Source organism: Uloborus diversus, chromosome 7, assembly GCF_026930045.1.
Source record: "Uloborus diversus isolate 005 chromosome 7, Udiv.v.3.1, whole genome shotgun sequence".
In the NCBI taxonomy this organism is placed as follows: domain Eukaryota; kingdom Metazoa; phylum Arthropoda; class Arachnida; order Araneae; family Uloboridae; genus Uloborus; species Uloborus diversus.
The window spans coordinates 71079598-71223776 of NC_072737.1; the positions used below are offsets into that span (position 1 = coordinate 71079598).

The following is a 144179-nucleotide window of genomic DNA, read 5'->3' on the forward strand; positions in this document are numbered from 1 at the left end:
AAATTTTCAAAATGTGATAACTGTTACGTTTTTTTTCAAACGACAAAATTGAAACTTTTACTAGAATTTTAGAAATTCTTACCTTTAAACTAGGAAACTACTCCATACGATACCACAATTTACAACTGTCGTATTTTAAAAAAAGCGCTAACTCGGTTAGACAATAAATTTTCAAAATTTGATAACTGACAGATCACGACAACTTTAAGAACAGACATGACCGAGAGAAAGAATTAAAAAAAAAAAAAAAAAAATTATTATTATTTTTTTGGCTCCTCCCCTTTTTTCAAATGTGTTGATGGTCGAGAAGGTAACTTTTGGAAAAGTCGAAAAGCTAACTGTTGGAAATTTTTTTTTTCTCCTCCCCTTTTTCAAATGTGTTGGTGGTTGAAAGGTTAACTGTTGGAAAAGACATGACCGAGAGAAAGGATTTCAAATTTGTATAATAAAGGATATAATATAGTTATCTTCATCGGACTCATATTAATAATAACAATAATTAATCATTATAATAATAATAGTATATAAATATAGGGTAACTTTGCCCCCCTCTTATGGGTATAATATAGATAGCATATTTTCGTATTCCGGACTCATTTCAGATAAATCGAGTCCGACGAAAATAAATATATCATACCCTTTGTTCTACCTTAAAGCGTTAACTCGGTTAGACAATAAATTTTTCAAAATGTGATAACACTTAGGATAACCGTTACCAATTATTTTAGAAATTCTTAGCTTTACACTAGGAAACTAATTTTAATTCTAATAATTAACTCAGTTAGACAAGAAATTTTTCAAAATGTGATAACTCTTAGGATAACCGTTACCAATTATTTTAGAAATTCTTAGCTTTACACTAGGAAACTAATTTTAATTCTAATAATTAACTTAGTTAGACAATAAATTTTTTCAAAATGTGATAACTGTTAGGATAACCGTTACCAATTATTTTAGAAATTCTTAGCTTTACACTAGGAGACTAATTTTACATCTGTCGTATTAAAAAAAAGCGCTATTTCAGACAATAAATTTTCAAAATGTGATAACTGTTACGTTTTTTTTCAAACGACAAAATTGAAACTTTTACTAGAATTTTAGAAATTCTTACCTTTAAACTAGGAAACTACTCCATACGATACCACAATTTACAACTGTCGTATTTTAAAAAAAGCGCTAACTCGGTTAGACAATAAATTTTCAAAATTTGATAACTGACAGATCACGACAACTTTAAGAACAGACATGACCGAGAGAAAGAATTAAAAAAAAAAAAAAAAAAATTATTATTATTTTTTTGGCTCCTCCCCTTTTTTCAAATGTGTTGATGGTCGAGAAGGTAACTTTTGGAAAAGTCGAAAAGCTAACTGTTGGAAATTTTTTTTTTCTCCTCCCCTTTTTCAAATGTGTTGGTGGTTGAAAGGTTAACTGTTGGAAAAGACATGACCGAGAGAAAGGATTTCAAATTTGTATAATAAAGGATATAATATAGTTATCTTCATCGGACTCATATTAATAATAACAATAATTAATCATTATAATAATAATAGTATATAAATATAGGGTAACTTTGCCCCCCTCTTATGGGTATAATATAGATAGCATATTTTCGTATTCCGGACTCATTTCAGATAAATCGAGTCCGACGAAAATAAATATATCATACCCTTTGTTCTACCTTAAAGCGTTAACTCGGTTAGACAATAAATTTTTCAAAATGTGATAACACTTAGGATAACCGTTACCAATTATTTTAGAAATTCTTAGCTTTACACTAGGAAACTAATTTTAATTCTAATAATTAACTCAGTTAGACAAGAAATTTTTCAAAATGTGATAACTCTTAGGATAACCGTTACCAATTATTTTAGAAATTCTTAGCTTTACACTAGGAAACTAATTTTAATTCTAATAATTAACTTAGTTAGACAATAAATTTTTTCAAAATGTGATAACTGTTAGGATAACCGTTACCAATTATTTTAGAAATTCTTAGCTTTACACTAGGAGACTAATTTTACATCTGTCGTATTAAAAAAAAGCGCTATTTCAGACAATAAATTTTCAAAATGTGATAACTGTTACGTTTTTTTTTCGATCGACAAAATTGAAACTTTTGCTATTATTTTAGAAATTTTTAGCTTTACACTAAGAAACTAATTTTCACTATTGACAATTTAGAAATTCTTAGCTTTACACTAGGAAACTAATTTTTACTATTGAAAACTTAGAAATTCTTAGCTTTACACTAGGAAACTAATTTTCACTATTTACAACTGTCGTATTTAAAAAAAAGTGCTAACTCACACAATAAATTTTCAAAATGTGATAACTGTTACGTTTTTGTTCGATCGTTTAAAATCGCTGACTCGGTTAGACAATAAATTTTCAAAATGTGACAACTGTTACGTTTTTCTTCGAATGAAAAAATTTGAAACTTTTGCTATTATTTTAGAAACTCTTACCTTTACACTAAAAAACTAATTTTACACAAGGAAACTAATTTTCACTATTGACAACTGTCGTATTTAAAGAAAAGCGCTAACTCAGACAATAAATTTTCAAAATGTGATAACTGTTACGTTTTTGTTCGAACGACCAAATGGAAACTTTTGCTATTATTTTAGAAATTCTTAGCTTTACACTAGAAAACTAATTTTACGCTAAGAAACTAATTTTCACTATCTACGACCGTCGTATTTAAAAAAAAAAGCGTTAACTCAGACAATAAATTTTCAAAATGTGATAACTGACAGATCACGACAACTTTAAGAACAGACATGACCGAGAGAAAGAATTAAAAAAAAAAAAAAAATTATTATTATTTTTTTGGCTCCTCCCCTTTTTTCAAATGTGTTGATGGTCGAGAAGGTAACTTTTGGAAAAGTCGAAAAGCTAACTGTTGGAAATTTTTTTTTTTCTCCTCCCCTTTTTCAAATGTGTTGGTGGTTGAAAGGTTAACTGTTGGAAAAGACATGACCGAGAGAAAGGATTTCAAATTTGTATAATAAAGGATATAATATAGTTATCTTCATCGGACTCATATTAATAATAACAATAATTAATCATTTTAATAATAATAGTATATAAATATAGGGTAACTTTGCCCCCCTCTTATGGGTATAATATAGATAGCATATTTTCGTATTCCGGACTCATTTCAGATAAATCGAGTCCGACGAAAATAAATATATCATACCCTTTGTTCTACCTTAAAGCGTTAACTCGGTTAGACAATAAATTTTTCAAAATGTGATAACACTTAGGATAACCGTTACCAATTATTTTAGAAATTCTTAGCTTTACACTAGGAAACTAATTTTAATTCTAACAATTAACTCAGTTAGACAATAAATTTTTCAAAATGTGATAACTCTTAGGATAACCGTTACCAATTATTTTAGAAATTCTTAGCTTTACACTAGGAAACTAATTTTAATTCTAATAATTAACTTAGTTAGACAATAAATTTTTTCAAAATGTGATAACTGTTAGGATAACCGTTACCAATTATTTTAGAAATTCTTAGCTTTACACTAGGAGACTAATTTTACATCTGTCGTATTAAAAAAAAGCGCTATTTCAGACAATAAATTTTCAAAATGTGATAACTGTTACGTTTTTTTTTCGATCGACAAAATTGAAACTTTTGCTATTATTTTAGAAATTTTTAGCTTTACACTAAGAAACTAATTTTCACTATTGACAACTTAGAAATTCTTAGCTTTACACTAGGAAACTAATTTTCACTATTTACAACTGTCGTATTTAAAAAAAAGTGCTAACTCAGACAATAAATTTTCAAAATGTGATAACTGTTACGTTTTTGTTCGATCGTTTAAAATCGCTGACTCGGTTAGACAATAAATTTTCAAAATGTGACAACTGTTACGTTTTTCTTCGAATGAAAAAATTTGAAACTTTTGCTATTATTTTAGAAACTCTTACCTTTACACTAAAAAACTAATTTTACACAAGGAAACTAATTTTCACTATTGACAACTGTCGTATTTAAAGAAAAGCGCTAACTCAGACAATAAATTTTCAAAATGTGATAACTGTTACGTTTTTGTTCGAACGACAAAATTGAAACTTTTGCTATTATTTTAGAAATTCTTAGCTTTACGCTAGAAAACTAATTTTACGCTAAGAAACTAATTTTCACTATCTACGACCGTCGTATTTAAAAAAAAAAAGCGTTAACTCAGACAATAAATTTTCAAAATGTGATAACTGTTACGTTTTTTTTTCAAACGACAAAATTGAAACTTTTGCTATTATTTTAGAAATTTTTAGCTTTACACTAGGAAACTAATTTTCACTATCTACGACTGTCGTATTTAAATAAAAAAGCGCTAACTCAGACAATAAATTTTCAAAATGTGATAACTGTTACGTTTTTTTTTTCAAACGACAAAATTGAAACTTTTACTAGTATTTTAGAAATTCTTACCTTTAAACTAGGAAACTAATTTTACATCTCCATACGATACCACTGTTTACATTTGTTGATTTAAAAAAGCGCTAACTCGGTTAAAAAAATAAATTTTCAAAATGTGATAACTCCCGATAACTTTAAGAACAGGCATGACCGAGAGAAAGGATTGAAAAAAAAAAAAAAAAAAATATTTTTTTTTTTGGCTCCTCCCTTTTTCAAATGTGTTTGTAGTCGAGAAGGTATCTGTTGGAAAAGTCAAAAGACTAACTGTTTGAAAAAAAAAAAAAAAAAAATTTTTTTTTTTTGGATCGACAAAATTGAAACTTTTGCTATTATTTTAGAAACTCTTAGCTTTACACTAGGAAACTAATTTTACACTATTTACAATTGTCGTATTTAAAAAAAAAGCGCAAACTCAGAAAATAAATTTTCAAAATGTGATAACTGACAGATCCCGACAACTTTAACAAAAATTAGTATAATAAAGGGTATAATATATTTATCTTCATCGGACCCATATTAATAATAATAATAATAATAATAATAATAATTAACCATTATTATAATAATAATAGTATATAAATATAGGGTAACTTTGCCCCCCTCTTATGGGTATAATATAGACAGCATATTTTCGTATTCCGGTCTCATTTCAGATAAAACGAGTCCGACGAAAATAAATATATCATACCCTTTGTTTTACCACACCACTATTTACAACTGTCGTATTTTTTTTTAAAAAAAATAGCACTAACTCGGTTAGACAATAAATTTTTCAAAATAAGATAACTGTTAGGTTTTTTCCGATCGAAAAAATTGAAACTTTTGTTATTATTTTAGAAATTCTTAGCTTTACACTAGGAAACTAATTTTCACTATTGACAACTGTTTGCTATTATTTTAGATATTCTTACCTTTACACTAGGAAACTAATTTTCACTATCGACGATTGTCGTATTTAAAAAAAAAGCGCTAACTCAGACAATAAAATATCAAAATGTGATAACTGTTAGGTTTTTTTTCCGATCGACAAAATAGAAACTTTTGCTATTATTTTAGAAATTCTTACCTTTACACTAGGAAACTAATTTTACGCTAGGAAACTAATTTTCACTATCGACGACTGTCGTATTTAAAAAAAATGCGCTAACTTAGACAATAAAATATCAAAATGAGATAACTGTTAGGTTTTTTTTCCGATCGACAAAATTGAAACTTTTGCTATTATTTTAGAAACTCTTAGCTTTACACTAGGAAACTAATTTTTACTATTTACGACTGTCGTATTTAAAAAAAAGCGCTAACTCAGACAAAAAATTTTCAAAATGTGATAACTGTTACGTTTTTTTTCAAACGACAAAATTGAAACTTTTACTAGAATTTTAGAAATTCTTACCTTTAAACTAGTAAACTACTCCATACGATACCACAATTTACAACTGTCGTATTTTAAAAAAAGCGCTAACTTGGTTAGACAATAAATTTTCAAAATTTGATAACTGACAGATCACGACAACTTTAAGAACAAACATGACCGAGAGAAAAGATTAAAAAAAAAAAAAAAAAAAAATTTTTTTTGGGCTCCTCCCCTTTTCAAATGTGTTGGTAGTCGAAAAGGTGTCTGTTGGAAAAGTCGAAAGACTAACTGTTGGAAAAGACAATTTTTTTTTTTTTGGCTCCTCTCCTTTTCAAATGTGTTGGTGGTCGAAAGGTCAACTGTTTTTTGGAAAGGAAGAAACTGTTACGTTTTTTTTTCGATCGACAAATTTGAAACTTTTGCTATTATTTTAGAAACTCTTAGCTTTACACTAGGAAACTAATTTTACATCTCCATACGATACCACTATTTACAACTGTCGTATTTTTTTTAAAAAAAAACGCTAACTCAGACAATAAAATTTCAAAAAATGTGATAACTGTTAGGTTTCTTTCCCGATCGAAAAAATTGAAACTTTTGCTATTATTTTAGAAATTCTTACTTTTACACTTATTTTACGCTACGTTTTTTTTCGAATGACAAAATTGAAATTTTTGCTATTATTTTAGAAATTCTTACCTTTACGCTAGGAAACTAATTTTACATCTCCATACGATACCACTATTTACAACTGTCGTATTTTTTTTTTAAAAAAAAGCGCTAACTCAGACAATAAAATTTCAAAAAATGTGATAACTGTTAGGTTTTTTTCCCGATCGAAAAAATTGAAACTTTTGCTATTATTTTAGAAATTCTTACCTTTACGCTAGGAAGCTAATTTTCACTATCGACGACTGTCGTATTTTTAAAAAAAGCGCTAACTCGGTTAGACAATAAATTTTCAAAATATGATAACTCCCGACAACTTTAAGAACAGACAAGACCGAAATTTTCAAATGTATTGGTGGTCGACTGTTGAAAAAAATTGAAAGGCTAACAGTTGAAAAAAAAAAAAAGAACAGACATGACCGAGAGAAAGGTTAACTGTTGAAAAAGACTTTAAATTTGTATAATATATGTATCTTCATCGGACTAATATTAATAATAATAACAATAATTAATCATTATAATAATAATAGTATATAAATATAGGGTAACTTTGCCCCCTCCTAATGGGTATAATATAGATAGCATATTTTCGTATTCCGGGCTCATTTCAGACAAAATGAGTCCCGACGAAAATAAATATATCATACCCTTTGTTCTACCACACCACTACTGTTAAGTTTCTCGATCGACAAAATTGAAACTTTTGCTATTATTTTAGAAATTCTTAGCTTTACTCTAGGAAACTAATTTTCACTATTTACAAGCGCAAACTCAGACAATAATTTTTTTTTTTTCAAAATGTGATAACTGGTTCGGACAAAATTGAAACTTTTGATATTATTTTTAGAAATTCTTAGCTTTACACTTGGAAACTAATTTTCACTATTTACAAGCGCAAACTCAGACAATAATTTTTTTTTTTCAAAATGTGATAACTGTTACGGACAAAATTGAAATTTTGATATTATTTTTAGAAATTCTTAGCTTTACACTTGGAAATTGAAGAGAGAGAGACAAAATTAGATCTTTTATCGTTTATTTTTTTTACACACACACACATATATACACACAGATTCGATTCATCGACGAAGAACAAAAAAATATTTTCGACACATTAAAAACTATACGGCGTTTTTACAATATAGCTACACACTGAAAAAATATATATAATTACCGATTATAAGGTTCATTTTTTTTTACACAATTAAAAACAATAAATCGTATTGTGTCCATTGCAGTTCCCTTTTTTTAAAATCACAGATTTCAAAAAAAAAATCGGTCAGCCAACACATTCTCCAATGCACAATGGTAGTCGCTGCACACAGTCTTGTGTAGCTCACATGGTTTAACCGATAATGTTTTTTGTTGGTTATTCACTGCCAGGTTTTTCGTGAATAACTGGTAGATCGTATCTACCCGAGGCATCCCTAAAAGTTCGACATCCACACTTTCGAATCCCATCGAGTCCAGCAACTCTTTTACCACATTACTCCGCTGGCCTTTGTAGCCCCACACCGTTCGAGATCCCTCGGCGTTTCTTTGAAAACATGCCAGGTGATATTTAATCCATGCTGGTATCGTGACATTCTCTTCCCTTTTTTCGGGATACAGAGATAGTCCGTCTCGATAATTTTGTAGATAAAGAAGTGATGCATAGTCTTTTGATGTGAATTGAACTGTCTTCAACTCTTTCGTTAGATCTACCGTGAAATGATCGTAGTCGTAATCGGTTTCACCAATAGTCGTCATTGCAATTTCACGAAAATGAAATTTTCCATTAATGTAAAATCCTTTCGCGTCAATCAAACCAAAAATTCGTGAACTTTCCATTTCAAAATAAACTGACTCGAGCGAAAGAGAGAGAGAGAGAGAGAGATAGAGAATGCTTCGAGCTTACCGTTTTTATATTCCGATTCGACCTCGTTTCTCAGGACGTGACGTCATTTCCTTTTTCGCACGAAACCGATTGCTCTTCCGCTACGTTCTCGTAACTACCACGATCTCGATAAATACATCCTTCCCTTTTCGCACGAAAGGTTAACTGTTGAAAAAAAAACAAGTCCAAAATGTCCCATTACAGGGGTCTCAGTTAGACATCGAAAAAATGTTAGTGTTACACTAGGAAACTAATTTTTACTTCTCGATACACCGTTGTATTTTTTTTCCAACTATATTTATATGAATGTATTTTTTTTCTCTAATCATCAAATGAACTTACCTCTTTTTTTTTATCCACACATCACTTTCAATAAAACACAAACAAGTCATCACCCTGAACACTGAAATGATAATTTTTCCTCTGTGACAATTTTAGTTTCAGCGCTCTCATCGAGTTGCCAGTTCTATTCGATTTAAGATATTCGGGTAAAATTGTCCCGGCCGACCGTATTTTACAGCTGTATTCGTTAAACAGGACGTTTGACGCCGTCGCTTTTTCTTTTTCTTGTTCTCGATCGATAGGTGTGGGAGGCAAGGATTCCTCGGTGTTTTCGCATTTTATTTCAATCTGTTGAATGTCCAAATCGACTTGGATCGGCGGTTCTTCTTCTTCTTCTTCTCCGATCCGATCCACACTTAAATTTTCTCTTTCAAACGCACAAATGTCCGCGAGCATTTTCAGTCTATTGTTCGACGGACTCGATAGATTCTCGAGTATGGGCATTTTCGGAGAAGGAGGGCTCGATGAACCATCATTTTCGGCACGTCTCTTGTAGTCGATTTTCATCGGAACTCGTTTTCTCTCGTAGTCGATATTTATGTTGGAGGTGGAGAGATCGATGGGAGTCGGTGGAAATTTCACGAGATACGAGACGGGATCGCATAACGACGACACTCGAGGAGTAGGAGGAGAAGCGATTGCTTCGGGCACTCTCGGATCGACGAGTCGATGAGTTTCCACGTATCTTTTGCTGCACAGACACAAATGTTCCCCGTGGGCCATTTTCGTGCCCTTTTTCCACTCGTACTCTCTGCACCAAACACATGTCTGTAGCGGATAAATAAAATGTATACATTTGCAATGATTCTCAAAGTCCGCCACGCGAACGACACTTTCGCAGACGACGCAAAGAGTTTTTCGGTCTTCTTGCCGACTCAAAAAGTTACGATATCGTCCGTACGACATTGTCGAGAATGAATACGAAATAATCGTTGCGAGTCGAGATATTTATATCGATCGGAGCCGGAAAACACACAACAATCCGAGATCACAGGAAACGTTAACGTTCTGTAGATGGATGGAGGAAAAAAAAAAAAAATTTTTTTTTTTTTTCCTCCTCTCCTCGTTAGATTATAATTTTCGTCTCCCCAAAATATTGCTTGCAATTCGATACAAATATGATTCCCGTTTATTGTAATGTAAGCAGACAAAATGGTATCGTGTATGATGTCTACGTTCATCTTACGGCATTTTTCATTTTCTTGGACAAGTACGTGTTTACCTGTCCTACCGACATGTTTATGATAATTAGTGGTACTTTCGAACAAGAACCGATTTACGCTACCTTTCGAAAGGAAAAGGCTATATTTTCATTCGATCCCGATAATAATTGCAAGGCAACGCAATTATTCGTGCAGAAATATTCTACCGTAACTGATTCAATTTGGTTATCGAATCTCGATGATATATGTGCTATGACTAAAGCGATGGATGTAAAATATTTGACCTGTACTTTAGACGATGCGAATAAAAAAAAAATTCATGTTTGTATTATATCGACACGAGATGACCTTTATAATAAGCTCGAAATGAAAATGATTCGAAAAATTGGATATTTTGATACTTACTCTCTGAGAAAAAAAGGTGACGGTTTGGTGGATTTATTCGATGATGGAAAAAGAGATAAAGATTATATGCGTGACCGATTATATACGCGGTTTGAAAAAGCGTCAATGTGCAGGTTCTGAAAAAAAAATCTTTTAAGGTCTACGTTGAAAAGGCGATTTTCGACCAAAATTCACTTTTTCTTCTCAAAATAGTTTTATTCAACAGCACCATTCTTTAAGACATTTGGGCGTTTTTGAACATCCTTACCTCGCTCGCAGCATCTTTCATTTGTTTCGGCATCTAAAGTCTTTTCCAAGGTGGTCTGTGGCACATGAGCTCAGAGAATCCCATGGCTGACTACACAGGCGGCAATTTTCTATGAACAAAAACCTGTACCACGCTATGACAAATGTTTGGAAAATCACGGGAGCAATGTCAAAAAAAAAAAAAAATAGCGAAAGGATGGTAGATTTTTGTGCAATAAATTTCTTTGCTCTCGTTCTTTTTTTATACCAAAACGGAACTTACTTTAAAAATACGCCTCATAGAATGCAGGTAGATTAGATCATTTACATTGATATTTATTTAAAACAACATACAATATCATATTTACGACTGTAAAATACAATATTTACACACCACCCCTCATAATTTGTTTGTGTACACATGAAGAGAGAGTGCACGAAATAATACCGATACAGTGTCTAAAGCACAATGGTCGGGAAGAATTCTCGTATGCATTCGATACCGTTTCACGCAGTCCATACCACAAGAAAAATTTTCTCTATGTCGGGAAAGAAACAGTCTATATTTGAGTTGGTCTCGGAGTCGCCCGACCTCTGGCTGATCCAAAAAATTTCCAGCCGCAAGGAAGCCCTTTGCTTCTATGAGGACATTTTCTCGCAGCAGAGGATATCCCGTTTCCTCTTTGTATCACGCACTAAAATGAACAAACAGGAAATGCGTTTCCTCGCGCAGAGGATATCCCGTTTCCTCTTTGCACGACATATCTCTCTCTATATATATATGTGTGTGTGTGTAAAAAAGAAAAGACACGACCATGTTTACGAATCTCGACCGATTTCGCGATTTGGAGCGAGTGATCGGAATTGCAGATGCTCAGGGGATTTACGTGGACGGATTCGTGCCCCGCGAACTGTCGATTATGTGTTGTTACGGTAATAACTTCACTTCTCGCCATTGGTTTGTTGATGTGTCTCGAGTTCTCTTTTCGACGAAGACGGCTGACGAAAAAACGATCCGTCGAGTGCGCGAAAGAAAACACGTCAACGGACTCCCGCTCCTGAGCGAACGACGAGAATGCACTATAGAACCCCATGAAATCGATGCAAATATCCTGGAATTTCGAGCAAGGTATTTGACTTTCCCAGGTAGCGAAGAAAAAATGATAGCGTGTCGAACGACCGAAATGAGAAACATTTTGACGAGATGCGGTATTCCCTACCTCGATGTACGAGATTATGAATATCCGGACCAAATACTCGAACACCATGCGTTGGCGAGTCATCGGATATGGTACACGTTACCGAACTGCATGCCCGATTCGAATCATTTGTGTACCATGGATCAGGTGTCTGCAATGCACTTTTGGATCAGGAAAAGACTCAACCCGTTCGATGACATCGATTTTAGACATTTTGAAATTCAAATTGACAAATACCATTTCGACGTGGATGATCTGTTTCCCGATATAATTTGTGATAGTCACGTGGACGATCATCACCAACTCATGACTATTTTTTGAGAGTGTGCGCGTCATCGGATCAGGTATGCAATGCACTGTAAAACAAATACGATCTGTTTCCCGACAGATGGCTATTTTTTTGATTGTCGTAATAAATTTTGTTTCTCTCTCATGTCACTCTTTTTTCGACGAGATCTCACACTGCACGATTTAACCTATATACCACGTCTCGTAAAGATCACTTAAAAAAGTTGTCTGGGGACGTGTCAAATTTTTGAATTTATTTGAATATGAGGATGAGTTTTGTTTTATTTATTATAGTGACTTAAAATAAGTTTCAGTGTCCGTAAATTGCCGGGAAGGGAAAACAGAGAGAGAAGAGAGGTATTTGGAGGAAGAGCCAAGAAAAAATTTTTTTTTTTTTTTTTCGCATTTGTCACCGAATCCGGATTATGTGGGCGACGCGGATATTAGTGGGCAGAAAAAGACCGCCCTCCCGCATTGAGAGAGAAGGGAGAAAATAAAAATAGAAAAAATTCTCTCGAAGTACGACTGATCTTCGTCGATTTCTTATTTCCGGTCCCACGCACACTCACATTTATATAAATGAAATAAAAAAAGCTCGCAACAGTCGTTTTGGGTCGGAGTTGGCGTCAGTCATGTACGACGTGTTTCCTGCTGGACGCATATCTTGCCCGGACGATGTGCTGGATTTGGAAAGATTGGACCTGGATACCATGGGTACGAGAGTCGTACCTTCCGAGTTTACGCAAAGATTTAAATCTTCCGCGACACCTTTCATCTTTTTCATGAAATCCACCATGGTGTATTATGCTGTAGTGGACGAAAAAAACTTGCTTCTGGAAGCCAATTGCGAACGTTCTCTGCATTCAGGACTCGTGCGATATTGTCATCAGAAACCTCGCGATTGGAGCAAGATGATTTCGAAAATGAGACTACCCACCGGCATGGAGGAAGAACCGCGTTACTCGGAAGACGCGAAAAAAATGCTGTGCGAAAAGAAAAAGAAACGATACAGCGATCAGCGGTTGTGTTTTTTTTATAAAAACACGTATTTGGTGAAAAGAGATTTCACGACCGGATACCGGTCCGTGCTCGCCGACGAATATCACGTCGTCCAATTGAAAACCGTGCCGCTTTTTTGTCACGTGCTGAAAAATACCTCTTCCTCGATGGGCGAAAAAATCGTGATACAAGAGAGACATTTCGATAGTTTTGACTATGCTCGGTTCGAGAAATTTCTCCTGCAAGCCGGAAAGACGTACGCCATTCCTCCTGGAATCATTTACTGTATCACGGCTCCCCAAAAATGTCTGTTCTCGTTTTTTCGGATCGAGATTGCACTCGCCGACCGAATTTTGACCAAATTTGGCCTTTCGAGATTCGATGACGTGATGGAAAGTGAACTCGAGACGACGACGCGACCCGAACAACGGCAGCAACGAGGCGAAAACCAGGTAATTTTTTTACCTATAGTGATCGAGCCTCGCGTTTCGAATGCGGCGGCGGTGGCAGCATCTTACACTTTGAGTTGTTCTTTGAGTGCTACTCCATCTTCGAGTGCTCTGGCAGATGATTTTTCGAATGCTACTCCATATTCGAGTGCTCTGGCAGATGATTTTTTGAACGCTACTCCATCTTCGAGTGCTCTGGCAGATTCCAATCGACCGCTCGATTTGGATGATTTATGTTCGACTATAGATTTGGACGAGTTATGTTCGCAAATCTCTTATGGTGCTCCATACAGGCCGGCCGTGTCGCCAATCTCTTGGAATGATGAAGATTCAAATCGACCGATTAACTTTGAAGAGTTATGGCCGACTATCGATGACGCGTATAATGATGCAAAATTGTTTGAATCATCTATTCCAGCTCCGACCCAGAACGACATATAACATTATTACGCTGATTTTTTTTAAAAAAAATGTAGAAAATGTCTAATATATTTTTGTTTTTTTTAGAATGTATATTAAAGTTTTTAGATGCATTTTTTTAGAAATGTTTTTTTTTTTTTAAAGTGTATATCCGTATTACCCGGAGCATCCGAATTGTCTTAGGTTCCAGTCAGTTCGGATACACAGACGTTTTACTGTAATATTATTGGTTATGCAAATATTTCCCAGTTTTCTTTTTTGCATCTCTAATGATCTCATTAGCAGACGAGTAGTGTATGATTTGACAATTTAATTTTCATATGGGTCAAAATAACCAAAAGACTCTGAAAAATCTTTTTTCAAATGAATAAATTTCTCTCATTTCCTAAATTTGAAAGCAATTTACGGTGTGCGTTTGTTTTGAGACTTGCATGTAAATATGAACGTGTTCAAACCGATTCAATGGATATCTCGAAATGTAACATTTGTAAATTTAATCTATTCGTTTTGAGACTTGCATATAAATATGAGCATCAATTACAAATTCAAACAAGTAAACATCCATCGACCACAGAAAAAATAAAATACGTACCATGGGACAATTTTAGTTTGAAGCAGTCATTTTCAGGATGTTGAATTCGGAATTCATAAATTTTTATACCGTTTTTTCTCTATACATTAGTGTCCAATGTCGTGGCATTTTTGTCACATAGTGCACATACGTGAAATGGTTTTCATAACTTCCCAAAGGCTGTCGGGTAGAACGTTTTGTTGCAAGCTATTTACAGCAAAGTAAAAGTGTTTTAAATATTTATTTATCTCTCTCTCTCTCTCTCTCTGTGTATATTATATATTTTTGTAATGCCGAATTTAATCATCGTGAAATTAATATGCTACTTTGGAAGTAGTTTGATAAAACTGGGTATACATTAAAGTTTATAAGAGCGCTTAAAAAAATATTTAGGTTATTTTGCATGCTAATAAACTCACAAACTTTTATGCCATATCTCAAAATTCCAGCGTAACGTTAATATTTGCACAAAAAAAACAGAACAAGTTGTGCGTGCATGAAAAAAAGTTAGAATGAATATCAAAGTTACCCTTCTTTCCGAAAAGTGGGCATTTTTTAAGGACAGTATGAAAATATTTATCGCAGAACAGATTTTTCACGAAATTTGACACAAAAGTATGTTGTAGCATGGGGGGGTGCATGCGCCTCGAAGCGATTTTTCGATAATTTTTTTTTTCTATTTCAATTTTTAAGCCTGGAAAATTTATTTTTATATTTACTAATAATAAAACTAAAACGTGCAGGCCATTCGGTCAATTTTCACGAAATTTGGAACATTGTAGCGTGTATGCGTCTCGAAGCGATTTTTTCACGAAATTTGATACAAAAGTATGTTGTAGCATGCGTCTCGAAGCGATTTTTCGATAAATTTTTTTTTCTCTTTCAATTTTTAAGCCTGGAGAATTTATTTTTATATTTACTAATAATAAAGCTAAAACGCGCAGACCATTCGGTCAATTTTCACACGAAATTTGGAACATTGTAGCGTGTATGCGTCTCGAAGCGATTTTTTCACGAAATTTGACACAAAAGTATGTTGTAGCATGCGCCTGGAAGCGATTTTTCGATAATTTTTTTTTCTATTTCAATTTTTAAGCCTGGAGAATTTATTTTTATATTTACTAATAATAAGGCTAAAACGCGCAGGCCAGTCGGTCAATTTTCACAAAATTTGGAACATTGTAGCGCGTATGCGTCTCGAAGCGATTTTTTCACGAAATTTGACGCAAAAGTATGTTGTAGCATGCGTCTCGAAGCGATTTTATGATAATTTTTTTTTTATATTTCAATTTTTAAGCCTAGAGAATTTATTTTTATATTTACTAATAATAAAGCTAAAACGCGCAGGCCATTCGGTCAATTTTTCACGAAATTTGGAACATTGTAGCGTGTATGCGTCTCGAAGCGATTTTTTCACGAAATTTGACACAAAAGTATGTTGTAGCATGCGTCTCGAAGCGATTTTTCGATAAATTTTTTTTTCTATTTCAATCTTTAAGCCTGGAGAATTTATTTTTATATTTACTAATAATAAAGCTAAAACGCGCAGGCCATTCGGTCAATATCCGCGTCGCCCACATAATCTGGATTCGGTGACAAATGCGGGAAAAAAAAAAAATCGAAAAAAAAATATTTTATTTTATTTTTTCGAATTTTTTTTTTCTTTTTTTGCTCCTCCTCCAAATAACTCTCCTCTCTCTCTGTTTTCCCTTCCCGGATATGAGTATAAATTAGATTCGCAAATGGATCTGTCGTGCATTTGCTGCAAGTAGTCATGTCTACATTCGTCCCCCCACATGTTTTGAACAACGTGGCTTCTCGCGATTTAAACGCGATCCTGGAACGTTTCGAGCCTTCTGACGACGCTCGACACTATGGATTCTATGCACAACCATCGACCTCTGGAGACTTTCCCGTTCCACTGGCATATTCTCCTCCGAACACTCCCGTATTCAATCCCCAGAACATTCCCGCATCGAGTGACCTGCCTGATGATAGCCTACCTGATGATAAACTGCCTGGTGGTGACCTGTTTTCTCCGCGTCGTCTCGAGGACTCGATGGAAAATTTCGGCGTGTCTTCTACGCCCAAACTTGGGTACGACGGTGACATTAAAGCGTATCTATATTCCCAATATGAAAATTACAAGAGGAAACACAAGGACGTGCTCCTCGAGTGTGAACGTTGTGGTGAACGAGTGCCTGTCAAACATTTCGAGAAACATTATAAAAAAAAAAAGTTACGTTATGATGTCGGAGTGGATCCCGAGCTGGGATGAGCCTGGTGTGACGGAAGATATTCCTGGCAAAGCAGATCTAAAATGAAACACGCGTCTCATCTCACGAGTTGCTTGAGTGAAAAAATTGAAAAGGATACTTCGATGGCATTGGTGCCTGTGGACGCTCCCCAAACCGACCAGGACCAACAGATTTTGTACGAGTGTTTGCAACGAGTCGTGCGGGAGTACGAAAATGACATTGTTTCGTGCGAATGTATAATCCGTCATGTCGAATTATTGAAAAAACGCAAACTGGAGTGCAAGAACCAGTTGTTGGATGATTTAGTACGATACGAGTTAAAAAAAAATGTAAACAACTGGAGCAATAATAAAAAAAAGAAAAACACTGGTAAGTTTTTTTTTTCTTCTCTTGTTGTTTGTTTTCTTTCCTTATTGTTCTAAAATATGTCTCCAGAACTCTGGTGTTTGAAATTTAAAACCTGAAAATTGATTTTTTTTGATCGACACTAGTAATTAGATGTGGGGTATATGTGAATCGCTCGGTCTGTCGTGAAAATCGGAAAGACTATGTTACTTTGGTGGTGGGTATGTATTAAGGTTTAACGGGGTTTCGGCTATTAATAAAGATAAACACACCCTAGCAAATTTATATGGGCTGGAATAGAAAAAATTTACTTTATTTTTCGAAAAATCGCTTCGAGCTGTCCCCTGAAACATTTAATTTTCAAATGTGTGAAATTTCTCCGAATCGCTCGGTGTTGGGTGCACAGGTTCATGTTTTGAAAAAAAAACTGCTTAAGATGCATTTATGAAATTTTTCCTGTCTATACTGAAGTAACATTTTACAGAAAGGAAACACGAAATCAGCTCTATAAAAAAATATTTTTGGATATGCAATTAGATGCATGAAATAGGTGGTCAGAGCCTAAGACAATTTAGTTAAAAAAAGGTATTGAAATAGAGTTTCAAAACATACGAGGCGTATTTTTTAAAGTAAGTTCCGTTTTGATATAAAAAAAAAGAACGAGAGCAAAGAAATTTATTGCACAAAAATTTACCATCCTTACGCTATTTTTTTGACATTGTTCCCGTGATTTTCCAAACATTTGTCATAGCGTGGTACAGGTTTTTGTTCATAGAAAATTGCCGCCTGTGTAGTCAGCCATGGGATTCTCTGAGCTCATGTGCCACAGACCACCTTGGAAAAGACTTTAGATGCCGAAACAAATGAAAGATGCTGCGAGCGAGGTGAGGATGTTCAAAAACGCCCCCCAGCCAAAGCCCTGTAAGAGGTTGACTAAACGGGCGGTAACTTTGTACGAATAGGTATACAAAAACCTGTGACAAATGCTTGGAAAATCACGGGAGCAATGTCGAAAAATAGCGTAAGGGTGGTAGATTTTTGTGCACTAAATTATACTTAGCTCTATCTGTACTCGTTCCTTTTTTATATAAAAACGGAACTTACTTTAAAAACACGCATAAAAATCAAGAAATCAAATTTTTTTAAAGTCCCCTTTTAAATTGCAATAACTCAGGCTTTGACCACCTATTCCATGCATCTCTCCTAAAGTAAAATCTTTCTCATATTTCAAAAAAAGTCTGTGCAAATGACGATATACCCCTTAACGACCTTCGGAGCATCGCTTAAAAAAATCGCGTGGAGTATTTTTAACAGTTTTTATTAAGTTTAAAATTTATAGCTTCAAAATTAAGTTTTGATCATGCATTGTTACTACATGACTCCAAACGCCATTCCGCTTGAAATTTAACTTAAGGGGACAAACTTAATTATAAAATTTCATTACAAAATTTTAATTAGAAGACCTTTTTTTTATAAAAAAAAGTAAGTGATAACTTTGAAAAGTCCCTTGCGGACACTGAAACTTATTTTAAGTCACTATAATAAATAAAACAAAACTCATCCTCATATTCAAATGAATTCAAAAATTTGACACGTCCCCAGACAACTTTTTTAAGTGATCTTTACGAGACGTGGTATATAGGTTAAATCGTGCAGTGTGAGATCTCGTCGAAAAAAGAGTGACATGAGAGAGAAACAAAATTTATTACGACAATCAAAAAAATAGCCATCTGTCGGGAAACAGATCGTATTTGTTTTACAGTGCATTGCATACCTGATCCGATGACGCGCACACTCTCAAAAAATAGTCATGAGTTGGTGATGATCGTCCACGTGACTATCACAAATTATATCGGAAAACAGATCATCCACGTCGAAATGGTATTTGCCAATTTGAATTTCAAAATGTCTAAAATCGATGTCATCGAACGGGTTGAGTCTTTTCCTGATCCAAAAGTGCATTGCAGACACCTGATCCATGGTACACAAATGATTCGAATCGGGCATGCAGTTCGGTAACGTGTACCATATCCGATGACTCGCCAACGCATGGTGTTCGAGTATTTGGTCCGGATATTCATAATCTCGTACATCGAGGTAGGGAATACCGCATCTCGTCAAAATGTTTCTCATTTCGGTCGTTCGACACGCTATCATTTTTTCTTCGCTACCTGGGAAAGTCAAATACCTTGCTCGAAATTCCAGGATATTTGTATCGATTTCATGGGGTTCTATAGTGCATTCTCGTCGTTCGCTCAGGAGCGGGAGTCCGTTGACGTGTTTTCTTTCGCGCACTCGACGGATCGTTTTTTCGTCAGCCGTCTTCGTCGAAAAGAGAACTCGAGACACATCAACAAACCAATGGCGAGAAGTGAAGTTATTACCGTAACAACACATAATCGACAGTTCGCGGGGCACGAATCCGTCCACGTAAATCCCCTGAGCATCTGCAATAGGGAAGTTTTCGATTTTTCAATTTTATTTTTATATGATAGAGTAACATGTATGAACATCATAGGTGAAAAAATTTTTGCGATACGATAAGTAGTTTTTTTTAAATTAATTTTTAAAGTTCAAGCGCCTGTGACGTCAGATGGCATAGGAAGTGACGTCCGATAGGAGAGAAACGCTAGCGAACCGGTTCCCATGTCATGGGAGAAATCGAAGAACGTGCATTCGACTTCGAAGATGAAACGTAAAAGGCTTATCTCCTCGCGTTTCTGGAACATTAAACCTCTCATCCTCTCGGAAATATTCGAATATCACCATTGATATTATTTGGGGAAGATTATTTAGATTGTGCTTTAACGAATCCGGCCTCCATAGTGTGTTCAAAAGGATTATTGAATTTCTAAAAAATAAAAATATCAGCGCGCTCAAAATGTCCCTAGCGAAAAACAAGGGATCTTCGGCGGAAGGCTGCCCATTCGCGCCCTGTGACGTAGACTCGTGACGTTTCAGAAGAGCGCACTTTTGCGCGTGGATTTTTAAAAATTCATTAAAAATCAACCACGGTGTTTTAAAATTCGGCGATGGTGAATTTTTTAGTTTTGAGGGTCAATTAACAATATGCAATAGCCAAAATATGAACATTTAATAGGTTGCAACTTCCCTATTCCGATCACTCGCTCCAAATCGCGAAATCGGTCGAGATTCGTAAACATGGTCGTGTCTTTTCTTTTTTACACACACACACATATATATATATATAGAGAGAGATATGTCGTGCAAAGAGGAAACTGGATATCCTCTGCGCGAGGAAACGCATTTCCTGTTTGTTCATTTTAGTGCGTGATACAAAGAGGAAACCGGATATCCTCTGCTGCTAGAAAATGTCCTCATAGAAGCAAAGGGCTTCCTTGCGGCTGGAAATTTTTTGGATCAGCGAGAGGTCGGGCGACTCCGAGACCAACTCAAATATAGACTGTTTCTTTCCCGACATAGAGAAAATTTTTCTTGTGGTATGGACTGCGTGAAACGGTATCGAATGCATACGAGAATTCTTCCCGACCATTGTGCTTTAGACACCGTATCGGTATTATTTCGTGCACTCTCTCTTCATGTGTACACAAACAAATTATGAGGGGTGGTGTGTAAATATTGTATTTTACAGTTGTAAATATGATATTGTATGTTGTTTTAAATAAATATCAATGTAAATGATCTAATCTACCTGCATTCTATGAGGCGTATTTTTAAAGTAAGTTCCGTTTTGGTATAAAAAAAGAACGAGAGCAAAGAAATTTATTGCACAAAAATCTACCATCCTTTCGCAATTTTTTTTTTTGACATTGCTCCCGTGATTTTCCAAACATTTGTCATAGCGTGGTACAGGTTTTTGTTCATAGAAAATTGCCGACTGTGTAGTCAGCCATGGGATTCTCTGAGCTCATGTGCCACAGATCACCTTGGAAAAGACTTTAGATGCCGAAACAAATGAAAGATGCTGCGAGCGAGGTAAGGATGTTCAAAAACGCCCCCCCAGCCAAAGCCCTGTAAGAGGTTGACTAAACGGGCGGTAACTTTGTACGAATAGGTATACAAAAACCTGTGACAAATGCTTGGAAAATCACGGGAGCAATGTCGAAAAATAGCGTAAGGGTGGTGCACTAAATTATACTTAGCTCTGTCTGTACTCGTTCCATAAAAAACGGAACTTACTTTAAAAACACGCCTCGTATGAACAGTTTAGCAAACATTTTTTGCACCTCGAAATGGTATTTTTGAAATTAAATGTTCCTTTTTCTCAGAAACTAAATTATGTTAGACTTTAAAAATTTTTACCACTTATTCTATACATCTAACTGCAGTCTCATATTCGAAATTAATTTTTTTATACAGCTGATTTTGTGTGTGGAAACATGACTTACACATTAGAAAAATTTTATACTTCAGTATAGAGAACAGAGTCTGCTTGAGGTATCCGACTAGGTTCGGAGCATAGTCTCACAAGACAGACATGTCAAATTTCATGCTCGAATAGAATTTTGCAAAATCATGTTTTTCCGTAGCCAGTATCGAGAAATAATTGCATTCTACGTAAGTAAAGATTCGACTTAACACGCGTTATACTGCAGACGTCAAATGCTTATAACGTGAGCCGCGTAGAACCAAAATGTCTTAAAGAATGGTGCTGTTGAATAAAACTATTTTGAGAAGAAAAAGTGAATTTTGGTCGAAAATCGCCTTTTCAACGTAGACCTTAAAAGATTTTTTTTTCAGAACCTGCACATTGACGCTTTTTCAAACCGCGTATATAATCGGTCACGCATATAATCTTTATCTCTTTTTCCATCATCGAATAAATCCACCAAACCGTCACCTTTTTTTCTCAGAGAGTAAGTATCAAAATATCCAATTTTTGAAATCATTTTCATTTCGAGCTTATTATAAAGGTCATCTCGTGTCGATATAATACAAACTTGAATTTTTTTTTTATTCGCATCGTCTAAAGTACAGGTCAAATATTTTACATCCATCGCTTTAGTCATAGCACATATATCATCGAGATTCGATAACCAAATTGAATCAGTTACGGTAGAATATTTCTGCACGAATAATTGCGTTGCCTTGCAATTATTATCGGGATCGAATGAAAATATAGCCTTTTCCTTTCGAAAGGTAGCGTAAATCGGTTCTTGTTCGAAAGTACCACTAATTATCATAAACATGTCGGTAGGACAGGTAAACACGTACTTGTCCAAGAAAATGAAAAATGCCGTAAGATGAACGTAGACATCATACACGATACCATTTTGTCTGCTTACATTCCAATAAACGGGAATCATATTTGTATCGAATTGCAAGCAATATTTTGGGGAGACGAACATTATAATCTAACGAGGAGAGGAGGAAAAAAAAAAAAAATTTTTTTTTTTTTTTTCCCTCCATTCATCTACAGAACGTTAACGTTTCCTGTGATCTCGGATTGTTGTGTGTTTTCCGGCTCCGATCGATATAAATATCTCGACTCGCAACGATTATTTCGTATTCATTCTCGACAATGTCGTACGGACGATATCGTAACTTTTTGAGTCGGCAAGAAGACCGAAAAACTCTTTGCGTCGTCTGCGAAAGTGTCGTTCTCGTGGCGGACTTTGAGAATCATTGCAAATTTATACATTTTATTTATCCGCTACAGACATGTGTTTGGTGCAGAGAGTACGAGTGAAAAAAGGGCACGAAAATGGCCCACGGGGAACATTTGTGTCTGTGCAGCAAAAGATACGTGGAAACTCATCGACTCGTCGATCCGAGAGTGCCCGAAGCAATCGCTCCTCCTCCTACTCCTCGAGTGTCGTCGTCATGCGATCCCGTCTCGTATCTCGTGGAATTTCCACCGACTCCCATCGATCTCTCCACCTCCAACATAAATATCGACTACGAAAGAAAACGAGTTCCGATGAAAATCGACTACAAGAGACGTGCCGAAAATGATGGTTCATCGAGCCCTCCTTCTCCGAAAATGCCCATACTCGAGAATCTATCGAGTCCGTCGAACAATAGACTGAAAATGCTCGCAGACTTTTGTGCGTTTGAAAGAGAAAATTTAAGTGTGGATCGGATCGGAGAAGAAGAAGAAGAAGAACCGCCGATCCAAGTCGATTTGGACATTCAACAGATTGAAATGAAATGCGAAAACACCGAGGAATCCTTGCCTCCCACACCTATCGATCGAGAACAAGAAAAAGAAGAAGAGACGGCGTCAAACGTCCTGTTTAACGAATACAGCTGTAAAATACGGTCGGCCGGGACAATTTTACCCGAATATTTTAAATCGAATAGAACTGGCAACTCGATGAGAGCGCTGAAACTAAAATTGTCGCAGAGGAAAAATTATCATTTAAGTGTTCAGGGTGATGACTTGTTTGTGTTTTATTGAAAGTGATGTGTGGATAAAAAAAAAGAGGTAAGTTCATTTGATGATTAGAGAAAAAAAAATACATTCATATAAATATAGTTGGAAAAAAAATACAACGGTATATCGAGAAGTAAAAATTAGCTTCCTAGTGTAACACTAACATTTTTTCGATGTCTAACTGAGACCCCTGTAATGGGACATTTTGGACTTGTTTTTTTTCGACAGTTAACCTTTCGTGCGAAAAGGGAAGGATGTATTTATCGCGATCGTGGTAGTTACGAGAACGTTGCAGAAGAGCAATCGGTTTCGTGCGAAAAAGGAAATGACGTCACGTCCTGAGAAACGAGGTCGAATCGGAATATAAAAACGGTAAGCTCGAAGCATTATCTATCTCTCTCTCTCTCTCTCTCTTTCGCTCGAGTCAGTTTATTTTGAAATGGAAAGTTCACGAATTTTTGGTTTGATTGACGCGAAAGGATTTTACATTAATGGAAAATTTCATTTTCGTGAAATTGCAATGACGACTATTGGTGAAACCGATTACGACTACGATCATTTCACGGTAGATCTAACGAAAGAGTTGAAGACAGTTCAATTCACATCAAAAGACTATGCATCACTTCTTTATCTACAAAATTATCGAGACGGACTATCTCTGTATCCCGAAAAAAGGGAAGAGAATGTCACGATACCAGCATGGATTAAATATCACCTGGCATGTTTTCAAAGAAACGCCGAGGGATCTCGAACGGTGTGGGGCTACAAAGGCCAGCGGAGTAATGTGGTAAAAGAGTTGCTGGACTCGATGGGATTCGAAAGTGTGGATGTTGAACTTTTAGGGATGCCTCGGGTAGATACGATCTACCAGTTATTCACGAAAAACCTGGCAGTGAATAACCAACGAAAAACATTATCGGTTAAACCATGTGAGCTACACAAGACTGTGTGCAGCGACTACCATTGTGCATTGGAGAATGTGTTGGCTTACCGATTTTTTTTGAAATCTGTGATTTTAAAAAAAGGGAACTGCAATGGACACAATACGATTTATTGTTTTTAATTGTGTAAAAAAAAGGAACCTTATAATCGGTAATTATATATATTTTTTCAGTGTGTAGCTATATTGTAAAAACGCCGTATAGTTTTTAATGTGTCGAAAATATTTTTTTGTTCTTCGTCGATGAATCGAATCTGTGTGTATATATGTGTGTGTGTGTAAAAAAAATAAACGATAAAAGATCTAATTTTCTCTCTCTCTCTTCAATTTCCAAGTGTAAAGCTAAGAATTTCTAAAAATAATATCAAAAGTTTCAATTTTGTCCGTAACAGTTATCACATTTTGAAAAAAAAAAAATTTATTGTCTGAGTTTGCGCTTGTAAATAGTGAAAATTAGTTTCCTAGAGTAAAGCTAAGAATTTCTAAAATAATAGCAAAAGTTTCAGTTTTGTCGATCGAGAAAAAAAAAACTTAACAGTAGTGGTGTGGTAGATCAAAGGGTATGATATATTTATTTTCGTCGGACTCTTTTTATCTGAAATGAGCCCGGAATACGAAAATATGCTATCTATATTATACCCATTAAGAGGGGGCAAAGTTACCCTATATTTATATACTATTATTATTATAATGATTAATTATTGTTATTATTATTTATATTAGTCCGATGAAGATACATATATTATACAAATTTAAAGTCTTTTTCAACAGTTAACCTTTCTCTCGGTCATGTCAGTTCTTTTTTTTTCAACTGTTAGCCTTTCAATTTTTTTCAACAGTCGACCACCAATACATTTGAAAATTTCGGTCTTGTCTGTTCTTAAAGTTGTCGGGAGTTATCATATTTTGAAAATTTATTGTCTAACCGAGTTAGCGCTTTTTTTAAAAATACGACAGTCGTCGATAGTGAAAATTAGTTTCCTAGCAAAAAGGTAAGAATTTCTAAAATAATAGCAAAAGTTTCAATTTTTTCGATCGGGAAAAAAACCTAACAGTTATCACATTTTTTGAAATTTTATTGTCTGAGTTAGAGCTTTTTTTTAAAAAAAATACGACAGTTGTAAATAGTGGTATCGTATGGAGATGTAAAATTAGTTTCCTAGTGTAAAAGTAAGAATTTCTAAAATAATAGCAAAAGTTTCAATTTTTTCGATCGGGAAAGAAACCTAACAGTTATCACATTTTTTGAAATTTTATTGTCTGAGTTAGCGTTTTTTTTAAAAATACGACAGTTGTAAATAGTGGTATCGTATGGAGATGTAAAATTAGTTTCCTAGCGTAAAGGTAAGAATTTCTAAAGTAATAGCAAAAGTTTCAATTTTGTCATTCGAAAAAAAAAACGTAGCGTAAAATAAGTTTCCTACTGTAAAAGTAAGAATTTCTAAAATAATAGCAAAAGTTTCAATTTTTTTCGATCGGGAAAGAAACCTAACAGTTATCACATTTTTTGAAATTTTATTGTCTGAGTTAGCGTTTTTTTTTATAAATACGACAGTTGTAAATAGTGGTATCGTATGGAGATGAAAAATTAGTTTCCTAGCGTAAAGGTAAGAATTTCTAAAGTAATAGCAAAAGTTTCAATTTTGTCATTCGAAAAAAAACGTAGCGTAAAATAAGTTTCCTAGCGTAAGGGTAAGAATTTCTAAAATAATAGCAAAAATTTCAATTTTGTCATTCGAAAAAAAACGTAACAGTTATCACATTTTGAAAATTTATTGTCTAACCGAGTCAGCGATTTTTTTTAAAAATACGACAGTTGTAAATAGTGGTGTGGTAAAACAAAGGGTATGATATATTTATTTTCGTCGGACTCATTTTATCTGAAATGAGACCGGAATACGAAAATATGCTGTCTATATTATACCCATAAGAGGGGGGCAAAGTTACCCTATATTTATATACTATTATTATTATAATGATTAATTGTTTTTATTATTATTATTATTATTAATATGTGTCCGATGAAGATAAATATATTAAACCCTTTATTATACTAATTTTTGTTAAAGTTGTCGGGATCTGTCAGTTATCACATTTTAAAAATTTATTTTCTGAGTTTGCGCTTTTTTTTTAAATACGACAATTGTAAATAGTATAAAATTAGTTTAATAGTGTAAAGCTAAGAGTTTCTAAAATAATAGCAAAAGTTTCAATTTTGTCGATCGAAAAAAAAAACGTAACAGTTTCTTCCTTTCCAACAAACAGTTGACCTTTCGACCACCAACACATTTGAAAAGGGGAAGAGCCAAAAAAAAAAAAAAAAAAATTGGTCATGTCTGTTCTTAAAGTTATCGGGATCTGTCAGTTAGTTGACCTTTCGACCGCCCACACATTTGAAAAAGAGGAGGAGAAAAATTTTTTTTTTTTTTTTTTTTTTTTCTCGGTCATGTCTGTTCTTAAAGTTATCGGGATCTGTCAGTTATCACATTTTGAAAATTTATTTTCTGAGTTTGCGCTTTTTTAAATATAACAGTTGTAAATAGTATAAAATTAGTTTCCTAGTGTAAAGCAAAGAATTTCTAAAATAATAACAAAAGTTTCAATTTTTTCGATCGGAAAAAAACCTAACAGTTATCACATTTTGAAATTTTATTGTCTGAGTTAGCGCTTTTTTTTTAAATACGACAGTTGTAAATAGTGAAAATTAGTTTCCTAGCGTAAAATTAGTTTCCTTAGTGTAAAGGTAAGAATTTCTAAAATGATAGCAAAAGTTTCAATTTTGTCGATCGAAAAAAAAAGGCGTGAAAGAAGATGTGCACTACGTCGAGTACTATTTGTCGCGGGTAGACGGTCACTTGAAAGCGATCAGAGAGAAATGGAGCAGAAGCGATCAGAATAAAAAAAAACGTAAAAAGGCAAAACTCGATAAAGAAAAAAACATCGATGAAGAAAGCGAGGACGAGTCGAGTAATTCAGAGAGTGACGATTCGAAATGAGGTTTAAAAAAAAAAAAAAAAAAAGAATTTTTTTTTTTTGGCTCCTCCCTTTTTTTCAAATGTGTTGATGGTCGAGAAAGTAACTTTTGGAAAAGTCGAAAGGGTAACTGTTGAAAAAAAAAAAAATTTTTTTTTTTTTCCTTTAGTGACAGTATATATCAGGTGAAATGTGTTAAACTCGTCCATCCGTTTTCGTTCGAGCAGATTCTCTGTAAAGCGTTGTTTGGTTTAACAAAAAAATGTTCGATTTTATCCAATCTCAATTTCAAGTTTTTCTAATAATTTTAGTGCTGTTCAATCGTGATGTTATATATGAACTAGTCGACAACAACGATATTCACACGTTTATAAAATCGGTGATTAAAATAAGTATCGTATCATTTATTATCACGGTTATTGGGTTTATGAACAGACCCAGTGTTACGTATATATTCAACGAACATGAAAAAACTGTTTTGAAAGATGTCTAAAAAAAAATCTTTATACGAGAGACTTCTATGGAAGATCAAATAAAACTTCATCCTTCGAACGAAGAATTGTCTGATTTTCGTCCAGTTACGCCGCCGCCACCGACGACGACCGCCGAACCGGTTCGTCGTTCTCCCTCTCCTGCGTGGCACGAGTCGAATACGGAATACGTTTCCGAATCCACTCCGTACGAACAATTCGGACGGGTGTTTAGAAATAAACTGAGAGCCGAGAGACGACCGATCTCTTATTTTGCTAATGTTCCCACTTTCGTGGCGGCTCATCCGAAAAAGGGTCACTCCGTGAGTAACGGGTTCGCTTATTTGAGTCGAGACGGACCTTTCGATCTCAATTTTATGTTATACGACGTGGAACGGTTGCGATGTTCTTCTGGTTTTTTCGTCGCCGCGGACGGTCTGACTCACGATTTACTGAAGAAACATGTGATCGATACCGGTAAATCGATAACTAGCGTGAAAGTGAAATGCATGTGGGATTTACGTAACGAATATTTTCCGGAACGCGTGTGTCCCAGCTGTAGAGACGATGATTGTCACCGATTCCGGATGATGTTGGCGACGCGAATGTTTGTGGACGGAAAGAGACCGCCCATCACGCATTGAGGGGCTCTCCGTTTCCGGTCTCACACACATATATAAATGAAATTAAAAAAAAAAAAAAACACTCGCAACAGAGTCGGAGCTGGCGTCGGTCATGTACGACGTTTTTTCTTGCTGCACGCGTATCTTCTCCCGACGATGTGCTGGATTTGGAAAGATTGGACCTGGACACCATGGGTACGAGAGTCGTACCTTCCGAGTTTGCGCAAAGATTTAAATCTTCCGCGACACCTTTCATTTTTTTCATGAAATCCACCATGGTTCATTATACTCGAGTGTACGAAAAAAACTCGCTTCTGGAAGCCAATTTCGAACGTTCTCTGCATTGTGGACTAGTGCGATGTTGTCATCAGAAACCTCGCGATTGGAGCAAGATGATTTCGAAAATGAGACTACCCACCGGCATGGAGGAAGAACCGCGTTACTCGGAAGACGCGAAAAAAATGCTGCGCGAAAGGAACAGGAAACGATACAGCGATCAGCGGTTGTGTTTTTTTTTATAAAAACACGTATTTGGTGAAAAGAGATTTCACGACCGGATACCGGTCCGTGCCCGCCGACGAATATCACGTCGTCCAGTTGAAAACCGTGCCGCTTTTTTATCACGTGCTGAAAAATTCCTCGATGGGGGGCGTGATACAAGAGAGACATTTCGATAGTTTTGACTATGCTCGGTTCGAGAAATTTGTCCTGCAAGCCGGAAAGACGTACGCCATTCCTCCCGGAACCATTTACTGTATCACGGCTCCCCAAAAATGTCTGTTCTCGTTTTTTCGGATCGAGATTGCGCTCGCCGATCGAATCTTGACCAAATTTGGCCTTTCGAGATTCGATGACGAGAGGGAAAAAACGATCGAAGCATTTAAAAGTGAGACGCGACCCGAACAACGAGGCGAAAACCAGGTATTTTTTTTTACCTATAGTGATCGAGCCTCGCGTTTCGAATGCGGCGGCGGCGGCAGCAGCATCTTACACTTTGAGTTGTTCTTTGAATGCTACTCCATCTTTGAATGCTCTGGCAAATGACTTTTCGAACGCTACTCCATCTTCGAGTGCTCTGGCAAATGATTTTTCGAATGTTCTGACAGATGACTTTTCGACTACTCCATCTTCGAGTGCTCTGGCAAATGATTTTTCGAATGTTCTGGCAGATGACTTTTCGAACGCTACTCCATCTTTGAATGCTCTGGCAAATGACTTTTCGAACAATGCTACTCCATCTTCGAGTGCTCTGGCAAATGACTTTTCGAACAATGCTACTCCATCTTCGAGTGCTCTGGCAGATGACTTTTCGAACGCTATTCCATCTTCGAGTGCTCTGGCAGATGATTCCAATCGACCGATCGATTTTGACCTGTTATGGTCGACTATCGATGACGCGTATAATGATACAAAATTGTTTGAACCGGCTACTCCAGCTCCGACCCAGAACGACATAGAACATTATTATACAGAGTTTGTAAAAGAAGTAGAAAATTTATACCATGATGTGTAATATTTGGGTCCCCATGTATATTTTTTTTTATTTAAGAATGTATAATAAAGTTTTTTTTTTTATTAAAAAGAATTGTCTTTGGTCCTCCGGATACACAGAGGTTTTACTGTAATATTATTAATTATATAAATATTTCCGTTTACAGAACCAATCTTCGCAATCACAGAGTTTGTAAAGAAAAAAATGTCATGACTGTAATTAATTTGATGTTTTCTGTTTTTTTTTTTTTTTTTTTTTTTTTTTTTTTTTTTTTTAAAACCCGGAGCAAACCAATTTTCGCAGTTGTAAAAAAAAAGAAAAGTAGACTGTAATTAATTTGGTGATCTTTTATTTTAAAGATCGGTTAAAATATAATATACTATCGATATTTTGTTTTTTTTTTCATTATCGATTTTTTCTCAGGGGTCCCGTCGCTCGAAAAATATTTTGAGTGACTGTACAATCTTAAATACAAATTCTCCTCTTTGCACGAGTGTACTCGGGTTAGCACACATCCATACGCATATTCTCGTGTGTACACGAACAAACTTGTCTATACACGCACTTTCTCGAAAATGCACGCTTAAATATGCTTACACACGTAGAAATACAAATGTACCTCTTTACACGTGTAAACTCGGAGTAACACGTATCTATACGCATATTCTCATGTGTACAAGTACATACACGTATTTTCGCTTGTGTGCACGCATAAGTATGTATATACACAATTAAAAGCAAATTTACCTCTGTACACGAGTATACTCGTGGTAACACGTATGTATACGCATATTATCGTGTGTACACGCACATACTCGTATATACACGTAGTTACTCGTTTATAAACGCATAAATATGCAAATACACGTAGAAATACAAATGTGCCATCATAAACGAGTATCCTCGGGTTAAACAAGTATCTATATGCCTATTGTCGTGTGTACACGTACTTACTCGTATATACACGTATTTTCTCTTATATGCATGCATCAATATGTATATACACGTTTAAATAGAAATTTACCTCTGTACACGAGTATACTCGGGGTAACACGTATGTTTACATATATTCTCGTGTGTACATGAACATACTTGTATATACACGTACCTTCTCGTATATGCACGCATAAATATGTATACACACGTACAAATACAAATGTACCTCTTTACACGAGTATACTCGGGGAAACACATATATATATACGCATATTCTAATGTGTACACGAACATACTAGTATATACACGTACTTTCTCGTATATGCATGCTTGAATATGTATATACTAGGGTGGGTCGATTTTGACTTTTTTTTGAAATCGAAAACGCCTGTGGTGGGAAAAGTTGTGTATTGACATCAAATGCTCGCACAAAATTTTTTTTTGGAAATCAAAATATATTTAGATCCCTCGCTAGCCCCTTAAAGTTTGGCCAAATATGTAAAAATTGACATTTTTAAAACATTTTTAAAAAATCTTTTGCATAATACTTTTAATCGCCTGTGGTGGGAAAAGTTGTGTATTGACATCTAATGTTCATAAAAAAATTTTTTTGGTAATTGAAATATATTTATACCTTCTGCCAGGTCCCTGAAGTTTCGCTAAATATGTAAAAATTGACATTTTTTTAAAACTTTTTTTTTTCATTTCTTATGTATTTTTTTAATAACCTATGGTGTAAATAGTAAATAGTAAGACCCTTTGTTTGTGAACAAAATAATTATCATATCATATTACGTATACCACCCCTGCCGGGAGTCTGAAATTGCGCGTTTTGCCTTTTTTCTTTGCTCCTTCTGCTTAGTCTTAACTGTCAAAGAGACAGATGGTGTGATTCCTCCGAATGTTTATTTTTCTTCTTCTCTGTGATATAATGAAACTTTTTAAATCACCCATCCCCAGTATGAGAAATCGGCCTGTTCTTGGCACTTAGCCAAGCATATATGAACCAAATAGAAATCGTAACGAAAAACTCAGAGCAGAAGAATTGGTACAACGAATGAAGTGTTATCAAGCATTTTAGACTATTTAAAAACAACCCAAGTATCTACTGCGGATTTAACTGCAGTAGGATCAGATGGAACAGCAGTCAATACTGGTGTGAAAGGTGGTGTAATAAGACTGTTTGAGTTGCATTTAAAAAGGCCGTTGCAGTGGCTCATATGTCAATTGCACGCCAATGAGTACCTTTACGCTATCTGTTATAATATTTTGATGGAAGCACTACAGATCCTTTTACATATAATGGTCTTATACGGAAGCTTCTTGGCACATGTAAGCAGGTACCAATTATCAACTTTTAAAAAAATCGCTTTTGATTTGTCAACAGTTGATACAGACGGACTTGGCCCTGACCAAAAATAATTGTATTAAATATGTCAAGCAATATGTTCAGGAAATTGTTCAACATCACTGTCCACCAAATCACCAGGAAAGCTATCTCAGAATAGGTGGTTTACAAAAGCAGAGTACTTCGTTTGTTTGTTGGTACAAAAGAATCATCGCTGGAAATAGAGGCTATTGTAGAATACATTATGAAAGTGTATGCAAAAGTATGGTTTTTGATTTAAACTGAGCCTTCATGCACAGCCGGTGCACATCATCGTTGGGAAGTTATCCACTACTCAAGATATCTTAGTGATGATCTGAAATCAGTAGTTGACCCTGTTATACAAAGGAATGGTTTTTTTTTTTTTTTTTGGTCATCCAGAAAACCTGCTGATAGCCATGATCAACGACACACGATCCTCAGTAAGGAAAGTAGGCTACAGAACAATCCAGAAGGCCCGAACTCTTCTAATGAAACTGTTCGCGATTTTGTCATTCCACCTCTAAATTTTCAAGCCAAAGACTATACAAAATTGATAAATTGGCAAGATTGTATCCTTACAGATCCTCCACTCACCAAACATATACCCAATGCGGAACTTGAGAAAGTAGCTGAAACGGGTGACGTTATTGAAAGTGAGTTGTGGAATTTACCATGTGGCAACGGCCTAAACTCAGAGAAACAGCGCATGCAAATCTGGCAAAGTTTATTTAAAAGTCTCCAGCTGAGTTGGCTAGCTCGCGGTATCTGGATTGAGGTGTTGTGTAAATTTTAGATTATTCCGAGATGGAACTGATTAATTTATATTTATTTCTTTTAATGGTAATGTGTTTTGTTGCAATTTACAATAAATGTTCGCTTTTAACAACTGGATTACCCGTCTCTACATTGGTGACCCGAACACGCAGTTATCAGTTGGTAGCGAAATGATTTCAAGAAAGAATGTGTCGCAGCAATTCGCCGGAAGGTAATTTATTTCGACGAAAAACTTCAATTTTTTTCAACTGTCTTGCTTTTCTGTGCATGTGTCCTTTGAGGTTCTTGAGTGTAGCATTGTACCTAAGCTATTAGTTGTTCATGTTACAAATTCAGTAAATATTTGTTTCATGTTAGTATGGAAACAAACGAGAATTTAAATTTGACTCAAAAGGAAGTAAGTGCTGAAAACTTAAGTTGCAATAGGGTTTCTGTAAAAGTACCTAATTTTTGGCCTAATAATGCGAAGTTATTTTTTGTACAACTTGAAGCTAGTTTTAGGTTAGCTGGCGTTACGGTTGAACAAACGCAATTCGATCATTTGGTTGCGTCGCTAGATGCAGAAACTTTGTCTCATGCTACCGATATTTTATGTCAGCCGCCAGAAAAATCATACACCGCACTTAAACAAAGATTGTTAGCGGAGTTCGAATTTTCTCAGAGTCGTAAAGTAAAGCCATTAATTGAAGACTTAGAATTAGGTGACAAATCTCCATTTATGTTATTACGAAAAATGAAAGAATTAAGTGAGAGTCATGTAGATGATGATTTTTTAAAAAATATTTGGCTTCGTAGGTTACCGGTACCAGTGCAAACAATTTTAGCGGTCAGTTCTGAAAATTTAGAAAAGTTAGCGGAAATGGCAGACAAGATTTGCGAATATACTGGGTTGGTTGTAAACTCAATTGATAAGCAAACTTTTAAATACCAAACTGCTACACTGTTAAAAATTCAGGAAGATTTTCTGGTAATTGTTACTGGAAAATTGCATCGCCGACGCATCGCTGATTTTTACGGTAATTTATACCGGAGAAATAAGCGATCCCAGCGCCAACTGGTTGCTGTGGCCTACCGAGGAAACCGTAAAATTTTACAGCAACATTTGATTTTTACGGTAATAGTTACTGGCAACATGGATGCCAGTAACAATTACCGTAAATTTTCCGGAAAATTTTTAACAGTGTAGTACTAAAATTCAGTTGGAACAATTGCAACTGAAAGTAGACGAACTTACTAAAATTGTAAAAACGCGCAGTCGCTCAAGGTCTCCAAATCGATCTCAGGGCCGTAAACAATTTAATTTGAGAGCTGAAAAGCGGAATAATTGGTTATGTTGGTATCATTTTAAATTTAAAGACAAAGCTACCAAATGTGTAAAACCATGCGCTTTTGAAGCGAAATTTTCAAATTTTTCAAAATCGTCGGAAGTTTCTATGACTTTTACTAAAACAGGATTTAGTCGCAGACTGTATATCACTGATATTTTAACTCAAACGAGCTATCTAATTGACACAGGTAGTGATGTTTCTTGTTACCCAAAATCCTTTTTGAATTTAGACAGCGGAAAAAAAGAATTCACTTTGTACGCTGCAAATGGATCTGGGATTGATACTTACGGTACTAAGTTATTAAATTTAGATTTCGGGTTAGGACGCAGATTGAGATGGCCGTTTATCATAGCTGACGTTACAAAGCCTATAATAGGGGCGGACTTTTTGCAGCATTTTGAATTGCTAGTCGATTTAAAGAAAAGGCGTATTTTAGATCCGGTGACTAAATTTAGTGCAAGCGGTCGATCGATATTTTGCAAGGTTCCGAATGTGAAAACAATTTATGGGAATTCTGAATATCAAGAATTGTTAAAGAAATATATTGAGATTACACAACTTAATGTTCGTTCACAAAAGGTAATGAAACATAATACAGTTCATTTCATTCCGACTGAGGGACCCCCTGTTTCAGCTAAAGCGCGACGGTTACACCCAACGCAACTTCAAATAGCTAAACAGGAATTTGAATATATGCTTGACAAAGGGATTTGTAGACCGTCAAAAAGTAATTGGTCTAGTCCTCTGCATATGGTCCCAAAAGGCGAGTATGACTGGAGACCAACTGGCGATTACAGAGCACTAAATCGTATAACAGTTCAGGACAAATATCCAATTCCTCACATTCAAGATTGTGTTAGCATTTTACACAGGAAGAAAATATTCTCGAAAGTTGACTTAATAAGGGCGTATCACCAGATTCCTGTGAACCCCCCTGATATTCCGAAAACGGCTATAATAACACCTTTTGGGTTATATGAATTTCCGTTTCTAAACTTCGGGTTATGTTCAGCAGCACAAACATTTCAACGCTTTTTGGATGAGGTTTTGAGAGGGTTGAATTTCTGTTTTCCATACCTGGATGACATTTTAATCGCGAGTGAAAATCACCAGCAGCATAAAAAACATTTAGAAGAAATTTTTAAACGTTTCATTAACTACGGGATCGTTATAAACGAATCAAAATGTGAATTTGGGAAAGAAACTATAATTTTTTTAGGACATATGATAAACAGTAAGGGGTGTATGCCAGATCCAAAAAAGGTGAAGGCAGTGGTAGAGTTCCCTAAACCCAAAACTATTTCTGAACTTAGACGTTTTTTGGGTATGGTAAACTATTATCATCGCTTTATTCCAGATATCGCCGTGATTTTAGCGCCACTTCATAAGTTTTTAATTAAAACAAAAAAACGAGATAAGAGGGAAATTCCGTGGGAGACTGCTTCAGAAACAAGCTTTGAAAAAATTAAAAGTGCTTTAGCGGAAGCGACTTTGCTTTATCACCCTTCTACTAATGCAGAACTTGCTTTAACAACTGATTGCAGTGATTTTGCGATGGGTGGTATATTGCATGAATTATCCCCCGAAGGTCCCAAGCCTTTAGGTTTTTTTTCAAAGAAACTATCGGCTACTCAATGTAAATATTCAACTTATGACAGAGAATTGTTGGCAGCATATAGTGCAATTCAGTATTTTCGATATATGTTAGAGGCAAGGAAATTTATTTTGTATGTAGACCACAAACCTCTAACTTTCGCATTTCGGCGGAAACATGAAAAATCCTCCCCCCCGAACTATCCGTCAGTTGGATTTCATATCTCAATTTACTACGGATATCAGATATTTACCTGGTAAGGGAAATTTGGTTGCGGACAGCCTATCGCGAATATCGGAGATCACATTTTCATCTCTAGATGATATAGAAATGTGGGAAAAATCACAATCTGAGGATGAAGAACTTCAGGACGTTTTAGAGGGACGAATTAAGTACAGTGGTAAATTAGCTAAAATTCCTATGCCTGGTACCGATAAATCTCTATATTGTGATACATCAGGAAATTATAATAGATTCTTTGTTCCGCAAATTCTAAGGCGTAAAATTTTTGATACAATGCACGGTTTGTCTCACCCCGGCATACGTGCTACAAAACGTCTTATCGATAGCAAATATGTCTGGCCAAATATAAACAAAGATATAACTGCTTGGTGCAGAGCTTGTGTTCCGTGTCAGCAGACTAAAGTACATTTGCATACTAAATCCCCGTTAGTTCAATTTTTAGTTCCGGATGAGAGATTTTCTCATATTCATTTAGACATAATAGGTCCACTAACACAAGTTCAAAATTTTAAGTATTGCTTGACTATAGTGGATAGATTTACGCGGTGGCCTGAAGTTGTGCCAATTACTGATATAACAGCAGAAACGGTAGCTCGTGCTTTCGTACAGTCATGGGCTTTTCGATTTGGTACTCCGCAAAGGATAACATGTGACAGGGGCAGACAGTTTGAATCTGAACTTTTTACGAGTCTATCAAAGATGCTTGGCATAAAATTAGCAAGGACATCGCCGTACAGACCCCAAAGTAACGGTCTGGTGGAAAGACTGCACCGACCATTGAAGCAAGCTTTGATGTGTTACAAATCCGATTGGGTTGAAGCACTTCCATTAGTGCTGTTGGGACTCAGATCTACGTTACGTGAAGACCTTGGCGCGTCCGCGGCACAGCTGACTTATGGGTCAACTCTACGGTTACTTGGACAGTTGTATGAAGAAAAAACTTTATCTAATATGCCTGACTACGTTGCACGTCTTCAAAGACTGATTAGCTCGCTAAGTCCATCTACCCCTATTCGGCATGGTCAACAACGGATTTATATCCCTAAAGATCTGCAAAACTGTACACATGTTTTTGTGCGCTTAGATGCTGTAAAAAAATCATTGCAGCCGCCATACGAAGGGCCTTATGAGGTCCTAAAGAGAATGGACAAGAACTTTTTGATTTCGGTGAACGACAAGGAAAAGATCGTTCACATCGATCGCTTAAAACCAGCATTTTTAATTGCTGGAGATTCCAATCCAAGGACTCCTGGAGTTACAACAAGGTTTGGCCGCAAAGTACGTTTTCGTCTCCCAATAGTCTTGTGAGACTGGTGAGGGAGTCTGTGGCAACGGCCTAAACTCAGAGAAACAGCGCATGCAAATCTGGCAAAGTTTATTTAAAAGTCTCCAGCTGAGTTGGCTAGCTCGCGGTATCTGGATTGAGGTGTTGTGTAAATGTTAGATTATTCCGAGATGGAACTGATTAATTTATATTTATTTCTTTTAATGGTAATGTGTTTTGTTGCAATTTACAATAAATGTTCGCTTTTAACAACTGGATTACCCGTCTCTACAACCATTCCATACACAAGCGGTAGAAAGAGCAGTTAGGTTGGTGACAGAAGCATCTTTATCTGTTTGTGGAGCCACACGCCATGGTGGCTTTATACCTACAACATTGGCTTCCCGAAAGTTAATGCCAAAATTTGAGAACAAAGCAATGTATAAGGTGTAAAACTTCTTTATTACAAAAAACTCCGAGGTGAATTCTTAGTCATTTCCCCCTAATTCTTCGGGAAAATGAGCGAAGAGCTGCTGTAAAACTGCGACGACGGACTTCTGGTCTTTAATGTATATGTTTTAATCCTGAAGAATTCTACAGTGTTTTATAGAAAAATAAAGTGTAAAAAATGCTTAAATTTTAAAAAAAAAGTGTTGGATAAAATTTTTGCTTTAAAACGTCAAGATTTTAAAAATTATGAAAATATTCCAAATTTCGGCGGTTGAGCGGAGCTTGAATATTATTATTATTATTACTTATGAGTGAAGAATCTTACTAGGCAATCATTTTCACTACGGGTGATTAAAAAACTGTAACATGAGAAATTTAAAAAATAACAAATAAAATGTTAATTTTTCCATATTTGGTGAAATTTCAAGGGACTGGTGAGGGATCTAAATATATTTTGATTACCAAAAAAAAAAAAAATTGTATGAGCATTAGATGTCAATAAACAACTTTCCCCACCATAGGCGATTAAAAGTATTATACATAAGATTTTTTTTTAATTAAAAAATGTCAATTTTTACATATTTGACCAAACTTTAAGGGGCTGGCGGGGGATCTAAATATATTTTGATTTCCTAAAAAAATTTTATGCGAGCATTTGATGCCAATACACAACTTTTCCCTTCACAGGCGTTTTCGATTTCAAAAAAAAAGTCAAAATCGACCCACCCTAGTATATACACGTCGAAATACAAATGTACCTCTTTACACGAGTATACTCGGGGTAACACGTATCTATACGCATATTCTCATGTGTGCACAACAAACATAAAGAATTCATTACATGATTTAGAATTCCTAACAATAGTTGCTGTCACAAGTTTGTATTATTACTCTCTAGCATTATACCTTACTCGAAAAAGAAAATGAAACTCATTTTATGCTGTATTTCTAACACAAAGTTAAAAATCATACTGAGAAAATCAACTTTTAATGACCGTATATCTAAGTTTGCTTTTGCCAGCTGCGTCTCTACTTGAACCCCAACTATAAAACTTCCGCTGAATACAGTGGCTATCGATGCTACCGATAATTACCATTCCTTTAGCGTTTATTTTTCTGTTGAATGTGCAAGCTCTAAATTAATTCACTGCTCCACTATTGGTGTGGCTATGTAACAATTGCATTTCTGGTTCAGTAAACAGTTATTTATGATATCCCTTCGTGAGCCAAAGTTGTAAAATTTATGTTCCATCAAACATTAGTGACTGCATTAAATAACTAAAAGCAATAATTATTTTTTCCTATTACTAGCTCCAAAATATTTTTTTTAGCGTAAAAAAAAAAAAAAATCAAAGATTTAGATATTTAAAAACTTAGAAATCTAGAGTTCTTGTTCGGTTTTCTGGGGGTTCGCGAAAAAAAATATTGTAATGGCGGAGTTTTAATATGTCTGTGTTTTTGATAAAGTCTCATGTTCAAGCAGTTTCAAGCAAATTGTGCTCTCTTTTTAATTTTGGTCTCACACATTCGATACTCTCAGCATGAAAATAATTGCATACTTGCTGACATATTTTGCATTTAAAGAACTTAGCGTGTCATTGTAAAGCGCCGGTTTGAGCGCTTTCATTGAGAATGGTAGCCCTGAAGAGATGCTGAAAAAGCTCTACTTGTGAATACAATGTACTCAGATGAAAGAATTTGAAAGCGTTCGTTTCCTCAGAAGCTTTTGATCGGAAAAGTTGATTAAACTAGATGAAAACATTACATGGGGCAAATGCGAGCGTCTCAAACGTTTTGAAGTTTAGTTTCTTCGCCATTTGAGTCCGAAGAAGAGTTATCGCTCTTCCCGTGTGTTGAGTCAAAAATGCATAGAAGTGAGATCGCGCTGTTGTTGGTTGCTATAATTTTCACACTACATAGATACAATTTTTTTCGAGCTTTATTGTAGGAAAAGAGAAAGAATGGCTAGCAACCCAAAAATACCACAGTAAGTATGAGAAATTAATTACTTTAGAAAATTTTCGTGGGTGAAAGTTTGGCAGTGTGAGGTTTCGCAGTAAAAATAAAACCAACGGAATTTAACCATGCACTTTAATTTGCGCTGTATGGATTTTATGAGATTTGTGTAGAAAATTTCACTTGTAGTAAGTGAACTTAAAATTTTGTTTCGTTAAAAATCACCTTTTGTGTAAAAATTAGAGTAAATGCGTATATTGAAAAGTTGACACTTCTATTAGTTTTCAATATACGCATTTTACTCCGCACTTACAGCGTAATTAAAAGAAAATTCTTCAGTAATCAAACAATTAATATGCGCACTATATCTTTATTAAAAAGCTAGGCTCGTAGGCCTTTTCAAGAAGATTTCAACCTAGAGATCTTTCTCATTTTACTGGAAGAAAAAAAGTTTATTAAGTTAATCTGAGACAGCGCCCTGAAAGGTATTTTTAAGATCATTTTTAATTGACTTCTGATTTAGTGATAAAGATAAATATATCCTTGTGCCAGAAAAATTTCAGTCAAACTTTGTTCTACAAATATTTCATTTAAAAAAATGTTTTTCAAAGTTTATTGAAGTTCAACACAGAAATCTGTCACAGAAATCTGATTCACTGTGTTTATTATCTGGTGACTTTGTTTTGTATTCATGTTTTTGCGATCATTTTAGTTCGTAGCAATATTTGTAACTCTATATTTTGTAATTATGTTTTCGTTCTTGTTATAAAGTATGTGGAGTAGTATCAAACTAAAAAAAAATCTCCGAAATTTTATTGTCTGTGTGTGTGTGCACACGTTTGTTTTTTTGCTTGTTACTTATTACCTAGTGCCCAAGAGGCTCGCCAACTTCCTTCGGAATTTTGGAAGGGGTTCGCAAGGGGGAGAACGTTGGGAACCATTGCAAGATTGCCTCCTCTTTTGTTTTTACTTCTAACTATTTAAATTTTTATCGCTCTAAATATTACATCAGAATAAATTTTAATTTTGCATTCAAAGTGTATGCTTTGGAAGTTGACGTGCTTTATAGTTTTCTTTGTTTATAAACAATAATATTTTCACTTCGCACAAAAGCGTTTCCTGTCTTCAAGCTCTTCAAACAAACTTTAAATGAGCATGTCAGGCAAGATTAATTCATTGGTTGAATGTACTAGTTAAAACGAGAAAAAAAAAAATCTTTGACGCACTAGATGAGATTTGCGTCATAAATGCACAGTTAATAATTCAGTAAGCTTTTATGATGAATATTACCGCAAAATGGAGTGTTTACAGCGCAGAAAAAAATTTACATTAAGTTGTACAGAAAAAAATAAACTATTGCTGCTCAAATTGATACAACACGTGACTTACAGTGCAAAGCACATAACACTGTATTTCCCTTCACTCTATTGTCTCAAATGGTATGGTGGTCAGCACAGTCACCAGTCTATGCGAAGAGACCGAGATCCAACCTGCTGCTTGCATGTTGCGTTTTTTAACTCTCATTTATTCTACGATAAAATTTTACAGTAAAATTTTATTGTTTTTTCTAACAGTGATGGATTTTTAACTGCTATACTGACTTTAAAAAAAGTCATTAAAACAATCAAAATCATTTTACGATGATAATAGTTAGAAATTTTTTAATTTGTTCTTGTTCTTAGTAAAAAATAAATTGCATTCCATTTGAGACTTTAATTAGTAGAGCTATGTAGGCATAGTTACGTCCTTGTAACAAATTTTAGCAGTACCTACCTCTTTATAATTCAGATTTGAAATGCAGAGTAAAGTGCAAGTTAAATGGAATTTTTACACCGAAATGAGTATACCCCTTAAGTACCTTTTCAGTGTTTCATCTTTTCATGAGAAACTAATTAATTATCTTTCTAGGAGGATTATGCTTTTGGCTCTGTACTGTGTAATATAGGCACACAAAAGTAACGGTTGATGGATGGTAAAAAATTAAATCAACCATTTCTCCAAAACTAATATTATTCCTTGTTATTATACACTTTGTTTCCTAATTACAGGGCCACGGATGCATTGTGCTCCTACACGCAGAGTCGAGATTTTGTAAGGGAGAAACTTCAGAAAAAATTTCGTTTCTAAATTATGGTTTCAACCACGTACCCGTTGCAGTCTCCATCATAAGTTTTTAAAACTCGTGATTTCAGGCATGAATGGTGTCAGGCTGACGGTGAATGTAGTGGTAATTTGTTTAGTTTTATCTGCAATAATTTCTTAAATTCTGTAGATGCTTGCAATGGGAACAAGGCTATAGGGAGAAGGTAGGAACAAAAAGGGGTTTTCTTTCCCGAAATTTAATTTTTAGTATTTCGCAAGACCGAATTTACTTTTAAGATAAACAAGCTATAGCTTAGGCCCTAAGCTAACCCGTCGATCGCGATCGACCGGTCGATCTCGAGCCCGTTTTCAGTCGATCGTGGTAATACTTTGGATGTTGCTTCCAGTTAGATTGTTATGGAAAACACAATTTTCTGGATCAAAATTAAGTTATCAGAGCGTAAGAGTCTGGAGTCGGTCATTGTTTCTCTGATTCTGCAGCCCTAGGTTTAACACCAAAATCGATAGTTATTTTGAAAAACTTTCAAAGTTTTAAAGTGCTTACTGGATTTTTTACTCTCATCATTTTATCTATTTTAAAGCTAGCAATAATAGTTGATTTAAAATATTTTGATGTAAGTTAATAGTGTTCACATAATATTATTTTAGCAATTTAAAACAACTTTTTCGTAAATATCAAAGTATGTTTTTATAAGAGTTAACCTGCAATTAGTAGTCAGCACAGTCTCAACTTAACCGTTTGTGTGCAATACAGTATTTTAAATCTATTGTGCATACATCACCTCCCACCCACAGCTTTCCAGTTGAACTTTGATCCGACCGCTGGCTTAAAGTCACCCGTCTTATTGGGGGCTCCCAAATCTCGAAACAATGCGAGAATCGTTACTTAAAAAAAGGAAAAGTACTTGAAAAAAATGTTTCCAAATAATTGAAAATCTTGAAAATTTAGGATAATGTGATTGTAAACCTTGCACTTTCAAATGTTTTGCAAATACAAAGGAGAAAGAGATCCAAAATGTGCCACATTCATCTCCTTGATAGATCCTGTGAATCAAAAATGCAAAACTAACGTTCTCGCGTTTTTGCAGCATTTTGCTTATGTTACGTTTTTTGTGACTCATCTATTTCATGACTTGCCATTTATTTGATCCCGAAAACAATATTTTGGAAGTTCTTTTGCTATTGCCTGCTTTTATCTTACTTCTACTGAATACTATTAATCTGTTTAGAAGGAGAACACAATTGTTTCACTACTTGCTAGTCCGACAAGAAGCCATGTCAGCCTAGTTGGAAACTAGGGGCCTGGGCCTTGGGGGGGGGGGCGGCGACACTGACGCAAAGAATAAAGAAAAAAGAAAGAAAGAAATGAAGGAAAAAAAAGAAAGAAAGAAAAGGGGGAAGGGAAACTCCGAATAAGCGAAAACGTTAAGATAAAGTAAAATTTAGTTTTCAGGCATTTACTGTTAAGGCACTTAAAATAGTGTTCATTGTTTTCTAATAAGCACTTTTGAATTTGTTTCTTTTTTTCCCTTTTCCTTTATTTTTTCTTCTATTTTCTTTCTTTTTCTTTTCTTTTCTTCTTTTTTAATTTCTGGGGGGGGGGGGGGGGGGTTGGCCGGCGACATAAGTGACAAGGTTCTTTGATCTCTGCGACCCTGACTACCTGTACTCTTTTTCATTTTATGCACTACTTGTGGTTGAAAAAAAAATGCTTTTATGAGAAAGCTTTAGTCATATCTATTTTTAACTGGGTGTTTCTTACAAAATTTCAACAATTCTATAAAGCCATACAGTCAAGTATTAAAATGTGTGTAGTATTATACAGGGTTAGCATAAAAGAATATCCTGGTTTTAAAAATTTATATATTGCATAAACATATATGTACTTACCACTATAAATAATACATAAAAATAATGATAAACCGTGAAAGTATTTTTTACATGCGCAATTACTTAAATGGGCACGTTCCGCACTAGTGCAGCCAGATATTCCTTTTGGAAGGTTTTTTTTGGTCACAACAGTCCTTCCACGTGTAGTAACTACTGTATTTGGATTGGAAACAATGTTGAAACCAAGACCTTTGGGGGTTGGGGGTTTATCCGCATACCCCCCACCTTGCCATGCCACTGACGTTCCACAACGCTGGATGGCCGGGTAGGTGATAATGATTTACCCTTTTCGTGATGGCCACCCAAATCCTCAATCCTAACTCCGTGTGATTTTTTTAATGAGGTTTCGTCACAGAGAGTGTTTAAACACCATTGTAGCAACGTTGGCAAGAACGGAATGATCGCGTATGTGTAGCATTGCAAAAAAATGACAGCGAAACACTCCAAAATGTATGTTATAGATGTGTGTCAGGTTACGAAAGGGGCACAAATCAAATATTTGTAAGTGAAAAAAAAAAAAAAAAACTTTCAGTTTATCTTTATTTTTATGTATTATTTATAATGCTAAGTGTAATAGTTTATGAAATATAAATTTTTAAAGCGGGATATTTTTTTATGCTAACCCTGTATAACGCGTTTATCTGACAAATACTAAGCGAGTATGACCCGGCACATAGATTAATTCATTTTTGCTTTACAGAAACGAGATGTAAGATTTAGCTTATGGCGCAAATATTTGAAACACACCTGAAATCCATTAAAAAAGGTATATTTTTCTCGTAGCCAAATTAAAAGCAAATAAGCAGTCCTAGCTAAAATGCGAGTTATTGTTGAAACTACGCGTACTTTCTTTCAATTCGGTTATATTTTCAGAACTGTTAAATAAATCAAATTCTTTGTCATTTTTACTGCCCTATCATAACTAAAGCAACGGAGCCGGGGATTTTTATTTGGTTCATTCAAAAGAAAACAAAAGCGAGGTAAGCTGATTCTTTAGTTTGTTTCTAAACTCTGTTTTCAAAAAACCTATTAGCTAGTTTAATTTATTTCTTTTCTCCCCCTATTGCAGAATTACAATGCATTTTATGCATTCCTAAACTATAACGCTCCCTATATTACAAAAGTAGTTTAATTTTGGTCAAACGAACCTCAGATTGAAATCTTCTTAATGCGATATTCAACTTCGATTCCGCACCTGAAACCACAAGGTTTAGAAACTTATGGTCAGAACTGATGGATACCGGTGGCTACAGACAGTATTCATTTATGAAAGTTTTGCCGAGTTTCTCAAATGTACGATAATTCGACTCTGCGTTCAAATGTATATACAGATGGGTGACAAAATAGTACAAACACATACGAAAAATGCATGATCCTTTTCAAAGAAGCAGTACGCACGTGTCATTTTGCACTCAAGTTTGTCACCAAGCGGTTATGAAATCATCGCCTCGACCCCTGTCATACGTGTTGCAGCACTTGCCGTACGTTCTGAAAACGTATGGCAAAAACAGGCATGATTATGGGACCGCGATGCGCTTATTTAGGGACTGTCTACAAATGATGTCACGCTTTGAGGCGGGAGGGAGCTCGTGAAATTGGGACATTTTGTTTCAAGCGGAAGGGAGGGGGTAGTAAGAAATGTGACTTCACGCGTTTTTTAACAAGAAAATATTTATGAATAAAATAATAGTTTAAAAAATTAAAAAGACACGTTTTAGTAGCAAAATGAACTAAAAAGTTAAAAATAATCTTTGGATGACAAGTATATAAAGTAATTGACCAAACACTTTTAAATTTCTTCCACTTGTTATCCATGCAAAATGTAAATAGGCAGCCCCCACCCATGCTTTTTTTATTACAGTAAGATTAAGTGTTTGGCCAATTACTTTATATACTTGACATCCAAAGAATATTTTAAACTTTTTAGTTCATTTTGTTACTAAAGCGTGTTTTTTTTTAGTTTTTTAAACTATTATTTTTTTCAAATAAGATTTAGGTACTAAATATTGCTAACACTTGTAACTCTTAAATGAAATCTTTGTGCGTGTATTCGATTTTATAATGGAATGTATCTTAGTATTCTATTGCATTATTTGCATCAGACATTTTTAATGCTTTCTGGTAAAGTTATGTGCAAATCACGTCTGATTAGTACGTTGTAAGTAATTCTAATAAGCCACTGGCTATTTGTTCAAAGGATAGCTGGACCCACAAACATGCAAGTTAAGCTAATAAAAGCGTGTTAATTAGAATAAACTAATAACTTATCGTTAATAAATTTTATAGAATATTGCATTGTCATCGGGTCGGAGGTTGCATTCCAAATTTAAAAGAATCCGATCACAAAAAGTGGTCGCACATTGAGTTGCAAGATTATAATTTTAATTTTTAATTTCGGTGTAGAAGTGATTAGAACGCAAGCCCAATGATTCCCGGAGGTGGACGTCAGAGAAGACCCGCGCCTTAGACCGCTCGGCTACGAACGCTCATAAAGTGGTGGAATGTACTAACAGTAATAAGCCACTAGCTCTTAGTCCAAAGGAGAGTTACTCACAAACATACAAGTGAAGCTAATAAAATCTGTTAAAAATAGCTAGACATGTGACAAAGGGGAAGGGTGAGGTTATGTACGACACTATGCTACTTTATAGTTCTTCATCAGTTGTGTTACCCAGTCGCCGATATGTGGCATACGGATGTGGAAGTGATGGGAGTGAGCAATGTGTCCTTGGTGGGATGTATCCAGTTACCTTTCTGATGGTAATCTATTGCTTTCCCGCTGAGTCAAAAGAATCTCAAGGCTAGCTGGGTTATGTTGTTTCTGACTACACAAAACATGACTCCCCACTAAGAAGAAATTTCAGAAACTGACGTTCTACAAACGCATTTTACCCTGTTTTTGAGGAGATTTGGAGAAAGGTCAGAGGATTTGAGATGTGAGGGTTTCAGAATGTTTTTTACATTGAAGTTTTAAAAATGCAGCTATAGGATGCAGCAATGTTAGAATGGTGGAGCAAGGAATAGTTGCTCTTTCATAGGAATTTTGGAAAATTGAAAGCCTAAACATGCATTTTTAGGCAATCATTGGTGACATCAGTTAAAATGTCAGACATTATTTAGAAAAGAAAGTGCAGTTTCTGAAATGAAGTGAAAAAAAAAACGCTAAATAAAATTTCCACATAAATAAGTACTATCACATCAATAACGAACATTTCGGGAGGAGCCAGTGCTTGGTTACCTACCCCCTTTGGCTACGCCACTGCTTTAACGTGTAAAAACTCTATTTTAGGAAACGTTAATCCTAGATGCATATTTCGAATTTCTAATATGACAAAAAATATATACATATGTATAAATACTGGGCTAAGATACATTTATTTCTTTTTCTCTAGATTTGCAAGTGCAAATGAAATGGCTCTCTTTATTTGAACAAGTTTTGCTCCTTAATCACAATGAAAAATACAAGGGAAAAAATAGACACGTGTAACAGCTTAAGTAAATGGAAAGCAAGTTATGTTTTCCAAAATGTAAGCGAATATGTAAATATAGACCAACAGTACGAAGAGGGTAAGTTTGGATTATTAGTATATTATGTTCCGTTACAGCCACCTACAGATCAGCAAGTTTTTTTTCACCTTTTTTTAAAAAATTAAATTTTTCTATAGCAATTTTAATCCATCCTGTGCTTTTCTGTTTCATCTAAGTTGTATTTGGTCTAAGAAAGCTTAGCACAGGAGCTGTAGTGTTGCTAAAAATTGAACTAGGAGAAGATTCCTTATCCCTTGCAACTATTTTTGCTCCTTTATAGACAGTACTGTTTATTTTGCTTTCTTTGGTTACAACTACAAATGGCGGATTCACCTTATCAAATTATCCTTTTGAATTTTTAAGTTGTCTTCCTTGTATCTTGAAAAAAAAAATAAAAAGTAAAAGTTTTTTTTTTTTCAAACGAAGTAAATAAGATTCTTTGAGTTTTTATGATATTAATGTTCCTGTAAAAAAAGATAACGTAGTGAAATTATGTTGATTTTTTTTTTTTTAACAATTCATTTTTGAAGTAATTGGCGAGTTTCTTACATTGTAACTCATCTCAATTATTATACACTTAATTGTTTTACATCTTTTTTTTATTTTAAAAATTCGTTTAGTTGAGTATTGCAGAGGATTGTGATAGTTAGAATTCAGAGTCGAACAAATTGAGAGGGTAGGATTTTACCTTTTTTGAAATAGATATTAGTATCATTTTTGAGTGCAAATGCTTCACTCGTTTCTCGAAATCATGGCTACCAAAAGATGAAAAGTATGTTTCGGGGCAATATCAAGGCAAAAACTTGAGTTAAGTATCAAGTTAAAAGTAGTTTATGTATAGGAAAGATATCTCGTTTAGTTCAGGACGACCCTGTAGTTGATTTTGATTTTTAAACTTATGCTCAACATTTTCATGTCTTTTACGGAAGAACTAATTTTAGTAACCAACATATATCCACTAAATCAATCCTTATTTATACATTTTCAGCGTATGAATAAAAATAATAAATCGCTATATTTCAGAACTAAATTGAAGGTAGAATTTAAGTAATAAATTTATGCATAATTCAGTTTGAAAGAAGAAAAAAAAGTTTCTAAGGAATTTTTGAAAAACTAGTAGATTATGCTTCATGAGTTTTATAAAACTTTACATGCGAAAAATTCACATAAACGCATGCTCAAATCTCACAAAACCTTAGTCGCTATTACATGAGCTTTTGACCCAAAGAAACAAGAATCGTTGTAAATCGCGAAATGTGTCTTAATATTAAAGATTCCACGAAAGTGAGCGATTCTCCCCCACCCCCAAAAGTAAGCTTCATACCAGTTCAAAAATTGAATCAGAGTGGCATTTGGTTGCATTATATGTATCTTAATTCAAGACTTGCCAACACGTCGTTGTTACCATGTCATAGTTAATAATTAATCATTGCCTGCAGAGGTTGGACTTTTTTTTATCAACCTTTAAGACAACACAAGAAAACATTACAGCACAAAGAGAGGAAATAACACCCCTAGCCCCGGTGGGAATCGAAACCATGACCTCAGCATTCGAAGCGAAACTTCTACCTCAGAAACCAACACGATGAGCGAAGTATTCACACTTCTACCCCTTGATATGTTGGATTGCCCCAAAATTATTTACCTCAAACATATATAGGCAATCTCTTCAGATTGTTAGTATTACTGTTGCAGCGTTAAAGTCTCCAGGCATTCCAATAATATAAAGCACAGTACTCCACGTACTATATAACCACCAGTTGTATTACAGGAAACATTTAGGCTCTTTATGAAACATCTCAAAGCAACAACTGTGATTGTACACGAGCTTCGTCATGGACATTCAGTGGCTGAAACAGTGCCCAACGTCACCAAAACTTGAAGAGTAGGCACGACAAGAGGCAGAGACAGTTTATAAATTATTTAGTGTCGTAGCCAGTTACATAAGTAATTCAATTAATACATTTGTTTTACATAGTTATTCACTTTCAATGAACAAATTGCTCATTTCGATCTTTTTCTTTGTAGGAACTAAAGAATATTTTTGGAAACGACGCTACACCATCGCTATGCATGGATTCGCAGTTTATTTTCTTTTGAATGCTCACAGAATCAATATGAGTGTTGCCATAGTAGCAATGGTGGATTTCTCAGATTACGAAAATTTTAATATTCAACGAGTCTCAAATGCATCGACAGATATTATTAATGAACTTTTGCATGGTCAAGTATAACAATTTATCTTTAATTTACGAGTTTGAGGTTTTTTAGATACCGATACGTAACTTGAAAACCTTATACTTATAATTTAAAAATAACATTGAAATTTTTCTTTGACTGTCGGCTAATTAAAAAGAAAATTTTGTATAAAAATTTTTTTTAACATTTGATCACCAGAGTTGAAAATTTTAACTATGAGTCCTGTTTAGAAAATTACGGAAAAAATGAGGTAGGAAGAAAAAACAGCATTGACGATTATGACCTTTTGCAATGACAATTTCACTATCATGAAGTATCAAACTCTTTGCTGTGTATGTTTTTTTATGCAGTTTATCCGTGTATAACTGAAACAAATGAAAGTAAAGGTAGGTGAAGCGAAAAATCTCGACTTAAGAAAAAAAAGTTAAAATTTAAGCATAACAAAAATTTTATCTTAACATCCTACCTTTCTCAATGTAGGCGCAGATGTCAATAAAATCGATCTGTACGGAAAAAAAACTAAATAAATTATTTATTATTAAAAAAAAATAGCGTTACCACAGCAAAACCAGAGCTATACGCCCCACTCCATCAGGCAATATGTCCCAACTGAAAACAAGTCACCAAACATATCAAACAATTTGTAGAAAATTAATCTGGTATTTAATGACGATGCTTCAATGAATACACACACGTGGGATAAATTTGCAAAGTGATTACTATGCAAAATTAAAGAATAGGTACTTAAGGAATATGAAAGTACGAGCATTGTCCTACATAATGATATATTTTCTCTTTTAGCAAATCAGTAAGTACAATTGGAGCCCGAAAATCCAAAGTGGAATTTTAGGAGCTGGATTTGCTGGTTATGTGTTGTTTTTGATAATTGGTGGAACACTGGCAGAAACCTTTGGACCCAGAACAATACTTATCATTGGTACATTCATTTCATCCTTCACAACGGCGATTACTCCATTAACAGCTAACGTGAGCCCTTATTTTTTGATGTTTGTCCAATGTGTTCGAGGAATTGCACAGGTGAGTTTAAGATAACATTATTCTACAGAAATAGTAAAATGACAATTCACGTCATTAAAGAGTACAGATGTATTGACCATATATGCTATTTCATCCGTTATAAAGTTGCTACACATATGTACAAAGTGTACATTTATCGGGAGGGACACAGCAAAATAGCATACTTGCACATAATATTGATATTCTGGAAGCGTCAAAAGACAACGATGGAACTCTGCTCTGAGAGGAACAAAATAATGTTTGTATTAGAACCTTCTATAAGAAATGCACTTTACCTTACGACTTGTCCAGGGAATTCGAGGGGTTTTTTTTTTTTAGCGCACGTTAATCTATAATATTAACTGCTGTGCGCGTCTGTCTGTGTGTCTCCTCCGAACTCTATCTCCTCCGAGCTGGCAATATCTACCAGGTCAACACCAGTACCGTTGGATGCAGGACTTCCAGAGAAGGCCATTCCGCCTTGTTCGAAAAAAAAAATACATTGGTTATTTTATTTTTAAATTCCAATGACACAATTTTCATACAATTCTATAACATGAGGGTAAAAAAATTCTTGCACATATTAATATTATATGTCCATCGAAAGCGTTGATTTTTCTGCTAGAAATGGCATCTGTTCGAAATTTCTAAGTTGAATAAAAAACAAGTAATAAACGTTTTAGTAACATGTATGAAAACTTTCATTAACTCAATTCAGTGCATATTTAGTGTTTCATCTCATCTACCTGTCGATAGCTATTATGGCGTATATATCATATATTGCTTTTCGTCTGACTGTTAAAGGCTTTTCTCAAGTCTTAAAGTAACTTTTTTCGCACGAGATTGAAAAAAAAAAGTAATCGGATTTAGGTGATTATTTTCCATTTTAATGGAACTTTGATGCAATTTAATTGATCTTTTACATCTTTTCGCTGATTGGACACTTACTTATTATCTAAACATTTGAAGTTAAAATGTTTGAAATTTAATGAAACATAAACGTTTAAAGAAATTAGTTTTCACTGCGCATGCGCTAAAGATGATAATTTATAACTTTTATAATCTTAACTCCAACTAGATTCACAAACTCATAATAAAATTCCAGTTCAGTATGTTAAAAATTCAGAAGGTTATCAGCGATCTAATGAGAGTCGAATTTGAATAGCTTTTGGATAGGTGACGAATCGTAAGGGATCGTTCACAAATATTTTTATCATGAACCACACTGAAGCGATTGCAAGCAAATGTTTCAACTCGTGAACGACTCCCACCGAGCCATTGCCTAAGTGCTTGGGAATATAGTTGGGGTTTAGCTTATAAAAGTTATAAATTACTTTTAAATAAAAAAACCGCCTTCAAAAAATACCCAGGAACTAAAAAGCAAAAAATAACTGATTACACTTACATTCTATTTCCTACCCAAACATAAAAATGAAATTTATTTTACAATTCCAGTACAAAAATCAACTAAACTAAACACCAAATTATAAAATAAACACTGATTTAAATTACTATACGATGAATTATTTTAAATACCTAACTAATTATATACGGTCTCTTAATTTTTAATAACCATTTAAAGTCGGAGCCTCCCTTAAACAACTACATAACGTAAATGACAACCCACCGAATCCTGGATTAAACACTAATTTAACTATACGCGAAATTAGTCTTTAAAAACTAAACCTACTCAGTTACGTTAGGTTTATACTTACGCTACTTTGTTTATCAATGGGTTTTATATTTAACCGTTTGTAAGGGAAATTGCATGAAATTTATTTTTTTTTTACCCTTAACTTTTCCCTACAGAACAAATAGGGTAAATCAAAGATTTGGAACCTAAGTTAACCACTCCTAAACAAAACCACCACTAAACAAAAAAGAAAAAAAAGCATAAAAACCGGTTCACTAAGTGAGACAATGTACAAAGTTAATAAAGTACAAATCAATTTAAATGAGAGTATGATATTTAAAGAGTTCCTTTAATTTCTTCAAACATGAACTTGATTAACATTAGACCGCCGAGGAACTCTGCTGTTTCAAACAAAAAGACTTTTCTTTATCGGTACAGGCAGGGGCGTGCACAGAAATTTTGGAGCCCATCACAAATGACTTTTCCGGGCCCCTCTCCATATTGTTTACTCCTATATTTCACCGTTAGTTACAAAAATATTGGGCCCCCTCCAGGCTCGGGCCAACAGGTGTCCCTCCCCCCCCCCCTGTGCACGCCCCTGTGTACAGGTGTCTTCGAGTATTTATGGAACATTGTACAAAGGAAAAACAAATCCGACGAGTTCAGATCTTCCTCCTTTTAAGCCTGCTAATTAATATAACCCTAATTCCAAATTGTACTGGCGGCATCGTGAAATAGTAAATTCAGAATATTGGTCAAACTTCAGAAATCATACACAGTTATAATGTATATTATTAAAGAATATAAATTAAATCGTGGGGGAGGATGTTCTGTATTCAATTCATCCTCAATTGAACACTAAATATATTTAAAAATTGGAATAGTAAATAAAGAACTTTATATTTTAGTGCCTAAATAAAGTTATTTATTAGTAAATAAAATATTAAGGTAATTGATTCAACTGTTAAAGTAGCAAAATATATTTAATTTACTGCTTTGCTACGCAGTAATAAATACATTAGTAACACCTATAATAAAAAATTACCATGCGGCGCAGAGTTGAGAAAATTTATCATCCATGTGCCGCGAGAATTAAATATCGTTCAAGAGAAAGCCAAAAGCTTAGGTGTGAAAATACACGAATCACAGCAACACCACGTAACCATGACGTATGAAATTTAAAGTTTCTTGAATTTCTCCCTGACCCCTTATCAGATCCAGACCAAATTAAAATGGGACCATCTGGGAAGTATAATCTTCCAAACAAAAAAAAGAAAAAAATTCAAATCGGTCCACTAGGTGTTGGAATAATTAAAAAACACACAAAAAGCTGCAATACGAAATCATAACCTCCTTTTTTGAAGTCGGTTGATAAATTACCATCTTTCGCGCATGCACAGTGAAAAATTACTTGCTTTAAATGTTAATATTTCATCAAATTTTCAACATTTCAACTTCAAATATAAGTATTGCACTTCTCTTGTGTGTTGTCAACATTTCTGAAAGATTGGTAAGTTTTGGTGAAAAGCGTGTCATCGGCTAACCCATCAATAAAAATTCGTAGTTTTAAAAGAAGTTCCTATATCTTTATGAATATCAGTGATACTTTCTCGAAAGTATGTAAAATAATTGTACATATTAGGCTTACTATTATCTGAAATTTGCAGCTTATCCCCAGCTATTTACGATCAAGAAGGATCTAAAAATATTTTTGCTTTCTTCAATTTGTTGCTGATTTCTTAAATGCATAGGCTAATTAATTTGTATTGGAAAATGACAGCGGGAGTACTCCTTTTAAGTGAAAAAATCTGTAGAGCAATTATGGTCTCTTATTCTTCGAGAAGTCCATGAAAATGATTTTTTGAAAGTGCCCCAATACTTTTGGTGATATAGTGTAAATAAAAACTGTTCGTTTTTTACTTCCTTTTACAAAAAAGGAAGTATTGTATTCGCGAAAAAATTTTCACTCAAAAATCGCCCTTAATTTCCATTTTGCTCACCCCCAAATGAATGTTGAGTTTTTTTTTCGATTCGACCACATGCGGAAAAGTGCCTAAGAATGTATAGACACGCGAAATATCCATTTTGACCATCATCGAGGTAATTACAACGACTTTTCTCGTGACGTCTGTATGTATGTGCGTATGTGTGTATGTGCGTATGTGCGTATGTGCGTATGTATCTCGCATAACTCAAAAATGGTATGTCCTAGAAAGTTGAAATTTGGTACATAGACTCGTAGTGGGGTCTAGTTGTGCACCTCCTATTTTGGTTGCATTCGGGTGTTTCTAAAGGGGTCTTTTGCACCTTTTTGGGGGGAAATCATTGTTAATTTCGATGCAAACTCAAGTGGTGTTATAATTTGGCGGTCACTTGGCGATATATCGCCAGTCTTTTGGTTGCCAAGTTTTGTCGCCAACTTGGCGAAAAATTTGGCGATTTTTTTTTTTTTTTAAAATCTGCTTTCAATGTGGCCATTGCTAGTGATATTTAAAGAGTTAGAGAGAGAATCCCATTAAAATTGCAATAATAGGGAAATAGCATTAAATTGGTGTAAAAGGAAGTCATGTGATGCACACATCAGCTCGTTTTTTTTTTTTTTTCTTAAAAATGCAAGAACAGAAGACCGTAGTTTCTATCCTTAAAAAATATTTTTTTCGAATTTCGAATAACTTTTTTTTTTGTTTTTAAAGTTGAAAAGTGTTCCTATTAACCCCATTTTACTGTACGATAAGTGCATGAATAACAGACTATACACATGATGAGCACAATTGATGAAACATGGAGTCATATACAATCTTATTGTTCGGTTGCTTTATGTATATACTAGTTTACTACTCGGCGTTGCTCGGGTGCTTTTCAATGCAACATATCTTTTGGACTATCAAATGAATGAATTCTATCTAAATGAGCGTAAAAAAATACATTCACCCCCTTTCTAGGCTCAAATCTTCAAAATACTTTAAATAACACAGAAAATCAATCATTTGCTGAAAAAGTAACATCACTTAAAGCAACGAGCTGATGTGTGCATCACATGACTTCCTTTTACTCCAATTTAATGTCATTTCCCCATTATTCGCTATTTTAATGTGATTCAATATTTATTCTCTAAATATCACCAACAATGGCCAAATTGAAACCAAAAAAAAAAAAAAACTCCGCCAAATTTGTCGCCAAGTTGGCGACAAAACTTGGCGACCAAAAGACTGGCGATATATCGCCAAGTGTCCGACAAATTATAACGCCACTTGAGTTTACATCGAAATTAACAATGATTTCCCCCCAAAAAGGTGCAAAAGACCCCCTTAGGAACATCCGAAAGCAACCAAAAGGGGAGGTGCACAACTAGACCCCACTACGAGTCTATGTACCAAATTTCAACTTTCTAGGACATACCATTTTTGAGTTATGCGAGATACATACGCACATACGCACATACGCACATACACACATACGCACATACATACAGACGTCACGAGAAAAGTCGTTGTAATTACCTCGGTGATGGTCAAAATGGATATTTCGCGTGTCTATACATTCTTAGGCACTTTTCCGCATGTGGTCGAATCGAAAAAAAAACTCAACATTCATTTGGTTGTGAGCAAAATGGAAATTAAGGGCGATTTTTGAGTGAAAATTTTTTCGCGAATACAATACTTCCTTTTTTGTAAAAGGAAGTAAAAAAGTATGAAGAATATTGTTTGGGCTCTGTAGTGTACGCTGGTACGTTGTCTGAGGTTGAATCAGACGGACGGCACTTAAATTGTCTTAATGCAAAGACAAATGATTGTCTTTTGCACGTCTTGTGGGACAGCCTTTTACGCGATGCTTCGAAAGAAAAGCATTGTGCCACCCTTGTTGGTTTTGCTTTCCCCAAGACTTAAAAAATGCAACAGTACTTTCGACGTACAATTTATTCGAAAATAAATCATTGAATGCTTCCTTAGAAAGAGTCGTGAGCTTACCAAAAAAGAAACTCAATTATTATTATCAGGCACAAATATATGGCCGCACAAACGTTGATCAGTGTGGCTCAGTCGGCAGCGCGCGGGGCTTCGAGCAGGTAGGAGCCAGGATCTGGTCCCGGCTGTGACAATCCAGTGTTTCGACTTTTAAATTGCTTTTATTTACACCGTGTTCAAAATGTTCTGTAAGTTTCTTTCACTTTCTAACGGAATGTTCTAGAATGTTCTACGTTCGTATAAAAGCGGGAACCTCACGAGTTGTGGGCAGTTCTCTAGTTCTTCCGTGCTGCGAGTTGCGGCAAGCTAATAAAATATCTAGTTTAGTTAAACGTCCTCTGTGATTATTTAAATCATCGTGACAGATTTGGTGGAAGCGCCGAGTAACGGTTCGATAAACGTGGATACCAACAACACCCTTCGCAGAAGCCTTCGTTTAAAAGGAATACCTCCTGAATTTGAACTCCACTTGCTTAAAAGTAAGAAAATGGCGGAAAGCAAAATGGCGCGAGAGACCATTACGCCAGTCATCGTGTCGCCTAATTTCCAGCAACAAAGGAATCCGTCAACCTTCCGAGAAGAGGCTGGAGAAGACCCTATGAAGTGGCTTAAAGAATACGATAGGGTTGCTAAGTTTACCAGATGGGATGATATGATGTGCTTAGCCAATGCTTATTTCTTTCTCGATGGTACAGCAAAGCAATGGTTTATAAACAACGAAGATGCTTTAAATTCGTGGCAGGCATTTCAAACAGGATTATCTGGTCTCTTTGGTGATAAGCAAAAATATGCCAGGAAGGCGGAAGAGCAACTGAAGAACAGAGCGCAGCACTCAGGAGAAGCTACACAATCTTACATACAGAGTGTTCTTGGACTTTGCCAGGAAGTTAATCCCTCGATGCTCGACAGTGAAAAAGTGTCACATCTAATGAAGGGAATAGCAGAGGACATTTATCAGAGCTTATTAACAAAAGAAATTTCCACGACTGAGGATTTTATTAAATGGTGCAGCTACATCAAGGATATGAAGCAAAAGAGGGTTGGACGACGAAAATTTGAAAGACTTCCAAATGTCGTACCGGTTGCATCTATAGAGGACGAGTTAGACCTGGAGTGCCGTATACGCAGAATTGTCCAAGAAGAAGTTCGACGGTTAATTAATGGAACTGAAGAGCCCATAAAGGTCTACTCTCAATCTCTGGAGGAAATAGTCCAAGATGAAGTTAAAAGGCTTTGGCACCTATATCGGAGAAACGGACGGAAACCCGACGACGACCAACTTTTACGGTGGCAAGTAGATCTGGAGTTTCTGACCAACGCCCGGCAGTGCAGCCAAGAAAAACTGATGTTTGGAGAACAAGCGACAACAGACCAGTGTGTTTCCATTGTGGAAGACCTGGACATGTTGTGCGCTATTGCCGAGAGAGAAAAGCTACTTTTGACAACTATAGAACACGCCGAAAACACGACAACGAATTGAACGCCGACAATCTCCCACGTGTAAACTTCCCACGCCGATCAACGCCTAGTCCAATTCGAGGCCGATCCCCAACACGCCGTTACAGATCGCCGATCCAGTCAATCTCTTAGCCGTAGAAATGAGGAAAACTAGATGATGCGTCCTTCGTTGGAGGTGAGGCCGCTTGCTCGAAAAATCCTTCAACAGCCGCCAAAATGTCAGGTAATCATTTGAAAGTAACTGTTGACAACCACCCAGTATGTGCTCTTATTGATTCCGGGGCTTCATTCTCCATCATCTCAGAGAAATTTCGCCGTCAACTAAGAAAAGTTATGCTGCCTGTAAAACAGAACGTCCTTTTAAAAGTCGCTAATGGAGATTATGTGCATCCGTTAGGGAATTGTATTCTCCGGATTGGCGTAGAAGACCAACTGATACCGTTTGATTTTACGGTGTTACGTCATTGTAGTCATGACCTTATCCTTGGATGGGACTTTCTAGAAACCTCCCAAGACGTGATTGACTGTGGTCGAAGTGAGTTATTTTTGGACGACGCTTGCCACGAACTCTGCGCACGGGATACGTGGAAATTGTGTGCTTTAGAAGACTGTATACTTCAACCCCATTCTATGACTAAAATACCAGTATCAGGCTATCAAGTTGAAAGAAATCTAAGCATAATAGTAGAAGGCAATAAAAATTTGCTCTTCGACCGTGATATTGCTATACCGTCAATGATAACTTTCCTCCATAATGGCAGAGGGGAAATTTGGGTTGCCAACATGCAGTCCGAAAAACGAATAATCCCCCAAGGAATGTGCATAGGTCGAGCTGAGTTCCTAAATGAAGAAAATTTGTGTTCGATTGCTGCCGCTTCGAAAAAAATGGTTGACCTTAATTTAATATCGGAACCCCTCGTAGACTCTTCAGCAATGATATCGCCTGATTTAAGCGTCGACCGAAAACAAAAGCTGGCAGAATTGCTCCGAACATTTTCTGGATTTTTCTTAATCTAACGAGTCAACAGCCACACGCACGAATGTAAAGCACAGGATTAGCACTGGTGAACACGTACCTATCAAACAAAGAGCTTACCCCGTCTCTCTGACCAAAAGAAGCATTATTCGAGAAGAAGTTGGCAAAATGCTTGATAAAGGCATCATCCAGCCTTCTGAAAGCCCCTGGTCGTCACCCGTCGTACTCGTAAGAAAAAAAGATTTGAGCTGGCGTTTTTGTGTCGATTATCGCAAACTGAATAACATTACAAAAAGGGACGTCTATCCGGCGCCTCGGATAGATGATACACTGGATTGTCTGAGGGGCGCTACGTTTTTCTCTTCCATGGTCCTTTGTTCTGGATACTGGCAGATAGAAGTCGATGAAGCAGATCGTGAAAAGACGGCATTCATAACTCCAGAAGGCTTGTACGAATTTAAAGTTATGCCGTTTGGACTCTGTAATGCGCCTGCGACCTTCGAAAGAATGATGGATAATTTGTTGCGCCATTTGAAATGGACTATGTGTCTTTGTTACCTGGACTACATAATAGTGTTCTCGGAGACTTTTGAAGACCACATTCACCGGTTAAGTACTGTTCTGAAATGTATTCAAGAAGCTGGTCTTGTACTAAATCCAAAAAAAAGCCTCTTTGCTGCTAAAGTAAAAATACTGGGCCATCTGGTATCTAGTGCTGGCGTTAGACCAGACCCTGATAAAGTGAAAGCTGTAAACAATTTTCCATTTCCGAAGAATGTTCATGACGTACGCAGTTTCCTTGGACTTTGTTCATACTTCCGTAGATTTATTAAAAGATTTTGTTACGTCGCCGAGCCCTTGCAGTTACTGTTAAAAGGCAACGTGAAATTTCGTTGGGGTTCTAAAGAGAGTGAAGCTTTTGAAAACCTTAAGAAAGCACTTACTTCTAATCCAGTATTGGGACTGTACGATGAAAAATGTTCTACGAAGATTCATACCGATGCCAGTGGTTATGGCCTTGGAGCAGTTCTGGTACAGGTTCAAGATGCAGTCGAAAAAGTTATAGCATACGCCTCTCGAACCTTGACAAAAGCAGAAAGGAATTACTCTACAACTGAAAGAGAATGCCTGGCCATTGTATGGGCAATTAACAAATTCCGACCCTTCCTATTCGGAAAGCATTTTTCTGTGGTAACGGACCATCATTCATTGTGTTGGCTCATGAGCCTCAAGGATCCTTCAGGAAGACTGGCAAGATGGGCGCTTCGATTGCAAGAACATGATTTTTCTGTAAAATACAAAAGCGGTAAGAAGCATAGAGACGCCGATGCTCTTTCGAGAAATCCAGTTGAAGATAGAATTGAGGGGACAGAAATTTTTTTGACTGTTACTTCGAGTATGAACCTTGCCATCGAACAGAAAAAAGACCCAAACCTTGCAAAAATAAATCTTTCCAAGACCCGCCTCTCTATGGTAACAACGAATTCCTTTTAGTCGACGGAGTTTTGTGTAGAAAGAATTTTGATCCTACTGGAAAGAAATGGTTACCAGTCATTCCCAAGCATCTGCGGACGGATATACTTAGTCATTTTCATGACGCTCCTACTGCCGGACATCTTGGTTTTGCAAAAACGTACGACAGAATTCGCAAAAGATTTTATTGGCCAGGGATGTACCGAAGCATAGTACGATATGTCATGCATTGCCGAGAATGCCAACGGAGAAAAGCCGTGCCTCAACAACCACCTGGACGCCTTATTTCCATTCCCCCAGCAATCGAGTCCTTCCATCGCATTGGGATTGACCTTCTGGGACGATTTCCAAAATCCGCTGACGAAAACAAGTGGATTATAGTCTGTACGGATTACTTGACACGTTTTGCAGTAACTAAATCTTTACCAACTGCTGAAGCAGAGGAAATAGCAAAATTCGTGCTCGAAGAAATTCTTTTGCGGCATGGAGCTCCTCGAGTAATTATCACTGATCGGGGAAAAGTCTTTCAATCCAAACTTGTTTCATCTCTAGCCAAACTGTGTAGCATCGATCATCGTATGACAACAGCATATCATCCTCAAACTAATGGATTTACCGAAAGCTTCAATAAAACATTGGCCGACATGTTATCCATGTATGTTGATATAGAACAGAAGAACTGGGATGAAATCTTACCATTCGTGACATTTGCTTACAACACGGCTAAACAGGAGACGACAGGTTTTACCACTTTTTACTTACTTCATGGTCGTGAAGCTGAGACAACGCTGGATACAATGTTACCATTCTGTCCAGATGAAGTGGACGACAACTACCTTTCTGAAATGATTGTCAGGGCTGAAGAAGCAAGACAGTTAGCTAGAATACGAACTCTGAAAGCTCAAGATAAAGACCGTCGACGTTACGACTCTAAACATCGAATGGTAATGTATTCCCCAGGGGATCTCGTGTGGGTTTATACTCCAATTAGAAAAGTTGGTCTTTCCGAAAAGCTCTTAAGAAGGTACTTTGGTCCCTATCAAGTTTTACGTCGTTTATCAGATGTGACTTACGAAGTGCAAGATTTTGATCCTGCATCGCGAAGAAAAAAAAGAGATGTCGTTCATGTACTACGGATGAAACAATTTCATGACCCAGACCAGCAAATTGAAAACAGCAACCAAGATGTTCCTCCTTCGGACAAAAGAGATACATCCAAAGGACCTCTGACCCGTGCCAGAACTAAGATTCGTCAACCAGAACAGCTAGACAGCGAGGCGCAGTCTTTTTAAGAGGAGAGTAATGCCGCGCAAACGTTAATCAGTGTGGCTCAGTCGGCAGCGCGCGGGGCTTCGAGCAGGTAGGAGCCAGGATCTGGTCCCGGCTGTGACAATACAGTGCTTCGACTTTTAAATTGCTTTTATTTACACCGTGTTCAAAATGTTCTGTAAGTTTCTTTCACTTTCTAACGGAATGTTCTAGAATGTTCTACGTTCATATAAAACCGGGAACCTCACGAGTTGTGGGCAGTTCTCTAGTTCTTCTATGCTGCGAGTTGCGGCAAGTTAGTAAAATATCTAGTTTAGTTAAACGTCCTCTGTGATTATTTAAATCATCGTGACAATATACAAAATAGTCTTCTTGGACACAGTTATAATGTTTTCAGATTAATTTAAAACCATCCTCAATGTCCAAAAGCTAAACAGATAGTCCACCGTACAGAAAATAAAGAATTCAGTCAGTGTCGTTAATAGACGATAACACTCCGTTTTACGGATTTTTTGGCGCTGTTTTTCGAATGAAGGTATCAAGTGATAGGTTATTTTGTATGCTTTCAGGCACGCACATTTCGCAGAAAAAGTTTGCTTAATATAAAAAAAACTTTACAAAACGTGTCTGCTCGCTCTTTCCAAGGTTCATTAGTGCCATGCCATAGAGTAAAATTGGATAAGTGTAACTTGCCTAAAAAGACGCACGTTAGCTACATTTTATTTTCTTATATTGACGTCAAATTTCTATTTTCGTAGGTAAAAATGACAGACAGTAGTATTAATGTCTTGTAACGATTTGAAATTTGTCAAGATTTAAGTTCTAGTTCAAATTTTTAAAACGTAATACTTGCCGTAAATGTTATTCATGATATCTCACACTGATGCAGGTAGAGAGAGCACGTATTTAAGTTTGTTGCTTTAGACAGAATATTTTTTAGAGAACATCAAAATTTTAATTTATAGAGACACAGTCGTTGTGAGAGGTGGAAATGGTTCCACTGACTACATTACTGTCATTATTTTAAATTATGTAAAACATTAAAAATTTAAGTGGATGCACGTGAACTTATTGAACGCACTACTTAAAAACCGTTATTTAAACTGCGTTATAGAGAAAGAAGTAAGCGTGCGCATTTTGGTCACTATCCGTGTTAGATTTTGTTTTTCTATTATTTGCAGACTGGAAAATTAAAAAAAAAAGTTTACGTCTTGTTTGTACTTACAACTGTATAATAGACAAAGCTTTTGTTTTATTTTACAGAATTTGGTTGCATATTTTATTCCCCTTATCCACAGCTTAAAAGCAAATGAAATGTGTTTCACGTTTCGAAACGTAGTCTAAAATTTTAAAACTTAAATGATTCAAAATTTTCTAATCCATAAATGTAATTAAAAACTTTCTCCTAAATATTGTTCTTAGTCCCCCTCCCAGCAGCAAAAAGAATTTCATTTTTGAGTGAAACCAACCTTGAGCAAGTAACATAAAGCTATCTATATCGAAAATCGTTACATCTCAAATACATTTACATCACTTAATCGTCCATTGTGGTTACACATGAGATACAAAGTGTTTTACCTTATCCCTATACTGTTAAAGAGAGTTTAAGCTATGACAGTGATAATTTTCCATTCATATTAGCAATTTTTGCATTATAGCAATTTTTTGCAGTTTAAATTTAAATTAATATTTATTTGCACTTTTTCCAAACTTAAAACTAAAACCCTCCCAAACAGTATGAATTACGCCAAATTATACTTCCGTGTAGTTTTGCAGGTAAAAAAGGTGCACAATCTTTAATTTTAGCACACATTGACAATACTAGTATGATAGTTTATGTGCATGTAAGAAACGTCATGACCATCCCCCCTCCCTCATGAAAAACAAATTCCAGATACGCTACAAATTCCTACGCACAAATATGATTATTTTGCAATTCATTTGCCAAATTAGTATTTTTTACCCTAGTTCTTTCTTAGCCTTCAGCGATTAAACTTAGTTGGACCGAATTAGGTAAAGATCCGACGTAAATCATGGAATAGTATAAAGAACATATGCGTATTGGTTTTAAAGACCATCCAACATTAAATTGTTGAAGCTTGTACATGGATAATGAATGCATTATTAATACCAAGATGATTTTGGTATTTTCTGGGCTGTTCATGTACGAAATACTGATCTATAATTTCTTTCTACCATTACTGCCGCGGAAATACCAAAAGTAAGCATGCAAAGTATAAGTGGAACTGCCGGAGACCACTATTCAAAAAACCCTAAACAGCAGCTTTCCGATTTCGTTCGGTTTTCTTGCCAAACATGCTTTACGCTAGTCGCGAACCAGCATTAACAGCAATCTTTGAGAATACCTTTAGTTTTGATTGCATTTAAATTTTTCCTGGTGGTTAAGAGTTGCAAATCAGTTTTATTAGCTTGGAATCAAAGTTCCGAAATTTAACGATAGTAGTTAATAGTTCCTAAATTTAACGATAGTAGTTAATCTTTGAAGAAACTTCATCTAGGGCAATTTATTACGGGCTTTTCTTTTAGACTAAATTAATAACTATACACAAGTTCGTTCGTGTAGGAAAGGGCAATTTTATGACTCAAAATATGAATTCAGACCATTTTGGGTCTTTTTAAGATTCAAAAACCCGCCTATATAAATTCCTGAGCATCAATTTACCTTTGTGCTAAATGTGGAAGAAATCCGACGAAAACTGGATTTGTAGAAGGAACATACACATACACACCCACAAACATACATCCATTTATATATATATAGATTTACCCCTGTTCTTTGATCGCCTTGAGCGACTTCTATTAAACCGAAATAGGTTATCAGTTATAGTTGAACCAAATTACTTAAAAATTCGATGTAAATCAAGGAATAGTATAAAGAAAATTTATATATTGCAAATTGGTTCTATAAGTATCATAGAATATTAAATTAAATTTCTGTTGCAAGGATGAAATAGATGTGGTTTTAATAAAAGTAGTCTAATGCTGAAAAAGTCGAAGATTGTACCTCAATATTGAATGCAATATTATTACCTTACAAATGTTTGTATTATCTCTGCTATTAACGGGAAAAACACTGATCAAAAATTACACGCAACCCATACTGTTGAGGATTTTATGATTAAACAATGTTTAAAATTTTTAATTTAACGTTGGCATTCTAATTAAGTCGAACCATGAGTAGCATCAATGGACCCCTGGGGCTTCGTAGGTCGCAGGTTAAGAAACGATGTAAAGCATCATTTAGTATATCTTACGGCTTTCTCGCCAAACATGATTTAACGCTCATCACTAAACGGCATTAACGGTCATCGTTCAGGGTACGTTTTGTGTTGATTCCATTTAAAATAGCTCCTGGTGGTTACATGTTGATAACCGTTTTCATTTGCTTTGAATCAAGGTTCACAAATTTAACGATTAAAGTTAATCTTTGAAGAAACTTCATCTGCGGCAGTTTTTTTACGTGCTTTTCATTTAGACTAAATTCATAACTATACAAAAATTCGTTCGTGCAGAAAAGAGCAATTTTATGGCTTAAAATATGAAATTAGACCTCTTTGGGTCTTTTTAAAATTCCAAAAACTCGCCCATATGAATCCGTGAGCAACAATTTACTTTTGTGCCAAATTTGGAAGAAATCCGACGAAAACTGTGGATTTGTATAAGGAACATACACACATACCCACACACCCACAAACATACATCCATTTTTATTTATATAGATTTATCCATTTTTTCACGAAACATAATTACTTTTCAGGGACTTATGTTCCCATCAATGACAGTTGTATCAATAAACTGGTTCCCCAGCACTGAGCGTGGGCTTCTCTCTGGACTTGCCCTCTCAGGACTCATATTTGGACTTTTACTGTCTGGAATTTTATCAAGTTTAATTTGCGATAGTATCTCTATGGGAGGATGGCCAGTAGTTTTTTATTTCTTTGGTAAGTTCAAATATCAAATGATTATGTAATAACAACGGGTCATAACCCCTGCTCACTGTCGCTATCTAACCCCCAGAACTAAGTCAGATTCTAATCCGATGCTTTACGATCGGAGTTCTCTTTACTTATAGATCGGCTGGGTTACGGTAACGAGTTGGCTCGGAAAGATATCCTTAAGTGATAGAGTTTTAATGGATTATTTTACCCTGGGTTTTTCATTTTTTGGGAGATCAAACTAATCAAATGAAAAGCACCTGGTTGCTTATTAGTGTCCCTTACTTTTCGCCGTCACGAAATGCCCCCCATCCCTCTATTTTTCAGTTTCAACTTCACCTTTTGATATATTAAAGGGGTGGGGGGATTTTAAATGTCGGTGGAAAGTAGGGTAAACCTGCTGATTAAGTGCTTATCGAAAACAATTTTGATGAACTTAAAAATTGTTTAATTTCAACAAAATGTAATATTAATGTAATTTAATACCTTTGTTTTATTTATTTGGGCGACCATTTTAAATTTTAATTAAAAGTCTAGTAGTTTTCCGTGGCTTAATTTATTTACTGGTGAACTTTTCCCATTTAAAAAAAAACATTTAGAATGGTAATCTGTGTCGCCAAGAGTGTTCAAAACTCGGCGCGACCACATTACGGCAATAGAAATATTTAAGCTTACCCCGTTATCCCAATCGCAGAAAGAATTTGGTACTTGATCAAAACTACTGTTCTTTTTATTCATTCAACTCTTCGAAATTGAAAATCATGACAAAACTCATACAAATCAGTTGTATTTCAAAAATAATATTCGCGTTAATCATCTGAACGTAAAAGATTTGGCGCGTTTTTAACAAAATCCGACAAATAAATGAAAAAAATGCTTTTTTGCAAATTATATGCCGCCAAAATCAATGTAGTTAATAAAAATTAAATTTTTATTTTTTAAACAAAACAGGCCACTCTGAATGAGTCTAAAAGTTCCACTAAAATGAAAAATAATTGAATAAAACCTTTTAAAAATAAAACAGTATGCAAAACAAACAAACTCATTAAAAAAAGGCAGTCATTGAACTACCAATAGAAGTGAAAACTTAAAATTACCAAAAAAATTTGGTACGTTTGTGCTCACGCGTGCGTGTGTTTAATTTTCATTCAAAATTAATTGTAGTTTCAAAAATTAAAATTTTATAATTTGTATTTCAAAAATATCAGCTACAGTCTAGTTTTTACGTTTATCAGCAATTCGAGTATCAATTCTATACATTTTGGTCTGATCTATTTCAGTTCGTTTACAAAGTAAATATGGATGCAAATATAGGAAATATATGATAATAAATTCTTAGTTTGTGTAATTCAGTTTTCCATGCATAAAAATAATACACATACTGAACTTTCCGCGTAATCAGTTTACTGCATTATCCCTTTTTAGCCGATCTGACGTGAGATTGACCAACATGCTAGGAAATTCGAATTTTGAGGCATGCCAGACAATTCGGGGTTTATTTAAAAAAAAATTGAAAAATCAGATTTAAATTTTAAAAAATGTGATTTAAATAAAAAAAATGCGTTTTTTTTCTATTTTTTCAAATTCATTTAAATCATACATATCATGTTTTTTTAAGCCCTGATCATCATCATTATTATTTTTATATTCCAAAACTGACACTTTAGGTTTATGGTAACTAAAATATGAAGTAAAATACTTTTATTTGAATCTATTTAAATATCTTTTAAGGACTGAATCAACTGCAGTTTTATATCTTACTGTGCTAAGATTGCAATCATTTAACATCGTTAAATAAAATTCTCCATTTAAAAATTCAATTAGTGATATATTTTATTATCTGCAAAGTTGATGATGAAATCCCCACTCAAAATCATTGACAAATCATAAAAGCTCTTCCCAATTTTATCTTGAAGTAATGCAAAAGCCCCTTTAGAATAAATACACAAATTTCATACTGAAACTGAAGACTTATCCGGTGAAATATAAACTCTTTTACTTCATTTTACAAGTATTTACATTATTTAACTAGTACTAGAAGTAAGATTTTAGTCATTTCATTTCATTTCATTCAAAAGTTAATTGAGGCTTCTGCTTCGCTACTTCGGCTTTGCCTCCATTAATCCACTGTTATGAAAACAACAAGATCAAAAAAACCCAATAAAAGGAAAGTTAAAACCGACCACAGAAACCAAGGAACCTGCAAACAGCACGAACACGACGAAAGGCACAACCCTCAAGCCTCAACACAGAGCCAAAGGAGAGAGGGGTACACCCAACGGCTTTCCTGAGCACCTCTCTCTGATTCTCGAAAGCCTGACATGATAGTAGAAAATGATCTGCAGAGTCCCTTACATTGCAGGAGGGGCACATTGGCGAGTGAGACTTATTGATTTTGTAGAGGTTATCGTAAGTCATTAGAGTCCTTGTCCTAAGTTTTGAGAATAGCACATCCCAATACCTGCTTTTGGTGATTAATCTATTATCTTTCGTGATAGAGGAAAGATGGTCAAAGTTGGCAGCATATTTTGAGTTCTCCCAAGTTGAATTACACTCTTTCCAAGTGTTTTTCTTAATAGTCTGAATGATATCACTGCACGAAACCCAATGAAGGATTAGGTTCAAGGAATGCCCAAGATTAGCCAATTCATCAGCTCTCTCGTTTTCAGTAATCCCAACATGAGCTGGTGTCCAGATGAGCCAGATGTCCGACACCGATCCGGCTTTGTTTTCAATAGCTTTCCTTATCATAAGCGATATCCAGGGAGATTTAACATGAACTGCTACCAGTGAGGTAAGCACAGATAGACTATCCGATAGAATGATGTTCCTAACATTGTTTTTGCAGAGTCTAATGATGGCCAACCAAATGGCTAGGCCTTCAGCAGTAAACACAGAATTTATAGAAGGGACTCTACCCATAAGTTCTTCACCAGAATTAAAGTTTACAATCCCAATGGCGACTGAGTCACCTTTTTTTGAAGCGTCGGTGGCAATTATGTTGCAGTTAGAAAAGAGATGGTTCTTACACTCCAGAAATAGGCTTTTTATTGCGTCTGGAGGTAAATCTTTATTCTGAAAAGGAAGGTTATTGATATGAATTTTACAATTAATTCCTGCGCAAACCGGATTATTCAAAGGAATGATTTGACTTGGGAAAACATAGATTGGAGCATGAAATCGCCAGGGGGTGTTGATGTTTTCTAGCCGGACGGGATTCCATGGCGAAGGAAGCTAAAAATTTTCCAATGGGCGACTCCTCTTTCAAACTAATCTGACGGATGTAAAAGATATTCGCCAGCATATTGTGTCCTTATTGCAGTGGCATTTCACCAGCTTCCTTGAGTAAAATAGGTAAGGGAGTAAAAGAAGGCAGTCCTGTAGCGACCCGGAGGTAGGAGTGGAAGACCGTATCAATGATTTTCCTACTAGATTTAGAAGATGAAACAAAAACGTGACATCCATAGTCCAACCTGCTACGTATGCACATATTCCCGATCCTAAGTAAGTGGGCAGACCTGGCTCCCCATTTCCTGGAAGAAATGAATTTGAAAACATTGATATACTTGGAGGTTTTTTGCGCTATATGTTTAAAATTGATCATGAAATGTAAGATTTTTCGAAAAATTAAGACCCAAAATTTTTATTTTATCAGCCCATGGGATATCAATGCCGTCAATTTTAAAGTTGATACTTGGTTTCAGTTTCTTGTTCGAAAAGTTTATAGCCTCACATTTGCTTGGAACAATTTTCATCTGCCATGAGTTGCACCAATTTTGGATGTGAGAAAGGGCATTCTGCAATCGACTCATGACTAGGTCTAAGTCTGACCCGGAACAGTACAGAAAGATATCATCGGCAAAGGTAATAAAACTAACATTAGTAAGGACACTGTCTTTCAAATCCTGGATATAAATTTGGAATAATAAAGGACTGAGAACAGCGCCCTGAGGGACACCTCTAAAGTGAGTTTTTTCCACAGATAGAGCATCTCTCCATTTGACGTTGAACTTTCTGTCAGAAAGAAAATTATAGATCCATAAAGTTGCGTTATTGCTAATTCCCATTCTCAACATCTTGAATATTAGTCCGTCAATCCAAACTAAGTCGTATGCTGCTTTTAAATCGAGGGCAATAAGAATGAAAAATTTTCTGAGGGATCGAGCTTCACAAATTTGGTGGTGTATTTGAGCTTGAATAATGTCACACCCTCTAAAGGGGAGAAACCCACACTGGTTATTAGGAAAATTTGAGAAATTGACAACAGATTTCATCATTCTCGCCAAAATCATACGTTCCATCGTTTTTGCGACAGTAGAGGTGAGAGAAATGGGTCTATATGATGCTAAATCATTCCGGTCTTTCCCTTTCTTAAACAAAGGGATGATCGTAGACTTTTTCCAGTTGTCTGGGCAATTACCAGAACTCCAGCTAAGATTAATTTCCTGCAGAAGTGTACGAAGATGGTTATAGTCAAAAAGCTTCAGAGCCTTGCTAGGTATACCATCGGGTCCAGGGGAGGTATTCCGAGCCTTGTTAATCGCGTTTTGGAGCTCTTCAAAGGAGAACGGCTCATCAAAATTATCGACTGAAGGGCCACTGAGGTCAAATGGAATCCCCATCTTAACTTTGGGTTTTTGAAGAGATATGGCGAAAGCATTAGCTTGAGCCACCGGAGTATAGAGTGATATGTTTCCAGAATTAAGGATAAAGTTTGACTTAATGTTGTCGGACAATCGGTTGACCAGAGACTTTAAAATCTTAAAGATATTATTGCTTTTTACCGCTGCATCGCAAGTCTTGCCCCAGTACGCTCTTTTACTGCTCCAACAAATCTGACGCAGTTTGGCAGCCAATTTTTTATAAACCATCCACTTTCCTCTAGAAAGCGTATTTTTAGCTATCCTCAAGGCTTTGCGTTTTTGGCCTAGATAATATCTACATTCAGCATTCCACCAAGGGGGGTTCCCGTGTACTTTCTTTTGGTTATTTTTTTTACTTTTGTTAATAGCATCAGAAATAACTTTTTGAATCAGGAAAGTGCCTGATTAGTCGACGCATTGGAGGTTCTCCTTAATACTACTAAGAAAAGTTTGCCAGCATGTATAAGTGTAGGTTTGGACTTGGCCCGTGTTAAAATTTATAAACAGTTGGATGGGATGATGGTCACTATCAAACAGATCAGAGTGTATGTTTATATGCATGTCAGAAAAGATATCGGCAGAGCATAAAGTTAAATCTAGAAGAGACCCAGTACTACCGTGGGAATAGTGTGTCGGTATATGAGTGTTAAGCAGGCAAATATTGTTATCAGTAATCCAATTTAAGACTTTGTCGGCATCAGAGGAGTTGTGATTGCTACCCAAAGCATTATGGTGGATATTAAAGTCTCCAAAGATGATAAATGGAGGGATCAAAAATTTTTGAAAATTGTCGAGCCAATTAGAGTCCCATTTCCCTTTGGGCGAATAAAGGTTGAACATCTGTAAAGTTTTACTATTCTTCAAAAAAATTTTTATGCCAATAGCTTCAATGTCAGATGGAGGTAAATTCATATCGATACTTTTGTAGGGAATTTTATTGTTAATGGCAAATAAAATGCCGCCACCCGGGCGGTTAGGACGATCTAAACGATAAATGTTCTTGCAGGGAAGAGCAAAGCTCCCTCCGATTTTTAAAAAAGTCTCTTGAATAGCCAAGACTGAGGCATTAAAAAAAAAGAGTGTGAAAACCAGGTGCCTTTGTTTAAGACGCTCCTCGCGTTCCACTGAACACAAGAAAAGAACATAGGAGAAAGAAAACCCGCAACGAAAAACAAACCCACAAAGGCCCTGGTACACCACAGGCCTACCGATTGGCCACATCCGCGGAGGGAACGCCATCATCCCCGGGAGTGCCGAGAAAGCTATGTGAAGTCCCCAGGGGGGGTGCCATCAAAAAATTTCCTTTAATTTTTGCTTTTTTACCTTTATGTTCGGAATCAGAACCAAACTTAATATCCAACTTATTACCGAAGTGTTCCATCGATTTGGCGATGGTGTGAGTAACATTATCCAATATGCTTTTATGAATCTGCTCAAGAGAGCTCTCGAAAATCTTTTTCATAGCAGTGATAGTACCTTGTTGAGCTTCAGCTATTTTTTTCTCACAAACAAGGATAACTTGCTGAATTGCATCATTTAGGTCCTCTCTCGTGATGTTGTTAGAAGTGCCATTTTTGGTGATTGTAGCATAACTAGTCATTTGATTAGCTCGAAACCTTCTTCTAGCTTCAGCCAATGTAAGTTGTTCCTGCGCCTTATACCGTAATATGCTTTCTTCCTTGATTCTAGTGGGACATTGATTGTAATTAGCCGGGTGGTCATTGTCACAATTGGCACAATGGGGAGGATTCATACAAGGCTCTTCCGAGTGATTCTGATCACAGTTCATGCACTTAGCTACCTCTTTGCAATTCTTCGTGGCGTGGTTGAATGCCTTACAAGAAAGACATTGTCTAGGACAATCGTAGAAAGGATTGATTTTTTGACTGGTGAGCCAAACAACAATGGTTTTAGGTATATTTTTCCCAAATATGTTGATTAGAATAGATTCAGTGGGTGATTTCCCTTGACTACCCTTTGCACAAAATCTTCTTGCCTCTGCAACTTTTATGTAATTGGCCTCTTCCAATTCCTCTACCAGTTCGGTTAATGGAATTTCCGTTGATATGTTTCTTAATGAGAATTTAGAGGTATAATTTTCCATGTGCACTGTACTCTCGACTTCAATGCCTGCCAATTGAACAATATTTGCCAATTTAATAGCACAGTCTAGTTTATTTGTCTCCACTATCAGTTGGTTGTTGCGAGTGAATTTGATTCTGTTTCCTGTACCTTCCCTATCTTCAACCTGTTTTAATAGGTCGTCCTTCAGAATTTTAGGTTTATTTCGTGGTAAATTTTTCTGACCGACGGACGTAAAGAAAACGGGGAACGTAGTAGTACCATTCTCCGCTGCGTATTGGCATTTCTGCTGAATGCTAGCCACCCTAGTAATAGCAAACTCGTCACCAACATAGTCCACTTTCAGTCCTTCCTCGCATTCCATGGACCCCATGGCAACCACGAGCAGACCACTCACCCCCCGAAGCAAAAAACCCACAAAAACATGCAAAAAAACAAGGGGACTTACCTTAAACCGCTAAACAAGCCAACTCCAACCACCACAAAAACAGAAAACAACCACAAACCACACTGCCCTCAAACGGGTAATGCCTTGCCGACATCACAATACGCCGCCATTTTCTTCCGAGCTACGAAGCAAAACCATAACAAGTCCAACAGACACCGAAAACCCCAAAGAACACCGCAAAGACCAATTACACAACGACGAAAAGCCAAGCAAGAAAACCAACAAACAAAGTCCGAGAACAAAGCCGAAGCAGCTAAGCAGACACCACATAATGGCAGATTTTAGTCGTGTTCAGCACAAATCACGTTGTAACACAAGCTATGCATTCGAAGACTTGCTGACCTAAAGCTTTGTTTTTTTCTTTGATAAAATGTAGCACAATGCTTTATGAGAGTTTTATTACAAAGGTCTAACTTAGGCGGTGATCCTTTATAGGCGATCCTTTCCTGCTAAAGGCGCTGGTGACTGAATTCTTGCTTTTGTACTTAGACTGGGGTCTTCGCTTACCAGATACCAGTGCAAAATTATTTCAAATTAATCGTAAGAACACGAAAAGGTAATGGTTTCAGACATCTGTCAAAAGTTTCCAGTCAAAAAAAAAAAAAAAAAATGCACACAATAACTTGCGCTGCGTACTCACTAGAACAAAGAATTATTCCAACTACACCCAGTTGCTTTACACTAACAACTGACACCTTCTGTGAAGTGTCAGTCTTCATAATGTGCCATTGAAATTTAGGGAGTAGTGTTCATATTTACACCTACCTATGCTTGCGTTTATGCCGTTTCATCCTAAAAGTGGAAACTAATATTTTTTTAAAAATAAAAATTGCTTATTTATTTGTTCATTATTTAGGAGGACTTGGAATTTTTGTTTCATTTCTTCAACTGATTTCTTTGAAGAATTTGCCTGAAGAAGACCCAAGAATATCTGATGCCGAATTAAAATACATTTTAGCGAATCAAGAGAATAAATTAACGATAAAGGTAATGTTCATCTTTCATTTACTTTCCAGCGGACGCGACCTCTATACCAACATGAAAGGTCGCGAGCATATCTTAGATACTCTATTTCATGCATGCAAATCTTTGGCATGTCTCGCATCAGAAACTCGTGAGCTTACTGCACTTGTAATTTTTTGATCATGATTTTAGGTCATTTGTTTTGTTTCGTTAAGTTTTGTGTCAGAATAGAAGTAGTGTATCTGAGAGATACGCGTGACTGTTTAAGTTATTGCTGCATTCGATTTTGTATGTTTTTGTAGGAAATTCATATTACAATGGATCACAATTTAAAAGATATGTTCCATGCCGTTTAACACCTTCCAAGAAACTGCTGGTATGAAAAAAAAAAACTTAAAAAAAAAACAATCCGGAGTAGACTGGACGACACGCGACGCTGGTATCTCGGACCGGCGTCCATTGTAATGGATTTGGATTTTTGTTGACTGGGTTTTCACTGCATTTGATTAGCTGAGTTGTGACAGACAGGAAGTGTGTTATCTTCACTGATGAATTCTGATTTAGTCCCAGTGGTCATGAGTAACCTATTTCACCCCATAAAACGTCGTGTTTTGTATTGTATAGCTGCTAGAGGAGGCTATACTACTTACGGTTTAGTAACCTTTAATGAGTCATAACTTCTTGATAAAACAATATTTTTTTCCGAATTTAAGTTTCGTGAAGATCGCTCGTTTTTCCGGGTGAATGCTTTTTTTTGTGACAGAATGTATTTCAACTTCTGAATACAGTTCAGTTTGCGCAACTTAATGACTGCCAATGATTCTGATTTTGAGCTGAAAATTTAAGTTTAAGTCCAAGCATTAGAAAACATTAAATAAGACTCAAAACTAGCGGAAAAAATAGCTACTTACTCAAACTCTAAAGTCCCCTCTATCGGCATTTTTTAAACTACATCTTCAAAATTTATTTTCAAGAAAATGCTGATAAAAAGAATAATTTTCGCAAAAACCGCAAACGAATAGACCAATTTTTCCGTTTTTTATGATCATTTCAAGTTTGGACCTTAAACTTTAATAGTGCCTATCTTCTTCGGAAGATACTTGGGACCCTTATTTTTAACATTATACTGTTTGTTCTGATGTGTACTATGCCCTTAAAATTTTGACCAAGAGTTCAGGAGACACCCTGTTTATATATACTCCTACGTGCCATTTCCGCAAAAGTATTATGCAAGAAAAACTAAAAAAAAAAAAAAACCCTTGCTATCAATATTGCTTTTATTTGTAAAAGATAACCATTTTGAATGTATTAGGATTGTGGATTTACTAAAAATAACATTAATGAGTTTTTCTTTCTTTCTCTCCCAGAGACCAGCAGTTCGGTGGGGGGAAATATTATGCTCTGTTCAGACATATGCTCTGCTTTTTGGCACATTTGGTAAATTTTGGGCTGGAATTCATTTCATATCAATCCATGCAACGTTTTTTGCTACCATTCTTCGCTATCCACTGACTCAGGTAAATAGAGTGCATTTGAAAAAATAAATGTGTCTTTTTCAGGAGTAATATGATGGAGAAAGGTAAAAAGCCCTTTGCATTGGTGGATTTTGTTTGGTTGGTTGGTTGATTTGATTTTTATGGCGCAAGATACCCTTGAGGGCTATACTGCGTCAAACGATATTTTATTACATGCTATTTATTTTGCATTAAAGAGTAAAGTAAATAAAAACATATTTTGAAGAAGAAAGCATAAAACTTCAAGTGCTAGTATTAAAAAAGTGCAGCCGATAAAAACATTTAAACAATTTGAAGATAAAGACAAAATGGACGAAACAATATCTTGAAAAACAAAGGAAGGACGAAATCACATAATGACGAGACAAACACTAAATTAAAAAGGAGAATCCAATCTCCTGGAGGAAGGAGTATACATTTCGATGGGGTGACACCCCCAGCAGCTCCTTCAAAGGTGGGTTAAAATTATTAAACTATTTATAAGGAATTAGATTAAAATTTGGGCAGTTGCATAAAAGTGCAACACTGTCTGATTTACATCACATGTAATGCATGTTGGAACTGATTCATGACATAAGAGATATTTGTGGGTGAATCTGCTATGTCCAATGCAAAGTCTACCTAATAAGACTTGTTCTCTCCTGGTGATATTTAATGATCCGAAACCTCTAGTGGAGGGCTGGATCGAATGCAATTTATTTTGGATTTCTGAATTCCACGTCCCCTGCCAATACGTGTTGAGGCTTACAACGATGGCGTTTTTGATATTATTGAAAGGCATACTATTATCGACCAGGATACTTGCAGCTCTGGCAGCTGAACCGGCTGCCTCATTGCCTGCAATGCCCGCATGACCAGGGATCCAACAAAAGGTAATTTGAAAATTATTTTGTATAAGGTTTTTGTACAAAAGATATGACTGGATGACGATAGGATGGCTATTATTATTGCAGTGAGTAAAAAGAACTCAGCAGTTCCAATTTTTGCAGGTTTAAAATTGTTCGTAAATCTGTTCATTTGGTCAAAATGTTATACAAGTAACAACATTACAACCATCAATTAAACAAAACTAACATTTATTAACATAAAGCAAATAGAATTATAACCATAGGAATGGTTCATGCTGGTATTTAAAGGGCCAGCGGCTTCCTTCGTAAATCCACATCAATCAATCTAAAATCCTAAAGCAATCTGAATCTGAACTGAGATTCTTTCAATTTAAACTTAAACTTAGGTTTGCTGTAAAACTGGCGAGATATTTAATCGACAAAAGAAACTAAAAGGGAGATTCAACAGTGAGTGATGGCTTCCACTGAACTCTTGGAGTCAGTGAATATCACCCACATTTTATAAACGGATTGGGTTATTGATTGTAGAGATGAAAATATAGCTTTTATTTCTGAAATAAATACCCAGCAAGATGTATTTAATTTTTCTGCCGTAACTTGATCATTAATTATTGTTGAAAAGCCGACGTGATCGTTTGCTTTTGATCCGTCAGTGAAAATGTGTTTATAACCAGCATACTTGCTTTTGATCTCATAAAAGACTTGTTGATAAACTGTATCAGCAGTAGTTTGTTTTGGGAATTTTGAGAAATCATTGATTATAGAAGGTTTGACTCCGCACCATGGTTCAATTAGTTCTATTGTGTTGACAATTTTGAAATCTGATAGCTGCAGGTCTGAGAGTACCCAATGCATTCGGATCCCAAATGTTGGGGTCATCGAAGGCCGGTGTAGAAATAAAGCAACATTAGGTGGATTAAAAATATGAAGATGTAGTGGGCGCTTGGTGCAAGGTTTTGTTTTGAAGTAAAAATTTAAAGAAAGTTTGAGGCGGCTATTGTTTAGAGATTGTTCGTGTGCAAGGATATGAAGACTGTTGATAGGCGAAGTTCGAAAGGCTCCTGTGCAGATGCGCAGTGCCTGATTATGTATTGGATCCAGACCTTTCGGATAGGTTTTAGCAGCGGGGCCATAAATTTTACACCCATAATCAAATTTAGAGCGTATCAGAGCACTGTATATTCTTAACAGAGACTCAGTATCAACACCCCAAGAAGTGTTCGCTAAGACTTTAAGGATATTTAATTTTAATGAACATTTCTTTTTTAACTCTTGTACATGCGGTATAAATTTTAGTTTATTATCAAGTGTGAGACCAAGAATTTTCCTTGATTTTTTACAGCTATTGGTTGATTATTGAGGAGGAGATTTGGATCAGGGTGAAGGCCTCTTTTACGGCAGAAGTGGATACAGTTTTTTGGGCAGAGAAAGTGAAGCCATTTTCCTCCGCCCATTGTGATACTTTATTGATTGCAATTTGAAGTTGTCTTTCAACGATACTCATGCTCGTTGATGAGAAAGAAAATTGGTAAATCATCTACGAACATGGTACCTTTTACAGCGGGAGCCAATTGGTCAATTAAGCTATTGATTGCTATTATAAATAGAGTTACGCTTAGTACACTTCAATGGGGTACTCCTTCTTGAATGAAGGTATCCGACAGAACAGACTTGACACGTACACGAAAAGAAAGATGTTTCAGAAAATTGGAGAGAAAGATGGGTAAATTACCTCGCAACCCTTACTCGTGCAGGGTTTTGAGGATCCCATACCTCCAAGTACGGTCGTATGCTTTTTCAATGTCAAAAAATACGCTCACAAGATGTTTTCGTTTCAGAAATGCTTTTATTGATGTTTCGAGAAGCAGTAGGTTGTCTATGATGCATCTGCCGCGCCTGAATCCACTTTGATATGAAGATAGCAGATGGTGCGACTCCAAAATGTACATGAGCCTGGCGTTGACCATCCGCTCCATTACTTTACAAAGGCAGCTTGTGAGAGCTATAGGTCTATAACTCTCGGGTTTACTAGATTGTTTGTTTGGTTTAAGGATAGGAATTACTATTCCTTGACTCCAGAATTTCGGAAATTTGTGCTCAGAATAAATTCGATTAAATAGTACCAGAATATTTTGTAATGAAGATTTGCTTAGATTTTTTAACATGCTATTGTGTATTTCGTCAGGGCCAGGTGATGTGTTTTTGATTTTTGTGAAGCAATATTTAGTTCTAGAAAGGTAAATTTTGTGTTGTATTGATTAAAAATGTTTGAATTAAAATCTAGAACTCTGCGTTACTTGCGTGATTTGATTGTTAAAAACTTTGGGCAGTAGTTATTTGCACTGGAGACTTCTGCCAAATGAGTCGCCAGGCAGTCAGCCACCTCTTTGTGATCAGATAAAACTTGACCATTTTTCTCCAGAATGGGAGCACAAGACGTATTGTAGTTACCAGAAATGTTTTTAATTTTACCCCACACTGTCTTAGATGGGGTGGACGTCGTGATTGTGCTGACATAGGTCTGCTACGAGTCCCGCTGGTTTTTTCGTCGAATCCTTCGAGTTTCAGCACGAGCTCGTTTGAATGCCACAAGATTTTGTGTGGTTGGATACCGAGGAAATATGTTCCATGCTTTTTTTTCAGCCTCCTGACAATCAAAGTTCCACCAAGGTTTAGGAAATTTTATCCTGCCTTTAGTGGTTCTTGGAATAGTGACGTTCGCTGCTGTCAAGATAATGTCGGTTACTCAGCTTACCGCTACATCTATATCAATATCATTCACGTCTTCCGATGTTATTTCTGCCAACTGGGTAAATGCTGCCCAATCAGCTCGATCAATGCGAAGTCGGGCTTGCTGATGCTGCTGATGGCCGCAGCGTCCAGTAGAGGTTATCCTGATTGGAAAGTATCCATTGGTGTAGAGACCAGCCTCCACCTGGAAATCCCAACGTGGCAGAAAAGAAGGTGAGCATATTACGAGGTCAATGGCATGGTAGGTCTGGGTAGGTAGATGAAAATAAGTGTTTTCACCTTTGTTAAGAACGCAAAGGTCGTTGTCTTCAATAAAATTTTCTATTATTAAACCTCTATTGTTGAAGCCTGGACTCCCCCTGAGAGGATTATGGCCATTGAAATCCCCCAAGATGACAAATGGGGGAGGAAGTTGATCAACCAGTGTCTGCAACTCCACGCTTCTCAAATCATAAAAAGGTGGGATATATACAGTACAAACTGTGAACAGTGAGTGAAGGTGAACGCGCGCAGCTACTGCTTGCAGGGATGTGTTGATATTGAGCTGACTAGATGCATAATCATTAGAGATTAGCAATGCCACTCCTCCACAACGACGGTCACCTGACAAGCAATCCTTGCGGCATATGTCAAAACCTTTCAATTTCGGTCTATCAACAGGGGACAGAAATGTTTCTTGCAGACAGAATATGGCCGGTTGGTGATATTCGACAAGATCTTTGATGTCCGTGACATTATGCGATTAACTCTGACAATTCCAAGAAAGAATGCTCAAGGCCATGATGAGGAAAGGAAGGAAAAACGGCCGGACGAAGAGGAAGCAGCTCATGAAGGAGGATGGTCCGTCCACCCTTCGTCGTCAGATGGCGGAAGATCTTCAAAATCAACATCCTCGTCCTCCTCTCGGGGAGGAGGTTGTTTGTATTTTTCGATTTGGGATTTGGTTAATTTTACTTTTTTGCTAGAAAGTAAAAAGTCCTCTTTTTTTAAATTAGGAAATTTTGGGGGCTTTTGTTTAGAGGCTACCCCAATTTTCGCGCGCGTTTGGATAATTTTCTTTTTTTTTCCAACGTTTTCTTTTGCTTTTGCTCGGTTGGTTTGTTGGAAATTAATGTAGCTGAGTAACTTGTACTCGGATTTTGTGCAGTTTGTATTTTAATTTCGTTACAATTTTTTGGAGGTGGCTTAGGAGTATTGAGCTGGTTATTATTTTATTTAGGGGAATTAGTTGATTTAGAGCTGGTTATTGTGTTAATTTGAGGGTCTGTTTGTGTACTGATGGATTTGAATACTTTTCTTACTGCTGCAGCATATGAAAGTCCAGCTAAAGGTGTACGAGACTGAACTATTTTTCTTGCGTCTGGGTATGATAATTCTGGGTAGTTTTGATTACCTGTATTTCTTTTTCAGAGAGCCATTTTGGGCATTTTCTAGAATAAGAGGGGTGGTCTCCTTTGCAGTTGACACATTTAAGTTCCTTATTGCATTCATTGCTATCGTGGTCGGCTTCAGCACATCTGGCACAAGTTTCAGTGCCACGGCATGACAGCTTGGAACGCTCAGAGCGCTGGCACTTAAAACACCGTAGCGGGTTTGGAATACTCGTATATGGTCTAACAGGGCATGAGAGATAACCAGCTTTGACACGTGAAGGGAAGATAGGCGTACTAAAGGTCCGAATGACATGTTTCGTATTCTGCATTACGCAATTGCGTTTAATAGTGATCCTCCTCACTCCACTTACGTGTTGGTCCTTCATTTCTTCTAGAATTTCCTCCTCTGGTGTAAATAGAAGGTCTGGTTCCGAAATGATTCCCCGAGAAAAGTTTAATGTTGAATGTGGCGAAACTGTACAAAGATATGGGCCTAATTGTTTGATATCTAGAATATGTTGAACTTGTTTTGGGTGTTTTATTTCTACTAATAATTCACCAGTACGTGTTTTTTTTACAGATTGAAATTCACCGATAATATTTACTAAAACTTAGTTTATTAGAAATGGGGAAACAGCAGTAAATGTGAGATTTTCGTTTCTTTTAATAACAAAAAAATTAGCGGATGTAAGCGATTCTTTCTGACGCTCCCCACAGGGGGGAGAAGTATTCTTTATTTTATCATCCATAAATAAACCTGAGAATTAAGGGGGAAAACTGGGGTCTAGCCCCTGTGTAGCCCCCCTGCACAAGGGTATGGCTTTTACTCCAGGGTTCGTCTGCTATCCCTGACGTCAACCGTTTGAGGCACCGACTACCCCCGGTACCACGCAGCCACGGGCACGGTAGAGACACCTTGGCTTAGGGGTTTTCGTCCGAATTTGGTAAGTGTGATGAGGGAAGGGGGGGGGGAAGGAGACAAAAGTCGCTTTCCCTGATATTCTGTTTGTGGGACCGTGTCTTTGATCTTTCAGTTTCGCCGCTTAGTGGCTAAAGGAGGGGGGAAACGGCCGTGTCTGACGTCATCCTGGAAGCACTGACTTGCGTATTTCCATAGCTCAATACTGGTTTGCATCTTCAATTTTAATTTTTCTGCTCGCACTGTTTATCGCACGGGCTCCCCTTGCCCGTGCCCTGGGCATGACATTTCCAAGAACCAGGAGAATTTTTTTATACTTCATTTAAATTATTTTTCAAAAACTATCCTAGTGTTTTGAAATAAATTCTTTAATTCTTAGTATTTCTTCCTATATTGTTTTCCCTTTTTCGTTCGGTGAGGGGGGGGGGGGTGTAGTTTATAATGAATTTAAAACACAGAAGCAAAAATAAAATAACTAATGACGAAAATTAAGAGCAGCTGCAACATAGGTTTTGGTATAATTGGAAAAAAAGGGGTCAGACAGTGATAGGGGCGGACGGGCCCGCCGGCCGATATGCGCCCTCAGTGTACCTTGGTTATTATTATTTTCTTTCTTGCACCCTCAAATTTGTGTGACTTCGTTTTTTTTTTTTTTTTTTTTTTTTTTTTTTTTTTTCATTCATTCTTTTTTTTTTTTTTTTTTTTTTTGCACACCTTCAATCCTGAGCCTCTTTTTTTTTTCCTTGTTTCCTCAAACCTAAGCTCAGTTTTTCTTTCATCCCTTGAACCTGTGTACCTTCGGTTTATTTATTTTATTTTACTTAATTTTTTACGGACTAAAACATGTGCGCTTTAGGGGTGTCCCCCCCCCCCTTAAACCTGCGGACTTTCGAGGGGTTTTTTTTTTCTTTCTTTTTTTTTTTTTTTTTGAAACCTTTGGGAGTCAAGGTTGGTTCTATCTTGGGGAATCCTGTCCGCCCCTGAATAGTTATGGATTTCAGAGTGATTTTTTAAAAATTACCTTTGAATTCGAAATGTTATGCACTTTTTTGTTATTTCATAATCAATGATGTTTATTGAATGAAATTATTTAAGAATGTAAATTAATTGGAGATTAATAAAAAATATGCATAATTTTTTTGGGGGGTTATTAAAGAAACGTTATGTACCAACCAGCTTCTGATATTCCGTACATTTTCCTCTATAGTTATTTTAATATTCTGCAAAAATAATATTTTAATATATGTATTTATTGTAGTCATTTATGTACACAGCTATTTGCATTTTGAATCAACATAGTAGTTACAAAATCTTTCCATTATACACGATTAACAGTACTTGGGAAATATCTGCTTGTAATAACAGTAATTGCTTTAAAAATGCTTCATGAGGTATTTAATTTCTTTCATAAAAGACGTATAAATGAAGTATTACCATGTGGTAATCAGTTTCTGAGTATTTGTATTTTTCCCTCTATGTTGTTGTATATATTTTATAAATGTAAATATATAACTATTTTGAACTAATATAGTTACTATATATTATTAAATTCAATCATTATTCATTGAAAAATTCGTTTTTTACTTCTCAGAATTAATATTAATTTATTATATTATTAATATTAATAATGATTCTTTCTCTCTTCTACAATTTTTTGAAGGTAAACTTTAAAGTAAATGAATAACAGTAATTTGTCTTCCAAATCAGGAAAAGATTTTTTGTAGCAGTTTACGAATTTAATGACTCTCATAGATTACCATTTTCTTCAAATAAAATTATTTTAAGTTGTATTCAAACTTGGTTTAGTTTCATAATAATTATCGTTTGACATCACTCATGATCAAGTTTCGTTCTTCCATTTTATTCGAATTCAAAATAATTCTCGTAAAATATGGGTGAGACACTAGTATCAAAGAAGGTAAATTAAGACACGAAGACTTAATTTTTTTTTTTTTTCCGAATTATGCTTTTACGTCCAAAAATAGGAGCGAAGCAATGCCATTTCCTATTGAAATCGTCTTAAAGTGCTCCGCGAGTGCTTCCGGAGCTACGTCACCAATTTCATACCCCCACAACCTGTTTCGGGAGATGGTCCAACCCTAGTCTCCTCTTCTAAAGACCCTGTTCTGTTAGAGCAACTGGTAGTTCACGACTCCTCCCAAGAGCTCGCCCCGAACTCACCACACCGCAATCCCCCCCACCACGACAAGGTAAACGGACACGGGGGGGGGGGGGTGGATTTTGTGAAATACTTTTAAGATTTTACGTAACATTATTTAGTGTTTCATATGGGATGCTTAGCGCCTAATATCGCTCTCACCATCTCACAGAGAGAATGCAGAATACAAAAATAAATGAAAACATTATAAAGTTTTTCTTCCACGAATGGACACATGGAAGCAAACGTTCTGCTTGAAATTATTCCTAATTCTCAAGCATTGTATGCTTGACTTGGTTACAAATCTACGATACAAGGCAACATTTTTCAAACCAAACAAACGACATTTTTAGGTTTGACTTGTTTAAGTTGAATTGGAATGTTACAAAGGCACTCTTTCAGTAAACCCCTTGTTCCGCTTGTTAAGACTTTAAATCGTTTTGTCACACTAGGACGAAAAAATGTATTTGATGTTTTAAATTAATCATGAAAAGAGTACAAAATGTTTAAAAATCATGAAGGCGTTAAGTTGAATACGATAATGTATGGCAAATGTTAACTATGGTAAATAAAGCAGAACAAAGTGTAAGAAAATTAGTCACGAGGCTCTAATATTATGATAATTATTTAATTACTAGAAAATTGCCCTTCAAGTTATGAAGGGTGAAAATTCTACATTTTAACGAAGCCATTGTCCATTTGGTGATATTTTGATGGTTGAAATGGAACGCTAACTTAAGTGGATTAATCCTAAACTCCAGTAGATAGCGTTCATTGTTGACCATTTTACGGTTTCTTCCTTCCCCCGAAATGACAGACTTAACAGTAAAACAGTTAAGTTACCGGATCGAGTTCAGCCTTGTCACAATAAAGCCTTTCCCTGCATGTTAAACATTGCCAAAACATATTATAAAAATTATCTTGCCGTGGGGAGGGTTTTATTAATGAAACACGCGCTTTACTCGATCATTGGCAGTTATATACATAAGCATTGCTATACTTTTACGTCAAGGTACTCAGTTTTTTTTTTTTTTTTTTTTTTTTTTTGTACATTATGGCATGGAAGCTCACGAGAGCTCAGTTTTGGCACTTCTTTTTAAGTTTATGAAAATGTTTATATGCAAATCGGAATTTATGTTATTTACGTATGAAAATAAGTTCCAAAGGCTTTAGAGCTCCTGCACCTATCTTACTAAAAACTAAGCTCGTGTTATGTTTCAAGCATAATTTTTCATTTAACAAAGTAATTAAAAATATAATAATTAAATTACAAACTGAGGTAATAAACTGACATTTTAAAAATAAATATAAAGCTAAAATAAGTTAAAAGGCTTTAATAACTATAAAATAAATAAAGTTTTAGACAATTTAACTTTTTGGCACCTGTGTGTCAGAAGTCGACAGAAAATGAGCTTTTGAGTGAAGACTTCATAGAAATTTTTCAGAAATTCGGGGCTAAAATTTGAAACTTCTGACAATGATCAAATTTTTTATTGGGAATTATATTTTATTATATTTTAGGGCCATGTTAAGATTGTTATTTCGCAGAAATTATAATGGCAATTGTAATCAGTTCTTGAAAATATTAATCAGAAATCAATTTGTTATTTCATTTTACCATTTTTAAATAATGATTTAGAAAAAAACTGAGAAGTGCCAAGGAATCGATGTTAGATTTTTTTATGCCAATAACATTATCTACAGGCATTAATTTGCTTAATTTGAGGCTCAGAAATTTTGTGGTATTTAGCTTCAAAAATGGAAAAAAATATGAAAATTTGATATTGCTTCACATTTCTAGAAACTACTTAGAGTTGGCAGTGTTTGTTTATGTAATGATAATCTCAACATGGCACTAAAATTTAATGATCAATATAAAATTTGTCACCATTCCGAAGTTAGCAAAATCTTTTCCTCGAACTTCATAAAATTACTCGGGAAGCTCCTATTTCAGGGTTTATTTTTCGGCTATTTCAGAACAATGTCTAAAAATTATCACGCCTGAAACGCTTTAGTAGCACTATACAAACCAAATATGAAACAAAAACAGGTAAATAACTGAAATTTTAGATATGTAAATTTAAATTTGCCTTTTTCGACTGCAAATACTAGTTCTCTTCCCAACAAAAAAGTAACATAAAAGAAATTTTGTTTCCAGAAACGTCGATTTTCTCTTTATATTTATTACATTTCAATCTAGAAAATAAATTATTCTAACAAGAATAAACTAAAAGCTGTGTCTGCAGAAAAATTTCGAAAGAATTTGTCGATGCTTAGTTACACTTTTACACTAATTTCAATCCTTATAATTACATTTAAGCTCATTTTTTTATATTTTACAGAATGGAATACTGATTTCAGTGCCTTACATACTTTCGATAGTCTGTAATGTGTCATCAAGTGCATTGTCTTCATTTTTGAGTGCAAAAAACTATTTGAGCGTCAGCAATCTCAGAAAACTATGGCATATTATTGGTGAGTTATAAAGTAGAATCTTTTTAGAATGCTATTCATTAACTACTGCTAGTAGTTTTTTGGAGAATAATAGGTCAGTTGGAGTAGTCAAAAACAAGACTATATTCCCTAAGTAAAACTTCATACGAAGGGTTTTAATAATATAGTTATTTTTTTAGGAAATGAACTCTTTATTCTATTTACCTCAGCGTATCCAATATTTCTAGTTCTAGAGAAAGTCACTCTTCAAAATCCAAAAACCAAGATTTTCATCATTGTACAAGAAATCTTTAGGTTTGCCTTGATCCTTCTTTTTACTTCCCTGCTTACTCAGAGAAACAACTTCTATTCTACGAACAGTAGGGTAACGGCACCAGTCACAGACATACTTAAGACATAGCTCTCGGGTTAACTCAATTTTCTGAGCCTTTTAATGTATTTAGATTTTTAAAACTATTTTTCTCCGATGCAACAACATCTCATCTAACGTTTGGCTGTTTCTGGATCTTCTGAATGAGTTAATTCTATCTTTATTTACCGGATTTCGAAAAATAGTTCGACCATCCAGTAACAGACACAGACAATTCTGATAAAACCCAGTAACAGATAATTTGAGGAAAGGATGAGTAATGAACAGAATTCCCCCTTTCTCTTCAAAATGTACAAAAGTTCCTTATTTTTAGAACTAAAACCTTATTTAATTCAAATGGACATGAAACACTGGCAGTCCTCGTGGTGGCTGTTCACAAACTTCTACCACTGCCTCGTAAATAGTTGCATCGTATTCATGGGTCACAGCAACATCAATTTTACCCGCCCAAAATTTTTATTATTTTAATCCAAACTTACGAATGTCTGTTACTGGATCCTAGTCTGTTAGCGGCGTCATTACCCTATTGGCATATTGAACTTGACTCGAACCAACAAAGTGACATTTCGCTTTTCTTCTGTTTATTCATCCTTTATTATATTTCTCGCATTCTGATAATTTGATTTGTGTTTTTTTTTTTTTTTTTTTTTTTTTTTTTTTTAGGATGTGCAACCTATTCCCTGTGCCTTGCTCTTGTGGTTTTATCCAATTGTGATAGCACGGTGTCAATCATCAGCACTGTTATTGGAATAGCGTCTCTGGGGTTTGCCAATAGCGGAATTCTGATTGTTCCTTTAGATATGACACCGAAATTTGCCGGTACGTTCTGAGCAAATAACACTCTACAGTTAATCGTTACTTACTTAAGCCCTTTGGTAACTGGATGTGCAGAAAAAAAACATGCTAAAAAAGGAAAAAAAAACTGCTTTAAAGAATGATGAAAAGAGTTTTTGATATTATGAAATAAGTTTTCAAACCTTATTTTAGCCGAACTACCTACTGTATTTTAAGATTGCATTCGAAATAACGGGGAGGAGAGATTATCATATAACAGGGCCGTATACAAGGCTGGAGGGGTTCTTAGGGGGTTCAACCCCCCTCAAAAAAAATTCGTTTGATATTTAAAAATGTTCGTTTACATTTAAAAATTTCCAAAAAATATTGCTCCAAAAACCATGAAAGTTTTTAAACCCTCCCCGAAATTATTTTCTGGTTACGACCCTGTCATATAATAAAGTTAAGTTAATAATCGTTAAAGCTTGATCGTGTAGCTTAAAACGTAACAGAACAGACATCATTGTCTGGCAATAAACTATGCCCTATTTGATTTTTTTTTGTTCTTGCTAAAAACCGTTGTTTTTCTCAAATTTACCCTGTTTGAGGCACGGGTAATATTTTCCGATTCAACTAAAACTTAGCAAATCTCATTTGCCAGCCAGGCACATTTTAGTGCGGTGCCGCGGGAACTAAGGCAAAAAAAAAAAAAAAAAAAAAAAAAAAAAAAAAAAAAAAAAAAAAATCCAATTAACCTTGTGACCGCCCTTATGCATCATACTACTTTGTTGTTTTTCTTTATTGTCTTAAATTTATGCTTGTAATTATTAAAACAGTTTTTTGATATTATAAATGCTAAAATAGTTAATCCCTTTTTTGAAATCGAGTTTGCCGTTCCCATAATGTGTAAACATGACGAAAGAGCAATGCTATGCATGCCAAGTTATTACGACAAATTATTACGAATGTTTTGTTTTGAAACTTCTGCTAACATTAATCTGTTCAGCAAAAAACTACGAGTAAAGGACAAGTATTTTTCAAGTGAATGTACATAAATAGTTTAAGCAAATTTTTAGAATACAAATTTTAGAACATAGGGACAACATATCTTTAGTACAATTATTACTTAATCATTTCCTAACAGTTGGCTCGTTTATTTTCATATAATGTATTTGAATAAACATTTCTCAACATTTTCCATAAAGTTCATTTTTGAATATTATACTAATTATCTTTTTTAGGTTCTTTAAATGCTCTAACTATAACAATTGGATCGTTAGCTGGAGTCATACTTCCTGCAGTATGTGGAGTTCTAACGAATGAAAAGGTAAATTACATTTTTTTTTTTGCAGAATAATTTAGAAAACTACTTTTTAAAAAGGATGAACACTAATTTAATTTGAATTCATCTAATGACTGGTAGGGGAGATTAAGGAGGGATGGAACACCTAAAGTTGAGGAAATGAGAAGCAAAGGATGCAAGTGGACTTTTTAAAGTTTTGAGTAAAACGTGCTTAAATTTTTCACATCGTACATAGAAAGATGGACCAAAAAAGGACATGTCTGATAAGAGACATCTAATAACAAAACAAAAGTTGCGTATTGGCGTCTTAAATACGGATAAATTGATTAAAAAATGTAAATAATTTACTTCTTTAGATGGTGCATGAATTTCAAAATGAAAAAAAAGGTAAGCGTGGTTAGTGTTGGAATTTTTTTTAAAGTTTAATATTTGAAAATTGCACCATTATGGGGGAAAATTTATATGATCACAGCTTGAAAAAAAATTGTGATTTTTAAGATTTTATTCAAAGTTAATGCAAAATTTTTTTACTGGAATTAATTTCCTTAAAGTACAAATGATGCATAAGTACGCCAACGTTTGTAAATATAATTTTCATTTATACCCCATGTTCAGGCCAAAATATCATTAAATTGAGGCAGTGAGAAGCAAAGGGATGTAAGTAGACTTTTTCAAGTTTCGAGTAAAACGCGTTTAAAGATAAGGTCATAGGTAGGCTTTCATTGAAAAGTTTTTCTAAATCTTGCTGTATAGCAGCACCAGTACCATCTCTTGCCTCAAGACAGAGGAGAGGTTCACCTACCATTTGTACTGGCTATCTAAAAAATTTTAATTTTGCCACTTACATCCCTTTGCTTCTCACTGCCCCAATTATCCTTTTTGAGACCAACTTGCAGTGAATCTTTCATATATCTAAAGGTACTCGTGGATTTTTCTTTTTGGCTCATGATAACAATGAGCTGTTATAAATTGTAACTCAGCGCTGTCATAAATTGTATGCGTTGCGGCGTTTACAGCAGTGTGCGGTAATATTCACAGCACTGTCAGAACAGCACCTTGTGATACTTCAAAGAAGCTGATAGTATCCTCGGTGCGAGCAACTTTTGTTATAAAATACATAGAATTAGTGTGGTGTACTGCCGAGGGCAGGCAAATGGCAGTCACGGCAAATTTGTCAAATTTTCACCCTTTTACCATCTATTGTGCGTTAGTTTTATTGTACAAGATTGCTTATGCGGCTTCTGCTAAAAACAAAAGTGCAAAAATTACGTCAATTTGCAACATTTTCCTTTTGCTAGTATAGAATCCAAAACACGTTTTTTCAAATATCTCGAAAACTCTTTTCTGCAAATACTGTTACCATACAGCAGTGTATATATGCGGATGGCTTATCTCATTGGATATCAGTCAAATCGCCGGCCTAAGCATTTTTCATTTAATAAGAAGGCTTGAATCTGCGATTCAGATGTGCGACTAAGACAAGAATCAAATAGTCTGATGAATAAGGGCGTTAGAGACAATTTAGTACCAAGTTATGAGGGTGGTAACTTTAAAGTGTATCACATATCATGTGTGGTAAAATCATTTGGATTAAGCGTTATATTGTCATTTACCGAAAACAAACCTTGATTACTGAAAATATATTTCTTCTATCAAGAAACAGCTATCGGAGGAATTAGCTACTTCCAGAGCACAAAATTATAAACACAATAAAGTTTTATTTAAAAAGTTAACAAAACACTAAATATGATATTTACCTTTTTGACAATCCAGAAACTTTGCCTCATCCACCTGATCTCCCTAATCCACCTAATTCCTCTTGTAAAAGAATGGAACTGATGTTACTGAAACAGTGCGAAAAAAAGAAGTTTGATTCACTGTTAAAGGTTATTTCATTGGAAACTATAAATAGCAGTAGAAAATCGCCCGTCAAGGTATGACGGGTGAAAATTGCTTCTACATTTGAACGAAGCCATTGTCTGTTAGGTGATATTTTGATAGTTGAAATTGCAACCCTAACTCCAGTGGATTAACCCTAAACTCCAATAGATAACGTTCATTGTTGACCACTTTTTCGTTTCTTCATTCCCCTGAAATGACACAGTCTTACCAGTAAAACAGTTAAATTACCGGATCCAGTTCAGTCTTGTCACAATAAAGCCTTTCCCTGCATGTTTAAACATTACCAAAATATTTGATCAAATTATCATGGCGGGGCGCGAGTTTTATTGTTGATGACGTCAGGATTGTTACTCGATCATTGGCCATGATATATATATATATATGTATATGTTTTCCCGTAATTGCTGCGCATTAGGGTGGATCAAAAACACTTGACAAAAAAAGTTTAATGCTGATTAATGCGCATTAAAAATTTTAGTAGCGAGATAATCTATTTTTTTTTCCAGCAAACAGTCCAACAGTGGAACAAGTTCTTCATCGTCAGCATTGTGATAGTCATGAGCTCAGCAATTATTTTTTGCATTTTTGGAACTGCAGAAATTCAAAGCTACAACTTTATAGACGAGGACGTGTATACCAATGAGGAAAGACCGAAGGAAAAACAAATAGTTACTCAAAGACTGCTGAACTGAAAGATGTATCTGATTTTCAAACACAGATGAATTGCTTTCATGTGAACACATCCACGTTTCAATTAAATCAGACTATGGAAAATAAAAGTATACTTTATTATCGAAAACTTGTCTACATAAACGCACGAAAACAAACAAAGAAAAAATAAAAAAGAGGTTAAAAAAAAAATATTTGTGAAATTTTCATCCATTAAGGATTGGATTTTATACCACAAAAATAACATGGTATGATTATATTTCAGTTCATCATTTGCAACATTAATTACGATTTGGTGTGCGTGTGTACATACACGTGTTAATAAAATAGCATTATATAAATATTATTTTTAAACAACAAACAATTGTTTGATAATTTAAGAGATTTACTGCCATCCTAAACACATGACAGTAATCGAAATTCACCATAGCAACAACCAGTCACCATTGTCAATTTGGGATCGTGTCTCACGCATTTTCGCTGCCTGAATTTTGTGTTTACTAAGTCTACTAAATCGATTTTGATCAGATTCCCGTCTTTTGCGATAGTCAGCCATTCTTTTCGCAGTGCAATACAACATTTTTTTTTTTTTTTTTTTTTTTTTTTTTTTTTTTTTTTTTTTTTTTTTTTTTTTTTTTTTTTGCGGTTTGTAAAAGACCATTATAATTAAGTCAACTTTGATCTCTAACATGTTGCATTTGTTTTTGTCGTGATTCAGGGGCCTGAGTTTCGCGACGCGTACTTTCTTAACGGGTTTTTTTAGTTTTGCGAGAAAGATTTGATTGAAGTCATTTTCGAGATCGCGTCATATGAGTTACACAGACTTTTTTCAGAGAATTTGATGACGAAGCAATTAATGCAAGTTAACTAAAATATGTAAAATAAAAAATAATAAAAAACAAAATAAAAACCCAACTGCGAAAAATCCAAAAACTAAAAAGAAAAAAATAAGCTCAAGAGTTTGAATGTTATTAAGCACTACTGAATATCTACACAATTGAAATAGTTTTATAATCGATACACACATAAGACAAATCATAATTTCAAAAAAAAAAAAAGAGCAGAAGGATCAACAGTCGAGGCCTGTTCCTTTTTGACCAATCAATTAATCCCGTAAAATGTGAATGGCCCCCGACCGTTGATCCTCCTATTCTGCTTTTGAATCAATAATTTGACTTATATGTGCATCGATCATAAAACTATTTCAATGGTGTAGTTATTCAGAAGTACTTAAAAACGTTCTAAACTACTGGGCTTATTTTTATCTTTTTGGTTTTTTCGCTTTCCTCATTTTTTTAAATAATTATTTTTTATTGTTCGTTATTCATTGTGTGACAAATCTTTTAAAAACAAGTGCAAAAATTGGTATTAATCGAAACAGTCACTGCGAGATTTGGAATCATTTTGGTTCTGTACCATCTCAATGCTGAAAAGATAAAATAAATTCTTAATTTTTTTGTTTGGTGGAAAAAGTACAAAACAAGAATTTTTATTATCTTTAGTGACTTCCTCTAATGCATCTGCTTTTCAAGGTAGTTCGTTATCTTTATTGATTAAAAATCGAAATCACCAGAAACAGAAAAAAAAACATGATTTTAATTTTGAAACCAAATTAATGTCAGAAACAAATGCAATAGGGTCTGATTCTGATTGGGTAAAGTGGTCATAAAATCAAAGTTTTTTCAACTTAAGTGGATAATAAATAAAAAAAATTCCTTTAACCATTCAACTTTTTTTTTTTTTTTTTTTTGATGCTATTTACATTATATTAACAAATAACACAGTACAATGAACTAATCTTATGACTTTCTCCTAGCTACACATTTACGACCACTTTACCCCATGGGGTGGGGTAAGTGGTCATAGTTGAATATATATGTAAAATAATTGTTAATAACCATAATATTCATTTGTTATGGTTATTTATAATGGTTACAAGAATGTACACGAGTATAATACGTTTACACACGAATATATACGTAAATGCGCTAGTATATAAGTATATATGAATGTCTATACTAGTGTAAACAAGTCTACACGAGTATGTAAGTAACATGTGTACATATATGCTTATAATATATGAGTATAAATGGGCGTATACTCATATAAGTATAATAACAGTCTGTACTTCATTAGTTAATAATCCTTTAAAAAATTAATTTGACAGGCATGCATGATGTTTCAAAGTTATTTTGGTATTTTTTATGATATAGATATTTATAAATTAATTATTACTCTAATTTAAACCAATCCTTTGTCACTCCCTCATACTGTCCCCAAACAAGATTCCAATTTTTCAAATTTTTCTATTTAAGTATGAATGCATTATTTATTTTTTAATAATTTGATTTTACATTCAAATAAGGACAATAATATGACATTATATTAATTTATTATTGAAATAATTAACTTTAACATCCTTATTGAATGTTTTCCCCACTTTCTCACTAACCTAGCAAAGTTCCTCCAATTGATAAAGTCTGATAGCGAAAAGTTGACCCTTGGCTCCGTCTCTTTTCAGTATTGTCCTTTTTCGTAAAGGGGCGACATGGAGAGTTAAGTCATGAGGGAATTTGCAAGTGCGTCATTGGTTCTAGAGCTTGCATACGTCTACTTGAATTTAAGAAGTTAGCCAAAGAGATAAAACATTTTAATTTTGTTCGGTCAAGGCAGATATCACGTTGGACAGGTCATATCCGACGTAAGTGGGTGGGTCTTGGTTTTATTTCTTTCAGCAGCCATTGGTCACAGATAACAACGCCTCACATAATTAATTATAGTTGAAAATTGGCGAGAGTAGGGTTGCAATAAAGAATGTAAAGCTTGTCATTTTTACCTTTTCGCCAACTCAATGCAGTAATTGCTGCAACTGAAATATTTCAGTTCCAAACAATCACAAAACGAAAATATACTAGGGGTATATATCTTTCTTTCATGTCGCCAAAATGTCACTAAACTCGAAAAAAATTTTTGAAAAAAAAAATAGAACCGACTTCATAATTGCTCTAAAAAGTGAAAAATAATTTTATTCTTTAAACACCATCGATAATACTTTTAAACATAATTTTTGAAGTTGGCGCAAAAACGATCGATAAAATTATTCACAGCCATAACTCAACTACAAGTATAAATTTAACCACGTCCAGTTTCTTCACTACCACATGCATTACGCATTGATGACAGCATATTTGAGTAACGATATAAATGTTTCGTTCCTAAGTTTGGATGATTTTTTGATAAAAATATGAACAAAGCATGGTTACAATGAATTTTACTTTTTTTTTTTTTTTTTTTGCGCCAACTTCAAAAATTATGTTTAAAAGTATTATCGATGGTGTTTAAAGAATAAAATTATTTTTCACTTTTTAGAGCAATTTTGAAGTCGGTTCTATTTTTTTTTTTCAAAATTTTTTTATTTCATTCTTTTTAGTGTAAATGTAGATATTTCAGTAAAAGTAAGAAGTTACCTAGTAAGAAGTGCGTCTCTATATCACTGTATTGCTTTAGAAAAGCCTTTATTCAAAATTATCATTACAATTACTATTAATGTTACAGTTATATGGCACCAAACTTTTATAACAATGAGTTTCATATTGTCGCGTAGATGAAGATAGCGAAGACAATGTGAAAGCCAAATGAAGCGAATACTCTTTAGTCTCAACTCAAAATCTTTATTCTGAACCACGAATGAACGTTACATCTCCTTATATACAACTTGAAAAAGTGCTGGAAATTTCCAGACTTGAAAAAATACAGAAATTAATAGAAAATACGGGAAAATACGGGAAACAGTAGAAACGAAATTTTAGTAAAATTCACTTTGTCCTAGTCGGGATTTGAACCCGGGTTGATCGTGTGGAAGACGGGAATTCTACCACTGAGCCACCGTTATCCACGGATGCAAAGTGCGAACTTCGCTACAATATCATTTTAATCATTTAATAGGGAAATTTACTGTTTTTTGCCCATAACTTTTTTACTAAAGAACAAATATGGTCAAACAAAGTAATGGGACCTAAGTTGAGCCATCCTCTATCCATTAAAAAAAGAATCATCAAAATCGGTTCACTAGGTGAGACGCTATGAGTGGACAAACAAAAAAAAAAAACATACATACGGTATGAACTGATAACCGCCTCCTTTTTGAAGTCGGTTAAAAATATGGTACGACACGTCCTTTCTTCCTGCTCTAACTATTTTAAGGAATGGACTTGTTTTCTCAAATGATTGACAAAGATCATTTGTTCGCGGTCGGACTACACTAGAGGGGACATAAAATAAGTTGATGGAATTAGAATTTATAGGTAGCCATCACAGCACATTGCATCCAAAAAAAAAAAAAAGTAACTTGGTTTTTAGTTCTATTGTTGTCTGAGGGAAATTTTGGCAGACAGTTTTACTTTTAAAAAGGTCACCTAAAAAAGTCTAAAATTTTTGACCTACATGTACTTTAAGAAAATATGAAGAATGTTCCATACTAAAAAACAGAAGATTTTCCATTCTATAGTTAACAACTCATATTGCATCATGAAATGTCTGATTAATTAAACTTTGCATTAAGAACGTGTATTTATTTATAATCAACTGGGGGGCTCCTCCCCCTACTCGTTCACGCTTAACAACCCCTAAAAATTGCTTCGAACTCTTATTTGATTCGCAAAGATTTAAATCGTCAATTAGAAAGAACAAGATTAAAAGCGCGATACGAGTTCTGTTTGTAACAAAATGAAAAACCTCCTATCCCTCCCATGTTAAATAGAATTTAAGAAAAGAGCAAGCAAATGAAATGAAAACTAAACTAATCTAAGATTACATTTTAAATCATAAAGTAAATAAAATTATTAAAAGTAAGAGAGACACAGGCGCAACAATTGTGCAACGTTTTCCATCTTACTTTCAAAACAGTAATTCTTCCTAAGACAATTATCCATTGCTATATTTGCTCATAAAAAAATACACATTGGATTTTTAGAAGTAACCCTTTTTCAATATTTTACTTCCTACTTCATCGTGTTATTTGCATTTCCTGAAGTAAAGAATCAGGTGAGTCACGTTATTAGATGTAGTCTAGAAAGACCGTTTTCCGCTAGTGTAGAACGTCTGCTAAAGAGCAATTACTACTCATTACATGCATTGTATGAGAACATGCATAAACATTGTAAACATTTCCTTGCGTAAATATTTCCTCATAATTAACAAGTTTGTTGTCTGAGAGTACGAGCATTATTGGTAAGATCTTTTTTTATAACAGTCGGTAAGCCTTAAAACTTTTTAAAAAATCAGCTTAAAGTAACAAAATGAAGTTTCGCTTTTGACTAAATTAAACAAAACTGAAGTCATTTTGATCAAGCTTTCTTAATGGATATTTTGTTCGAAATTGCTCTAAAAAGTGAAAATTAATTTATCCGTTGAACACCATCGATAATACTGTTGAATATAGTTTTTATTGTTGGTGCAAAAACGATAGATAAAATCATTCGTAGCCATAATTTAAATACAATTATTTAAACGGCCCCAGGTGCTTCAATACCACTTGTAAATATTATGCATTAATGATAGCATATTTTGTGCAACGATATAAAAGTTTTTTTCCTAATTTTGGGTGGATTTTCAGAAAAATATAAGCACATGATTTTACTTTTCTTTTTTGCGCCAACTACAAAATTATGTATGAAATTATTATCGATGGTGTTCAAAGAATAAGAGCAATTTTAAGAGCAATGTTGATCTGCAGTTTTTAAGGTCGGCTTAAATATGACATTTTTTACTTAATTGCTTTGTATTTTTGCTCAAAGTTTTGCAATTTGAGTTCAAGTTTTATTATTTCTTGATTAGTAGTTTTACGTTTGAGGCAATGAGAAGCAAAGGATGTAAGTGCCAAAGTTAAACATTTGAAGCTAATCAGTTTGAATAGTAGGTGAACCAGTCCTCAGCTTTGCGTATAGGATAGTACTAGTAGCCCTGGTAGGTGCTGCTACTTGGGATTACCGTGGTAGACCGTAGTCTACAAAGGTAGAGCGCGCAAAGTTAAGCGACGCAGATAGCCTTAAATAACAGCAGAAGCATGACAGAATGAATTCTATGTTTTCAATAGATGTAGGGGAAGGTGGGGGCAAAGTGAAATAGAAAAGAAAAATAAGTTTTTTCAAAATGAAAAAATGAACAATATATTTTATTATTCAACTTGCATTGAAACATTATTTTTAATTTTTGGCAGTAAATTTGTACCTCCAAAAAATGATGGAAATTTTTCATTTTTTTATGGGGCAAAACAAAAATAAAATATGTTCCAAATTAAATATTATATATTCAAATACTAAAGATATTTTTGATCAAATGAATAAGTTAATAAAATAATGATTGAATGAATTAGAAGAAAATGAAACTAAGCAAATAAATAAGTTAAAAAAATAATATGATAAAATAAATGATTGAATAAAATAGTGAATGAATGAATAAATAAGGGAATTATTAAATGAAGGAATGCAAATGAAATATTTAATAAATGACTGCTTAAATAATTTGATAAGAGATTGAAAAAGTAAATGAAATAAGCTATTTCATTTTGACTCATCTACTTTGTCCCGCATGCATTTGACTAGCTGTAGAAAGCATTTAAAATACGAACAAGATCTATATTAAACAAATAATTACTTCACCGAATATTAGTAGGTCATAATTAATATTTAAAGTGTTATTAACAATAAATTTATTTTTTAATAATAACAAAAATCATTTTTGACTTACAACAAAAAGTTACAATATGAGTAGTAATTTTTGAAAATTGCTTTTAAATCATAATCTTAAATTTTCAGAGGTAACTTTTTCATGACTGGAATAGACTACATGGTTAAAATATTACCACATAGGCGACGCTAAATGCAGAGTAAATATTTCCCCATATTGCTTTTTAAATAAACTTCAAAAAAAAATTTTTTTGTCATCTCCAATGGCATTTAAGAAAAGAAAGCCACCGAATTGTCTACTTGCCCATCCCTTAAATTCAAGTTTATAGGTTTTCTTCCCTTAGTCAAAAGAGGGGCGAAAAGAGGGCTGAGAGAAGTCTAAATAAAAATTGTGGGTGAAGATCTGAAGATTGGGAAACATCATGTTTCAGAGAGCGAGCGTTAAAAAGGGGTATCAATTGCATATCCTTGTGGAACATGGACCAAGATGACGTTAGGAAATTATCTAAATAGTTCAGTTAACACAATCCTTTTCGAAGAGTAGAAATTATAATGTCAATTTCAACTTTAGTTGCAGGAGATAAAAAAACAATAATATTCTACGTTACCCTAAAAACTAGTGAAACCATGATAGAAAAAAAAATTCGGGGGGAAATCTTCACGATTTGAAACATTTACTTACTGCCACTCCAAGCTGTGAATAGCCTCCTAAAAAGCCATGATGTTAATGGACTGTTGTTTCAACAAATTTAGATTGAAAAGAACTTGAATATGAAAAGATTGAAAGAAGATGAGCTTTGTGAGCGCTTGAAGTTTTTGATGAAATCGGGATGAGAAAAACGAAGTCATCTCCGTTTTGCAGTTTTAACTCTTTGGACCCACATCGTGATTTTGATAGCGCACACTATATTGTTGATGGAGAATTTCTTCTTCATCGAGTAGTGTGGCACCCAAACGATACTTTTAATTATATTTTTAACGATATTTTATGGCAAATATGTGGGAAGAGCATAAAATATGTCATAAAAACTTTTGGTCAAAACACAGTCAGTGGGTTTGATGGTTATGCTGATTGGCATAGAAATGCTCCCGAGTAGCATCAACTCATCGGCCGATTATCGGCCATTCATCGAAATTGCACCAATATGTCTCATCGGCAATAGTAGAATCCGATCATCGAAATCCGATGAATTTTGCTCCCTATACCGATGAGATTTGGAGCAGTATACGAGCAGTGCTGTTCCGAGGCGATGAATTTTGGATGAAAATACGATGAGATTTGGAGTAATATACGAGCAGTGCTGTTCCGATGAATTTAGGATGAAAATACGATAAGTATAACAACCGCGATATAGAGACAAGCAGGGGAAAAAAATTAAGAGTGGGAAGGGGGGTCCGCCATCTTGGATGATCATGTGACCCTTCCGCCATCTTGAAAACTTTCAGGAGGAGTTTTTTCGGATGACGTCATTTGGGACAATTATTTAATATGTTTAGTTTTTTTAATAACTTGTTTATTTAATTTCTAATTTGATGAACGTGATTCATGAGTTCAATCTAAGTTGCTTTAGAAGGGAATCGAACCCTAGACCACTGGAATACGAGATTCATATGCTAACCACTAGACAAGTAATTCTCTTTCCAATGAGGAAAATAATGAGTTAAATTGAAAATCATTTGTGGCGCCATCTATCGGGGGCAAGGCCATGACAGATTTCTGAACGGAAAGTGAGAATTTTATTCAGTGAATATACTTGTGGCGTTAGCTAGTGAAGAGTCGGAGTCGATCATTTTGCCCGCAAACCGAGTCGGAGTCGGTAATTTTGGGAGTGAAATGGAGAAGTTGCATGATTTCTAAATGTGACTGAAATGAAAAGAGCATTAAAAAATATGTCGATCGGTACCAGTTTTAAACCGAAAAACGATGTTTAACTATTTTTAAATTAATTTTTAAAGTGCCGTTACGTCACATCCTACGCAACCGCGGTAGAAAGGATGTGACGTCAATCGACAGTAGTAAAGAGCGGGAAAGTTCTATTCAGCTCTTGCTACGGCGATTTTGTTAGACGCGCACTGTATATTCAGACAACAGTTGTCTGACTTGTTATTCGAACAACAGTTTTTGCGCATGCGCAGTTCTAGGGCCCGATCTGATGTCAATATTCGCCAAAAGAAAAGTATCGCCAATATCAGAAAAGTAGCCAAGCTTTATTTTAGTTAGCCATTTGTTTTGTTTACTTAGACTGAATTCGTTACTTGTGGAGCAATTGAGAATGGTAAATCTCAAACGTGGTGCCCGATTTTCTTCGTATAAAGAATTTAAATTAAATTTAAGTTCATACGCAGAGGAAAATTACTTAGATTTTCACATCCATACATCAAGAAGTTTGGATGCAGCAAAAAAACATTGCCCAACCAAAGTTGAACAAGCCAATCCGGCTTTAAAGTATTACCTGATTGATTACAGATGTGTACACGATGAAAACTAGGAGAAAGCTGGTGGAAAAAAGTGAGAATCAACGTAACTGTCTGTTTAATTAAACTTGTATACATTTCTCAATCAAAATGTTGTGGAACAATATAATTAATTCAGTTCAGTAGCGCTATCTAATTAGATGTATTTCCTATTTGGCTGCGCCTATTGACACGGAAAGCCCGTGGTGATGGTTACTATAATTGGCAGTTTATCGTTTTTTTCTTTGCCAAGCACAGAATCTTGGGGAAAGGGAAAATCTTCGTTTTACGTAGGCAACGTTCCACGTTTTGCATTGTTGCTTGACGTATTAATTCTAACCCGATGCGCGGGGGTCGTCTATATAATAAAATTGTGTTGTTATTTTGATTCTTAAGAGTCATTTTTTTTAAGCTTGGACACTTTTGATAGTTGATGTCTTCGATTTTCGTAAAAATTTCAGGATGTGTTAGTGGTACTATGATAAGAAAAAGTGAAGTTTATTTTTTTAAAAAACTGATTTGTTTGCCCTTGAGTAGAGGTCAAAGTTTAAGAACGTGAGAAAAAAGAGCTTAATATATGATTGCTTTGCTTCAAAACCAATGGGTGTAGCAAGCCAATTTTTTTTATGTGGATACTACTTGATACTAGGTACATGCTAGCCGAAATATTTTGGTCGCTCATTCATGGCTTTGAGGGCAAAGGTCAATTGAAAATGCTATTTTTTAAACTTTTTTTGCCCTGTTTGGGCCCGGATATCTGCTAAAGCCGTGAGTAACCCTCGAAAATAAGTATATACCTAACTACTCACCACAGTATAGTACTAACAAAAACATGAAATAGCATGGGTTACTCTTTGCTTTAGCAGTTAAACGGTCTCAAAGTCGATGATTTTTTAAAAATAGCCAAGTTTAGACGTCAATAACTTTGATCGCGACGCATCAACAACTTTGGGACACAGCTGTAGTTATAGTCGAAGTGGTCTATTTTAAGGTCCAGGTTAGAAACCATGGCAACTAATAAACTTTTTTAGTTACACGGTCTCAAAGTTGAAAATTTGATCTATAATTTCAACTTATTTTTTTTCAATTACTCTATGACTGATGAGTTAGTAACTTCGAGAAACAGTTGTAATCATACCCTAAGTGATGTAGTTGATGTAGATGACGTCAAGACAGCGTGATTTTAAATTTTGTTTCGTTATGGTTAACTGTCGTTTATAAGTATTTAAAAATAGTTCTTTATTTTTCTTGAAGCCCAATCTATGTAGTTGAAGAATTAAAAAAACATAAATGCCGCTGTGAACCGTTGCTTTTTCCTTTGATTTTTTAACCTAGAAAAGCATATTTTTGCCCATCAAGGTCATGGTTAGCCTTATCAGCCCAGTGTCCTCACTAGGACACCGGGTGATGGGGTGGAGGATATGATCCTGTCTTGCCTACGCTAAACATATGTCTACGAACTGTGCTGAGTGACCAAAAATCATAAAATGCCAATTTATCAGTGTCTTAAATGTGACAATTGTACTTTCACCTTTCCGCTGAAGGAAATTTGATTTTTTTTACAAGTTTATTGAACGTGTCAAATGTGTTTTAATATGCTATCCTATTGGCAACAGAGAATGGTTTCTTTTCGGAGGTTTTTTTTTCAGAGTTGGAGACCAATGTTCCTAGTTTAGCCAATTTGCCTTTCTTTTTTAGAACAGTGTAGGAAAACGTAATTGAAAATTATATTTTTTCCATGGAAATATGTTATCTAATGAATGGGCAAAAGTTGGAGTAGTCAATCATAAATGAGGTCACGAACTTAGGATGGCCTTGTTTGGTGCACTATGCATATTTTTTGTACTTCTCATATGCAACTTAGGGGTAAAGTAAAATATCAGACCTGAACAATAGCGGTCCACTAATACAGTGGTTTTTTTTCTGTTAAAAAAGAAAAAAAGTAAATCAACACGAAAATAGGTCTCGAACATTTTCTACCTTGATTCTTTGCCCACAATTTTCAGAAAATATTTTATTTGACTAACGAGAAAAAAATTATATTGATTATTTTTTGAAACTTGAATCAATTTTTGTCTACCTTACTTTCAATTGAACATATTTTGTTAAACTATATACAGTTTGTTACTAAACCACGTGTTAAGTCTCATTAAAATAGTACAACTATTTGAACACTAGTACTTGTAAACTACTTAAATGAAAAAATAGTTGGTTAACATAAAAAAAAACAGTACCTTACCTTTACACAATATCTGGCCAACATTCTCTCTGCTAAAAATTTAAAAAAAGCTGGTTGTTGATAGATTTTGTTTTGAATGCTCCGCCTTTCAAAGCTTCGGTTCAGTGTTGTTTGTTTAAAATGGCTACATCAGCCACTCTACTATCCGGTTTTATAAGTTTTACATATAATTTAATGCTGTCATCTATAAAATAAAGTACGAAACTTTTAAAAAAATCAGAAATACATTTTGAAAAGGGAGAAAACTCAACACGTGCTATTAACTATATTCAACAAGTAAAAGTTCGAATTAAAAATATATTTTTTTGAAATTTTAAAAGTGTCATGGGTATGAAGCAGATTCTAAAACTACATCACTTGGAGCACAATTACAGCTGTGTCTGAAAGTCTTGTTTTCGTGGATTAGCTTAGTTGAAATTTGACACTTTATGTTAAAATTATCATTTTTGTGAGACCGTTTAATTAACACTCCGTCGGGCGCATCTGATCTATTAGGCACAGCTCGAATTCTTTAGTTAGCCACGCCACCTCAATAGCTTCAATCAATGTATATTCATTTTCACAAATAAACTTATGTTACATTCGAAAATCATGGAAAACTTTTATTTCTATTCTTTGGTGTTTGTAGTTGACAATTTTTTCGTAAGAAAATGTGAACATGCTTAGAAAAGATCAAAGTGTGCTTCCCAGGCTCAATGCGCCCGATCATGTTCTACAACATATTGCGCCCGACGGAGTGTTAAGCAAGATGATTAGATCCCAAAGTTTTCTGGCCTGAGTCTAAAACTATATCACTTTGAATGTAATTACAGATGTTTTTCTAAGTTACTAACTCACCAATCATAGAGTAATTGAAAAAAAAAATGAAATTATAGCTCAAATTTTCAACTTTGAGGCCGTATAACTAAAAAAGTTTATTAGTTGCCATGGGTTTCTAACCTGGACCTTAAAATAGACCACTTGGACTATAACTACAGCTGTGTCCCAAAGTTGTTGATGCGTCGCGATCAGAGTTATTGACGTCTAAACTTGGCTATTTTTAAAAAATCATCGACTTTGAGACCGTTTAACTACTAAAGCAAAGAGTAACCCATGATATTTCATGTTTTTCTTAGTACTATACTGTGGTGAGTAGTTAGGTATATACTTATTTCCGAGGGTTACTCACGGCTTTAGCAGATATCCGGGCCCAAACAAGGCAAAAAAAGTAAAAAAAATAGCATTTTCAATTGACCTTTGCCCTCAAAGCCATGAATGAGCGACCAAAATATTTCGGCTAGCATGTACCTAGTATCAAGTAGTATCCACAAAAAAAAAATTGGCTTGGTACACTCATTGGTTTTGAAGCAAAGGAATCATATATTAAGCTCTTTTTTCTCACGTCCTTAAACTTTGACCTCCACTGAATTGCCAACAAGTCAAATTTGAGAAGAAAGAAGCTACACTTTGTCTTATCACAATACTAGCAACATATTCTGAAAGTTTCAGGAAAATCGAAGGTGTCAACTATCAGGCTCCCATTCACTTTGTCCAGCTTTAAAAAAAATGACTCTTAAATACATTTTATCCATTACTTTTCACATTTTTTTTCTCGCAATTGTTTTTTAAATTGTTTGAGGGTATTTTACAAATTATGATTGGGAGCTGGGTGTTCATTGACATTATTATTTTCGCTACATGTTTTTTACTTCTTATTTTCTATCTCGGAAAGTGTACGTTATTATAATGTAGACATTCCGAGTTATGCATTGCCGAATGACGCATAACATGCATTTTTTTTTTAAATCCGGTTTTACTTTGTAGTTAAATTGCAGTTCGTGTACGATTTGAGGTGAGCAAGATGACTGGGATGTTTTTGAATTAATTTATGTATTACTTCATTAAATGAGAGTGCGTAGTGCAGTTTTTAGTGAGAGGGAAATGTTTTAGCCCCTTATAAATTTGCATCATATTATGTGGGAACAATCGTGAATGTCTGCTCGGTAAAAACTTTGGACTCGTGACTGGAGGTTCGCGGATTCGATAGCTGCCGTTGCTGGTCAAAGACCTTCGTGTACGCAATAGTGACGAGTGCTCGTTAAATTTACAGTATTCACAAAGTTCTCCTAGTTCTCGTTCCAAATCAATACCTCGTTCTGGGTGTGCTGGATCAGGTGCGGTGCGGCTCCTAGTCTTGAAGTCAAGAAACAGAGTCGTCTTCAGTGCTCCATATCTAACCTCTAAGCCACGTTATAGTATAGTGGTTAGAAGGTACGGGGGGGGGGGCACGGAAGGGCACTTTGGTGCATTGTAAGTAATTGTTTATAAACATTTATACAAAGGCAATTTATCTTATCATTTTGCGACGCGCGCGTGTGTGTGCATTTTCTTTCTGCATTACTAGTAGCACAAGTGTATACAAGTATGTATCATCTTTTTGCAGATTAATTTTTCATCTTGAATTGACAGACAATCATTCAGGACAGTTATTTCCAAGTTTTTCAGGAAGGTGGCAAAAAGTGCAAACCCAATACAAACTACAAGGGAAAAACAACAAAACGCAATAACACATGTGTTCTCAAACTGGATGCTATAGGAAGAGGTGCGGGGGGCAGCGAACTGTCCATGGTATTAATATATATGTATGGTAGGTGTGGCCAAATACCACATGAATCAGTTCGATTCCCCCCCCCCTCCCCTCCTAATTGAGCGGAGAAAAAATTCGCCAGATCGTGATTCATTGTAATCAGAAGTCTAACTGATGATAAAGCGTTATTAACAAGCAGATTGCCACAGAATAATTTAGCGAAAGTTATTGGAGGATCAGTATGACAAAAAAATAAATTAATTAAAAAAAAGACTAAGAACGTTCATTTGAGATTGATGTCTTGAATTAAAATTATGTTTTTTGCAATCACAAATTTCAACAAGACCCAACTGGTAGGCAGTGGCGTAGCTAGACCCGACTTTCGGGGGGGGGGGGTTACTTCTTTTATATATATATATATGTAAGAACCGCCGCTCGGTTCTTATTACGAATCTTGTTTTCGCAAGTTGCAGTGTTGTGGCGTGATAATCTACCACGTAGGAAGAGGACAGAGCTACATTCACTAATCACATCTTTATTTTTACATGGAATATGGCAGCAGGAACTTCTCTTAACTAACTTGTTTAGTTGTGCTACGATTTTTATATAGGGAATATCATTAAGAGATTACAGATAATTATCCCTCGATCATGTGATCTCACGTGATCTATATAGGAGGAGCAGATTGCAATAACGAAATATTATTGGGCTTTGCACCGCAGACAGAGGCTGGCTTAAGTCTGGAGGGAAAAAAAGTGTCTGGTAGGTACTTTAAGGGGAATCTCATCTGAGCCCAGAACATAGCCATATATGGTGTGAGAAGCATTTAAGTGTGTAATAAATAATGTCAGTGACTCATACGCGCTGACATATAAGTGAACAGAACTTAATATGGAAAAGGCCTAGCAAAGGATTTTTCATATTACATATATATATATATATATATATATATATATATATATATATATATATATATGTATAATCGCTTGGAATTTTTTCCTTTTCTTCTTTTTTTTTCTTTCTCTTCTCTCTTCTTTTTCTCTTTTTTTTGGGACTAACTTTTCGGGGGGGGTTTTGTCCCCAAAAACCCCCCCTTAGCTACGCCCCTGCTGGTAGGGTTTCTTGTTTTTACAAATGGAATAGAATGTAAATGGCCAAGAACTTTGCACCCGACATATTATGACTGCTGATTTTCTAGAATAAGTAATGTGGGGTATATCTATTAAAAAAACGGTGATTAGGAAATAGAAATTTCAGGGAAAGCAGAAAACTTTTCTTATTATCGATAATATATTTCTTAATTTTTCCAAAAATATTATCAATTTCTCAGCGCAAAAGGCCCCCTATGCTTGAATAACTTTTCTTTGTGTCATGGAATTTTTAAAGATTTTTTGTTTTTCAAATACATATTTATTTACTTTATGGTTCAGTCTATTCTCGTTTTACGCGGATTTATTTTACGCGGTTTAAGATTTGACACCTTTATTTTATTTTACGCGGATGAGTTTCGGTTTTACGCTGATGGGGCAATGCAAACAGATAAAATCCCCCCCCCCTTTCAAAATTCAAACTCCTAAAGATTTCAGATTACATGTAAGCAATTTTGAATTTTGGCGTGCTAATAATCGAGCTTGGGCTACTGGAGACATTTTATATGCGATTGGTTCCAGAGCTCTTTCCAAAAGTAAAGTTATTAAACTCACACAGTTCAGAACTCACTGAAAGAGAAGCTTTTAGGAGTGACAAAGGAGGAAAAGAGCAACGAGAATACCGACATCAATGACACAGAACCAAGAACGTTAACATTGAAAATTATCAGTCATTCCTTTACAATAGAAATAATCTTTCTGATTTGTTACTGAAGGAAGATTCTATGGAAATAATCATGTTGCGTCAATGCTATGCAAAGAACTGCAGAGTAAAATTCTTGACTGCTAAAAGACTATCATAGCCAGCTCCTTTTCATTAACACTAAATTAATTTGTGTTTTCTTTATACATGTTGTGCAAAGAAATTGATTAAGTACACATTAAACTTGTTATACAACATTAGTCATCACTAAAATGAAGTTTTTTTTTTTTTTTTTTTTTTTTTTTTAATCTACGGAACCTAACCCCTATTTTAACACTAATATTAAGTCTTAATTTACGCGGTTTTGATTTACGCAGCCTTTCCGAGGAACGTAAAACGAGGGTCTACAATATTTGATAAAATTATCTTCAATTGTTTACATGGGCCAGGGGGAGGGATAATTGTGCACAAGCCTGGGGTACATATGAACAGGAGATAAATAAATGAAATACAAGCAGGTCCGGATCTACGTACCCGCAGACCACGCGGTGAGGGAGGCCCATAGCCCAAGAAACTAAAGGAAAAAAAAAATACAAAACACAAAATAAATTTTTAAAAACTTTACTCAAGTTTTAACATTAACAGTTTAAGAATACATTTTTGTAATGTTTTTAGTAAAAATGTGAGGAAAATTAAAACTCAACAAATATTACTAAAGCACATAAGTAGGAGGGGGGGGGGCTGTAAAGTTATGGGAGACTTGCTTTCGTGCTGATGTAACTTACAAATGAAATGAGTTTTCAAAAATCAGTATAAAACCCACACAGCTACCCAGAAACGTAAAACATGAAAGTTAAAAACTTTAAAACAATAATAATAATAAATAAATAAAACATGCAAACAAATGAATTCAAAATTGAGCCGTTAGGGGCCCTGCTGATTTTTTGCGGGAAGCAAACATCATATTTCAAGGAAAAAACTCCTTAATATCAAACCTTTACTGTGTCAGTTTCAATTGCACCGCAATGGCGCTGTCAAATTTTAAAGTCTCGTAGCCAAACCCAAATCTACGTACCCGAAAAACCCCACGGTGCGGGGGGGGGGGGAGGCTCGCCTTTTAGGGGCCCCAAGGCCAAGAAAGCAAAATAAATTTTGAACATCTGTACGAAAGTTTTAACAGTTGATAATATTTTTTCAGTGAAATATTTTGCCCTATGTTCACATGACCCCCTCCCCCCTCTTTCCGCTTCAAATTTATAAAAATTTTCAATATTGTAAAATAGGTTTCATGAATAAACATGAAAAAGAAAATTTGGAGGCAGGGGCGGATACGTCGGATACGTGGGGAGGGCCGTGGGGGCCTTGAAAGCCCCCCCCCCCCACCTAAACCGTCGACAATATTACCATCCGTCGATTGTATGTGGTCATAATTTAACAACTGCATACGAAATGGATGGATGTAGAATATCATGCAAATGTAATATTACACAAATTACACATTACGTTCAAATTGTACTTTATGAATAAAGTGCAAGTATATTTCATAATCTTTTGGATTTATTAATCATTTTTTCAAGTAAATATTTTAAAAAATTGGTTCCTTTTATTGCTTCTGATATTAATTAAGAAAGTTTGTACCATGCTAAGCTCCTTATTCCTCCCCGATTTGATACTTTCAGAAATTTTTCGTACTTACAGCTCCATACTTTTCAGCACCCCCCCTCCCCTTACATTCTAGTCTGTTTCCGTCCTTGTTTGCGGGAACGCATCCTTTTTCGAGGTAAATGTGAAATTTGACAAATTTTTGTTTGAACAAAAAAAGCTCTCAGATTAAATTACTAACAGTCAAGTGCCCATACTTGGGACAGTACCCCAACTTGGCACTTGGGACATTTTGCCGAAATTAGTTTAGTGGGCTGGTACACCTGTCAGTATTTTATCAGTAAGAAATAAATGGTGTTACAGAATAAATAAATAGTTATCTTTTGAGGCTATGAGAGCTAAACTCTGATGTTTTAGCTTTATGGGTTGGCTTAATGATTTTGAAAATTAAAAAAAAAAAATGCCATTTTTAAGGATGGAAATAACTTTGGTTACCTACGCTAACTTAACAGCATTAGTTTTAATTTGTTTCACATTTCATCTCGGCTAATGTACCTGTGTCTTATTTGGGTAAATTCATTTCCACTTAACTAATTCGGTTTAACTAATCTTACTAATATTATATATGCGAAAGTTTGTCTGTATGGATGGATGTATGGATGTATGGATGGATGTATGGATGTTTGTTACTCTTTCACGCAAAAACTACTGAACGGATTTTGATGAAACTTTACAATAATATAGCTTATGCATCAGAATAACACATAGGGTAGTTTTCGTCCCGTTATGGGGGGCAAAACCCCCTTAGGGGGGCAATAAAACACAATTTTTGTATAAATTCTCTAACATTGGGATGAAAAAATACTTGCACATATTTACATTATATGTCCATCGAAAGCTCTGATTTTTCTGCTGAAGATGACACCTGTTCGAAATTTCTAAGTAGAATAAAAAACGAGTTATGAGCTTTTTAGATCCATGTTCGAAGGCTTTCCTCAACTCAATACAGTATTTAGTGTATCATCTCAACTCCCTGTCGATAGCGACAATTGTTGTATTGTTGACTTTCTTTGCTTTTCGTGATTGTTCAAGGCTTTTCTCAAGTCAAATCTTGAAGTAAGATTTTTGCACAAGATTGGCAAATAATACATGATTTGGCTGATGATTTTCCATTTAAACGGAACTTTAAAGTAATTAATGGTTTTTATTATTATTTATGCTAATTGAACACTTACTCATTATCCAAACAACCAGCAGATCGCCAAAATTTTTGCAGAAAGATTTCCGTAGCTGATGCATTTGGCAGTTTTTTCAACGTTGCTGTTTTTGAAGCCGAAGACTACGTCATAATGTTTCTCAGCTTTCACCATGTAAAGAAAATATCGCCAATCAAAGAATTTTCAAAAGACTTTTTTTACTGTGTTAAATAATCCAGCAACTAAATTAGGCAAATCCATAAACAGCACAAAAACTTTCATTAATTTTCCTTTTTGCACAATTTCAAACAATCACCAAATTTTATTACTTATTTTGGTAACATTTGGGATGAAACTGTTTAGCGCCATTTTATGGTGACCAAAAATATCTCAGCATCTGGCGACGATATCTCTGTAACGAAAATTAATATCATATCGTTTTACAAAGTAAGGAAAGAATGGGGGAGCATCATCGAAGGTACCTCGAAACGACTTTCGCAAATTCGGTAAAATCGCACCAAGAGCCACAATGATTGAAATTTCCCGAAATAACTAAAGCAAGTATAAGGGGATTACGAGCGCAGCTACTTTTTTTTAATCACTTCGTACTTCATTAGCCATACAGAGAAGGTTTTCGACTCCATGTTAAAAAAAAAAGTATCAACAGATTAATCTTTTTAAACATGAGAAGATTAATTTCATGTTTTTTAAATTTGTATATGCTTAAATATAGTGCTTTCGTTTCTTAATCAATACTAATTTGTTTTTATACTGATTGCTATTTTAGTTTTATGGGTAAGGAAGAAACTCGATTTTTAATCACGTCAAAAAGATGTGTTTTAAATTCTTTTACTTAAAACAGAAAACAAAAGCAAGTAACGATTTTTTCTAATAATTATTACTGACCCAGGCAACGCCGGGTATTTTTGCTAGTTTATTCATAAATTTAAGAAATTGCAAATACGCTCCAAACTTGGGACACTGTTCCAGGTACTAAGGCATAAAGTGTCAATAAGAAATAGGGTAACATCCCCAGTAATTGGCACTTCCAACAAAAATGTCCTAAAAAAAGACTCGTATCCAATTTTTTTAAAAAAGAAGGCTATATACCAACTGAATGTACATTAATTTTAAAGATTATAACTTCAATTCATGTTACTAAATTTTAACCCTATTTGGAATTTTAAAATAATGATGGGTGCCACTTACTGGTGCTTTAATTTTGCTCGTCCCCAGTAATTGGCATGTGTGCCAAGTACTGTGGAAATAGCGTCACTTCCGCGATAAAGCTGAGTGAGGTGTCATTATCTTCAGTTTTTTGCGTAGATTACGAATATGATAAAGCGGAAATTGAAATCGGTAGCTTTTGTACAGTAAATGTCAAAAAAAAGCATCAAAATCACCAATTTTTGAAGTTGCGGCGTTTTGTCAATTGGAGTGACTTTCACCAGAAAAAAAATCCAAATGAAAGTTAGTCAGTAATTAATTTTATACTGGGGGTTCCGTTTTCTGCTCGATTCGCTCGCTAACCCCCGTTCGCCACCTACGGTATCTCAATGCCGCCTGCAGCTGGTGGTTTTTCAAGAGAAAGAAAACCGACTTGTTACATTTGATAAATAAAAAAGAGGAAAACTTATGCAAAAAAGTATGCTATATGAGTTTTTAACTATACTTGGGGCAAACCTAACTTGGTAGCATTCGTAAAATCAAAACTGTAAACCGTAGGATGAAACAGCATTAATTTCAATATCTTTTCCATGGAACATTCCAAATTTATGTTTTTATTTCTCTAAAATACTTTTCCAACGTGAAGAAGAGTGATTTAGCATTAATTTATATAAAACTAGTGGTACCCGCACGGCTTTGCCCGTAATAGAAAAATTAAAAGGTCTTTTGGTTCGCCTGTGTGGCGAATTTTCTCTCCAATTGTCTTGTACCCATGTTACGGTTCCCCGTTATGATAATTTCGTATCTCGCCAATTGGCTTGTGCCCATGTTACGGTTCCACGTTATGATAATTTCGTAATTTACTCGTCCATCTTATGATAATTTTGTTCTTAAAATTGGAATAGGAAAAGAACTACATCGAATTTTCGAAAAATCGCTTCGAGGTGCACACCCCCATGCTACAAACAAATTTTGTGCCAAATTTCATGAAAATCGGTCGAACGGTCTAGGCGCTATGCGCGTCACAGAGATACTGACAGACAGACAGAAATCCGGACAGAGGGAGATCCAGACAGAGAAACTTCCAGGTTTATTATTAATAAAGATAAAGAAGAAGAAAGATAAACACATTCTTCCTCATATTATCAAATTTATTTGAAAAATGGGCTTAAAATTGGAATAGAAAAAGTACAAAATCGAATTTTCGAAAAATCGCTTCGAGGTGCACACCCTCATGCTACAAACTAACTTTGTGCCAAATTTCATGAAAATCGGCCGAACGGTCTAGGCGCTATGCGCGTCACAGTGATCCTGACAGACAGAGATCCTGAGAGACAGAGATCCAGACAGAGAGAGACTTTCTGCTTTATTATTAGTAAAGATTACCTACTTTACATTATCATTACTCATGTTTCTTATGATGATAAAATTTGTATGTAATTTAAAAGTAAAAAATAAAGTGATTTTCCAGTTCTATTAACATATGCCAATTACTGGATCACAAGGTGTCATACACTGGAGTGTCAGGTGCCAATTACTGGGGATTTTGGTAACTTTTTACATACATATTTTTATAAAAGTATCGATTCAAGATATTTTTGATTTTAGTGAACCAAATAGATGCACAGATGTGCACTCTTTGAGACAAAAATATTTGCAAGAGAGTATTTTTTTTCTAAGTACTGAAAACAGAGGTAAGTTTAAGGACAAACTCTTAAAGTGCCAATTACTGGGGTCTTTATCCTATTGTGGAAATAAAGTATATATAATTGCATTAAAAAAAAGAATAGATACAAAATTTTAAAAAACGAAGATTTTTCTGATGACGATAAATGGGTCATACAGTAGCAAGACAAAAAAGTGTCATTGTAAAAAAAAAAAAAAAATTGGAATTAATTGATGAGCAAAAGACGTTTTCCCAAAATATTACATATGTTAGTTCTACTAATGAAAATGAGTCTCAAAGTATTGATTAGACTAATTTATTTGTTGTGAACTTTACATGTTATGAAGTAATGAAAATGAATATGAAAAGATGTGAAATGAGGAACATGGAGAGCTAAAAATCAGCTGCATTAAGTATTACTTGGGTTCACAATTGCTTTTATGCTTCCAGATATAGAGGAAAATGTTTATTCAGAAGCTTTAAGATGACTAGGGAGGCATGCAATATTTTCAGGGGCAAGTATATATTCTAAAATCTTTGAGCGTCTACAAGATTTTATTATTTCTATCTAATTTTTTTTTATTTTTTATTATTGAGTTGTAAAAATAATTTCTGAAAAGTGATAGTTGGTGTCCCAAACGATTATCTTTTGCTGCATACATTAAAGAAAGATCAAAATATTAAGTGTCCCAAGTTAGGAAGTGGGTTCCCTAACTTGGAACAATGAACATTTTTTTGCTGTATTTTTAAAGGGACATATCAACAAATCAATGCCTTGTCCTTAGGGGAAGTACTAAGGCACATTCTGAAAAAAATAATACTTCGTTTAAATGGAGAACAAATGATTAATGTGCTACTAAAGGTAAAATTTCAAAACTGTCCCAAGTATGGGCAATTGACTGTATGCCTTCATTTTGTCAAAACTAGTTTGTTTATTTTGAAAGAGGTGATTTTTCATAAATTTACGATGTATTTGCATTATTTTTACAATAATAAAGCACATTTCGGGGAACCGAACCGGTACAATATATATAAAATACAGCTTATGTTCAGATCTTTAAATTATTAGTTGAAAATACAATGTAATAAAATTTGGAAGTATGAAGTATGTGTTAAGCTTGCAAAAAAATCTTTCTTAAGCCGTTCTCTGTTTTACAATTTACACCTATTTCATTTCTTGTCTCTTGAGAACGTTCCCACGTGTCTGCCGAAAGACGGGGTGTCGGCAACTAGGACAATAGCTTTCTTCTGAAACTCTCCACACGTGTGGATGATCTCCCCCCTACCCCTGCATTCTTTGCGTTTGTGGTATAAAACGAATAAAAGAGTTGTTATCGTGGGGTCACTCAAGGTCACTGCCCGGTCTTTTGAAGAATGAGACAGATGACTTCCAGTGCCGTGATGGCTGAATTAGAATAATTTTTGAGTTTTTTTTTTTTTTTTTTTCTAAATTTTGGTCCTTATTTTCTGCTTTTTAACATTTGAATTGATAAGCAACAAGATGCTGTTGAAATTTGAATTTTTAGTGAAAATGAAAAATAAAATTCAAATCAAGGACCTTCGATTTTTTTCTTTTTTTTTTCTAAAAAAGGAAAGAGCGCGGTTTTATTTTAAAACAAAAAAATATTAGTTTTTCGTATGGAGTATGGAGTCGTTTTTCAGTGGTTTCAAGACGAACTTAAATGTAATTTGGTGAAATCAAACCAATTTATACAAAAATGTTTAATTAAAGGATTGAATAAAGGGGAAATTATGAAAACAAGGTTTTAACGCTTAACATATATAATTTAAAAAATGCAGTAAAAAGTTACGGTAGTACACTTGCGCAGCCAGAATTTACCTTCGGGGAAGGTCATATCAAGTCTTTACACAAAGTACTAGGATTGAGATTTGAGAATATGTCTGAAAATTTTTGGTTCTGCATGGTCACAGAACCCATTCTATCTTAACTCCTTCTTTACCCTAAAATGAATGTGACTCTACGACTTCTATTCCGACTCAGCATAATACATTAGTACATATCAAAAATATAATAACCAAACAAATCAATTAATTCACAATGTTAATTGCATTACCTAATCTTAACAATTAAGAGCCGGCTCGTTGTCGTAAGGGGGGGGGGGGTAAGAGGAGCTGACTCAGACTTTCAAAAGAAAAGGGACAATGCCACTTGCAACAGATACTGAAATAGGAAAAAAAAAATTTTAAACTTTTCCACAGGTCAGAAAAAATATCCTTCAAATTAGTGTTAGAAATGAGAATTAAAATTTAGGCGTCATGTTGGATGCCTAAGTGGACGCTGTTTTCAATGAGTCAATTACATATCACATTCAAACATTAAATTTGTTATTAAACACGCTGCCGATAGGACATTTGTAAAATAATCAAATGGAAATGATTTTCAAAGACAAAGTTGATTTGCATTTGAAAATTACTTTTACAAATTCATCAATTGAGTCAATCACGGGTCTTTTTATTTTAATCACAATAAGACAAGAAATAAAAGCTTCAACGTGATCCAAAATGCTCTGCCCTGGTACCTATAGTTAGAAATCTAGGCATCAAATCAAAGTTTTGGATCTAAAAATGAGACTAACAACCGCCTATTTCAAAAACTGCTTCAAATTGATTTCGTCAACGAACTTTAAGAAATTGATCAGACATACATTTCCTTAAGATAAAAATGTCTAATTTACAAAATATCTTTAAAGCTAGGGCACAGAATGTAGGACTCGACCGATGCATCGGCCTGGCCGATGCATCGGCGCCGATGGTTCAACAATTTAGCCATCGGCATCGGCATCGGCGGCCGATGCTAACTTGCAGGAAACATCGGCCCATCGGCCTTAAAAACATCGAAAAGCCGATGGAATTGGCCGATGTTTTTGAAAAAAAAAAAGACCTTTGTTTTAATTTTTAATACAAAGTAAAGGGAGTTGTTGTTTTCAAACAAAATTGTTTACTTAAATTTCAGTATGAATTTATATTTTAGTCACCCCTGAAAGAGTTTTTAATACTGCATTCAGGTACCAAACACTTTAATTATTGCGTTGTTTCTTGCGGCTGGATGCACGTATGTATCTCTCATAAGTCATAACTAAAAAATGGTAAGCTGTAGAAGGCTAAATTTTCGCCTGTGGGAAGTGCGCACGTTCCAGTTGTGACCTTCCCTCTTTGTTTTCGATCGGATGTTCTAAAAAGCCTATTAACTGATTTTTTGTGGCTATTAATTACTTATTTCAATTCAAAACTAATATAGCGCTTCAGACTGACGATCATTTGGTGATATATTACCGAATTGGAGACCGTGGAAACAAATATGAGATGGCGAAACCGGTTTTGTTTCATTTTGTTCGATTCCCGTTGAACCGACGGTAGTTTTTAATTTTTCGATGTTTGTAATATGAATCACAGTAATGCAGTCTTTTCTGTATCGCTTCGGCGGAGCTACAAGATTGGGGACCGTCGAAATACATTTTGGGGCCGTATTTCTCTATCACAGAAGTTGTAAAACATTTATCAAAAGCATTGTTTGTAACTCCTACGGTGCCCCTATGGTTATGGGGCCCTCGCGCAATTGCAACATTTGCTACATTTTAAATCCGCCAGTGCACGTCAAAACAAACTCGGGTGCAAGTTTTAAAAGGGTTTTTCTGCTCAATGTTTATTATTATTTTGAACTCTATTTTTTGCATTTCCGAGAACACTTGCGTGCTCCTCCTCCCACTCCCTCAATTTCTGAAATTAAACTAAAGTTGTACTTCTGAGTTGTTTAAAACCAACACCTTTCATAAAATTAGAGATTTTTTTTCAAGTGTTATCTATTGTTTAGGAAGAGTTTAGAGCATTAATTAGAAATTGATTAAAGACGTTTTGAATTGTGACATAATTCGGAAAACAAAGATTTTGAATTTTTCTTCGGAAATGCTGAAGTAGATTCAGAAACTCTTCCGAGGCGTTGGTGGTAGCGCTTCTGTACTAAAAAAATTAAGCCGAAGTTGGGGCCGAAGTTTAACATTGTGAGTTACTCCAAAATTAGAGGGTGACCCCCTAATCCGTCCTCGTCGTTTCAAGCATTTCTTAAATATTTAGCGATTATTTATTTTGGTCAAGAAATGTCGTTTTGCGTATTTTTTATACTTGTTTCACCTATATTTTGTAATGCACCACCTTTTTTGCATCATTAATAGCGATCGATTTTTTTTTCTGTTGTAACTATTTTTATGTATTTATATAAAATCAATGAATAAGTTATTTTCGTTTTCATCATATGTTTAATAATATGTTATGGAAAAGTTTCAAGGATTTTCTACTATGCAATTTTTTAAATTTCAGAAAATTATTGTGAAATTGAAAAATTTAATTTGAACGTGTTTTTAGTGCTCCATAAAAGATTAATCAATCAAATTGTTCAATATTACGTGTGCAAACATCAAATCAAGTAGTATGTATATGTATTCAGCTATTAACTTGTAGTAAATATTGAGTTTGTTTATTGTAGCTGCGTTTTAAGAATCTCACTTATTTCGTGGCTACTTCTTTTTTCCGCAAAATTTACGCCACTGTTATACATTTTATGAAAAATGCCAACTTTTCTATTCATAAATTTTAAATAAGTATAAAAATGTTCCTATTATGATTTAATATTGTAATTTATCTGTTACCTTTTTTGTTTAACTTGATGACTAAAAAATGTCTACGTGCAATCTTTCCACTTTAATAGCCTAATTTGTTGACGGTTTCATAGTTTTTTTTTTTTTTTTTTTTTTGAATAATTAAACAACATAATTTAATACTTTTTAACTATGTTTAGTTTACCTAAATCCAAACATTATTAAAATATTACTGAAATCTTAGTTATATGTTCAATTTAAAAAAAAAAATCAATTGGTTATTAAACAGTCTCTTTGTTTTTCCTCTTTTTTTTTTTTTTTTCTTTTCTTTGGCTGTTGTTCTTCGTCTTCCATCATACAGCAGTCAAAAAAGGAGAAGCATAACTACACCCTATACAGATTGTACGTAGTACGATCCAAAAGTTCGAGGGATAAGCTGTATAAAACCTTACCCAGAATAGTTCACATTGCCGAAGCACATCCACCTACAAAAGGTCATCTTGAGGGACTATGTACTTCTGCCAGTGTTCATATAACTTTTGGAAAAACTCCTGGAAGTCATTTTTCACTACCTTCTGTGATGCAGCTTTATCTTCTCCTGACGGAAGAAAGCGGCGTCCATGCAAATGTTTTTTTTTTGCTGGGAACAGGTAAAAGTCACACGGAGCTAAGTCCGACGAAACGTGATGTTTTTGGTTTGTCATATCAGAGTATTGACCAATCGAACCGTGCATCCTCAACATGAAAGTCGCCTTCTTCCCCACGATGAAGTCAAAGCAGCAGCGAAAGAGCCCTTACAGGAGGTTGCGATAAATGTCTTCCAGGAGTCCTTCTTAAAGCTATACGAACGGTGGCAGAAGTGCATAGTCGTTCAAGGTGACTATTTTGTAGATGGATTCACGGTAAATTTTTATACAACTTGTCCTCGAACTTTTAGATTATACTACCTACGTACGAGTTTTCAACTTACTATTTCATAATATTTTTGAGTGACGTAAGTTTACGCGCATGAAAACATCACAAGAGAATTTGCGATAATTTTAACTAAGGAGGCTTTCAAAATGGATATTTCGGTCATCTATATGTTCTTAGGTACATATGCATGTACATATGCGCAGAAAAAACTTGTGAAATTTAAATTGGATGATCGTAAAATAAAAATTTAGGTCGAAATCTGATTTTTTTTTTTGGGGGGGGGGGAGTATTACAATTCCTTATCCGTAGAAAGGAAGTAAAGTGAAATGAATCAATGATACTTTAAATCCCTGACAATTTTATCAATTTATTTCTGTTAGATTTTTTTTTTTTTTTTGCCATCGGCCAACAGCATCGGCCATCGGCCATCGGCAATCGACCATTTGGAGGAAAACAATCGGCCATCGGCCATCGGCCATCTTTGAACAATCGGCCAACAATCGGCATCGGCCCATCGGCCAAAAAATGCCATCGGTCGAGCCCTAACAGAATGCAGTTTAAATTTCCACTATAGGTACCGTTTTAAAAGAGTTTGCACCAACCAATAATAATAATTTAATAAATAAATAAATAAATAAATAAATAAATGCAATAATAATAAATAAATAAATAAAGTCCAGCTATAATTTTATTCATAACTCTAATGTAAATTTTTATTCTCCCCTATATGTCTACTCTCTCTTTCATTTAGTTTAAGTGACCCTTTCCTTTTAGTTTAAGTGACGTTTCTAAAGTAGAAATTGGTCACCAAATTTTTATTTTAAAAAATGGAATTTTAAGGAAATATGAACTAACAAAATTCTCACCACCATGTCTTTTTACTTTCTTCTATATCTAGTTAGTATATAGAAGAAAGTATTGGATTCGTGCAAATTTTCGAATTTCGTATTTTGACAGATTCGAACGTTTTGAGGTGTGCTGAGTCCATTTCGACTATTTTTGGAAAATGTCTGTCTGTCTGTGTGTGTGTGTATGTGTGTGTGTGTGTGTGTGTGTGTGTGTATGTGTGTGTGTCACGTCTGTGTGTGACCAGTTTTTTGTGGCCGCTCTACAGCAAAAATTACCGCATGAAATCGAACGAAATTTGGTACACATATGTGCCGCTATGTGAACTTGTGCCCATTGGTTTTTGGCGCGAATCCCTCCAAGGGGGGTGGAGCAATGGGACGTTTTTTGAGTTACGCGTGCTTGCTATTCCTCAGAAAGTAACTGGCGGAATCAAACAAAATTCGGTCCATATGTTGGTATTAACAGGAACAGGTGCTGATTCAATTTTGGTGTCAATAACTCAAACGGGGGTTGAGCTATAGAACGTTTTTTGTCGTCAGTTGTGACTGCTGTATCTCAAGAAATAATGATCGGAATGAAAGAAAAATTTATCGGCAAGTAGCCCTTAGTGGGTATAAGAGCTGATTTTATTTTGGTGTCAACAGCTAAAAAGGGGGTAGCGCAATCGCCCGTTCTTTTTTTCCATTGTGAGTGCCCTATCTCAAGAAGTAATGCTACGTTCTGGTTGAAATTTGGAATATATGTGAATCCATATGTAAACAAGCTTTGGTTCAATTTGGACGCCAATCGCTCCAAGAGGTGTTGATTTTTTTTTTTATTTTTTGCGAATAAAAATAGCTTTATTAATGCAACAATAAACTAGTATGTTGTGGCCATCACGAAACTTTCTTCTATATTTTTCCTTTTTCTGATCCCTCCCCATGCTTGACGAGGAAGCAATATTCCCAACAAAAACAAAATTACGCATGCAAAAACTTGACGACTATCCCAATGTCTGAATTATTGCAAAAGCAAAGCAAAGAGCGAAAATTGAAAGTTATTTTAAAAGCCTTGCTTGAATTAATTACAAATATTTTATTTGTTAACAAACATAAGATGGCAACAGTTAAAAATTTTAAATCATTGAGATAATATTTCCTATCATTTCCATACAATTAAAATCACGAGAAATACGCAGACGACAATTTATTACGATTTATCTTTCTTATTGTTGCATTAATAAAAATATTTTTATTCGCAAAAAAAAAAAAAAAAATCAACACCTCTTGGAGCGATCGGCGTTAAAATAGAACCAAAGCCTGTTTACATATGGATTCACATATATTCCAAATTTCAACCAGAACGTAGCATTACTTCTTGAGATAGGGCACTCAAAATGGAAAAAAAGAACGGGTGATTGCGCTACCCCCCTTTTAGCTGTTGACACAAAACTAAAATCAGTTCTTATACCCACTAAGGGCTACTTGCCGATAAATTTTTCTTTCATTCCGTTCATTATTTCTTGAGATACAGCAGTCACAATTGACGACAAAAAACGTTCTACAGCTCAACCCCCGTTTGAGTTATTGACACCAAAATTGAATCAGCACCTGTTCCTGTTAATACCAACATATGGACCAAATTTTGTTTGATTCCGCCAGTAACTTCCTGAGGAATAGCAAGCACGCGTAACTCGAAAAACGTCCCATTGCTCCACCCCCCTTGGAGGAATTCGCGCCAAAAACTAATGGGCACAAGTTCACATAGGGGCACATATGTGTACTAAATTGCGTTCGATTTCATGCGGTAGTTTTTGTTGTAGAGCGGCCACAAAAAACTGGTCACACACAAACGTGACACACATACATACACACACACATACATACATACACACACACATACACACACACACACAGACAGACAGACATTTTCCAAAAATGGTCGAAATGGACTCAGCACACCTCAAAACGTTCGAATCCGTCAAAATTCGAAATTCGAAAATTTGCACGAATCCAATACTTTCTTCTATATATTAGATATAGAAGAAAGTAAAAAGATAAATCGTAATAGATTGTCGTCTGCGTATTTCTCGTGATTTTAATTGTATGGAAATGATCGGAAATATTATCTCAATGATTTAAAATTTTTAACTGTTGCCATCTTATGTTTGTTAAAAAATAAAATATTTGTAATTAATTCAAGCAAGGCTTTAAAAATAACTTTCATTTTTCGCTCTTTGCTTTGCTTTTGCAATAATTCAGACATTGGGATGGTCGTCAAGTTTTTTCATGTGAAATTTTGTTTTTGTTGGGAATATTGCTTCCTCATCAAGCATGGGGAGGGATCAGAAAAAAAAAAAGAAAAATATAGAAGAAAGTTTCGTGATGGCCACAACATACTAGTTTCAGAAAGAGCTGAACTCATTCACTTATACCAAAGTTTAACTTTTTTTTCCCTTATATAAGAATTTTTATTTATAGAGCTTTACCCATCAAAAATGCAAACAAGAATGATAGAAAAATATCAAAATGTATTTTTCAAACAAAATATTTATAAACAATATAACGTGCAGCCATACGTGGCTCATACGGGGGAGAAAGGGGCGACTGCCCCGTTACTTTTTTCAACAACAAAGGGCCCTTGCTCCTCCACTTTTAAATTAAAAATTATGGATCGATCAATTAATGCTAGTATTGGTGAATTCACGCGTTGAAATAAAGAATTGCCTTATAAGTGCGCGTCAGTGGCGCAGAGCGGAAAGGGGGGGGGGACCCACCAGTGTATTACACGCATGCATTGTTTTGAGTTTTGATCAAAAAAAGAAAGAAAAAAAAACCCTCCAGAAAGAAATTCTGGCTGCGCTAGTGGTGTGCGTTTTATATTTTTCTCACGGTTATTATTTTCATAAAAATTGCCAACTTGGCCCAATGGAACTTTGAGTTGGGAGGAGGAAGTCTACTGCGGCCATCTGCTTCGATTTTTGAGAGATCATTTTAGTGAATAATTGCTTTGAAACTGGCCGTCTATGCATCCAGCATTTGTTTGAATTTAACACCTTGAGTTCAAATTATGTTTTTCGCAATCACGAATTGCAATAGCACCCTACTCGTTGAGTTTCTTTTTTCTACAAATAGAATGAAACGGAAAAAAAATTTGCACCCTTCTTCTTATGATTGGTGATTTTCTACAATAGGGCATACGAGGCATATCCATAAAAAAAGAAATAGTGATTAGGATGCGGAGAAAAAAGATAAGAGATTTTTGTGGCCGATATCGACGAATACACTTATCATAAAGATCATTTACAGGGTATACCGTGTGTATTTTTATTTCTTATCAATCATAAATGATGGGAATAAGTCATTTGGAAATTTTATATTTAGATGAAATTTAACTGTTTAAAGTTCATCCAAATGCTTTTCTCTAAAACGAAAAAACGTAATTTTACACAAAGAATCCTTTTTTTAATGTAAAGTCTGCTTGAGTTAAGCCCCCAAAAAAATATGAATAAAATCAAACCGCAGGTGATTTGAAACTCTAACAACGGAAATTGCGCTCCCTAAATAAATAATAAAAACAATCGGTTTCAAGGTAATCTGAAAAATCAGAGCAACATCAACTTTGGTCAAGTCAGGATAATAAGCAATTTCTGATTTTTCAAAACAGTTGTGAGTTTTTTTTATATTTTCTTTTTTTGATGTTTTGTTTTAATGGATCTTGAAAATTATATGAAGGGTAAATTTTTCTCCCCAATAAATCTTTGCTGCTCTTGACAGCTCTGCGTACTCGGTCTTAGAAATTTGGCTCTGCCTTTATAGCCGAGTGGGATCTCAAAGTGTGTAACATCATCGGCAGTTCATTTCATCTCTGTCCCAACATTAAAAGTTTTACATGTTTTTGGAAAGCATAAAGATCCTAAAGTTATATTTGCTCACATATAGTTAGTGATGTAAATCATATCGATAATGAAATACAATTTTTCGAAATTAAACATACGCCTCAGTGTTGAATTTTAGATATAGATTTTTTGAAACGAAATTAAATCTTTTACATTACATTTAAACTTAAAATAAAATTTAAAAAAAATGAATAAATAAATAAAATAAAATCTTGAAAGAAAAAAAAGCGTGAAATGAAAGCATGTGTCAAGTTTTTTTAGAGATTTTATTCAGAAAGCCCAGGACAAAGCTATGACAATAAATCAGGTAAAAATAAATACTCATAAAAAATAAATAAAAAACTGTTAAAACTGATTATTCTGGAGCGTGAGTCCTGAAACTTCGTGCGCCCTTCCGCATCTCGGGTGTTGCGGGGGCGCTATTTACGCCACTGGAGAGTTATAAGTTTTATGCGGGATGGGGGAAGGGAAGTAAACGACCAAACTGACTATATAGTGGCCCGGTTCGGGCTCCTAAACAGAGTTGAAATTGCTCCTCACCCCCTCAAAATAATAGGAGCAAAATTTCCTGGATTTAAAAAACGCAAAAATGTCCCCCCCCCCCCCCAAAAAAAAAGAGAAAACCTAATTCGGCTATTTTTGTTGACGATTCCGCGAATTTGGAGAAAAAATTGTCGCATTAATATTTTTTCCTTTTAAAAATTCTTTGTATTTAATTTTTTTTTTTTTTTTTTTGTTATGCCTAATTTTCTTTCTCGTTAGATGCTATTGTAAGATATGCACGCACGGTCGTATTTCATCATTTTGTGAAATAGGAACATGATTCGGCAAAATGAGGTTTGGCGAGCGAAGCGAACAGGAGGCGGCGCTCCCTAGTAATTTCATAACACTTGTTCTCTTTTATCCTTTGAAGTTTAAAACATTCCATTCTTTGACCGCGCAGATGAATTTTTGTAAAATGGTTTAAACATGAGTTAGACCTATAAGGGAAAGTATAATAACAGAAAATGGGGGAATAAACATTAATCGAGATTTGTCTAAGCCTGGTTTATTCGAGACAGCATTTTTACTTTCAGAAGAAATTAACTTCCTTTGAGTTGTTTCATTATTCCTTATTTTTTGCTCAAAAAGACATAAAAAAAAAAAAAAAAAAAAAAAACGAGTACATTCCAAATAATTTTGGAATTTTTTTTCAAAATCAGGCATTAGTGCTGTTTTGATTAAAACCTGTGTTTTAAGATCGAATATCTAATCAAGCTATTTTATGCCTATGAAGCTGAATCCAAGCTCTGAACTTCAACAGTTTGTGCGTTCCGGGCCTAATTACCGCACAGGCCAAGTAGGCCTGCTGATCTTCTTACGGGGTCCGAAATTTTTGAAATACTAATGCGTAGCATTTAAGAATCATGTATTTTTAAGAAAAAAAAATTAATGATATATTAATTGGAAAAAAAAACTGTTTTGATACTTTGTTAGTATTTCTTTTAGTTTGTAATTCTATAAGAGAAAGACTTAAATATGGTTCCTAGTTTTTTTTTTCCTTAAAGTAAACTGACTAATTAAGCTCAGAAGACTGAAAAAAAGAATTATTTGGCAAGTAATCATTTTTTTTTTTAAATGTTTGAGTGGGAGTTTCTAGAAATGGAATGGAACGGAAATGGCCAAGAAATTCGCACCCATCATATTATGACTGGTGATTTTCTAGAATGGGTATTTCGCGGCCAACCCATAAAAAAAAGGAATGATGATTGGGATACGCTAATAAACATAAAAATTTTATAGCCGCAACACAATTATCATAAAGATTATTTACCGCGTATAACGTTATGTACCTTTATCAGTATTAAATGATGGGAATGTATAATTAGGTTTATATGAAGTTCTGCATTTTAAATTCATCTATATGGTAGTTTTATTTTTTGGGGTTTTGGGGAGGGGGCAATATCCTCTTCGCTATTTAATTGGGTTATAAAAGTTTTAATTTATAAAATGAATAATTAAATATAAAAAAGCAGTGGGCAAACAGTGACTGCACAGGGCCCCGCGGCCCTATATGCAAGGGCCCCGCTAGAGCTAGTACCGATACTGCGGTAAAGTTAAACAATATTTTGGTTTAACTTAAAGTGATAGAATAGAGACAGAGAGTTTCTCTAAATTATTGTGAGCCTTGGGCCTCACTTTTTGTGAGTCGGGCCCAATGTGCGTTTACCATTTTATCATAGCTGTCATCTTTATTTATAACAGAAACATTATCCTGTTATTGAACAATCGCGAATTGTTTTTATCATCACTTGACCAAAGTTGATGTTGTTCGGATTTTCCAGATTACCATGTTAACTGTTGTTTTTATATTTATTTAGAGAGCGAAATTTTAGTTGTCGTGTTTACAAATCGTCTACGATTTGATTTTATCAATATTTTTTTCGGTGCTTAACTCAACAGACAAAAATTAGAAAAAGGGAAGGGGAAAGGGGTGTAAAATTAGGTTTTCGAAAAAAAAAAAACCAAAAAACACCATATAGATGAATTTAAAATGCAGAACTTCATATAAACCTAATTATACATTCCCATCATTTAATACTGATAAAGGTACATAACGTTATACGCGGTAAATAATCTTTATGATAATTGTGTTGCGGCCATAAAATTTTTATGTTTATTAGCGTATCCCAATCATCATTCCTTTTTTTATGGATTGGCCGCGAAATACCCATTCTAGAAAATCACCAGTCATAATATGATGGGTGCGAATTTCTTGGCCATTTCCGTTCCATTCTATTTGTAGAAACTAGTAGGGTTATATCGCAATTCATGATTGCGAAAACGTAATATGAATTCAAGACGTTCAAAATTCAGATGATGTTTCCTTCATTTCTTTCTTTCTTTCTTTTCTTTTTTTTTTTTTTTCCATCTACGAATCCATTACGATTTGAATAACTTCTTCCCCCGTCTATTTGATTAATCTCCCAGTCATTGCGTTCACTTACGTGAATTTCTTACCACTCCTTACTTTTCGATTTTATTTCCTTTGTAAATTGTAACTGGATTTACATTCCAGAGTTGAAAGTTTCCACTTTTGAAAACTGCCCATTTTAAAAACTTTTTGATGAGTCTTTTCTGTTCTCCGGTTTTCATTTTTACATATTTCTTTACTTAAAAATCATTCCGCCTTTTTCTCGACACTCATTTTTATTTGCCTCCGAGGCAACATTAACAGAAGCTAATTTTTAAATTTAAATATTTTAAGAATATCAAAGAGAAAATAAATGTCAATCACTCAAGAAACCTCAATTGAGTAAACTTTAATACAGCACTGTAAAATCTCAGTCAAACTCCAATCTTGTAGCGACTTCTGGCTAAACGCAATAACACCTGCTTTTCTGCAATCAGCACCAGCTTCTTGTTATCACTCATTATTTTTCATTAAAATTAAAAGAAAAGAATATCGCTATGGAAAATGAAAGAATGTTTCAGTTTCAAGAATAATAATTAAAAATAATTGTGTGATTAAAACTAATTTCGTGCCCAAGGCAGCTATTGGGAATTGCGGCCTGAGTATGATGTATGTGTGAAATGTGAAAACAGGAGTGCGTGCCCCCCCCCCCATGTAATAGTTACTGGTGCAGACTGTGTCATTGAACATTTTAAAGGTGTTTAATCGGGTATTTCTTTTATTTTTTGGGGGGGGGGGGGGGCAGGGGGGCACTCTCATTCCTTTCTTGAGCTTGATGGTCTTCGTATTTGGAGGTGTACCATTACTCTGGAGGGGGATGGGCAATCCTGGTGAAAAATGTCTGATTTTAATGACAAAAACTGGCAAATGTGTTAAGCAGAAAATGTGTCCACACGTTGATGCTGTTTAAATGTAAGAGTGTGATTAATACTCAAGCAAAACAATTCATGTTACTGATCAGTTAATTAATTTTAAAGCTTTTTAATGGACATTTTTCTTAAATATTTTAACAACTTTAATTGGGCGAAGAGAATACAACATCGAAAGTAGCGTAAACTAAATAAATGTGAGGCCCAAGGTCTACAATGCTTTGGAAGCCCCCCCCCCCCCTCTCTATTCTGTTACATTAAGTCAATGCAAATGTTTAACAATATTTTAGAGGTATGTTTTCAATTAATAAATCATTAATTTTCATTATTTTCACAAAAATGCATGACTTTTTAATGCTAAGTTGGCCTGTGCGGTAATCTGGCCCTGCATTTCTCTCATTTAAAATACTTTACATATAATTTTTAAAAATGTCCTTCGATGCTTTTTTTTTTTCGCTCGCCGTTGAATAGGAGAGGGGCATGAAAGTAATGCAATGAATCAAATTCATAAAATATTATATAGTTCTTTCATTAAAAATGCTATGGCTAAAAGAAAACAAAAAAAACTTGATATCCTCTCATTTGCGCGGGGGGGGGGGGGGGGGGGGATAACATCAAATCCTCAAATCCTAAAAAAAAAAAAACGCACACACACAGTTTTGTCATTTAAAATGTTCTGCGCGTGTAATTAAAAAAAAAAAAAAAACATCCATATCCTTCTTTTTTTGCCTTTGAGCGCGCGGCGGCGGGGGGAATTCAAAGCAACAAAATAAAATAAATCCGCAAAACGGTGGGGGGAGGGGGCAGGGGAAAACGTAATTCCATCACAATACGCAAAAAATCAAGTGGTAATTACGAATACAGTGATCGCCGCTTATATGAATCACGTTTCATCAAAACAGTCGGCTAATACAATAAAGTTGGATTTTGTTCTGTTTTTGACGATTTGATTCATTAAAGCTGCTGTGATTTGATTAACCACTGATTCAATTAACTAGCGTACACTGTATCTCAAATTTCATTCATAAGAAGCGAGGAATGAAAAAAAATCCATTGCTTCAAAGTGATTTAATAAATTCACTGGTCATTTTCCGCTTAGTAAACTTTGTCATCTGTAAAATAGCGCAACTTATTCAATAATACCTTTAAATAGCTTAATACATAATATACGGTCCCCTCATTTTCCTTTTAAACGCTTGATTAGTCACGGGATGAGGAGGAGAATACTTGCGCCGCGCAATGCCACAGCTGCTGTCACAGACTATTCCTGGATGTACTTCCGGTCTTCTGTGGCAATAGCTGTTTTTGTTGTTTAGCGTCACGGGTTTTCCGTGGCAATAGCCAAAGCGTTCCTCGCTTGGGCCATTCCACGGAAAACGGTAATTTTGTCCGCACGTGACGCTTCATATATTTCATAAAAAATAATAATTTAAAAGGACGATGAACAAAATTTTGTTGCTTAAGAAATCACAAACGCATATGTGACTTCTTAAGCAAAAACTTTCTTCAAAAATTATTTCTTTTTTATGAAATATGGGAACCGTCACGTGCGGGACAAAATGACCATTTTCAATGGAATGGGCATATAACATTTTTTTTCTTCAATGGTTTAAATAATTATTTCTAAACTAATGAGATACGCTTCCTTTACGTTGGAGCCACAGCTTTCAAAATCTACAATTTGTTTCGTCATTACTGTATTAATAGAGCTATAATATTAGCTTATTCATAAGCAAGTTACCAGAGGTTGACTTTGGATATCCCGCACATGACGCATGTAAATGAATTTTATTTTAAATAACAAAATTGGTTGATAAAAATATAATTGTGTCAGGAGTATCTTTGTATCAAATGTAAAGATTTAAAAAAATGCTTAACCCTGTTTCATTAAAATATTAAGAGATATGACGAAATGTTAATGAAATTTAAGCATATTTTTGTCCCGCACGTGACGGTGGAATGGCCCTTTGCTAGTTTCCTATTCGGCACTCTTTAAAATGTGTGAAGTAAACTATAATAAGGCACCCGTCCGCAAAGCAGAATACTTTAATGCTCTGCAACGTAAATTCATTCAGCAAAAATTGATCTGCAAGTACTTCTAGCGTTGTACGTAGAAACTTGACCTTTTTCTAAAACCATGATCCCAAAGCAAAACCAATTCATTCAGCACTATGAAAGAAAGATTCTTGACAGGAAATTTAAAACCCTGTTCTAAGTATCTATTCTCGGCAGCCAAAAGTGGCTCTTTTCTTTAGAATATCTGTAGAATAACTCTGAATAACCAAAGATTTCCTTTAGATTTGAATAGAATTGCTCTGCATCTTACGGCCCAAATTTAGCAGGATTCTGCTTTGGGGTATCCATGAAAGAAAAAAAAAGGGTTACGGCTGCTAAAAGAAAGTGAAGTAAAACTTGAACAGGGAACTTTGAATGGAAAAACAAAGGGTTATAGCAAAGGATTATAGAAATTTAGTACAGTAAAACCTTGCTACAACGCTATCCGATACAACGATAATCCCTCTACTACAATAATATTTCGTGGTTGCGGTGAACTCACATAGGAATTAATGTTAATCTCCTCTCAATATTGCGATATTCTCTACAGCAATAAACCCCTGTAAAACGATATTTTTTAAATTTTTCAACCCCCCCCCTTTATTACGATAATTTAGATTAGTTTTCAAATAATGAAACAAATCCTATTTTATCAACTTTTGCCCTTATTTTGCACTTTTTCTGACAAGAGAAGACTTACTGTTAATTGCTTAACTTATTTCTTTTCACCACTGTAAGAATTATTAAAAATGGTAAAGTAGTACAACAAATTAAAAATTCCTTCTTTAAGTCTATAATAATTGAACTCATTCCTAGGAACAGGAGAATGACATGAAACCTGGGGGCAAACTTTAAAATGACGTACCTTGATTTTTGAATAATTAAATTCAAGGATATTCTTTTACACCTTTAAGTATGCTTAATTTAGTACTACAAATTCAATTTGAAATTTTGATATAACATTTTTAAACAACTGAAGTATATTTGAGAAACGAATTGGGACATGCCAAAAGAGTGACTTTCTGGTTAAAAAAAAAATTGTAGGAAAAAATAAATGAGTTATTTTTTTTTTAGTAGGAATGGAATAGCATCGGAAAAGTTATTTCTAATTATTAAAAAGAAAAAAAATCAAGGTCAACTAATCCTTTGTGTTAGGTTCTTGGGACATAATATTGTTTAGATTCTGGAGAATCACCCAAATACATTTAAACCTAATTAGTAACGGGAATGCATATGTAAAGTTTTCCCCCAAGGTGTTTTCGTCCTGCCAGAATGTAAATGAGTTTTCTGAATTTAACGGGGTTATTAAGTATCAAGTTTTTGGAAATCTACCATATTAAAATTAGTGCAATGTTTTATTAGTCTCTGAATGTTGTAAATTTTGCAACAATTAAATATGAATCCAAGTTAGCCAACTATTACTCATAAAAGTCTAGCTTCAAAATTCACATTGTATGTATTTGATGTGTAGGTTTCACTAGTGCCGTACCAAGTAGCTCTTAGTTTGAGTTCAGAGTATCAACCTTGTTGACATACACTTTACCGAGCATTTAGAATGACACTAAATACTCATAATACAATATACGAATTATTCTTTTGCAAATATTTAATTATTTTATAGTATGAAAGAGAAAATGGAGAATGAGAAACATCTGGAGAGGAACATTTAACAGCGACTACCTAATAAAATTGATGTAGTTTCTTTTTTATGTTCCTTCTCTGTCAAGCCAGTTTTTTTTTTTTTTTTTTTTGCAGTATCCTGTGTTTGTGAAGTATGTAAATATATAATTCATAAATTGTTATGAAAAACAAGATAGCAAATATTTATTTCTTTATTTTAGCAGAAGAAAAAAACCAAGCAGAAAAATTACTGAGAAAAACATTCAGGAGGAACTATTTAAATTAATGTAGTTTCTCTTTTATGTTTGTTCTCTGTGTTGTCGACATCTTTTAAAATTATGTCCTTTAACACTCAAACATATAAGGTAAGTATATCTTATAATTTAATAATTCCAAATGCGAAAACACATGCTTTGTACAGAATTAGTCCATTATTTTTGCAATTTTCTCATTTTTTGAATTAAAAAGTTTTCTTGGCTGTTTTTCAGAACAAAAATTAGAAAAAGGCGATGTTTAATTCAAATATTTTGGAACAGTTGGTGAAAAGATCTTCACACATCTGCAATTGTGGTTATGGCTGCAATTTTCTTGAGTATTGTATACTCGACTGCAAGCTTACTTGTCAGTGGAGAAATCAGATGAGACCAAATGAAGGAAATAGTTTATAGCGTCTTTTCCGATATTCGGGTGAAATTACGCTCTTCCGTTTAGAAATCAGATTTGTTCGTTAAACCCACGCATACTACCTTTTTTAGTCATAATTTCTGTCAATCGTTAAGTATTTTCAATTTTACGATCGAAGCAGCGCAGAAGATTAAAACCGTTTGAATCAAACACGCCAGCCAATAGCAGCTCATACACAGGTGGTGATCTCCTCTTATTCGTGAAGCAGGTAGGGTAGGTAGCTAGTAAGTGTGACGTTTTATCTGTTAACTCGGTTTTTCTTCTGTGTGCTGTGATGATGTCACTGTCAGCTTAAGTTGCAGGCAAGTATAGTTCCAAATGTCATGATGTTATTGTAATTGAAGTTCTAAATTTTTGCATTAAATTCTAAGTATTTTTTTTCTGCTGTAATATGTATTAACAAAGTTCCAGATGTTGTATTGGCATTGCCAAAATAAGTATTTTTATGAATTGGTTTCCTCCCAGTATTAATTAAAATTAGGGCAACAGGTTCTGCCATGAAAGTTGTGGTTAAAAATTAGTTGCTGCACATCAAAACCTGACTAGATAAAATCAAATAAATAAATAATAATAAAAAACCTAAATTTTTGATATCTTGAATTAAAATTAAGCTTTTTGCAATCATGAGTGTGTGTGCTGGTGCGTATGTTTTGTGTTGGTATATGTGTGTAAAGATATGAATGTTTGAAAGCATGTGTGTGTGTAAAGACGTGTATGTTTGAAGGCGTGTGTGTAGGATACAGAAGCAACCGTCCAGCAGGAGTGGATTCTGGTGGTCAGTGCTGCTGGTGGAGACCGTGCTTGCTGGAGAAGCAGGACCTGAGCCAGTCAACAGTGGTGCTCCCGAGGCTCCTTTCCAAAAACCAAAGACTAACATCATTCACCGGTGAAGTGAAAACAAGAAGCAATTCCTGATTGCTGAAAACAAACATGGATGTTTTGTCCCTGTCAAATTTTCATGCAATTGTGATGTTTTGTTTGTATGCATTTTTTAAAATGTTAGTCAATAAAAACATTTTACATTAATTTTGATGACATCGAAGCTTTTTTCACTATGTAGAATTTAGTTTTAAAAATTAGAGATTGCTGTGTGTAACACATGTAAAGGAAGAAGCATATAAAGGTAGATCATTTTGCCTAGGAATATCAAAATTTTATTGAAGTTCAGTTTTTAGATTTGAAATTCGACATCTTTTAAGAGATATGAAACAAAATAAATATTTTCATATTTGTCTTATTATTTTTTTCTAGATTATAGATGCATTAATCACAATGCATCATAATATTTTAGTGTGATAGTTAATTTTTTTTTGAACACTTATCAAATAAACTAAACTTTGTATATGTAAGAGTGAAGGCTTTCACGGCCGGTGTCAATATTATGAAAGGATTCCGGGCTGTTGTGCCGTGGTCTGAGTGTATTTTCTCCAAACGGTTCGGCTGCTGAAAAGGAGAGCCTAAGCTCCAATCAGGAAGCGATGAAGACAGACGTTCACCAGCCAATCCCAGTCCAGAACCAAGAGGACCCATGCCCTATAAATGTTGACAGCACTTCGACACTTGCATCAGTTGCCAAGAAGTCTCTTCCCTGGAAGTTACGAACTCGGAACCACTGAGGATGGCTGCCGCAGATGCAGCCGAAACGTTTGGAGAATATACACTCAGACCACGGCACAACAGCCCGGAATCCTTTCATAATATAAACTAAACTTTATTACATATTATGCATTGTGTGAAATCCTTTTACTTGTAAATTATATTTGAGCCACGAGTTTCTAATAATAAAATGAGTGATCTAAAATTTCACATTGGTTGCACATAAAGTGAATTACTAGCTGAATTAACATTTTTTTTGTGTGTGTGTAATGGGGGGGGGGGGGGATTTGCATATTCATTAGTAAAGCTACTTAAAATTACCAAGTATAATTTAAAAGATATTAAATTGTATTTTAATCAAATACAATTTATGACATAAGGTTTATAGAATTGCAGTAAGGAGGTTATTGCTTAGAGTTAGCAATTATGATTTTATCAAAATAAAATAAAACATAAATGCATTTTAAATTTGACAATGGTCAAAGAAATAGAAGTAATTTTTTTTTAATTTTTTGATCAAACTACTATAAAGTACTAAACCTATAGCATTTAATATCTGAGTAAATATAAGTTGCATTTTTAATATTAAAAATGTTAACCATGCTGTCACAATTTTTCTTAAGAAAATATTTTAAATAAGTAGTAGTGAAAATATATAAATTTTAATAATCTCCTTTTTTTTTTTTGGTGATTTAGTATTGAAAATGTTAAGGATGCATTTTATGTCCAGATTTATTCTGCTTATAGGCTTAATACACAAAGTTAACAACATGGATATTCTAAATCTATAAACTATCTAAATAGCTATTTCCTATGGCTATCTAACCCATGTAATCGACATAAAAGGCATATCTGATGGATATCTCTCGCAAATCCATAATAACTAACCATTAGAGATCATATATTTAAGAGAGATCTGTGAATATCCAGACCTCCCTGGGATGTCTTTAAAGTGCAACCTTTCTGACTTCTGGTGGATATGTAGACAAAGCATATATATCTGGTGGATTTGGTAATGTCTACTTTCTTTATCCAATGGATCTCTTATAGGTAGCATTTGGATTTGGTTGGTTGTCTGGGCGATTTCCACTGTATATATATTTATATGAATGAATCCCTCCAAACTAGTATAGGACCATCACGACAGAACTTTCTTCTATTATCAGAGGCTGTGATTGGGACTGAAAGGGGGGGGAGGCACAAAGGGGAAAAAAACTATAACTAAAAGCCATGGGAGCAGAGAAAAAGAAAGTACAAAATTTGTCTAGGGCTGGTTTTGAAAGCCGATGAGAGGTAATTGATGTAAATCTGGCAACTTAACTCGCGTTTTTCTTAAGATTTTGTTGAATTTTGAACACAGTAACTTTCCCCGAAGAAACACTTATAGACATGAATTAAAATTGCATTATTTACCCCAGTAAGTATTTTGAGCAGGGCCGATCCTAGCAGGTGTGCAGAGTGCACCGCACACGGGCGGCCGCAGGCCGCATCATATAGTTCTTTCAATCTAGCAAAATTCCTCAAGAATTACTCACAAAATAACTTATAATAAGTCGAATAAATGTGCTGAATTTTAACTGTTCAGTTTTCAAAGTAAGTTCCAATTTTCCAACAGCATAGCATATTAAGAAAAATGGAATGTAGAGCACATTGTGTTGCTCCATTATCCATTAATATCAACTCTTTACACATATGCTTTGCAAAATTTGTGACAGAACTGGTAATCAGGCATTTATACAGGGGAGGGGCAATGACGAAAATCCCCCCCCCCCCGAAACATGAAAGGGTGCCTTCTGTTGTTGCATGCCCCCATGGTTAGCAGTGTTAGACCAAGTCCATGAGTTTGTTTACCCTCAAGAAATCCAGCACTGTCACTTGGTCTTCAGTCAAATCCCTCCTGGAGAGCCCCAGGCACGACAATATCAGGACCATAGAAAGTAGACTTTCTATGGTCCTGCGACAATATGGTCAGGCGAAGCCTGCTCAACGGAACACTTGGAACAAGTCTGAAAGGTCTTCGACCCCACCGAAAATTTTAAAGTTTTAAGATGTCCACTACGAAAACGGGCAAGAGTTGTTTGTTCCTGTCTGTCAAACCTAGAGTCCCTATATAGGGACTCTAGTCAAACCCAGGGGTCAGGGAGCCATCAGGTCGTGAACATCTGTACCAATGGTGTTCTGGCTGGACAATCAAAGTGATATTATCCCTGTGTTTAATCTTTGAGTGACAGGGCCTTTGCACAGGGTTACAAATTTTAAGTGCAGCTCCAAAACGAAGATCCAAAAGGATGCCTTGACGAGACTAAAGAAGGCTTCAAACTGCGTTTTTAAGACTTTAATTTCGGAAAATTTCGCTGGTTGAACCACCGATTTCAAGGATTCAATTAAGTCTCTTAAAAGATAGTCTGAATTAGCGTCTCTAGAGAGGCCCCCTACTCCCACCCCTTCTGACTTAACGTATTCAAAAACAAACAAAAATTGCACTTTTCAATCATCAGTTTCGAAGTACTTTCGGGGATATACACCGTATCCCCTTTTTCTCCAACGTAATCACTAGCTCAAAATTTCGTCTTTAGACGGTTCCGTGGAGCCACCAAACCCTTCCTGCCCAAACTAGCCTGAAATTGACATCAGTTTCAAAAAACAATTCTTGAGGGCACACTGAACCCCCCCCCCCCCCCCCCCTTTGTCCCATCGTTATCAAACAATGCCTAAAATATGATTTTGGGACTTCCATTTAAAAAAAAAATTCTGGATGGCTAATGTCAAATTTCACGGCGCTAGGGCATCCGGCATCCCCCATCAGAGGTCACCAAAGACAGCCTAAATTTGAGTTTTAAACTTCAATTTAGAAAACTTTCGATAGGAGACGACCGAATCTTCCTCCCTCCAGCAATTTCAACAAAGATAACCTGAAATTGGGTGTTTAAAACTACTGTTTCAGAGCATTTTCGGGAAGAGCGCCGATCCTCCCTAAACTAAGGTCACAAAAAATAGCTGCAATTTGACATCAATTTTGAAAGAATTTCAGAAAAGAACTCCAACATCACTTTCCCCTCAAAGTGTCAAAAATTTCCTAAAATTGCAATTTTTGACGTCAATATTGAAAATTTCTCCATGGACTTTGAATGTTCCCGACTCTTTTTTCCTTGCAACCAAACAGAACCAAAGATTAATTACAGCTATTTTTCATACGCCAATTTCGTATATTTTCTGGGGGCGACCCCCCCCCCTTTCCTCTGATGTCACCAAAGACAGACTATAAAATGCGTTTTTACGACTAGTAAATTTCCGTACCTACTATACTTTCTTCAAAGATATAAATTGTACCTAAGGAGTTTCTTACTTTTTTCATAAATTTGTCCTTCTGTTTTTTTTTAACTAGAACTTGATGCAGAAATTAGAAGAAAGATTTATATGGGCGTTAAGCAAGGGCGCCCAGAAAGGGGGGCAAGGGGGCTCAAGCCCCCCTTTGAAATGAGAACTTCCTTGCTTTTAGTGCTTTTTTCGTTGCAAAAATGTATAAAAATTTCTTTTCCACATCATTAATGAATAAGTTATTAAAAATATCAGATTTTTATATCTCTAATCTGTTCTGAAATCGGTTTCCATGGGGAAAATATTCTGCTAAACCATAGGGAAAATTTTTGAGTCCCCTCTTAAAATTTTGCATATGGGCGCCCTTGGCGTTAAGTATTAGTCAAAACATGCAAATTGCTCTTTGGGTGCGGCACATTAGGTCTTTGCACACGGGTGGCCGACACCCTAAGATCGGCCCTGATTTTGAGATGTCACAAACACTTGGTAATAATTTCACTGAACAAGTGTATGGCTTCCTTAAGAAAAACAATTGATTTACTAATATCTAAACAATGAATACATAAACTAAGTTACTGCTTGCGCTAAATAATGTTTCATAAACCAGGGATGCCCACTAGGGTGGGCCGAAATAAGCCGAAAAATTTTTTTTTTCGAAATCAATTTTTGGATAGCGCTCAAAAATTGCGTGAATGAGCTAGTTAGCACTCACAAAAAATTTCTTGGATATTAAAAAATATCTAGCCGACCCTATTTGACACTAAAAAACCGAAAAAAATGAGAAAAATGAATTTTTGTCGAATTTTTTTTTAAAAAACTAAATTCCAAATATTTTGCTGGAATGCACCGAAAATGTTATATAATGAGCCAGTTCGAGCCCATAAAATGTTTCATTGATTTTAATGAGCATTTAATCGCTCCTTTCGGACATCAAAAAATTGGAGAAAAATGAAAAAATATTGAATTTTTTTAAAAACCATTGTGAAAATTATTTTTCAAAATTAAATCATAGACCAATTAATTAAATAGCGCTATTAATCATAGTAATTATTATCACGCAATAATATCATACATTTTCTAGAATTACTAAGATAGAATTTATAAAGATAATAAAATTTTGAAAAAGAAATCTTCAAATTTGATTTATAATACATCATGCATAATGAATATTATTTTTTGGAATAATATTGTCCCTTGTTATCAAATGATGGAAGTTCTTTCCTAGCTTGAAGTTTGCCACGAATGTATCCATCTTGTGCAGTTTCACCACGAACTTATATTGCAGCTTCGGTTATTAGTTTCACACAACGTTTCACAGCTTCCATGTGACAGGGAAATTTCTCAAAACAGCTGTAGGCTGTTCTTTGCACATTTCTTTCAATTGTTGGTCTTTTAGATGCATTGTAAGAGGTGGCTCTGTTGCAACACAGTTTGCCCAATGAACTAAATCAACATAATCAATGACTTCAAAATTGAGTTTAGGACGCTTAAAAAAATCGTAACCATCCGAGCTCTTCGTCTTCTTATTTCTAGAGTTCAGAATGCACCTAACAGCTAATTCCCGAATGTATTTTCTTGAGTCAAACAACATTGCCAACAGTAGCTGTTCAGGATGAGCGAAATATGCATTATTTGTTACCTTATCCACTTTTCCAATAGCCATTTTTCTTACTGTCCTTTGATCAATTAGAAATTGTTTTTCTCTATCAGGGACTTTTGCTTTTTTTTCTGCAATTACACGAATATAAATCTGTGCATTTGCAGGCACAAACGTCAAATAAAGTCGTAGCCTCTGCTTTAAATTTGCCTAGTTTTGATTGTAAAAGTTGCGTCTTTATATTTTTAGCATTTTTTTGTTGCGCTATTATATTTAGAATAATAAGATAAAATCATGGCAATCACTCTTCTTATCGAAACAAGGGGAAGGGAAGCACGCCCCCAAATATCAATAACTTTTTTTGAAACTACAGCGGCCACACTTGCTGAAGATGGTTGCTTATTTCCTTCTCCCTTTATTTGCATCTTAGTGATTTGATAACATCTGATAATGTCCTCATATGTTGGAAGAAATAAAGCATCGGGAGGAGACAAATCTCTTCCAGGTCCAAATAGAAGACTACTTGTGCTTGCTCGCGTTACTCTCTTTTTCACGCGTTTCTACATAACAGTCGTGTTGTGTACCAAAACAAAGATAATAATGCAATGACATTCGAAATGTCCGGCTTCCGTTTAAAAGACTTCAGAGGATTCACATTTTTTTAATACTCAAGGGCTCTATTTGTCAAACATATATAAAATAGTTATAACATAATCTTAGGAATAATAGAAGCAGTTGAGCGCCGTTGATTACCCAGGAGAAACAATTGGAACCGAAGATTAAAAAATTAGCATCTTATGTAACTATTTTTTATTTGAGTGTGTGCATTTTTTAAAATTGGCGTACAAATGTCGCATAAAATTGATTGAATTTTCACTGCTTTTTCTAAGTAACGTATTGCGTAACATTTCAGTATTTACTTATTTTAAAACCACTTTTATTTATTTATTTTATTTTTTTTTTTAATTTTTCCCATGTGTCAGTCTTAAAGGAGCGTAGCTAAATATTCTACGAAATGTATAAAAGTCTTTGAGGATTTCAACTAATTCACTGACAGATACTTCTAATGTTTGCTGAAACTAGCTTGAAACTTTTATTTTTAACTCCCCCCCCCTTTTTTTTTTGAAAAAGTGCATTTTTGCCCTTTTTTTCAGTTTTTCAAGGTCAAATAGCGCCGGCTAAATATTAAACAAATTTAGCGAAATTTTTTATGGGTGTTAACGGGCTCATATAGCAACTTTTCCGCACTATCCAAAAACAGATTTCCAAAAAAAGTTTCTTCGGCCCACCCTAATGCCCACCTAGGGGTAAGGGCGGGGGGGGGGGGATGGCGCAGACGACTGCGTCATTGAAATTTTTAGGGGGTGTTGACGGATATTTGTCTCTTTTTTTGTGGGGGGCCTTCTCAATATTTAGGGCGGGGGGGTGCGCTTGCTCCTGGGTGGGGTAGGCACCCCTGCATAAACAGATATACAACGTAAAGCAAATTTTGTTCCGAAAATTTTGGCATTTCTGCTTTTTTTTATAATTTTTAGTTTTTGTTTCTAAATTGGAAAAAAAAAACATAAAAGTGTCTGGGGGTGGAGGTAACCCCCCCGCCCCTCCGAATCACCGCCACTGTCTATTATCATATATAGCAGTTGCAATGATAAAAAAAGAGCGTTCGGCGGATCAATGTTTAATTCCGATCCTTACTTCTCGAAATATGTAGCAGTCACATTAATTACGAAAAACGTTCGATTTGCTCTCCCTCTCACCCCCATTTGAGATGCATATTTACACAGCAATTGAATCAGCACTTGAACACGATCGGGTCTGCCTATGAACCAATTTTTGTTTGCTTCCGCCAGATAATATTGCGGAGACCCCCCATCCCCCCAAAAGCAAGAGCCTCCAAATGAGAAAAATACCCCTCAAAACAGCCCCCTTTAAATATTCCAATGGCGCAGTCTGCGCCATGATCCCCCTCCTCTAGGTGGGCACCCCTGATATAACAGTCACACAAAGCGCAGGAAACGTTCGATTGCTCCATCACCCCCCCTTTGATTCCGTCACTTATTATTTTCTGAGACATAGCAGTTACTCAAAGCGCGGGAAACGTTCAATTGCTCCACCCCCCTTGGAGGAATTTGCTAACCAATCTGTATGTGAAAAAAAATGCGGAAAAGATGAAATTAACTGATATTTCAAATATTCTGGTAGAGTTCCGAAATTTTTAAACATATTTTATACACACGCATACATACAGACACCTACACATACACCTACACACAACTACCCACGCACTCATGCCTGCACACAGACACAAACACATATGCTACACACACATACACATTCCTCCCCCCCCCCCCCACACACAAACACTCATACACAGAACTACCCACATACTCATGCCTGCACACAGACACAAACACACATGAATACACACACATACGCATACCCCCACCCACACACATAAACACACACGCCTACATACACACACACACGGGCGGATACAGAAAAATCTTTTGGAGGGGGCACGGGAAATTGGATCCCCCCCCCCCCCGCCGCCTTTGATGTTTCATAACGAAGTTTTAATGACTTTATTTTGAAATGCGCGTGTTTTTAATTTTTTTTTGAATTATTTATAAAGAAAATCATAACTTCATAACATATAAGTTTTACTGAAGAATTCATAAACTATTTCTGTGTGAATTTCAAAACAGTAGCTGATTTGTTCTTAAAGCCATGATACAGTTGAGATAACATATTGATACTTCCTGTCGTTTCCATTAAAAATCATGGTTTTTCCAAGAAATTACCATATGATTTCTTTCATTTTGCATATTTTATAAGCTGAAAAAGAAATCTATAATTTCGGTTCCTGAATCAAAATGATTCTTTTAGATAGGGCCTACACATTAAAAAAAAATAAATAAAATAAAAAATTAATTTGAATTTTGACATCTTGAATTCAAATTATGTTTTTCGCAATTACGAGTGTGTGTATGTAGGCGTGTGTGTTTGTGTGTGGGGGTATGTGTTTGTGTGTAGGGGTTATGTGTATGTGTGTGTAGGCATGTGTGTTTGCGTCTGTGTGCTGGCATAAGTGTATGGGTAGTTGTGTGTATGAATGTGTGTGTAGGCATATGTGTTTGTGTCTGTGTGCAGGCATGAATGTGTGGGTAGTTGTGTATATGTGTGTGTGTATGTTTTTGTGTGTGTATGTCTGTGTGTCTGTATGTATCCGTGTGTGTATGTGTTTGTATGTGTGTATGTGTTTGTGTAGGTGTGTGTACGTGTATGTGTTTGTGTGTGTGTAGTTGTGTATGTATGCGCGTGTGTGTAGGACATGGATGCAACCTGGAGACGGCTTTCGCTAGAGGTGCAGCATCGTGAGGAGCCCGTCGACGGGTGATGGTGCGGAGGGTGGCGGTGGGAAAAAATCAAAGGAACGCCAAAAACAGTCAAGTGAGAACAATATAAGCAATCGTGATTGCTCAAAAAAAAAAAAAAGATGTTAATTATTAATTCCATCAAAGAAGAATTAGCGGACGAATCGCGATAATACGGTCCCTTGAATTCGAAACCAGTGAGTTAAATGTATTCTGCAATCTGAATCCAGTAATACTTCTTTAGCAAACATAAATGCTTTTATTCAAAATATACTGTGTGTGTTTTGTGTTCTTTTTAACTAATACTATGTGAAAAAAAAATGCAAAAGAAAGGTCAATTAAAAGGTAATAAATAAAATAGTGAAATTAATGCATCCATTTGGGGGGGGGGGCACGGCCCCCTGGGCCCCCCCTAAAATCCGCTACTGCACACACACACACTATCGTGATTGCGAAACACATAATTTGAATTCAAGAGGTCAAAATTCAAATTAATTTATCTTCTTTTTTTGAGCAATCACGATTGCTTATTGTTCTCATTTGACTGTTTTGAATTCCTATCATTTTATTTTCCCACCAGCACCCTCTGCCAGCACCACCCATGGAGCTAGTATCGATACTAGCTCCATGAGCACCACCGCCGCGTCGACCGGCCTCACGATGCTGCTCCTCTTGCGAAAACCGTCTCCAGGTTGCGTACATATCCTACGCACACACGCATACATACACACGCCTACACACACATACACACATTCATGCCTGCGCACAGACACAAACACACACTCGTGCTTCCACACAGACACAAACACATATGCCTACATACACACACACATACACACGAATGCCTAAACACACACACACAGCACTTTTTGGTTTAGGTTTCCCTATTTAAAAACTCATTTATGAATAGACCTATATACCGGGTGATTATAAAAAAACTTTGCCAACATCTGCACTTCTAGCGTCCGTTCTATTTAACCGATCAAGATGATATTTCAAATATAGTTCTTTTGAGATATGTGCTCGAGATTCTGTGAATGGCAACACAGTGGCCCTCGCGGTTACAGTTACAGTGACAGAAACTCGAAGTTTTCGAATGGCAACGCCTACTTTTTACCATCGCAAAATGTTCAGCGCATGCGAAAACCCTAAATAGCGTTGAAACGGTACCGATATGTCTAAAAACGGACGTGTTCTGCAAACACAAAAAAGAGTTCTGAAAACCGGCCAATAAAACACGATCTGGGCGCACGCAATAAATTTGCATGTGACAGAGTCAAGAAACCAATCACAGAACGCCGGTCGCCAGATATTCAGCGTAGGAAACCTATAAAATACCAAGCGGGTATGCGAAGTCGTCATTCGGGAACTCGCACATGCTGACGATATGAGTCTTCCGAGGAAAGTTCGCGGTGAATTGATCAAACTCTATTACCAAAATGGGATGAACGCTGCGGAAGCCTTGCGTGTGTATCGCCGCAATCATCGACAACGACGCGGCCCATGTACTCTGCAAGCTCTGCGTGATTTAGTGCGGAAATTCGAAGATACAGGCTGTACCTGTGACAAACAGCGCTCCGGACGGCCAACTGTTTCTGAGGACGTTGTCATGGAAGTGCACCATACAGTGACTACAGGACACACAGACACCGCAAGAGGCATAGCGCGCGTGTTGGATATTCCGAACTCAACGGTCCGCAAGCTCTTGCGCTCGGTACTTCACATGTTTCCCTATCGGTTCCAGCGCGTCCAGATGTTGGAGCCGGGTGACCCACAACAACGTCTGGACTTCGCAAATGAATTTTTGTTACGATATGATGCGGATAACGATTGGCCACTTCGCATACTATGGACGGACGAGGCGCATTTCACCTTAAATGGCAGCATTAACACAAAGAATTGTGTGCACTGGGGAGAGACGAATCCTCATGCTGTGGCGCCAGTACCATTATATGACGCCAAAGTGACTGCGTGGTGCGGCATTACAGCTACATTTGTTCTGGGCCCGTTCTTCTTTGAGGAAACGACCCCGACTGGCCTTGCAACATGTTCTGTAACGGGCCGTCGGTATGCAGCCATGCTGCAAAATTATGTCTTACCGGAGTTGCGTCGGCTGAATGCACTCAATGACATTGTTTGGATGCAAGATGGCGCACCTCCACATATAGCGAGGTCAGTTAAAAGGCTCCTGGATCAGCATTTTGGTGATCGCATCATCTCACGCCATTATCCTTTTCCGTGGCCTGCGCGATCCCCAGATCTGACACCTATGGATTTCTGGTTTTGGTGCTATCTCAAATCCAGAGTTTATCTGTGCAATACTCAAACATTGTCGGACTTAAAGGATTCTATACGGCGTGAGATTGGAAACATCCCTCGTACCATGTTGCGTGCAGCGACATTGTCCACCGTCTCCCGCATGCAATACGTAATTGGCTGTGATGGCACTCATGTGGAAAATTTTTAAAATTAATAAAGATTTTTTTTCTCTATGTGTTCTCATCATTGAGCAGTGTCTTGTCTCTGTCGTATGCATTATTCCTCCGTGCGCCTTGAAGAAATGTTTGCATGTGTATAACACGTCGGTTTTCGGACATATCGGTACCGTTTCTACGCTATTTAGGGTTTTCGCATGTGCTGAACATTTTGCGATGGTAAAAAGTAGGCGTTGCCATTCGAAAACTTTGAGTTTCTGTCACTGCAACTGTAACCGCGAGGGCCACTGTGTTGCCATTCACAGAATCTCGAGCGCATATCTCAAAAGAACTATATTTGAAATATCATCTTGATCGGTTAAATAGAACGGACGCTAGAAGTGCAGATGTTGGCAAAGTTTTTTTATAATCACCCGGTATATTTAGACCTATCTTATTTCAATAAAAATTCAAAATCAATAAATAGCTAAAAAAATAACCTTGTCATGCACTCCTTTTTCAAATATATTTATTAAATATTTTCATTTTTAAGTTAATGACAAACGGACCTACCATGCACTTCAACTTTCATTACTAAAATGATTGATAGCAAGAAGTTGCCAAATCTGGAAGCATGGATATTATTTCAAAGAGGATTATAACCCTTCCATCGCAGTAAGACGAATAAGGCCTGGACTCCACATGCGCGGAAAACCGACTGAAACCGAATGCGGAATCGGAAAAACAGGTTTTTTTCCGATTCTGCCCGACGGAAACGCGACTGAATCGAGAGTAGAAAAATTTCAACTTTTCTGCTTCCGCCAGCGGGTTCCGCATTCTAACAGCCAATAGGAGCTCGATTTCAGATTGTAAACATTAGCAATGGCGGTCACCGAAGTTGAACGTATGCTGTATCATCAATTTTTTTAATGGAAGAATTAAAGAAATATTTTTGCTGTTATTAACAACGAGAAGAAAGTAGCGATAAGATGCGCTATCCTTGGGACAAAATGTGGCATTTGCGGTAAGTGGAATTTTTGTTGAACTCTTATCATAACTTTGTAATGTACTGAATGTGTGCATAGTTTCATTTAATTGTATCAAACATTCACTTTTCGCAGCTCCAGAAGCACAGAAAAAGGAGGTGAAAAGAAAAAAACAATAGAAGGAAACTTTATCAGATGAATTGGTGGACGATGAATTTAATACTGGACTGGATTTATACTTCTACGAAAGTACAAGGTTAGTTCTTTCATTTTGGATTTTGAAGAATCCTACCCTCCTTTTTGCTTAATACATGTATTGATAGCCGTTTGTTTGATCATTCTTTTTGTTTATTTGAGTTTAAATCATGTAATGACACCATAGTTTTGATATTTTACCTTTATGAAAAGTTCATCTTCTGTACTCGATCACCGTAATGTAGTACAATATTGCTTACCTTCTAAATGTTGCGTTAGGTAGGTCATACTTTGTTATGGTGCATTTTGTTAGAATATTGATAAAGCCAGAGAATAACAAACTTTTTCTCACCACTCTGAAATCATTATTTATTGTATTGTATTACAATATGTATATTTGTTTGTACAGAGTTTGACAGATAAAACATATTTGCTAATTTGCATGATTTTGTAGTAAAAACTTGGAAAGTGTGTAAATATAAGGT

The 144179-nt window shown here is 35.2% G+C and overlaps 1 protein-coding gene across 1 annotated transcript; it reads left to right on the top strand.

Moving 5' to 3' along the window:
- Positions 1-44691: 44691 nt before the first annotated feature.
- LOC129226114 (sialin-like) lies at positions 44692-90567 on the top strand. Its single transcript, XM_054860712.1, has 11 exons — positions 44692-44747; positions 47160-47334; positions 49324-49523; positions 50296-50532; positions 65064-65247; positions 73271-73401; positions 74745-74894; positions 85283-85415; positions 86428-86583; positions 87780-87865; positions 90250-90567. Exons 2-11 carry the CDS (start codon positions 47220-47222, stop codon positions 90433-90435), a joined length of 1578 nt encoding a protein of 525 aa, XP_054716687.1. The 5' UTR covers positions 44692-44747; positions 47160-47219; the 3' UTR covers positions 90436-90567.
- The last annotated feature ends 53612 nt before the right edge of the window (positions 90568-144179 follow it).

Coding starts and splice junctions, on each gene's coding strand:
- LOC129226114 (XM_054860712.1), top strand. CDS start 47,220: ATGAAAAATACAAGGGAAAAAATAGACACGTGTAACAGCTTAAGTAAA. Junction 49,524..50,295: donor ATGAACTTTTGCATGGTCAA/GTATAACAATTT, acceptor TTTCTCTTTTAG/CAAATCAGTAAGTACAATTG. Junction 65,248..73,270: donor AGTAGTTTTTTATTTCTTTG/GTAAGTTCAAAT, acceptor TTCATTATTTAG/GAGGACTTGGAATTTTTGTT.